The sequence below is a fragment of the Procambarus clarkii genome, chromosome 13 (assembly GCF_040958095.1).
Source record: "Procambarus clarkii isolate CNS0578487 chromosome 13, FALCON_Pclarkii_2.0, whole genome shotgun sequence".
NCBI classification, from domain to species: domain Eukaryota; kingdom Metazoa; phylum Arthropoda; class Malacostraca; order Decapoda; family Cambaridae; genus Procambarus; species Procambarus clarkii.
The window spans coordinates 38,502,688-38,646,866 of NC_091162.1; the positions used below are offsets into that span (position 1 = coordinate 38,502,688).

At 41.5% G+C, this 144,179-nt stretch overlaps 1 protein-coding gene across 1 annotated transcript; it reads right to left on the reverse strand.

The window, feature by feature from the left end:
• Nucleotides 1-76,494: 76,494 nt before the first annotated feature.
• On the reverse strand, nt 76,495-80,115 carry LOC138364474 (alkylglycerol monooxygenase-like). Its single transcript, XM_069324116.1, has 7 exons — nt 80,011-80,115; nt 79,737-79,861; nt 79,447-79,595; nt 79,026-79,295; nt 78,700-78,851; nt 78,027-78,278; nt 76,495-76,785 (listed from the first exon to the last, which is right to left on the reverse strand). The coding sequence occupies exons 1-7, from the start codon at nt 80,113-80,115 to the stop codon at nt 76,495-76,497; spliced, it is 1,344 nt and encodes a 447-aa protein (XP_069180217.1).
• Between the last annotated feature and the right edge of the window lie 64,064 nt (nt 80,116-144,179).

Here is a 144,179-nt window from a genome sequence, read left to right on the forward strand (position 1 = left end):
TATAAACAACAGAGGTCCCAGGACAGAGCCTTGAGGCACTCCACTTACAACATTTTCCCACTCTGACTTGATTCCATTTATACTAACTCTCTGTTTCCTTTGGTATAGCCATGCCCTAATCCAGCTTAATATAGCACCCCCAATACCATGAGACTCTATTTTTTTAATCAGTCTTTCATGTGGCACTGTATCAAAAGCTTTGCTAAAGTCAAGGTACACAACATCACAATCCTTACCACTATCAACTGCCTCAACAATGCTAGAATAAAAAGATAACAAATTTGTTAAACATGAACGGCCATTTATAAAACCATGTTGCGACTCAATTATTAATTTATGTTTTTCAAGATGAAGACGAATTTTATTTGCTATTATAGATTCGAGTAACTTTCCCACAATAGACGTTAGGCTAATTGGTCGATAGTTAGACGCAAGTGATCTGTCTCCTTTCTTAAAAACTGGTATCACATTAGCAACTTTCCAAAACTCTGGCACTCTGCCTGACTCTATTGATTTATTAAATATGGTTGACAGTGGGTCACAAAGCTCCTCTTTGCATTCTTTAAGCACCCTGGCAAACACTTCATCCGGCCCTGGGGATTTGTTTGGTTTGAGTTTTACTATTTGTTTAAGAACATCCTCCCTGGTAACTGCTAAACTCGTCAACCTGTCCTCGTCCCCACCCACATAGACTTGTTCGGCTGAAGGCATATTGTTAAGTTCCTCTTTAGTAAATACAGATACAAAATATTTATTAAAAATACTACTCATCTCTTCATCACTATCTGTTATTTGACCTGTCTCAGTTTTTAATGGACCTATCCTTTCCCTAGTCTTAGTACGATATAACTGAAAAAACCCTTTAGGATTTGTCTTTGCTTGCCCTGCTATGCGAACTTCATAGTTTCTTTTTGCTTTCCTTATCTCTTTTTTAACATTTCTAACCAGTTGTACGAATTCCTGTTCTAAAGTGACCTCCCCATTTTTAATCCTTTTGTACCAAGCTCTCTTTTTACCTATAAGGTTCTTCAAATTCTTTGTTATCCACTTTGGGTCATTAGTATTCGATCTATTCAATTTGTATGGTATACTACGTTCCTGTGCTTTGTTTAGAATATTCTTAAATAAGTTATATATTGAATCCACATCGAAATCCCCATTTACGTCACCTATCGCTGGGTTCATGTCTCGCTCCAAGACCGGCCCACACCCCATACCCAAGACTTTCCAATCAATTTGACCCAAAAAATTTCTTAGGCTATTAAAATCAGCTTTTCGAAAATCTGGCACTTTAACAGAATTTTCTCCTACTGGTCTATTCCATTCTATGCTAAATCTGATTTCTTTGTGATCACTGCTCCCTAGCTCACTCCCTATTTCGATGTCATTAATTTGCGTTTCCCTGTTTGTTAACGTGGATGAATGTAGAAAATAGAGAACTATTAGCTGAATATCAAATATATGGATTTAAACTATTTCACACAGATAGATATATTAGACGAGGAGGTGGAGTAGCCATATATGTTAGGGACAATTTGAAATGTAGTCTCAAAGAGGGAATCAAAACAGAGCCACACACAGAAACTATTTGGATTGAATTAAACGAAAAAGCTAATAATATTATAATAGGAGTAATATATAGGCCACCAAATTTAGACAGAATGGAAGCAAAGCATCTATGGGATGAAATATCTAGAGCATCTAGATCTAACAGTATTTATGTCATGGGTGACTTTAATTTTAGCGGAATAAACTGGTTGAACAAAACAGGGAATAGTGAAGCAGAAGATTTTCTAGAATTAATTGACGATTGCTTTCTTACACAACACATTAAGGAACCAACACGGGAAAATAATATTTTAGATTTAGTGTTAACTAACAGGGAAACGCAAATTAATGACATCGAAATAGGGAGTGAGCTAGGGAGCAGTGATCACAAAGAAATCAGATTTAGCATAGAATGGAATAGACCAGTAGGAGAAAATTCTGTTAAAGTGCCAGATTTTCGAAAAGCTGATTTTAATAGCCTAAGAAATTTTTTGGGTCAAATTGATTGGAAAGGCTTGGGTATGGGGTGTGGGCCGGTCTTGGAGCGAGACATGAACCCAGCGATAGGTGACTTAAATGGGGATTTCGATATGGATTCAATATATAACTTATTTAAGAATATTCTAAACAAAGCACAGGAACGTAGTATACCATACAAATTGAATAGATCGTATACTAATGACCCAAAGTGGATAACAAAGAATTTGAAGAACCTTATAGGTAAAAAGAGAGCTTGGTACAAAAGGATTAAAAATGGGGAGGTCACTTTAGAACAGGAATTCGTACAACTGGTTAGAAATGTTAAAAAAGAGATAAGGAAAGCAAAAAGAAACTATGAAGTTCGCATAGCAGGGCAAGCAAAGACAAATCCTAAAGGGTTTTTTCAGTTATATCGTACTAAGACTAGGGAAAGGATAGGTCCATTAAAAACTGAGACAGGTCAAATAACAGATAGTGATGAAGAGATCAGTAGTATTTTTAATAAATATTTTGTATCTGTATTTACTAAAGAGGAACTTAACAATATGCCTTCAGCCGAACAAGTCTATGTGGGTGGGGACGAGGACAGGTTGACGAGTTTAGCAGTTACCAGGGAGGATGTTCTTAAACAAATAGTAAAACTCAAACCAAACAAATCCCCAGGGCCAGATGAAGTGTTTGCTAGGGTGCTTAAAGAATGCAAAGAGGAGCTTTGTGACCCACTGTCAACCATATTTAATAAATCAATAGAGTCAGGCAGAGTGCCAGAGTTTTGGAAAGTTGCTAATGTGATACCAGTTTTTAAGAAAGGAGATAGATCACTTGCGTCTAACTATCGACCAATTAGCCTAACGTCTATTGTGGGAAAGTTACTCGAATCTATAATAGCAAATAAAATTCGTCTTCATCTTGAAAAACATAAATTAATAATTGAGTCGCAACATGGTTTTATAAATGGCCGTTCATGTTTAACAAATTTGTTATCTTTTTATTCTAGCATTGTTGAGGCAGTTGATAGTGGTAAGGATTGCGATGTTGTATACCTTGACTTTAGCAAAGCTTTTGATACAGTGCCACATGAAAGACTGATTAAAAAAATAGAGTCTCATGGTATTGGGGGTGCTATATTAAGCTGGATTAGGGCATGGCTATACCAAAGGAAACAGAGAGTTAGTATAAATGGTATCAAGTCAGAGTGGGAAAATGTTGTAAGTGGAGTGCCTCAAGGCTCTGTCCTGGGACCTCTGTTGTTTATAATATATATAAATGATTTAGATTCAGGTTTGAGTAGCAACATTTGCAAATTTGCCGATGATACGAAAATCGGTAGGGAAATTAATTCGGAGGAGGACTCACTATCACTTCAAGTTGATCTAGATAGGGTTTTGAAATGGTCAAAGGATTGGCAGATGCAGTTTAATGCTGATAAATGTAAAGTTCTGAGGTTAGGTAATGATGATAGAGTTACAAGATACGAGCTAGATGGTGTTGTGATTGCGAAGTCGGATTGCGAAAGGGATCTGGGAGTTATGATTAGTAAGAATTTAAAACAAAAGGATCAATGCATAAATGTTCGTAATAAGGCAAATCGGACACTTGGATTTATTAATCGCAGCGTTAGTAACAAGACACCTGGTGTGGTTCTCAAGCTATATCTTGCTCTAGTTAGGCCTCATTTAGATTATGCAGTTCAGTTTTGGTCGCCATATTATAGAATGGATATAAATTCACTTGAACGTGTCCAGCGTAGGATGACTAAGTTAATTCCCCAAATTAGAAATCTTTCATATGAAGAAAGATTAACAAAGCTTAAGTTGCATTCACTGGAAAGGCGAAGAGTTAGGGGTGACATGATAGAGGTTTAAAAGTGGATGAATGGACATAACCGGGGGGATATTAATAGGGTATTAAAAGTATCAACACAGGACAGAACACGAAACAATGGATATAAATTGGATAAGTTTAGATTTAGGAAAGACTTGGGTAAATACTGGTTCAGTAACAGGGTTGTTGATTTGTGGAACCAATTGCCGCGTAACATTGCGGAGGTGGGGTCCCTCGATTGTTTCAAGCACGGGTTGGACAAGTATATGAGTGGGATTGGGTGGTTATAGAATAGGAGCTGCCTCGTATGGGCCAATAGGCCTTCTGCAGTTACCTTTGTTCTTATGTTCTTATGTTCTTATATCCATTGTTTCGTGTTCTGTCCTGTGTTGATACTTTTAATACCCTATTAATATCCCCCCGGTTATGTCCATTCATCCACTTGTAAACCTCTATCATGTCACCCCTAACTCTTCGCCTTTCCAGTGAATGCAACTTAAGCTTTGTTAATCTTTCTTCATATGAAAGATTTCTAATTTGGGGAATTAACTTAGTCATCCTACGCTGGACACGTTCAAGTGAATTTATATCCATTCTATAATATGGCGACCAAAACTGAACTGCATAATCTAAATGGGGCCTAACTAGAGCAAGATATAGCTTGAGAACCACACCAGGTGTCTTGTTACTAACGCTGCGATTAATAAATCCAAGTGTCCGATTTGCCTTATTACGAACATTTATGCATTGATCCTTTTGTTTTAAATTCTTACTAATCATAACTCCCAGATCCCTTTCGCAATCCGACTTCGCAATCACAACACCATCTAGCTCGTATCTTGTAACTCTATCATCATTACCTAACCTCAGAACTTTACATTTATCAGCATTAAACTGCATCTGCCAATCCTTTGACCATTTCAAAACCCTATCTAGATCAACTTGAAGTGATAGTGAGTCCTCCTCCGAATTAATTTCCCTACCGATTTTCGTATCATCGGCAAATTTGCAAATGTTGCTACTCAAACCTGAATCTAAATCATTTATATATATTATAAACAACAGAGGTCCCAGGACAGAGCCTTGAGGCACTCCGCTTACAACATTTTCCCACTCTGACTTGATTCCATTTATACTAACTCTCTGTTTCCTTTGGTATAGCCATGCCCTAATCCAGCTTAATATAGCACCCCCAATACCATGAGACTCTATTTTTTTAATCAGTCTTTCATGTGGCACTGTATCAAAAGCTTTGCTAAAGTCAAGGTATACAACATCGCAATCCTTACCACTATCAACTGCCTCAACAATGCTAGAATAAAAAGATAACAAATTTGTTAAACATGAACGGCCATTTATAAAACCATGTTGCGACTCAATTATTAATTTATGTTTTTCAAAATGAAGACGAATTTTATTTGCTATTATAGATTCGAGTAACTTTCCCACAATAGACGTTAGGCTAATTGGTCGATAGTTAGACGCAAGTGATCTATCTCCTTTCTTAAAAACTGGTATCACATTAGCAACTTTCCAAAACTCTGGCACTCTGCCTGACTCTATTGATTTATTAAATATGGTTGACAGTGGGTCACAAAGCTCCTCTTTGCATTCTTTAAGTACCCTAGCAAACACTTCATCCGGCCCTGGGGATTTGTTTGGTTTGAGTTTTACTATTTGTTTAAGAACATCCTCCCTGGTAACTGCTAAACTCGTCAACCTGTCCTCGTCCCCACCCACATAGACTTGTTCGGCTGAAGGCATATTGTTAAGTTCCTCTTTAGTAAATACAGATACAAAATATTTATTAAAAATACTACTCATCTCTTCATAGAGATGAGTAGTATTATAGAGTATATTATAGAGTATATTATAGAGTAGAGATTATAGAGTCTCATGGTATTGGGGGTGCTATATTAAGCTGGATTAGGGCATGGCTATACCAAAGGAAACAGAGAGTTAGTATAAATGGAATCAAGTCAGAGTGGGAAAATGTTGTAAGTGGAGTGCCTCAAGGCTCTGTCCTGGGACCTCTGTTGTTTATAATATATATAAATGATTTAGATTCAGGTTTGAGTAGCAACATTTGCAAATTTGCCGATGATACGAAAATCGGTAGGGAAATTAACTCGGAGGAGGACTCACTATCACTTCAAGTTGATCTAGATAGGGTTTTGAAATGGTCAAAGGATTGGCAGATGCAGTTTAATGCTGATAAATGTAAAGTTCTGAGGTTAGGTAATGATGATAGAGTTACAAGATACGAGCTAGATGGTGTTGTGATTGCGAAGTCGGATTGCGAAAGGGATCTGGGAGTTATGATTAGTAAGAATTTAAAACAAAAGGATCAATGCATAAATGTTCGTAATAAGGCAAATCGGACACTTGGATTTATTAATCGCAGCGTTAGTAACAAGACACCTGGTGTGGTTCTCAAGCTATATCTTGCTCTAGTTAGGCCCCATTTAGATTATGCAGTTCAGTTTTGGTCGCCATATTATAGAATGGATATAAATTCACTTGAACGTGTCCAGCGTAGGATGACTAAGTTAATTCCCCAAATTAGAAATCTTTCATATGAAGAAAGATTAACAAAGCTTAAGTTGCATTCACTGGAAAGGCGAAGAGTTAGGGGTGACATGATAGAGGTTTACAAGTGGATGAATGGACATAACCGGGGGGATATTAATAGGGTATTAAAAGTATCAACACAGGACAGAACACGAAACAATGGATATAAATTGGATAAGTTTAGATTTAGGAAAGACTTGGGTAAATACTGGTTCAGTAACAGGGTTGTTGATTTGTGGAACCAATTGCCGCGTAACATTGTGGAGGTGGGGTCCCTCGATTGTTTCAAGCACGGGTTGGACAAGTATATGAGTGGGATTGGGTGGTTATAGAATAGGAGCTGCCTCGTATGGGCCAATAGGCCTTCTGCAGTTACCTTTGTTCTTATGTTCTTATGTTCTTATGTTCATCACTATCTGTTATTTGACCTGTCTCAGTTTTTAATGGACCTATCCTTTCCCTAGTCTTAGTACGATATAACTGAAAAAACCCTTTAGGATTTAAGAACATAAGAACATAAGAACAAAGGTAACTGCAGAAGGCCTATTGGCCCATACGAGGCAGCTCCTATTCTATAACCACCCAATCCCACTCATATAAGAACAAAGGTAACTGCAGAAGGCCTATTGGCCCATACGAGGCAGCTCCTATTCTATAACCACCCAATCCCACTCATATACTTGTCCAACCCGTGCTTGAAACAATCGAGGGACCCCACCTCCACAATGTTACGCGGCAATTGGTTCCACAAATCAACAACCCTGTTACTGAACCAGTATTTACCCAAGTCTTTCCTAAATCGAACTTACCGAAACGTGGATGAATGTAGAAAATAGAGAACTATTAGCTGAATATCAAATATATGGATTTAAACTATTTCACACAGATAGATATATTAGACGAGGAGGTGGAGTAGCCATATATGTTAGGGACAATTTGAAATGTAGTCTCAAAGAGGGAATCAAAACAGAGCCACACACAGAAACTATTTGGATTGAATTAAACGAAAAAGCTAATAATATTATAATAGGAGTAATATATAGGCCACCAAATTTAGACAGAATGGAAGCAAAGCATCTATGGGATGAAATATCTAGAGCATCTAGATCTAACAGTATTTATGTCATGGGTGACTTTAATTTTAGCGGAATAAACTGGTTGAACAAAACAGGGAATAGTGAAGCAGAAGATTTTCTAGAATTAATTGACGATTGCTTTCTTACGCAACACATTAAGGAACCAACACGGGAAAATAATATTTTAGATTTAGTGTTAAGAACATAAGAACATAAGAACAAAGGTAACTGCAGAAGGCCTATTGGCCCATACGAGGCAGCTCCTATTCTATAACCACCCAATCCCACTCATATACTTGTCCAACCCGTGCTTGAAACAATCGAGGGACCCCACCTCCACAATGTTACGCGGCAATTGGTTCCACAAATCAACAACCCTGTTACTGAACCAGTATTTACCCAAGTCTTTCCTAAATCTAAACTTATCCAATTTATATCCATTGTTTCGTGTTCTGTCCTGTGTTGATACTTTTAATACCCTATTAATATCCCCCCGGTTATGTCCATTCATCCACTTGTAAACCTCTATCATGTCACCCCTAACTCTTCGCCTTTCCAGTGAATGCAACTTAAGCTTTGTTAATCTTTCTTCATATGAAAGATTTCTAATTTGGGGAATTAACTTAGTCATCCTACGCTGGACACGTTCAAGTGAATTTATATCCATTCTATAATATGGCGACCAAAACTGAACTGCATAATCTAAATGGGGCCTAACTAGAGCAAGATATAGCTTGAGAACCACACCAGGTGTCTTGTTACTAACGCTGCGATTAATAAATCCAAGTGTCCGATTTGCCTTATTACGAACATTTATGCATTACATAAGAACATAAGAACAAAGGTAACTGCAGAAGGCCTATTGGCCCATACGAGGCAGCTCCTATTCTATAACCACCCAATCCCACTCATATACTTGTCCAACCCGTGCTTGAAACAATCGAGGGACCCCACCTCCACAATGTTACGCGGCAATTGGTTCCACAAATCAACAACCCTGTTACTGAACCAGTATTTACCCAAGTCTTTCCTAAATCTAAACTTATCCAATTTATATCCATTATTTCGTGTTCTGTCCTGTGTTGATACTTTTAATACCCTATTAATATCCCCCCGGTTATGTCCATTCATCCACTTGTAAACCTCTATCATGTCACCCCTAACTCTTCGCCTTTCCAGTGAATGCAACTTAAGCTTTGTTAATCTTTCTTCATATGAAAGATTTCTAATTTGGGGAATTAACTTAGTCATCCTACGCTGGACACGTTCAAGTGAATTTATATCCATTCTATAATATGGCGACCAAAACTGAACTGCATAATCTAAATGGGGCCTAACTAGAGCAAGATATAGCTTGAGAACCACACCAGGTGTCTTGTTACTAACGCTGCGATTAATAAATCCAAGTGTCCGATTTGCCTTATTACGAACATTTATGCATTGATCCTTTTGTTTTAAATTCTTACTAATCATAACTCCCAGATCCCTTTCGCAATCCGACTTCGCAATCACAACACCATCTAGCTCGTATCTTGTAACTCTATCATCATTACCTAACCTCAGAACTTTACATTTATCAGCATTAAACTGCATCTGCCAATCCTTTGACCATTTCAAAACCCTATCTAGATCAACTTGAAGTGATAGTGAGTCCTCCTCCGAATTAATTTCCCTACCGATTTTCGTATCATCGGCAAATTTGCAAATGTTGCTACTCAAACCTGAATCTAAATCATTTATATATATTATAAACAACAGAGGTCCCAGGACAGAGCCTTGAGGCACTCCACTTACAACATTTTCCCACTCTGACTTGATTCCATTTATACTAACTCTCTGTTTCCTTTGGTATAGCCATGCCCTAATCCAGCTTAATATAGCACCCCCAATACCATGAGACTCTATTTTTTTAATCAGTCTTTCATGTGGCACTGTATCAAAAGCTTTGCTAAAGTCAAGGTATACAACATCGCAATCCTTACCACTATCAACTGCCTCAACAATGCTAGAATAAAAAGATAACAAATTTGTTAAACATGAACGGCCATTTATAAAACCATGTTGCGACTCAATTATTAATTTATGTTTTTCAAGATGAAGACGAATTTTATTTGCTATTATAGATTCGAGTAACTTTCCCACAATAGACGTTAGGCTAATTGGTCGATAGTTAGACGCAAGTGATCTATCTCCTTTCTTAAAAACTGGTATCACATTAGCAACTTTCCAAAACTCTGGCACTCTGCCTGACTCTATTGATTTATTAAATATGGTTGACAGTGGGTCACAAAGCTCCTCCTTGCATTCTTTAAGCACCCTAGCAAACACTTCATCCGGCCCTGGGGATTTGTTTGGTTTGAGTTTTACTATTTGTTTAAGAACATCCTCCCTGGTAACTGCTAAACTCGTCAACCTGTCCTCGTCCCCACCCACATAGACTTGTTCGGCTGAAGGCATATTGTTAAGTTCCTCTTTAGTAAATACAGATACAAAATATTTATTAAAAATACTACTCATCTCTTCATCACTATCTGTTATTTGACCTGTCTCAGTTTTTAATGGACCTATCCTTTCCCTAGTCTTAGTACGATATAACTGAAAAAACCCTTTAGGATTTGTCTTTGCTTGCCCTGCTATGCGAACTTCATAGTTTCTTTTTGCTTTCCTTATCTCTTTTTTAACATTTCTAACCAGTTGTACGAATTCCTGTTCTAAAGTGACCTCCCCATTTTTAATCCTTTTGTACCAAGCTCTCTTTTTACCTATAAGGTTCTTCAAATTCTTTGTTATCCACTTTGGGTCATTAGTATACGATCTATTCAATTTGTATGGTATACTACGTTCCTGTGCTTTGTTTAGAATATTCTTAAATAAGTTATATATTGAATCCACATCGAAATCCCCATTTAAGTCACCTATCGCTGGGTTCATGTCTCGCTCCAAGACCGGCCCACACCCCATACCCAAGCCTTTCCAATCAATTTGACCCAAAAAATTTCTTAAGCTATTAAAATCAGCTTTTCGAAAATCCGGCACTTTAACAGAATTTTCTCCTACTGGTCTATTCCATTCTATGCTAAATCTGATTTCTTTGTGATCACTGCTCCCTAGCTCACTCCCTATTTCGATGTCATTAATTTGCGTTTCCCTGTTAGTTAACACTAAATCTAAAATATTATTTTCCCGTGTTGGTTCCTTAATGTGTTGCGTAAGAAAGCAATCGTCAATTAATTCCAGAAAATCTTCTGCTTCACTATTCCCTGTTTTGTTCAACCAGTTTATTCCGCTAAAATTAAAGTCACCCATGACATAAATACTGTTAGATCTAGATGCTCTAGATATTTCATCCCATAGATGCTTTGCTTCCATTCTGTCTAAATTTGGTGGCCTATATATTACTCCTATTATAATATTATTAGCTTTTTCGTTTAATTCAATCCAAATAGTTTCTGTGTGTGGCTCTGTTTTGATTCCCTCTTTGAGACTACATTTCAAATTGTCCCTAACATATATGGCTACTCCACCTCCTCGTCTAATATATCTATCTGTGTGAAATAGTTTAAATCCATATATTTGATATTCAGCTAATAGTTCTCTATTTTCTACATTCATCCACGTTTCGGTAAGTGCAATAATATCTATTTTTTCTGTGCAGACAAGAGCATTTAATTCGTTAATTTTATTTCTTAGACTTCTACTGTTAGTGTAATATTGATCCTTTTGTTTTAAATTCTTACTAATCATAACTCCCAGATCCCTTTCGCAATCCGACTTCGCAATCACAACACCATCTAGCTCGTATCTTGTAACTCTATCATCATTACCTAACCTCAGAACTTTACATTTATCAGCATTAAACTGCATCTGCCAATCCTTTGACCATTTCAAAACCCTATCTAGATCAACTTGAAGTGATAGTGAGTCCTCCTCCGAATTAATTTCCCTACCGATTTTCGTATCATCGGCAAATTTGCAAATGTTGCTACTCAAACCTGAATCTAAATCATTTATATATATTATAAACAACAGAGGTCCCAGGACAGAGCCTTGAGGCACTCCACTTACAACATTTTCCCACTCTGACTTGATTCCATTTATACTAACTCTCTGTTTCCTTTGGTATAGCCATGCCCTAATCCAGCTTAATATAGCACCCCCAATACCATGAGACTCTATTTTTTTAATCAGTCTTTCATGTGGCACTGTATCAAAAGCTTTGCTAAAGTCAAGGTATACAACATCGCAATCCTTACCACTATCAACTGCCTCAACAATGCTAGAATAAAAAGATAACAAATTTGTTAAACATGAACGGCCATTTATAAAACCATGTTGCGACTCAATTATTAATTTATGTTTTTCAAGATGAAGACGAATTTTATTTGCTATTATAGATTCGAGTAACTTTCCCACAATAGACGTTAGGCTAATTGGTCGATAGTTAGACGCAAGTGATCTATCTCCTTTCTTAAAAACTGGTATCACATTAGCAACTTTCCAAAACTCTGGCACTCTGCCTGACTCTATTGATTTATTAAATATGGTTGACAGTGGGTCACAAAGCTCCTCTTTGCATTCTTTAAGCACCCTAGCAAACACTTCATCCGGCCCTGGGGATTTGTTTGGTTTGAGTTTTACTATTTGTTTAAGAACATCCTCCCTGGTAACTGCTAAACTCGTCAACCTGTCCTCGTCCCCACCCACATAGACTTGTTCGGCTGAAGGCATATTGTTAAGTTCCTCTTTAGTAAATACAGATACAAAATATTTATTAAAAATACTACTGATCTCTTCATCACTATCTGTTATTTGACCTGTCTCAGTTTTTAATGGACCTATCCTTTCCCTAGTCTTAGTACGATATAACTGAAAAAACCCTTTAGGATTTGTCTTTGCTTGCCCTGCTATGCGAACTTCATAGTTTCTTTTTGCTTTCCTTATCTCTTTTTTAACATTTCTAACCAGTTGTACGAATTCCTGTTCTAAAGTGACCTCCCCATTTTTAATCCTTTTGTACCAAGCTCTCTTTTTACCTATAAGGTTCTTCAAATTCTTTGTTATCCACTTTGGGTCATTAGTATACGATCTATTCAATTTGTATGGTATACTACGTTCCTGTGCTTTGTTTAGAATATTCTTAAATAAGTTATATATTGAATCCATATCGAAATCCCCATTTAAGTCACCTATCGCTGGGTTCATGTCTCGCTCCAAGACCGGCCCACACCCCATACCCAAGCCTTTCCAATCAATTTGACCCAAAAAATTTCTTAGGCTATTAAAATCAGCTTTTCGAAAATCTGGCACTTTAACAGAATTTTCTCCTACTGGTCTATTCCATTCTATGCTAAATCTGATTTCTTTGTGATCACTGCTCCCTAGCTCACTCCCTATTTCGATGTCATTAATTTGCGTTTCCCTGTTAGTTAACACTAAATCTAAAATATTATTTTCCCGTGTTGGTTCCTTAATGTGTTGTGTAAGAAAGCAATCGTCAATTAATTCTAGAAAATCTTCTGCTTCACTATTCCCTGTTTTGTTCAACCAGTTTATTCCGCTAAAATTAAAGTCACCCATGACATAAATACTGTTAGATCTAGATGCTCTAGATATTTCATCCCATAGATGCTTTGCTTCCATTCTGTCTAAATTTGGTGGCCTATATATTACTCCTATTATAATATTATTAGCTTTTTCGTTTAATTCAATCCAAATAGTTTCTGTGTGTGGCTCTGTTTTGATTCCCTCTTTGAGACTACATTTCAAATTGTCCCTAACATATATGGCTACTCCACCTCCTCGTCTAATATATCTATCTGTGTGAAATAGTTTAAATCCATATATTTGATATTCAGCTAATAGTTCTCTATTTTCTACATTCATCCACGTTAACAAACAGGGAAACGCAAATTAATGACATCGAAATAGGGAGTGAGCTAGGGAGCAGTGATCACAAAGAAATCAGATTTAGCATAGAATGGAATAGACCAGTAGGAGAAAATTCTGTTAAAGTGCCAGATTTTCGAAAAGCTGATTTTAATAGCCTAAGAAATTTTTTGGGTCAAATTGATTGGAAAGTCTTGGGTATGGGGTGTGGGCCGGTCTTGGAGCGAGACATGAACCCAGCGATAGGTGACTTAAATGGGGATTTCGATGTGGATTCAATATATAACTTATTTAAGAATATTCTAAACAAAGCACAGGAACGTAGTATACCATACAAATTGAATAGATCGAATACTAATGACCCAAAGTGGATAACAAAGAATTTGAAGAACCTTATAGGTAAAAAGAGAGCTTGGTACAAAAGGATTAAAAATGGGGAGGTCACTTTAGAACAGGAATTCGTACAACTGGTTAGAAATGTTAAAAAAGAGATAAGGAAAGCAAAAAGAAACTATGAAGTTCGCATAGCAGGGCAAGCAAAGACAAATCCTAAAGGGTTTTTTCAGTTATATCGTACTAAGACTAGGGAAAGGATAGGTCCATTAAAAACTGAGACAGGTCAAATAACAGATAGTGATGAAGAGATGAGTAGTATTTTTAATAAATATTTTGTATCTGTATTTACTAAAGAGGAACTTAACAATATGCCTTCAGCCGAACAAGTCTATGTGGGTGGGGACGAGGACAGGTTGACGAGTTTAGCAGTTACCAGGGAGGATGTTCTTAAACAAATAGTAAAACTCAAACCAAACAAATCCCCAGGGCCGGATGAAGTGTTTGCCAGGGTGCTTAAAGAATGCAAAGAGGAGCTTTGTGACCCACTGTCAACCATATTTAATAAATCAATAGAGTCAGGCAGAGTGCCAGAGTTTTGGAAAGTTGCTAATGTGATACCAGTTTTTAAGAAAGGAGACAGATCACTTGCGTCTAACTATCGACCAATTAGCCTAACGTCTATTGTGGGAAAGTTACTCGAATCTATAATAGCAAATAAAATTCGTCTTCATCTTGAAAAACATAAATTAATAATTGAGTCGCAACATGGTTTTATAAATGGCCATTTATAAATGGCCACAAACACATACTTTTATTACCTCCTTCCTCCAAATCAATTCCCATACCTCTATCTACTAACAGTTTAAACCCAAACAAACACCTCTAACCACTTCTTCTAACGAGTTCGCAACAGCAACAACCCCAGCTCTCGATAGATGCACCCCATCACGAGCATACATTTCATTTCTTCCATAGAAGTGTTCCCAGTTGTCTATGAAAGATATTGCATTTGATTTGCAATAACTTTCCAGCCGGCAATTGACACCAAGTGCCCTCGATATCCATTCATTTCCCACTCCCTTTCTTGGAAGAATGCCACATATGATCGGGATTCCTCCCTTGCTCCTAACTAACTCTATGGCTGTTTTATACCTCTGAATCAGTTCCTCACTCCTAACTCGACCAACATCATTTCCTCCCACGCTAATGCAAATAATGGGATTGTTCCCATTACCAGCCATAATATCATTCATGTTGTTTATAATATCACCAATGCCAGCTCCGGGATAGCAAACCCTTAACCTGTTCCCCCTATCTCTAGCACAAAACGTTCTATCCAAATACCTTATCTGGGAATCTCCCACAACTAATGTTTGCTTAGGTACTTCCTTTACTTTCTGAGGGGCCTGCGCTTCCTTTCTCTTCGTTGCTTTCCCTTTTGCGCGATCCACAGTCTCTCCACAGCACTCGTCCTCCAAAACGTCAAATGAATTAGAAGTTGCTATGGCGTTTGAAGGCGGCTTTATCAAAGTCTTCTTAAGGCCCCTGTCTTTCACAACTCTCCAAGACGAGGTCCCTTTACTGCTGGTCTCCTCCTTCGTTACTTCTCGTTGTTTTTTAAGCTGTCTTTGCTTGCCCTGCTATGCGAACTTCATAGTTTCTTTTTGCTTTCCTTATCTCTTTTTTAACATTTCTAACCAGTTGTACGAATTCCTGTTCTAAAGTGACCTCCCCATTTTTAATCCTTTTGTACCAAGCTCTCTTTTTACCTATAAGGTTCTTCAAATTCTTTGTTATCCACTTTGGGTCATTAGTATACGATCTATTCAATTTGTATGGTATACTACGTTCCTGTGCTTTGTTTAGAATATTCTTAAATAAGTTATATATTGAATCCACATCGAAATCCCCATTTAAGTCACCTATCGCTGGGTTCATGTCTCGCTCCAAGACCGGCCCACACCCCATACCCAAGCCTTTCCAATCAATTTGACCCAAAAAATTTCTTAGGCTATTAAAATCAGCTTTTCGAAAATCTGGCACTTTAACAGAATTTTCTCCTACTGGTCTATTCCATTCTATGCTAAATCTGATTTCTTTGTGATCAGATTTTATATTTTATTTTACAGAACAATATATTTTCGTTCATTTTTTGCGCACCTTTCCAAATACATTTTCATTGTTTTTATGTGCCAATCCAATGTATAATGAACACGTACACTATAATATCGCAGTACAACATCCGTACTGTCCGTAGACACTGTGTTACGTGCATGAAACTTGTGTACACATATGCAGCACATATTTACTATGTATCATGTTAATTTGTGTATATATATACAATCTATATACACACTATACACTGTCACACACTATATACATTCACCATCAACACATTCAGAACACCGTGAGTGAGAGCTGCCACACCCAGCCAGCCCTCCCTCACTTCTCCAACATTGTATTCGCCAACTTTGCCCCTCCCATCATACAGTTATTCACACCAATGTTTCATGTTCATTTATGTATATTTACAACATATGTACTCACTATACACTGTCACACACTATATACATTTACCATCAACACATTCAGAACATCGCGTAGCAGCTGCCTCGTATGGGCCAATAGCAGCTGCCTCGTATGGGCCAATAGCAGCTGCCTCGTATGGGCCAATAGCAACTGCCTCGTATGGGCCAATGGCAGCTGCCTCGTATGGGCCAATAGCAGCTGCCTCGTATGGGCCAATAGCAGCTGCCTCGTATGGGCCAATAGCAGCTGCCTCGTATGGGCTAATAGCAGCTGCCTCGTATGGGCCAATAGCAGCTGCCCCGTATGGGCCAATAGCAGCTGCCTCGTATGGGCCAATAGTAGCTGCCTCGTGTGGGCCAATATCAGCTGCCTTGTATGGGCCAATAGCAGCTGCCCCGTATGGGCCAATAGGAGCTGCCTCGTATGGGCCAATAGGAGCTGCCTCGTATGGGCCAATAGCAGCTGCCCCGTATGGGCCAGTAGCAGCTGCCGCATATGGGCCAATAGGAGCTGCCTCGTATGGGCCAATAGGAGCATTTGGCCATGAGCACATTCAGAACACCTCGAGTGAGAGCAGCCACACCCAGCCAGTCTCCCTCACTCCAACATCTTACTCGCCAACATTGCTCCTCCCACCATATTGCTATAGTTCTTATTACACATGTTCTATATACCTATCTACATGTTTTATTTACCAGAACTATGCAAGTAAGCCGGTATTGTGTCCAAACAGTACAGTGACCACCGTACACTGCATGAAAAATCACACAGCAGACGACGCTACGATTACGTCTCCTCCCTCACCAAAATAGCTCCTCTCAACATTCTCCTGTTGCTGTTCTTACACTATATACACACACTATATATCCCCATGTACATATGTGTTGCCCATAGCAAACCACTAAACTAGTATGGTGAGCAAAACAAGAGTGGCAGCCACACACACACAATGAGGCTACCTCAATTCTCGCCCTCCCTCCCTCATCAAAATTCCTCCTTCCACAATACTACGCACAACGCTAATTATAACCACAATCCTGCTATTATCACAATCCTGGTCACTAATTCCTGTAAATGAATAATTGACCACACGTTTATTTTGAAAAGGAACCTAAGAAATCATTTGAAGATTCCTAGATGAACGAAATAATGCTGTGGTGCTGTGGCTAGCGCTGTGAACATCGTGAACAGCATTGAATCACTGATATTTGAACATTGTACCCAGTCATTATCACACTCAGGCTCTAATATAACACTATCATAGCTAAATAATACAAGTTCTATATATATTTTGACATTATTAGGCGATGCTGTGGTCACATGCTGAACAGCAGTGCAGTGCGCTCATGCTGCGAGCGCCAGCCTTGGTTGCTCACACACTACTGAGGCTCCCACACCCGGGAATGTGGACCACGATTTTTTTAAAGATGGCGTCTGTTTACAAGAGCCCTGAGGAAGCTGATGTGAACCCCATGTAGCCGCGGGAGTTTTGAATGGAACGTGAAAAATACAAATACCCGGAGGCGCGTTGCGCAAACCAGACGTGAGCCTGCAGGCGCGTTGCGCAGTTTAAGGGTTAATGTCAGTGGATATAGGGTGATCCGGTTAGAGCACGAAATAGCCTCATACTAAAGGTAATTAAGCCAGGTCTTCATTGTTCCATGTACAGTGTTTTCTCTGATATAGCTTGTCATATATTAGGAACCTGGCTTCACAGTTAGCGCCCTTTTGACAGGTCAAGACGAGGAAGCAAGACTTTGTGCATCAGTTACCAGGGTGATGGAAGCTACCTCAAAGAGGGAAAATGTGGTGTCTACATTCTGGTTATACCTGGTGGACTAAGGCCTGCTGTACTATAAGATAAGGAACCTCTTCAATGTATGTAGTCTAATACTGTAGTTTGATTGGCTGCATATATATAAATTAAATTAATATAAACCCCCCCTAATGTGTAGAGGATCGATTTGTGAGATTATGAGATTATTGCAGAAATACAGTCCACTTATCATTATACAAATTGCTATTGAAGTATACAAATTAACGTAAATATAAATTCATATAAATTAAATAAATATAAATCTCACAGGTCGGTTCCCACACCATGATCCAAGAGGTACTGCACCTCAGCACGCATGACTTCCTTCTTGCTAGGACTGATTCGGTAGAAGGGTTGACGAATCGGCCGGGTGTCAGGGAGCAGATGGATGTCGTGCTGGGTAACATTACACTCTTGTGGATCATCTCGGAACAGCTCCTATGTTCTTTGAAGATCTTGATGAGAGGTGCACTATGATTGTCCTGAAAATAATTATGAAGATCAGTTAGGATTCCCGAATTGGAAAGCGCTGACTCCGTGTCAGTGCTTTCGAAAGGAGAAGCAGGGAAGGTCTCACTGTGGATGTATGGCTCTTTAAAGGAAGAATATGTTATCATTACAGTGGGAGGAGTACCGTTATATAGCTTCAGGAGGTTGACGTGGCACAACTGGGTCTTCCGCCGCCTATCTGGAGTCTCTAGAACGTAGTTGTGGTTGTTTCTGCACTCCTTGATGCGGTAGGGTCCTGAAAACCTGTTTTGCAAAGGAGAACCTGGGATAGGGAAATAGGCAAGCACGAAGTCTCCCGGTTTAAATTTCCTAACTTTGCTGGTCTGGTCGTAATGAGTCTTCATCCTCTCCTGTGCTTTCAATAGATTATCTTTGGCAAAACTGTGTACCCTCTCTAGAATGTGTTATAGGTTTTGAAGAAACTGGGGCACATTCTGATGCACATTGAAGGTGGCATCACGTAGAGAGTCTTTCAAAGCTTTGAGAGGAGTACGGCACTTGCGTCCGTAGAGCATCTCATAAGGAGATACTCCTAGAGACTCATTGGGAAGACTTCTATAGATGCACATAATCAGATCAATTTGCTTATCCCAATCCTTAGAGGTTTCATTACAAAACTTCTTCAGGAGTGCTTTAATTAATAGTCTGATGACTACGCTCAAGAGAACCCTGTGAAGCAGGATGATAGGGGCTGGACAATACCTGTTTGATGTTGAACTCTTCCAGTGTCCTCTTGAAGAGATCACTGGTGAAGTTGGTGCCACAGTCGCTCTGAACCTCCCTTGGAAATCCATACTGGGTGAAGATCTTCAATAAGTGTTTCACAACCGTAGCAGCCGTAATGTTCTTTACTGGAACTGCTATGGGGAATCTGGTGGTAGGACACAGGATGGTTAGGATATAGGCGTTACCTGAACTGGTCCGAGGTAAAAGACCAACACAGTCTATAATAAGTCTGTGGAAAGATTCCGCAGGCACCTGTATGGGAGTCAGTGGTGCTCTGGGGATAGAGATGTTCGGTTTACCTGCCATCTGACATGTATGACACTGTTTGACGTACTTTTTGACGCTATTTACCATACCTGGCCAGTAGTAGTCTTGACGGATTCCATGGTAGGTTTTGTTAAATCCGTAGTGTGAGAGTGTTCCGTGGGCCAGGTGTAGAATAGTGGGCTGCAGGCTGGCAGGAATCACTAGTTGTTCGACGTTGGCCCAATCGTCCTCCTCCTTCAGTTTACTGGGTCTATATCTGCGGTAGAGCAACTAGTTCTCTAGGAAGAACCCAGGAATACTGTCAGGTTGAGTCCCAGCCTGGAAAAATAATGGTGTCAAGGTAAGATCTTCGATCTGTAACTTACGGAACTCCAACTTGGTCAGATTCGGGGGTAGTTTCTGAGGGTCTTGAGGGACAGCGGCAGCAGTAGAGTCAGCTGGCTGTGGTCGTGCAGCTTGTGCACGGGTGGTCACTAAAACCGGAGGAGAAACTTCATCACTCTCTTGAACCTTTGCTGGAACATACTCAAAGATGGGATTATCCATCACAGAGGTACACACCTGGGGTTTATCCATGACGATCAAGTTGGTCGGTTGCAGGTCTTCTGCCAAGTCGTTGCCCAGGAGAAGTTGCACTCCAGGCATGGGAAAAGGGTTTTCCCTGATGGCGACTTGGACTTCTCCGGTCACGAAGGGACAATCCAGGTGGACTCTGGCGAGAGGATAAGGAGTGGTAGCAGTGAGGTCAGTGATGAAGACAGTTTCTCCGGTGTAGGCGATATTGGGCACAGCTGATTTCAAAATAATTGATTGAAGAGCCGCTGTGTCCCTCAAGATCTTCAGTTTGAAACGTCCCTCCGGATCTGAACCGTTGGTAGAGACAATTCCAGTATACAGGTGTTTACTGAAAAGAGAAAGATCATTAACATGAACACCAACATTCATCACAGGCTTACCGGACTTAGGAGGAGTCTGTTTGGGTATTCATTCAGTATTTCCTTTGTACTGAGACTTACCACATTTATCTATGGTATGTCCATAGAGTCTAAAATACTTACAGTATAATTGCGAGCCAGGTTGATCAGTACTCACTTTCTCGTAACTGTACCAAGACTTCTTACTGGAAGGTGGTTCTGGTGTCAGCTGGTGGATGAGGCTGTAAGTGTCAGCCGACATAGCACACTTTAGGTAGTCGGTCTCTTCTTTATCTGCTAAATATAAACAGACAGGAGGCGGCACACGCCTCAAGAATTCTTCAACTAACATGAGGTTGACGAGTTCTGCAAAGGTAGAGACATGTGCTGCTTCCAGCCATTTCATAAAATATCTCCTTTTGGTATTAGCAAATTCGAGAAAGGTAGTGGTACTTGCCTTCAGGTGGTCACGGAATTTCCTTCGATAACTTTCGGTGGATTGAAGGTAGGCGTCCAACACTGCTTGTTTCAGAGTCTGGTTGTCATTCTCAGACGCCAAAGTACTGAGTGTAACTGCAGCTCTACCTGTGAGATGTACTCTGAGAAGGGTTGCCCATTGGTCGGCAGGCCAATGAAGTTGATTAGCAAGGGTCTCAAAGGTGGTAAAAAATACATCAACTTCTGTCTCTACGAATGGTGGCATTAACTTACTTGCATGTGAGATATTGAAACTGACAGGAAGACTGGCGGTAGCTTGCTGGCGTTGAGCGAGGTGTGTAGTTTCCAACGCGAATTCTTGTTGACGACATTCCATAGCCAGAGTTACTTGTTGTTTGTCATGCTCGCGTTGCATCTCCAATTGGCGTTGTTTTGTTTCAAGCTGTATTCGTTCACGCTCACGGAGTATTGCAATCTCACGTTCATGTTCTTCCTTTCGTATGGCAGCTGCTTCCCTTTGCTGCTCTCGTTCGATCTTGGCAATTTCTAATTTGAGTTTCATCGTTGCCAAATCAGTTTTATCTGCAATAAAGTAAGTTTCGTGAGTTTCAGAGTTAATCTTACCTTCCTCTAAGAGATGATCCAGTAACAGGTTATGTAGTTCATTTTTCTTGGCTTGGTAGGGAACTTCTAGTTGATATTCATGTGCAAGAGTTTGTAATTCAGTCCTCTTGGCACGACTTAAGGTCCCTATTTCACCTGCTGGATCTGCACGGAAAGCTTGGAGACGAAACATGGTGAAATTAGCAAATAAATGCAGAACGAATATACTGTTGTGATATGGTGAATGTCAGAAACAGGACAACGTGGCAACTGGTACCTATCCTGTGGAATCGTTAACAATTAATGTTAATTTCAAGATGATAAATAATTAATAAATCAAGGTCGCAGGAAATCTTGTACCCGGTACTCAATGTAAGAGGATAAGGGCAAGAAAATCCTACTAAATAAGCGAAACTGAGTTTCTAAAACAAATGAAACAGTTAATTGCCTCAAAAGTGAATTAGGTAGTCCAAGAATGTAGGCATACCTTGCCGAGTCTCTATAGGACATAAGCAAGTTTTTCCCACTGAAATGAATATGATACTTACAGAATTAGCGAACTTTTGTGCTCTGAAAAAGATGGCTAATTCCCTACCAATGTAAATATCATTATCTCTGACCGACGTGTAGGGGTGCGAGGTGTCAACTGGTGACGACAACTGCTGCTGAGGTCCCAATTCAGCAACTAAAATTCGTGCAAGAGGAACTATGGCCCTCATTATCCTCCTACCGTCGGATTGAAGAAGATTAGGTGCACTTGACCCGGGGACAGACCACAGTACCAGGGTACCAATATGATGATCTGCCGAAAATATGAGAAATATCCTAGGGACAAAAGATGGTAAACACGAGTAATAACACGGAGGGAGAGATGACCAATTAGGAGAATGACTGAGGCCTACAATCACCACGTAATCCAAAGTTATCTCACCTTCACCATATGCTACTCTCGGAATGCACAATACACACAGCACCATATGAAAATAAAATTGAATATTGAAAATAGTTAAAAGCTACTTTACCAAAGCCGAGTATGCTTACCACAAATTTACGATCTGGTACCAGTACCTGAGTGAAGCTCCCGGACAGGCCCCCATGAAATGTACTCACCTAATTGTACTCACCTAATTGTGCTTGCGGGGGTGGAGCTCTGGCTCTTTGGTCCCGCCTCTCAACCATCAATCAACTGGTGTACAGATTCCTGAGCCTATTGGGCTCTATCATATCTACATTTGAAACTGTGTATGGAGTCAGCCTCCACCACATCACTTCCTAATGCATTCCATTTACTAACTACTCTGACACTGAAAAAGTTCTTTCTAACGTCTCTGTGGCTCATTTGGGTACTCAGCTTCCACCTGTGTCCCCTTGTTCGCGTCCCACCAGTGTTGAATAGTTCATCCTTGTTTACCCGGTCGATTCCCCTGAGGATTTTGTAGGTTGTGATCATGTCCCCCCTTACTCTTCTGTCTTCCAGTGTCGTGAGGTGCATTTCCCGCAGCCTTTCCTCATAACTCATGCCTCTTAGTTCTGGGACTAGTCTAGTAGCATACCTTTGGACTTTTTCCAGCTTCGTCTTGTGCTTGACAAGGTACGGGCTCCATGCTGGGGCCGCATACTCCAGGATTGGTCTTACATATGTGGTGTACAAGATTCTGAATGATTCCTTACACAGGTTCCTGAACGCCGTTCTGATGTTAGCCAGCCTCGCATATGCCGCAGACGTTATTCTCTTTATGTGGGCTTCAGGAGACAGGTTTGGTGTGATATCAACTCCTAGATCTTTCTCTCTGTCTGTTTCATTAAGTACTTCATCTCCTATTCTGTATCCTGTGCCTGGCCTCCTGTTTCCACTGCCTAGTTTCATTACTTTGCATTTACTCGGGTTGAACTTCAACAGCCATTTGTTGGACCATTCACTCAGTCTATCCAGGTCATCTTGTAGCCTCCTACTATCATCCTCTGTTTCAATCCTCCTCATAATTTTTGCATCGTCGGCAAACATTGAGAGGAACGAATCTATACCCTCTGGGAGATCATTTACATATACCAGAAACAGTATAGGTCCAAGGACTGACCCTTGCGGGACTCCACTTGTGACGTCTCGCCAATCTGAGGCCTCACCCCTCACACAGACTCGTTGTCTCCTGTTGCTTAGGTATTCCTCTATCCACCGGAGTACCTTCCCTCTCACCCCAGCCTGCATCTCCAACTTTCGCACTAGCCTCTTGTGTGGTACTGTATCAAAGGCTTTCTGACAATCCAAAAATATGCAGTCTGCCCACCCTTCTCTTTCTTGCCTTATTTTTGTTGCCTGGTCGTAGAATTCAAGTAACCCTGTGAGGCAGGACCTGCCATCCCTGAACCCATGTTGATGCTGTGTTACAAAGTTCCTTCGCTCCAGATGCTCCACTAGTTTTTTTCGCACAATCTTCTCCATCAGCTTGCATGGTATGCAGGTTAGGGACACTGGCCTGTAGTTCAGTGCCTCCTGTCTATCCCCTTTCTTGTATATCGGGACTACGTTAGCTGCTTTCCAAATATCTGGCAGTTCCCCTGTTGCCAGTGATTTGTTATACACTATGGAGAGTGGTAGGCTCAGTTCTCTTGCTCCTTCCTTTAGAACCCAAGGGGAGATTCCATCTGGGCCTATAGCCTTCGTCACGTCCAACTCTAGTAAACACTTCCTTACTTCCCCACTGGTAATCTCAAACTCTTCCAGTGGTTCCTGGTTAGCTATTCCCTCACTTACCTCTGGAATTTCTCCTTGTTCTAAGGTGAAGACCTCCTGGAATTTCTTATTCAATTCCTCACACACTTCCTTGTCATTTGTAGTGAATCCTTCCGCCCCTATCCTTAATCTCATAACCTGTTCCTTTACTGTTGTTTTTCTCCTAATGTGGCTATGCAATAATTTAGGCTGAGTCTTTGCCTTGCTTGCGATGTCATTTTCGTATTGTCTTTCTGCCTCTCTTCTCATCCTGACATATTCATTCCTGGCATTCTGGTATCTTTCTCTGCTCTCCAGTGTCCTGTTATTCCTATAGTTTCTCCATGCCCTTTTACTTTGCTGCTTAGCTAGCCTACATCTTTGATTAAACCATGGGTTTCTCATCTTCATTTCTCTGTTTTCCTTTTGGACTGGGACAAACTTGTTTGCTGCGTCCTTGCACTTCTGCGTGATGTAATCCATCATATCTTGGGCCGTCTTTCCCCTGAGCTCTGTTTCCCATGCTATATCTGTTAGGAATTTTCTTATCCCCTCATAGTTTCCCTTTCGGTATGCTAACCTTTTGGTTTCGGTATCCCTCCTCGAGTTCAATAACCCTTCTTCAATCAAGTACTCAAACACCAGTACACTGTGGTCGCTCATTCCTACTGGGTCCTCAAAACCGATTTCTCTTATGTCGGAGTCGTTCAGAGTGAAGACTAGGTCGAGTCTTGCTGGTTCGTCATTTCCTCTCATCCTTGTGGGTTCTCCGACATGCTGGGTTAAAAAGTTGCTTGTCACTACCTCCAATAGTTTGGCTCTCCACGTATCCTCGCCTCCATGCGGTTCCTTGTTCTCCCAGTCAATCTTTCCGTGATTGAAGTCGCCCATGATGAGCAGGTGGGATCTATTTCTACAGGCAGCAGAGGCTGCCCTCTCAATTATAGTGTTAACTGCCTTGTTGTTGTTTTCATACTCTTGACTGGGTCTCCTGTCATTTGGTGGAGGGTTGTATATTACTGCTACTACTATTCTTGGTCCTCCCATTGTTATGGTGCCTGCTATGTAGTCTCTGAGCTCCTCACAGCCCGGGATGGCCATCTCCTTAAAACTCCATTCCCTTCTCATGAGTAGGGCCACTCCGCCTCCTCCTCTACCTTCCCTCTCTTTCCTTATTACTGTATACTCCTGGGGAAACACGGCATTCGTTATGATTCCAGAGAGTTTTGTTTCAGTGAGTCCGATTACATCTGGGTTAACTTCTTGTGCTCTTTCCCTTAGTTCACTTGTCTTGCTTGTGATCCCATCTATGTTCGAGTACATCACCCTGAAACTGACTCTCTTCTGCTTCTTTTCTGGGGGGGACCTTTGGGATCTGGGGTGAGTGGGAGCTGGGGGGACCTGGCACGGGGGGATTGGTGGAGGAGGGAGGGCTTGGGGTGGTGGGGGAGAGGGGGAGGGTACAGGGGGTGGATAAGAGGGGGAGGGTACAGGGGGTGGATAAGAGGGGGAGGGTACAGGGGGTGGATAAGAGGGGGAGGGTACAGGGGGTGGGTAAGAGAGGGAGGGTTGGGGAAGCATGGGGGGAGGAGAGGCTGTGGGGGATAGGGGAGATGGGGGGGTTTGGGGGGAGAGAAAGGGTGGAGGGCTTGGGGGGCGTGGGGGAAAAGGGAGGGCTGAGGTGGGTGAGGAAGAGGGGAGGGTTTAGGGGAGTGGGGGAGAGGGGAAGACTTAGGTGGGGTGGGGGAGAGTGGGGGGCTTAGGGGGGAGGGGGAGAAGGGAGGGCATGGGGGTGGGAGAGACGGGAAGGCATGTGGGAGAAGGGAGGGCATGGGGGGGAAGGGAGGTCCTGGGGAGAGGGGTGAGGGGGAGAAGGGGGGTGAGTGGGGGGAGGGGGGTGGGTGGGGGGAGGGTGCCCTAGGTGGGTACTTAGTGGGGGGCTGACAGGGGATGGGGCAGGTTGGGTGTCTGTTGGGTAGAATTTGGGGGTGGTGCCCCAATCCCTGTGGCTGTTGCACTGTTTGAGGAGGGTTCTCCACTTCCCTCTGGGATTGTAGGGTTCTGGGTTGTGGTACTCTGATTTCCTTCTCTCTCCCTGCGCTCCTTCCTCGCGTCTGCTGTCCGTATTCTCTCTTCCCTTGTCATATCCCTCTGCAGGAATATTTTCTTGAACTTCTCTACACCTTTTAGACAACACTTCCTTGCTAGCAGTTCCTCTTTCGCGATTTCGCTCATGAAAACCACCTTTATCATTCGGTCTCTGTCCTTGTTGTACTTTCCAAGCCTGAAAAATGTGAATGTGATGATGTGACAGTAAAGCGTTGGTGTTTGGCTGTTTCAAAAGCTGGGGGCAGGGCCTCGTCACATAAAAAAAAGAGAAGTTTGTCCTTTTGTCTGTGGTAAGGTAATGGGAAGACACACAAAATACAAAGTATAAACAATGAAATTTTAATTACTCTAGAAAACAAGATATGAATAAAGACAATCTCGTAAAATTCAAAACAAGTCAACAAACAAAACAACACGAATAATTACTGGCAATGAAAATTTACTCTAAGACAAGTAAGTGCAAGATATAGTGATAATAATAAAATCAGGTGAGGTGCTGAGAATACTGGCTTCAAGCTGCCACCTCCCTTAGTACACGACAGCTAGGGCTTAGTCTACTATAGAGAGATGTCAACTCCTAGGAGCACAGGGATATTCTAAGGAGACGGCGTGCTGCTGGCCCAGACGTCGACTCATGAAGTGGCGTGAGTGCAGGTGCGGCGACACACCAGCCAATCAGCAACAGGCAGGCGAAGAATGAGTAGTTTGCTGGTTTGACGGCGGGCGGTAGCCGGTGTGTCGGGTTGTGCATGGTACGCTTTGCTTCCTGGGCAAAACGTTTGGCGATACTGGGGGATGTATCTTCAATATAGTATCTTGTACTTGAATGATGTAAATGTGTAGGGAAGAGCAGGCTCAATCCCTCTTGAAAGAGATTATCGTCACATATATATATATATATATATATATATATATATATATATATATATATATATATATATATATATATATATATATATATATATTATATATATATATATATGTCGTACCTAGTAGCCAGAACGTCGTACTCGGCCTACTATGCAAGGCACGATTTGCCTAATAAGCCAAGTTTTCATGAATTAATTGTTTTTCGACTACCTAACCTAACCTAACCTAACTTTTTCGGCTACCTAACCTAACCTAACGTATAAAGATAGGTTAGGTTAGGTTAGGTAGGGTTGGTTAGGTTCGGTCATATATCTACGTTAATTTTAACTCCAATAAAAAAATTGACCTCATACAAAATGAAATGGGTAGCTTTATCATTTCATAAGAAAAAAAATTTGAGAAAATATATTAATTCAGGAAAACTTGGCTTATTAGGCAAATCGGGCCTTGCATAGTAGGCCGAGTACGACGTTCTGGCTAATAGGTACGACACATATATATATATATATATATATATATATATATATATATATATATATATATATATATATATATATATATATATATATATATATATATATATATATATATATATATTGTCGGGGTTCACCTCCAATGAGAGGGGAAAGGGGCGAGTAACAGTATACTCAAGGTCACTCACCGTAGCCCTGCGGGTCTTCACTCTATCCTTGCGACGCCACTGTACGCCAGGAGAGTATCCCAGTCAATCCCAACCGGCCTCTGATCGAGAAGGAGTGGGAACACAACTTGTTCACTTAACTATTGTGTGCCCGCCCCGTCATGGGTTCTACTACTAACCACAAGGTCGCCAACTGGTGTTTCCGGTGTCCAGTAACACGTCAGTGGTTTTGTTGAATTGTGGTAACAGTGGCAAGGACACACTCAATAGATCTGATATCAGGCAGGTATTTACTTCTATCCCTATTTGCTTTCAGGTTTTATATAGCCACAAGAAATATGGAGGGGATGATATAAACACCAATGTACTTTGTATTTTACTTAAAACTCATTCAAAGACATCACAAGATTATATCAAATAAGCAAACAGCTGTTCCAGGCAGAAGTCGCTCGTTCCCACACATATAATCATGAACTCGCCAAGCTGGCAATGCTCCCCCTCACGTCAATGTCAAAATCAGCTAGGCCGCGCCCTTCTCGCCGTGTGAACGTTTATTGCTTGTTTTCCTGGCGTCACGTGCTCTGTTTCTTTAAATTCTCAAAGATCACTAGAAGTTCGAACACACAATATTTGCGACAATAGCACGTAAATACTTCGCTACACTGATCTTGAGCTCAATCAAACATTTCTATATTAAAGGTCACAATAATTCACTGTCATGGTATTACACACTGCCCTTCATTTAATGATAACGTATGCAAGTATATATCACTGGAGTTCTCAGTAATTACTTTCGTGGGCGATAACACAATTAATCCCTGCACCCATGAATGATTATTCAATACACAAGCATAGACATATATATATATATATATGGATGAATCATAGACATCAATAATGGTAATAACATAGTTACTGGGCACATAGCCTAACTCCAAATACTGGCCTATTTATATATATATTCTCTCACTAAATAACTGATCATATTAAAGTCTCATGAAAGACATTATCAACACAGTTAATTCATCAATTACTCCGGGTGCCTGCACACACCAATAATAATCATAAATATCGTGGGTACTCTATGTAGTCCCACTCTACACACTGGTGCCTTACTGTGACATAGGTGAGCCATGCTCACGACATACAAAATACTCAGGCTAAATAATATAGCTGACTAAAGGGGAATTGGGAGGGAAACTAGAATCACCTACTTCCACCTATCCTCCGGTGAGAGTTGAGTTGTAGCTCCTGGTCCTTGCTCCTGCCTCGTGTAGGGAACGCCCCCACACACACCCTGTCGTGTCCGCCTTCTCCATATTCTGGCGGACACGACAGAAACCGCCTTCGTGCCTTGCAAACCGCCTTCTCCATATTCTGACAGACAATGTGATATTATTTGATCTTACTCAATTTGCTTAGCATGTGGTCACACATTCTCAAGAGCACTCCACGACACATCCGCCTAGCACCTAAGTCTGATACGACTACCGTCCTATCTTCACTTAGGGAGGCGAGCAAATTAATTCAGAATTTACAGCAAATTATATTAATCCCACAAGTTCAACCCATTTTTAGCTTTCTGATAATTTTAAATAATCAACGAAATTATGGGTCGAAGAAATGCTGGATGCATAATGTAAGTACATTATGAGGCCCTACAAGAATATTTAGAATTAATATTAGATTTAATAGAGCAGAATTAGTTTAGATTTATCGTAAATCAAAGTTATTTATGTAATTAGTGTCGGGTAATGTAGTAATATATATTATTTGTGTCCCTCAGATATTATCCTTGGAGGCGGCTGTGACGTGCCAGATCTTCATATTCGTGACAGTGGGTGTGATGTCAGCCATGTATGATGGGTGGTTGTGGGCGCCAGTGGTAGAGGCTGTGCGCTGTGCTGCTGTGATAGCCTACTCCTCCACCACATCCATTACTGCCATCCCAGATGTGGACACTGCCCTCTTGCTCTACTTTACTGCTTCCTTTACCCTCTGGATCTCAAAAGCACTAACCATAGTCCTAGGCACTAACCTAACCAATAAGACCATGCAGAACATACCGAAATTATAAAATCTCGAATTAGGAGCCTTTCCATGCAGATCGAAATTATTTCCATACAAATCGAAATGCTAAATTGTTCTTGTATTCTCTTTAATGAATCTACAATATCAAACTGGTACCATTTAAATTTTGCCTTCATTACCTCACATTTGCTGATAACAGTTTTGTACCTGAATGGAATACAGACAATTTAATTCTTTCACACAATTCCACATTCGGGAGTAATAATTCAGAAGAGAAGTTGTAATTGTGAATTCAAATTATATAATGCATTTACTGTCTGAATTAGTACTTAATTGTCTAGGAAATTTCATAAACACCCTAAGTTTGAATGGTCATCTGCCGGTTAACTAGAAGCCTACTAATTACCTGATGGCCTCATGTATGACAGTTTGATTTTAATTCTCCAGCTGATGACTTTAATATCTGTTAGGATTAAGTTATTTTGTTGGATTAATTATTACTTAGGTGAATAATATTTCGAGCAGATGCTCTTTTGTAAATGGTACATAGTAAATGGTGCATTGTAACTTATTACTTAGATTAGGTGAATACAGTGTAAATGTCACCGATAACCCGGTGTGGTATAATTCGGTAAATAAAAGCCATGTGGATCACCAGTTTGTTTCTCTTCCCACCCAACTATAACAATATCAAACTTACAACTACAACTTACGTTCATTATTTCTCAGGAAGCAAATAGTCTTGAGCCCAGTCTTACTTGAATTTCGATTTTGTCCTGCAGCCTAACAGTTATTAAAGTTACGTATAAATACATACATGTGGAATATACATGAAATACATTAATAATAAATACATTGTGTTGACACACAATGTCAACATTCAGCCAGAACACATTCTCAACCTCAACACGCTCTCATAACCCCAACATACACTCAACCTCACCACACTCAATCATCCAGTAATAACCAGCACTCACTGATATAATGAGATACAAAACAGTTACTAAACGCCCAGGGGACGGGGGGGGGGGCTCTGTTTATATCTCTCCCTCTCTTTCTCTCTTTGGAGGATTTACTTATAATGTTGTAGGTTTCAACTTTCCTGTGAGTTTATGGCTTATATCCATAAATGAACTCATTAAACTAATGAGTTCATTAAATTAATATTATTTAGTGTCCTTTTGTCTGGGTTCTGAATAGATGAAAATAGTATGCTCAAGTAACTTTATATATCAACTTAAGTCAATATCTTAACACTTGAGTTAAACTTTATGAGCCATTTTCTGGAACATTCCTCAAGTTTGTCCAAGTCGTCTTGTAGTCTCTTTCTAAGAATGGTCTCCATTCTTGCATTCTGAGAACGACATGAAATGGAATCCACATGAAATAGACTCTGTTATCACCATTAATAATTTTTTGGTATTTTTGTTTAGCTTCATTAAAAGAGCACAATTAGAGATGTCGGAGAATCACCTACAATTAATACATTAAGTTTGGATTCTTATAGAGATTTCAACGCAAGAAGTAAGGCAAATAAGACGGTCTGAAGATCCACTTATTTATACAAACTCTCCACTTAAAATGTAAGCCATCACCCATTGTCAACAGCACATGTGGGGACGTTTTAAGGGGACGATCAAGATATCCACTAGATTTTAACGATATGGATAATGATCTAAGGATATAGTATCAATATATTCTGAGGCAGTGGGCTTTGCCTCAAGACGAAGTTTAATATAGAGCACAAATACCATGGGCAAAACGTACAGTAACAATACACAAAGAAATCACAATATCGTGACATATCAGTTTAAACTATATACAGTTAACAAATCCACAAGGGCCGTGATGAGGGATCAAACCTACGTCCGGAAAGATCCCAGACGCGCCTTACTCGACTGCGCCACGAGATGGTAAAATAATTGCAACCTGGAGTGCTACTTACCCTCACGAAGATACCGCAGTTTGTTCTTCGGAGAAGCTTGTTGATAATGTCATTGTGACTTATACATAATTTACATGAGTTCTCTAGATTATTATACTTCTTAAAAGCATTAGAATTTTTAGGAAATTCATTGTGTGTGGGGACAGGCAGTCACGTTAGGTCTATATCAGTCTGTACCCATCCCCGTCTAATTTCTCAGACATTAATGAAGAAAACTAATCACCTAAAACTAATTCAAGTACCTATATGTAGATGTCAACCCTAATTTACCCAAAAAATCAGTCTTTAGTGTGACGGTAAAGCGTTGGTGTTCGGCTGTTTCAAAAGCTGGGGGCAGGGCCTCGTCACATAACAAAAAAAAAAGAAGATAGTTTGCTCTTTTGTCTGTGGTACGGTAATGGGAAGACACACAAAACACAAAGTATAAACAATGAAATTTTATTACTCTAGAAAACAAGATATGAATAAAGAGAATCTCTTGGCTTACGAAAACAAGTCAACAAACAAAACAACATGAATAATTAATGGCAGTAAAAATTTACTCTAAGACAATAAAGTGCAGGTTATAGTGATAATAATATAAATCAAATCAGGTGCTGAGAATACTGGCTTCAAGCTGCCACCTCCCTTAGTACACGACAGCCAGAGCTTTTGTCTACTATAGCGCCTTGGGCAGTGGGGACATGGCCGCTTTCTCTTACTTCACGCCTGGTCAGACGCCTGAGGTGGTACCCCGGGCGCTGGAACTTTAGCCCCTATTGCCCCGTTCCCTAAAGTAATTCCCCTGTACAGCCTGGACACGGTGGCACGAACGGACCACTCGCATACCACTGTACAGATGCCTCAGTGATTGGTGGTACCAGTGCAGTGTTACATACAGTGTAGAGGACTATTAAGTGTGTGTGTGGATAAAGTAGGTATCAGAGTGGCACTCTCTACACCTGTCACTCTGGTCGGAGCCACACTACCCTCAGCAGTGGTGCCAGCTGACCGCGTATACACCTGCGTTTGATTGTAAGTGTCTGAACTATTCATCTTGTCTCTGCACTATGATTAGTAGCCGCTGTTGTTTTGGGTCCAGGCCATAGCCTGAAGTGCTACTCTGTGGTAGAAGCTGACGTGTATTGTCACTTCATGTTGTGACTTTGGCAACATGGCCACTTCCCTCCCGCCTTATGGGGTCACCCACAGCGACCCTTCCCAAAATGCTTCAGACGCATTTGCGTCCACTTCGGCCACCTCCCCGCATGACTTACAGCATGGCCAATCACTCCATCCCAGTATAGCCAGGTATGAGGACACCAGCTCAAGTGATGAAGCAGCCTCGGATGGTGGTTTTACTGTATACAAAAGCCGGAAGACCTTACGTAATGAGAGGAAGTTAAGGGAAGGTAATAATTCTGTCAAGACGACCAATGTCACCCAACGACGGGGGGGGGGGGCACCACGACCCACCCTGGCACCCCGTAATAAATATGCCAGGCTGGCATTTCCATCTCAAGTTACCAGTGACCAGAGGTACGCCTGGATGAGACGGGACCTTCCTAGCCATTTTCCTTACCCCATTGACCTCATAATCCCTAGACACGCCTCGCCCTACATCTATGTAGCCAGGTCCGATGAAGTCACCATCTCGGCCCTACTCCAAGGTCGAGTGGGTGGCATCACATTCAGTAAAGCAGACTCTCCTGAGAGGTCCAGGAGGTACAGACCTTGTCACATCCTACCCTCATGACCTTGACCCATGCGAAAGAACTATCAGGTGTGCACAGTGCAAGACGCATCAAGTCTGGAGGCAAGCCACTCAACAGGATTGTCATCGTCTGGAAACATGAGGCACCGCCCCCCAGTCATTACACGTTCCTAGGCCCCTACCGGCCAGCCTGCCCCATAACACGCTGGGTGTCTTCAGCGGTCATGTGTTTTAAATGTCAACACTTTGGTCACGTAGCCAAACACTGTCAATCTTCAGGCACCTGTGCCTTCTGTGCAGCCAATCATCTCACTAAAGACTGCCCCAATAAAGACCACGCCCCTGGGACCGATGAGACCTCATCCTCAGCCACCAAGCACAAGTGTTCCAGGTGCTTGCGGGAGGGAGTGACCGCCTGGCACAAGGACTGTGTCAAGCGGCCTCTCCCGTACAGCACAGTGGGGCAACCCTCCACCACCCCAGTCAACCCCCCCACCCGGGGTGGCCCCACCACTACACCTACCTACACTAAATCTGCGGTACCAGATTTCTTTATTTGATAATAATAGACCTAACGGGTTTTATAAGACGTCTTTGCATTCTGGACGGTATCGATTCGAAAAAAGTACAATACAATAGGGGCGGGTAGTACACTACCCGCCCCCTCACCCGGGATGACCCCACCACCGTTCCTGACGCCAACAGCCTGACAACCTTCCCTGGCCTACCTGGGAAGCCTGACGCCAGCCTGCAGAGGGAGGTGTTAGAACTTCCAGCTCGCATGAACAAAATAGAAATTACCGTCAATAAGCTCCAAGAAACACTCACGAAGATTGAAAATGGTCTCAACAGCATTTATGCTAAGATCACCATGGACGACCCGAGTCAGTGTTCAAACGATCATCTCGCCAGCCCGAGGAGTGAAGCGAACGTCCGAGTCTCTAGTGAAATGCCTTCCAGTGATGTAAGTGTTGACCCGTCTCCAGCAAGTATTGACCCCCCCTCCAGTGCTATAAGTGTTGACACGTCTCGAGCAAGTCTTGACGCCTCCTCCAGTGCTGTAAGTACCGTTGTGTCGAGTGAAACATATGAAGCTTGTGTGTCTACGATTCCTGACGAACATGAAATGATTGTAAATGATAGGAAAAATACAGGCAACCAGCTGAACTTGAAACAGGTGAAAGAACTCTTTGCCATTAATGACGGTGAACAATTGGCATTTGTAAGCAATAGTCTACAACTTGTGAATCTTATGAACACTTCTCTTCGTCAGGTTTATGAACACCATTACCCACGACCAACTCACTCTTAAATTTCTCACGTGGAATGTGAGAAGCGTGCGAAGAAGGCTGTTTGATCTAATGATGTACGCTGGTGCCAACAACATTGATGTACTGTGCCTGCAGGAACCATACACTGCAAACACAAAAAATAAAACGCCACCCAAACTCTCAGGTTATGTAGCTTTCTCAAATGTTGGTTCCCATGATGTCGGTATCTTGACGTATGTTAAAAGTAACCTAATGTGTAAACATGTTAAAAACCACAAAAGTGACGACTCATATTATCAGCAGTTTCAGATTGCTACAGCGATCGGGTTTCTTAACTTAGTTAATGTATATGTAAGGTGTGATCAAATGGTGGAAGCTTCTCTCCCAAAAATTACCAGCAGCTCTCAAACCATTGTAATGGGTGATTTTAATGCTAGACACACTAGCCTGGGTGACACCAAAACAAACAGGAATGGCAGAGTCTTTGTAAAATACTTAAGAGATAATAACATGTCCGTGTTCAACTTTGACTCCTCTAACGTCACACACCTCAGGGGTAGCAGGCTTGATTATGTCATTAGTCACGGTCTCATTGATAATGCTGTCGGAGGATCAATTGTTCATGAATTAGTTAGTGATCATTTTGCCATATTCAGTTCATACACTATCAATAATGTCAAACCCCTAAGCTTTGGAAAAAAAATAATTAATATCCCTGAAAATTTACACATGCTCTTCAAATTCCGCATTTCCGAATGGTGTAACACTTACTGCTTTACTACCGTCAATGCGTTATATGAGGACCTGGTCACTGAAGTAACCGCTTTTTATGACAATGTTGTAAAATCCACAAGACCCAAACCAGTGAGGAAGGGACAGAGGTGGTTCACTGACTCACGCCTTAAGCCCCTGCATGACAGAGTTCTATTCCTAGCTGAGCAGTATAAAACACATAAAACAGCTGACACCCTCAACATATTTCTTAAAGCCAGCCGAGAGTTTAGAGAGCTAAAGGAACAGGTGTATAACCAGCACTGGGAACAGTTTCTGCAAGGCATCAATCATGTAACATCCTCATCCCAAATGTGGAATAAAATTAAAAAGATTTCTCGTCCTAGCAGTCGTCAACTTAATCACCATTCACCTGTAGACTATGCCGACATGCTGCTTCAGCAATATGCAAGCACTGCTAGTATAAGCAGCCTGCCCCCAGATGTGCAAAACTATCTGGCTAGTACTAAAATAAATCGTAACTTCAATATTGAAATTGCCTGTAGTGAAATAGGGCCTGATGATAACTATGGCATAACCCCCTTTGAAATTAAAAATGCACTCAAGAAAGGTAAGGCTACCTCTCCTGGAGAGGATGGCATCACATACAACACCATGAGAGTACTTGCTGAGCTGCCAAATAGCCCTTTGCTAGAATTGTTTAATCAAAGTCTAAGGCTGGGTGTTTTACCTGACCGCTGGACACAGGGACTCATAATACCCATACCCAAGCCTAATTCACAAAAATTTAGACCCATTTCTCTGACGTCGTGCATGTGCAAAGTTCTTGAGAGAATTATTCTCGACAGACTAATGTTTCAAATCAAGCCCCACCTTGCCCCTAATCTGTATGGTTTCCTTCCTGGAAGAAGCACACAAACTTGCTTTGCTGAGTATTTTATCAGAGGGGGACCAAACTCTCAGGCGGCATTTATTGATCTCCAAACTGCTTTTGATACAGCAAACAAAGAAATAATCCTAGAACAGCTAGCCTCTTTTGGAGTTAAGGGAAGACTGTTGACATGGCTCAGGGGGTACCTGAGTAACAGAACCGCCTCAGTCCTTTTCAAGGGGGTCAAAAGTAAACTCTGTGCACCCTTTGAGTTGGGTACACCCCAGGGTGGAGTGCTAAGTCCCACACTGTTCAATGTTCTGATGCACAAATTAACAATTGATATTCCCACACTACCTGACGAAGCCGTCATTTGTTATGCCGATGATATATGCATTGTTGCAAATTCCCAAACTAGACTGCAAGCTCTACTTGATTCATTCGCTGCTAAAAGCATTGAATGTGGTCTTGTTATCTCTATAACTAAATCCAGAGTTCTCCATCCCAAAGAGAAAACTCATGTCCCTATAGCTTTCAAGGTCAACAACCAGAACATTGAAACGTGTGGGCAGCACAAATACCTTGGAGTTGGTATTAACAGTGACATTGTAAATGATCTACACCGTAGGTTAAAAGAAAGACTAAAACCATTGAGAACACTTACTGGTAAGAATATTGGTATCAATATTAAATATGCTAGACTATTCTATATGATGTTTGTTAGATCTCTCGTTGATTAAAATGCTCTGCACTTAATTAATTTCCCCTCCACTGTGTTGGACAAACTTGAAGTAGTACAGAATGAGGCCATGAGGATAATTCTTGGTGCCCCAAGATGCACAAGAATCATCAACATGAGGGAAGAACTGAAGCTTCCAACCATACTAGAGAGAATAATGCAAGTTAACACTACCTTTTGCCTTAAAGTCATGAGAGATCCTACATCTCCTGCATTGCTCAGAGACAAATTATTTAGTGCTGTTAACACCCTTTTGACTGGTGCCGACATACCAACTCACTCCTTTTATGATAATTGGCTGAGAAACAATGCTTACAATCTCATTAAACTTAACATTCCTTTTAAGTGCAATCTACCTGTCTCTGATATTCCTCTTTATCTGTACCCCACCATTCAAGTATCATACACACCTGTCACCAAGAAAGATAATGAGAATCTTGCTCTACTCAAAGCTGTCACTCTTGAAACAATTGCCTCCTCCATCGAGAGTCTAAGATCTCACGAGCACTGTGTCTACACCGACGGCTCAGTCCAATCTTCTAGTGGACGGACTGCAGCGGCATGTAGGTTTTATAGAAATAATATTTGCACAAAGACTGTCAGTGTCAGGTTAAACAACTGGCTGACCTCCACACAAGCAGAACTAGCAGCATTACATTTAGCAACCAGCACATTAAAAAACATTGGAGGAGGAATAATATTCTGCGATTCAAAGTCTGCTCTTCAAGCAATCGAAAACTTCTCTTGGAAGATCGACAGCAAGAACCTCATACTCCCAATTATAAATGACCTAATTGATGCACAGAGTAAAGGGTCTCGAATCTCCATTGTATGGATACCTTCACACATAAATATAACCCATCATAATGAGACAGACATTGCAGCCAAATTAGCGTGTAACAAGTTTGAAGTTGAATTAGATCTAGGTATCCCCATCTCTGCTGTCAAAACTGTATTGGTCCAAACATTCAAATCTGATAGAAAAGAACTTACTAACTCCCAACGACCTGAAAGTACTAGTATAAAAAGCTATGATTTGTTCAGATCTGAAACCTACATCTATGGACAGCACAAAACGTCCACTAGACTGTGCGACACAGTGGTTGCAAGGATCAGGTTGGGTTACCGTTACCTGTGGCAGGTGGCTACAGGTGACGGATCTCCCAATCCTGAGCACTCCAGTTGCAAACTCTGTGAGCAGGAACTACGGCATGATCTCCCGCACTACATCACTGAATGCCCAGTTATTAGACCTTTCAGACCAGTTGGCATGAGGTACCTGGAGCTTTGCAAATACTTTATTCACTCTCGTATTCTTGAAGATATCCTCACAGTATACCCAAAATTTGCCAGTGCAGGCTATTAAACACATAGCTCTGTATGACTAACAATCCTGCGAGATGGGGACTTGTATTACTACTGCTACCTTATTCAATCTTGTAGTGTTGATATCCTCAAAATGCATCCAGAGTCTGCCAGTGCAGACCGCTTATCACATGCCTCTGTATGACTAACCAACCTGTGTGATGGGGATTTTATAGCATCACCTAGTTAGCTTTTTTGATACACTGTACTCCACTTCATATAGTCTAGGGTAGCTGCACTAATGCAGATGTACCTAATATGTTAATAAAAAAAAATAGAGATATGTCAACTCCAAGGAGCACAGGGATATTCTGAGGAGTACGGCGTGCTGCTGGCCCAGACGTCGACTCAGGTAGTGGCGTGAGTGCAGGTGCGGCGACACACCAGCCAATCAGGAACAGGCAGGCGGAGAATGAGTAGATTGCTGGTTTGACGGAGGGCGGGAGCCGGTGTGTCTGGTGGTGCAAGGTACGCTTTGCTTCCTGGGCAAAACGTTTGGCGATACTGGTGGACGTATCTTCAATATAGTATCTTGTACTTGAATGACGTGAATTGTGTAGGGAAGAGCAGGCTCAATCTCTCTTGAAAGAGATTATCGTCACAATAGTCTTTTTTTGCCATAGCATTGCCTCCCTGACCATCATTGCCAGGTAAGTACAACGAGATCACCAAAGCCTGTGCTGCTTAGAACTTTTTGTTCCGAGTAGCTGAGTCTTAAACAACGACAGCAACAGCATTGCTCTGCAACAAGTCACTTGAACTCCGAACCTTCCTTCAAAGTTTAAGTGCACAACTTGCTTAGCTGAATAACTCTATTTAACTCTAGTTGTGAGGTGAGACAGTTAACTCTAGTTATCTTCAACAGCGACACCCTAGCTTTTGAGGTGAGCAGATTTGCCTGTTCATCTGACACTAATAATCTAAGGCATCGTAAAACACATGTAGCTTAATAAGTGGTGACAGTGGTGTGTGATGGTGACGGTGGTGTGTGGTGGTGACGGTGGTGTATGATGGTGACGGTTGTGTGTGGTGGTGACGGAGGTGTGTGAAGGTGACGGTGGTGTGTGATAGTGACGGTTGTGTGTGGTGGTGTAGGATGGTGACGGTGGTGTGTGATGGTGACGGTGGTGTGTGGTAGTGACGGTGGTGTGTGATGGTGACGGTGGTGTGTGATGGTGAAGGTGGTGTGTGGTGGTGACGGTGGTGTGTGATGGTGACGGTGGTGTGTGATGATGAAGGTGGTGTGTGGTGACTGTGGTGTGTGATGGTGACGGTGGTGTGTGATAGTGACGGTTGTGTGTGGTGGTGTAAGATGGTGACGGTGGTGTGTGATGGTGAAGGTGGTGTGTGGTGGTGACGGTGGTGTGTGATAGTGACGGTTGTGTGTGGTGGTGTAAGATGGTGACGGTGGTGTGTGATGGTGAAGGTGGTGTGTGGTGGTGACTGTGGTGTGTGATGGTGACGGTGGTGTGTGATAGTGACGGTTGTGTGTGGTGGTGTAAGATGGTGACGGTGGTGTGTGATGGTGAAGGTGGTGTGTGGTGGTGACGGTGGTGTGTGATGGTGACGGTGGTGTGTGATGGTGAAGGTGGTGTGTGGTGGTGACGGTGGTGTGTGGTGGTGACGGTTGCGTGTGGTGGTGACAGTTGCGTGTGGTGGTCACGGTGGTATGTGATGGTGACGGTGGTGTGTAATTGTGACGGTGGTGTGTGATGGTGACGGTGGTGTAGGATAGTGACAGTTGTGTGTGGTGGTGACGGTTGTGTGTGGTGGTGACGGTGGTGTAGGACAGTGACGTGGTGTAGGATGGTGACGATGTTGTATGGAGGTGACGGTGGTGTGTGATGGTGACGGTGGTGTGTAATGGTGACGGTGGTGTGTGGTGGTGACGGTGGTGGTGATGGTTGCGTGTGGTGGTGACGGTGGTATGTGATAGTGACGGTGGTGTGTGATGGTGACGGTTGTGTAGGATAGTGACGGTTGTGTGTGGTGGTGTAGGATGGTGACGGTGGTGTAGGATGGTGACGGTTGTGTGTGGTGGTGTAGGAGGGTGACGGTGGTGTAGGATGGTGACGGTGGTGTGTAGTGGTGACGGTGGTGGGTGATGGTGACGGTGGTGTTCGGTGGTGACGGCAACCTGGAGTGCTACTTGCCTTCACGAAGATACCGCAGTTTGTTCTTCGGAGAAGCTTGTTGATAATGTCATTGTGACTTATACATAATTTACATGAGTTCTCTAGATTATTATACTTCTTACAAGCATTAGAATTTTTAGGAAATTCATTGTGTCGTGGGAACAGGCAGTCACGTTAGGTCTATATTAGTCTGTACCCAGCCCCATCTAATTTCTCAGACATTAATGATGAAAACTAATCACCTAAAACTAATTCAAGTACCTATGTGTAGATGTCAACCCTAATTTACCCAAAAAATCAGTCTTTAGTCTTTATTTGCCATAGCATTGCCTCGCTTACCATCATTGCCAGGTAAGTACAACGAGATCACCAAAGCCTGTGCTGCTTAGAACTTTTTGTTCCGAGTAGCTGAGTCTTAAACAACGACAGCAACAGCATTGCTCTGCAACAAGTCACTTGAACTCCGAACCTTCCTTCAAAGTTTAAGTGTACAACTTGCTTAGCTAAATAACTCTATTTAACTCTAGTTGTGAGGTGAGACAGTTAACTCTGGTTGTCTTCAACAGCGACACCCTAGCTTTTGTGGTGAGCAGATTTGCCTGTTCATCTGACACTAAATAATCTTCAGTATAGCCTTTCCTAAGGCATCGTAAAACACATGTAGCTTAATAGGAGGTGACGGTGGTGTGTGATGGTGACGGTGGTGTGTGATGGTGACGGTGGTGTGTGATGGTGACGGTGGTGTGTGGTGGAGACGGTGGTGTATGGAATTGACGGTAATGTGTGGTGGTGACGGTGGTGTGTGGTGGTGACGGTGGTGTGTGGTGGTGACGGTTGCGTGTGGTAATGACGGTGGAATGTGATAGTGACGGTGGTGTAGGATAGTGACGGTTGTGTGTGGCGGTGTAGGATGGTGACGGTGGTGTGTGGTTGTGACGGTGTTGTATGGAGGTGACGGCGGTGTGTGATGGTGAAGGTGGTGTGTAATGGTGACGGTAGTGTGTGGTGGTGACGGTTGCGTGTGGTGGTGACGGTGGTATGTATTAGTGACGGTGGTGTAGGATAGTGACGGTTGTGTGTGGTGGTGTAGGATGGTGACGGTGGTGTGTAGTGGTGACGGTGGTGTTTGGTGGTGACGGCAACCTGGAGTGCTACTTGCCCTCACGAAGATACCGCAGTTTGTTCTTCAAAGAAGCTTGTTGATAATGTCATTGTGACTTATACATAATTTACATGAGTTCTCTAGATTATTATACTTCTTACAAGCATTAGAATTTTTAGGAAATTCATTGTGTCGTGGGAACAGGCAGTCACGTTAGGTCTATATTAGTCTGTACCCAGCCCCGTCTAATTTCTCAGACATTAATGATGAAAACTAATCACCTAAAATTAATTCAAGTACCTATGTGTAGATGTCAACCCTAATTTACCCAAAAAGTCAGTCTTTAGTCTTTATTTGCCATAGCATTGCCTCCCTGACCATCACTGCCAGGTAAGTACAACGAGATCACCAAAGGCTGTGCTGCTTCGAACTTTTTGTTCCGAGTAGCTGAGTCTTAAACAACGACAGCAACAGCATTGCTCTGCAACAAGTCACTTGAACTCCGTACCTCTCTTCAAAGTTTAAGTGCACAACTTGCTTAGCTGAATAACTCTATTTAACTCTAGTTGTGAGGTGAGACAGTAAACTCTGGTTGTCTTCAACAGCGACACCCTAGCTTTTGAGGTGAGCAGATTTGCCTGTTCATCTGACACTAAATAATCTACAGTATAGCCTTTCCTAAGGCATCGTAAAACACATGTAGCTTAATAGGTAGTGACGGTGGTGTGTGATGGTGACGGTGGTGAGTGGTGGTGACGGTGGTATGTGGTGGTGACGGTGGTGTGTGATAGTGACGGTTGTGTGTGTTGGTGTAGGATGGTGACGGTGGTGTAGGATGGTGACGGTGGTGTAGAATGGTGACGGTGGTGTGTGATGGTGACGGTGGTGTGTGATAGTGACGGTTGTGTGTGGTGGTGTAGGATGGTGACGGTGGTGTAGGATGGTGACGGTGGTGTGTGATGGTGGCGGTGGTGTGTGGTGGTGACGGTGGTGTGTGATGGTGACGGTGGTGTGTGATGGTGAAGGTGGTGTGTGGTGTTGACGGTGGTGACGGTTGCGTGTGGTGGTGACGGTGGTATGTGATAGTGACGGTGGTGTGTGATGGTGACGGTGGTGTGTGGTGGTGAAGGTGGTGTGTGATGGTGACGGTGGTGTAGAATAGTGACGGTTGTGTGTGGTGGTGACGGTTATGTGTGGTGGTGTAGGATGGTGACGGTGGTGAAGGATGGTGACGGTGTTGTATGGAGGTGACGGTGGCGTGTGATGGTGACGGTGGTGAAGGCCGGTGGTGTGTAATGATGACGGTGGTGTGTGGTGGTGACGGTGGTGTGTGGTGGTAACGGTTGCGTGTGGTGGTGTAGGATGGTGACGGTGGTGTATGATGGTGACGGTTGTGTGTGGTGGTGTAGGATGGTGACGGTGGTGTAGGATGGTGACGGTGGTGGGTGATGGTGACGGTGGTGTTTGGTGGTGACGGCAACCTGGAGTGCTACTTGCCCTCACGAAGATACCGCAGTTTGTTCTTCGGAGAAGCTTGTTGATAATGTCATTGTGACTTATACATAATTTACATGAGTTCTCTAAATTATTATACTTCTTACAAGCATTAGAATTATTAGGAAATTCATTGTGTCGTGGGGACAGGCAGTCACGTTAGGTCTATATCAGTCTGTACCTAGCCCCGTCTAATTTCTCAGACATTAATGATGAAAACTAATCACCTAAAACTAATTCAATTACCTATGTGTAGATGTCAACCTTAATTTACCCAAAAAGTCAGTCTTTAGTCTTTATTTGCCATAGCATTGCCTCCCTTACCATCATTGCCAGGTAAGTACAACGAGATCACCAAAGGCTGTGCTGCTTAGAACTTTTTGTTCCGAGTAGCTGAGTCTTAAACAACGACAGCAACAGCATTGCTCTGCAACAAGTCACTTGAACTCCGAACCTTCCTTCAAAGTTTAAGTGCACAACTTGCTTAGCTGAATAACTCTATTTAACTCTAGTTGTGAGGTGAGACAGTTAACTATGGATATCTTCAACAGCGACACCCTAGCTTTTGAGGTGAGCAGATATGCATGTTCGTCTGACACTAAATAATCTACAGTATAGCCTTTCCTAAGGCTATGAGAAATATTGCCGGAACAACCGTGGACATTTTCAAGAGGAAACTAGATTTATTCCTCCAAGGAGTGCCGGACCAAAGGGCTGTGGTGGGTATGTGGGCCTGCGAGCCGCTCCAAGCAACAGCCTAGTGGATCAAACTCTCACAAGTCAAGCCTGGCCTCGGGCCGGGCTTGGGGAGTAGAAGAACTCCCAGAACCCCATCAACCAGGTAAGGCATCGTAAAACACATGTGACGGTGGTGACGGTGGTGTGTGATGGTGACGGTTGTGTGTGGTGGTGACGGTGTTGTATGGAATTGACGGTGGTGTGTGATGGTGACGGTGGTGTGTGGTGGTGACGGTGGTGTGTGGTGGTGACGGTTGCGTGTGGTGGTGACGGTGGAATGCGATAGTGACGGTGGTGTGTGGTGGTGACGGTGGAATGCGATAGTGACCGTGGTGTGTGATGGTGACGGTGGTGTGTGGTGGTGACGGTTGTGTGTGGTGGTGACGGTGGTGTGTGATGGTGACGGTTGTGAGGTTGGTGTGTGATGGTGACGGTGGTGTGTGATGGTGACGGTTGTCTGTGGTGGTGACGGTGGTTTGTGATGGTGACGGTGGTGTGTGATAGTGACGGTTGTGTGTGTTGGTGTAGGATGGTGACGGTGGTGTAGGATGGTGACGGTGGTGTGTGATGGTGACGGTGGTGTGTGGTGGTGACGGTGGTGTGTGATGGTGAGAAACTATTTGGATAAAATTAAACGAAAAAGCAAATAATATTATAATAGGAGTTATATATAGGCCACCAAATTTAGACAGAATGGATGCAAAGCATCTATGGGATGAAATATCAGGAGCATCAATATCAATATCATAGAGAGAGGTTGTGTTAGCTGGAGCTCCGATTCTAATAACATTATTATTGCAATAATGGAAGGATTAGTAAAAGATTTGGTGAGTCTGGTTGGAGCTCTGAGAGCAGAGATGGATTCCCTGCGGGAGGAGGTACGACGGCTACGACTTCGGGAGGAAACGAAGGAGGAGGCCAGTGTTGACGGGACCTCATTAAGAAGGACTGACGAGACCAGTATTAAGAAGTCCTCGTCTTGGCAAGTTGTGAAAGACAGGGGTCTTAAGAAGACCTTGGCAAAACCGACAACTAATAGCCTACACCTAAGGACTTTTAACGCATTTGACGTATTAGAGGACGAGTGCTGTGTTGAACCTGTTGTTCAACGAGGTGGCAAAGACAAAGTAACGAGGAGCATTAAAGCGCAGGTCCCTCAAACTGCTCGAAAGGAAAAGGGAGAATCGAAGTGAATTTTGGTTGTGGGAGATTCCCAGGTGAGGTATTTAGACAGAACGTTTTGTGCCAGAGATAGGGGGAACAGATTACGGGTTTGCTATCCGGGAGCTGGAATTGGTGATATTGTTGGAAACATGAATGATATTATGACAGGAAATGGAAACAAACCCATTATTTGTATTAGTGCAGGGGGTAATGATGTTGGACGAGTTAGGAGTGAGGAACTAATACAGAGATTCAGGACAGCCATTGAATTAGTTAGGAGCAAGGGAGGAATCCCGATCATATGTGGCATTCTTCCAAGAAAGGGAGTAGGAAATGAATGGATATCGAGGGCACTTGGTGTCAACTGCCGGCTGGAAAGATATTGCAAATCAAATGCAATATCTTTCATAGACAACTGGGAACACTTCTATGGAAGAAATGGAATGTATGCTCGTGATGGGGTGCATCTATCGAGAGCTGGGGTTGTTGCTGTTGCGAACTCGTTGGAAGAAGTGGTTAGAGGTGTTTGTTTGGGTTTAAACTGTTAGTAGATAGAGGTATGGGAATTGATTTGGAAGAAGGAGATAATAAAAGTACGTGTTTGTGGGAGAAAGGAATTGGCAAAATGATCAGGGAAAGAGAAGGGCCTCAAAATAACAATTCACTTAGGGTATATTACACTAACAGTAGAAGTCTAAGAAATAAAATTAACGAATTAAATGCTCTTGTCTGCACAGAAAAAATAGATATTATTGCACTTACCGAAACGTGGATGAATGTAGAAAATAGAGAACTATTAGCTGAATATCAAATAAATGGATTTAAACTATTTCACACAGATAGATATATTAGACGAGGAGGGGGAGTAGCCATATATGTTAGGGACAATTTGAAATGTAGTCTCAAAGAGGGAATCAAAACTGAGCCACACACAGAAACTATTTGGATAGAATTATACGAAAAAGCAAATAATATTATAATAGGAGTTATATATAGGCCACCAAACTTAGACAGAATGGAAGCAAAGCATCTATGGGATGAAATATCTAGGGCATCTAGATCTAACAGTATTTACGTCATGGGTGACTTTAATTTTAGTGGAATAAACTGGTTGAACAAAACAGGGAATAGTGAAGCAGAAGATTTTCTAGAATTAATTGACGATTGCTTTCTTACGCAACACATTAAGGAACCAACACGGGAAAATAATATTTTAGATTTAGTGTTAACTAACAGGGAAACACAAATAAATGACATCGAAATAGGGAGTGAGCTACGGAACAGTGATCACAAAGAAATCAGATTTAGCATAGAATGGAATAGACCAGTAGGAGAAAATTCTGTTAAAGTGCCAGATTTTCGAAAAGCTGATTTTAATAGCCTTAGAAATTTTTTGGGTCAAATTGATTGGAAAGTCTTGGGTATGGGGTGGGGGCCGGTCTTGGAGCGAGACATGAACCCAGCGATAGGTGACGTAAATGGGGATTTCGATGTGGATTCAATATATAACTTATTTAAGAATATTCTAAACAAAGCACAGGAACGTAGTATACCATACAAATTGAATAGATCGAATACTAATGACCCAAAGTGGATAACAAAGAATTTGAAGAACCTTATAGGTAAAAAGAGAGCTTGGTACAAAAGGATTAAAAATGGGGAGGTCACTTTAGAACAGGAATTCGTACAACTGGTTAGGAATGTTAAAAAAGAGATAAGGAAAGCAAAAAGAAACTATGAAGTTCGCATAGCAGGGCAAGCAAAGACTAGTCCTAAAGGGTTTTTTCAGTTATATCGTACTAAGACTAGGGAAAGGATAGGTCCATTAAAAACTGAGAGAGGTCAAATAACAGATAGTGATGAAGAGATGAGTAGTATTTTTAATAAATATTTTGTATCTGTATTTACTAAAGAGGAACTTAACAATATGCCTTCAGCCGAACAAGTCTATGTGGGTGGGGACGAGGACAGGTTGACGAGTTTAACAGTTACCAGGGAGGATGTTCTTAAACAAATAGTAAAACTCAAACCAAACAAATCCCCAGGGCCGGATGAAGTGTTTGCCAGGGTGCTTAAAGAATGCAAAGAGGAGCTTTGTGACCCACTGTCTACCATATTTAATAAATCAATAGAGTCAGGCAGAGTGCCAGAGTTTTGGAAAGTTGCTAATGTGATACCAGTTTTTAAGAAAGGAGATAGATCACTTGCGTCTAACTATAGACCAATTAGCCTAATGTCTATTGTGGGAAAGTTACTCGAATCTATAATAGCAAATAGAATTCGTCTTCATCTTGAAAAACATAAATTAATAATTGAGTCGCAACATAGTTTTATAAATGGCCGTTCATGTTTAACAAATTTGTTGTCTTTTTATTCTAGCATTGTTGAGGCAGTTGATAGTGGTAAGGATTGCGATGTTGTGTACCTTGACTTTAGCAAAGCTTTTGATACAGTGCCACATGAAAGACTGATTAAAAAGTTAGAGTCTCATGGTATTGGGGGTGCTATATTAAGCTGGATTAGGGCATGGCTATACCAAAGGAAACAGAGAGTTAGTATAAATGGAGTCAAGTCAGAGTGGGAAAATGTTGTAAGTGGGGTGCCTCAGGGCTCTGTCTTGGGACCTCTGTTGTTTATAATATATATAAATGATTTAGATTCAGGTTTGAGTAGCAACATTTGCAAATTTGCCGATGATACGAAAATCGGTAGGGAAATTAATTCGGAGAAGGACTCACTATCACTTCAAGTTGATCTAGATAGGGTTTTGAAATGGTCGAAGGATTGGCAGATGCAGTTTAATGCTGATAAATGTAAAGTTCTGAGGTTAGGTAATGATGATAGGGTTACAAGATACGAGCTAGATGGTGTTGAGATTGCGAAGTCGAATTGCGAAAGGGATCTGGGAGTTATGATTAGCAAGAATTTAAAACAAAAGTATCAATGCATAAATGTTCGTAATAAGGCAAATAGGACACTTGGATTTATTAATCGCAGCGTTAGTAACAAGACACCTGGTGTGGTTCTCAAGCTATATCTTGCTCTAGTCAGGCCCCATTTAGATTATGCAGTTCAGTTTTGGTCGCCATATTATAGAATGGATATAAATTCACTTGAACGTGTCCAGCGTAGGATGACTAAGTTAATTCCCCAAATTAGAAATCTTTCATATGAAGAAAGATTAACAAAGCTTAAGTTGCATTCACTGGAAAGGCGAAGAATTAGGGGTGACATGATAGAGGTTTACAAGTGGGTGAATGGACATAACAATTAGAAATGTTAAAAAAGAGATAAGGAAAGCAAAAAGAAACTATGAAGTTCGCATAGCAGGGCAAGCAAAGACAAATCCTAAAGGGTTTTTTCAGTTATATCGTACTAAGACTAGGGAAAGGATAGGTCCATTAAAAACTGAGACAGGTCAAATAACAGATAGTGATGAAGAGATGAGTAGTATTTTTAATAAATATTTTGTATCTGTATTTACTAAAGAGGAACTTAACAATATGCCTTCAGCCGAACAAGTCTATGTGGGTGGGGACGAGGACAGGTTGACTAGTTTAACAGTTACCAGGGAGGATGTAATTAAACAAATAGTAAAACTCAAACCAAACAAATCCCCAGGGCCGGATGAAGTGTTTGCCAGGGTGCTTAAAGAATGCCAAGAGGAGCTTTCCGAGCCACTGTCAACCATATTTAATAAATCAATAGAGTCAGGCAGAGTGCCAGAGTTTTGGAAAGTTGCTAATGTGATACCAGTTTTTAAGAAAGGAGATAGATCACTTGCGTCTAACTATCGACCAATTAGCCTAACGTCTATTGTGGGAAAGTTACTCGAATCCATAATAGCAAATAAAATTCGTCTTCATCTTGAAAAACATAAATTAATAATTGAGTCGCAACATGGTTTTATAAATGGCCGTTCATGTTTGACAAATTTGTTATCTTTTTATTCTAGCATTGTTGAGGCAGTTGATAGTGGTAAGGATTGCAATGTTGTGTACCTTGACTTTAGCAAAGCTTTTGATACAGTGCCACATGAAAGACTGATTAAAAAGATGGAGTCTCATGGTATTGGGGGTGCTATATTAAGCTGGATTAGGGCATGGCTATACCAAAGGAAACAGAGAGTTAGTATAAATGGAATCAAGTCAGAGTGGGAAAATGTTGTAAGTGGAGTGCCTCAAGGCTCTGTCCTGGGACCTCTGTTGTTTATAATATATATAAATGATTTAGATTCAGGTTTGAGTAGCAACATTTGCAAATTTGCCGATGATACGAAAATCGGTAGGGAAATTAATTCGGAGGAGGACTCACTATCACTTCAAGTTGATCTAGATAGGGTTTTGAAATGGTCAAAGGATTGGCAGATGCAGTTTAATGCTGATAAATGTAAAGTTCTGAGGTTAGGTAATGATGATAGAGTTACAAGATACGAGCTAGATGGTGTTGAGATTGCGAAGTCGGATTGCGAAAGGGATCTGGGAGTTATGATTAGTAAGAATTTAAAACAAAAGGATCAATGCATAAATGTTCGTAATAAGGCAAATCGGACACTTGGATTTATTAATCGCAGCGTTAGTAACAAGACACCTGGTGTGGTTCTCAAGCTATATCTTGCTCTAGTTAGGCCCCATTTAGATTATGCAGTTCAGTTTTGGTCGCCATATTATAGAATGGATATAAATTCACTTGAACGTGTCCAGCGTAGGATGACTAAGTTAATTCCCCAAATTAGAAATCTTTCATATGAAGAAAGATTAACAAAGCTTAAGTTGCATTCACTGGAAAGGCGAAGAGTTAGGGGCGACATGATAGAGGTTTACAAGTGGGTGAATGGACATAACAAGGGGGATATTAATAGGGTATTAAAAGTATCAACACAGGACAGAACACGAAACAATGGGTATAAATTGGATAAGTTTAGATTTAGGAAAGACTTGGGTAAATACTGGTTCAGTAACAGGATTGTAGATTTGTGGAACCAATTGCCGCGTAACGTGGTGGAGGTGGGGTCCCTCGATTGTTTCAAGCGCGGGTTGGACAAGTATATGAGTGGGATTGGGTGGTTATAGAATAGGAGCTGCCTCGTATGGGCCAATAGGCCTTCTGCAGTTACCTTTGTTCTTATGTTCTTATGTTCTTATGTAACAAAGGGGATATTAATAGGGTATTAAAAGTATCAACACAAGACAGAACACGAAACAATGGGTATAAATTGGATAACTTTATATTTAGGAAAGACTTGGGTAAATACTGGTTCAGTAACAGGGTTGTTGATTTGTGGAACCAATTGCCGCGTAACATTGTGGAGGTGGGGTCCCTCGATTGTTTCAAGCATGGGTTGGACATGTATATGAGTGGGATTGGGTGGTTATAAATAGGAGCTGCCTCGTATGGGCAAACAGGCCTTCTGCAGTTGCCTTTGTTCATATGTTCTTATGTTCATCTAGATCTAACAGTATTTATGTCATGGGTGACTTAAATTTTAGTGGAATAAACTGGGTGAACAAAACAGGGAATAGTGAAGCAGAAGATTTTCTAGCAATTGACGATTGCTTTCTTACGCAACACATTAAGGAACCAAAGCGGGAAAATAATATTTTAGATTTAGTGTTAACTAACAGGGAAACACAAATTAATGACATCGAAATAGGGAGTGAGCTAGGGAACAGTGATCACAAAGTAAACAGATTTAGCATAGAATGGAATAGACCTGTAGGAGAAAATTCTGTTAAAGTGCCAGATTTTCGAAAAGCTGATTTTAATAGCCTAAGAAATTTGTTGGGTCAAATAGATTGGAAAGTCTTGGGTATGGGGTGTGGGCCAGTCTTAGAGCGAGACATGAACCCAGCGACAGGTGACGTAAAAGGGGATTTCGATGTGGATTTAATATATAACTTATTTAAGAATATTGTAAACAAAGCACAGGAACGTAGTATACCAAACAAATTGAATAGATCGAATACTAATGACCCAAAGTGGATAACAAATAATTTAAAGAACCTTATAGGTAAAAAAAGAGCTTGGTACAAAAGGATTAAGAATGGGGAAGCCAGTTTAGAACAGGAATTCATACAACGGGTTAGAAATGTAGAAAAAGAGATTAGGAAAGCAAAAAGAAACTATGAATAGCAAATAAAATTCGTCTTCATCTTGAAAAACATAAATTAATAATTGAGTCGCAACATGGTTTTATAAATGGCCGTTCATGTTTAACAAATTTGTTATCTTTTTATTCTAGCATTGTTGAGGCAGTTGATAGTGGTAAGGATTGCGATGTTGTATACCTTGACTTTAGCAAAGCTTTTGATACAGTGCCACATGAAAGACTGATTAAAAAAATAGAGTCTCATGGTATTGGGGGTGCTATATTAAGCTGGATTAGGGCATGGCTATACCAAAGGAAACAGAGAGTTAGTATAAATGGAATCAAGTCAGAGTGGGAAAATGTTGTAAGTGGAGTGCCTCAAGGCTCTGTCCTGGGACCTCTGTTGTTTATAATATATATAAATGATTTAGATTCAGGTTTGAGTAGCAACATTTGCAAATTTGCCGATGATACGAAAATCGGTAGGGAAATTAATTCGGAGGAGGACTCACTATCACTTCAAGTTGATCTAGATAGGGTTTTGAAATGGTCAAAGGATTGGCAGATGCAGTTTAATGCTGATAAATGTAAAGTTCTGAGGTTAGGTAATGATGATAGAGTTACAAGATACGAGCTAGATGGTGTTGTGATTGCGAAGTCGGATTGCGAAAGGGATCTGGGAGTTATGATTAGTAAGAATTTAAAACAAAAGGATCTCACCTCACAACTAGAACTGTCTCACCTCACAACTAGAGTTAAATAGAGTTATTCAGCTAAGCAAGTTGTGCACTTAAACTTTGAAGGAAGGGTCGGAGTTCAATTGACTTGTGCAGAGCAATGATGTTGCTGTCATTGTTTAAGACTCAGCTACTGGGAACAAAAAGTTCTAAGCAGCACAGGCTTTGGTGATCTCGTTGTATTTACCTGGCAATGATGGCCAGGGAGGCAATGCTATGGCAAATAAGGACTAAAGACTGACTTTTTGGGTAAATTAGGGTTGACATCTACACATAGGTACTTGAATTAGTTTTAGGTGATTAGTTTTCATCATTAATGTCTGAGAAATTAGATGGGGCTGGGTACAGACTAATATAGACCTAACGTGACTGCCTGTGCTCACGACACAATGAATTTCCTAAAAATTCTAATGCTTGTAAGAAGTATAATAATCTAGAGAACTCATGTAAATTATGTATAAGTCACAATGACATTATCAACAAGCTTCTCCGAAGAACAAACTGCGGTATCTTCGAGAGGGCAAGTAGCACTCCAGGTTGCCGTCACCACCAAACACCACCGTCACCATCACACACCACCGTCACCACCACATACCACCGCACACAGATTCAGATTCAGATTCAGATGTTTATTCAGGTAAGGTATATACATTCAAGTGATGTTACATTAATGGATTGATATATAGATAGAGCTAGTACATACAATGCCTAAAGCCACTATTACGCAATGCGTTTCGGGCAAGAAAAACATTAATATCTAGAACTTAATCCTAATTGAGCATAAAGAATAAAAGATGTTGAGAACAAATACAAATAAAGATAAAAAAAAAGGGGGAACATGACTGAAAAAGCAGCAAAAATACAATAGGTTGACAAACAGTGTTTATTAAAAAAAAGAAAAAAAAAAAGAAAATAAAAAGAAAATATCAGACATGGGTTGACAATAGAGGAGTGAGGTAGATTACAGGGAATTTATTAGGTAGTGTTTAGTTTTTATCTTAAACTGGTTGAGAGAGGTACAGTCTTTAACATGGTTGGGAAGGTCATTCCACATTCTGGGCCCCTTGATTTGCAGAGCATTTCTAGTTTGATTAAGACGTACTCTAGGAATATCAAAACTGTATTTATTTCTGGTGTGGTGCTCATGGGTTCTGTTACAACCTTCTATGAAGCTTTTAAGATCAGGATTGACATTATAGTTTAGCGTTTTATATATGTATAATACACATGAGAGAATGTGCAGTGACTTAATATCTAACATATTAAGAGATTTGAGTAGGGGTACCGAGTGATGTCTGGGGCCAGAGTTGGATATTGTTCTAATAGCGGCTTTGTGTTGGGTAATTAGAGGACGTAAGTGATTTTGGGTAGTAGAACCCCAAGCACAAATACCATAGTTGAGATAAGGATAGATAAGGGAGTAATAGAGAGTCACCAGAGCAGGGCGTGGTACATAATATCTGATCTTAGAAAGAATGCCCACAGTTTTTGAAACTTTTTTTGATATATTTAGAATGTGTCCCTGGAAATTCAGCTTGTGGTCAATGAGAATGCCAAGGAATTTGCCATCTAATTTGTTACAAATTTGGGTATTGTTTATTTTGAGATTTATAAGACTAGAGGATTTATTGCCAAACAGAATATAGAAGGTTTTGTCAATGTTAAGGGTGAGTTTGTTGGCAGTTAGCCAAAGATGGACTTTATTTAGCTCAGTATTTACTGTGGCATTTAGAGCAAGAGGGTCAGGACTGGAGTAAATGAAGGTTGTGTCGTCAGCAAATAGAATTGGTTTGAGGTGTTGGGAGGCATTTGGAAGGTCATTAATGTAGATGAGAAAGAGGAGAGGGCCAAGTATGCTGCCCTGAGGAACACCAATGTTGATGGGTAGGGTGGGAGAAATTGTATTATTCACAGAAACATATTGGAGCCTATCAGTAAGGTAGGACTCGAGGTATTGTAGGGAGTGTCCTCTGACTCCATAATGATGTAATTTAAGAAGAAGGTTTTGGTGGTTGACAGTATCAAAAGCTTTACGCAGGTCCACAAATAACCCAACAGGGAGCTCCTTTTTGTCAAGAGCTGTATGAATCGAGTTAAGCATACTAATAAGTGCATCGTTAGTGCTTTTTTTGGGTCTGAAGCCATATTGGCAAGGGCTAAGTATATTGAGTTTGGCTAGATATGAGTAAAGCTGCTTGTATATAAGTTTTTCAAAAATTTTTGACAAGTTTGGCAGGATTGATATAGGTCTGTAGTTGTTAACATCTGTGGGGTCACCACATTTGTGGACAGGCGTTACTCTCGCTTTTTTTAGAATATCTGGAAAGGTTTGGAGTTCAAGTGACTTGTTGAAGAGCAAAGCAATAGCAGGGGCTAAAGATCTGGAGGCTTTTTTGTAAATTAAAGTTGGTATCTCCTCAAGGGCACCAGACTTGGTTTTAAGGGAAAGGATTATCTCGTTGACGTCAGTGGAGTTAATAGGCTTTAGGTACAGAGACTGTGGATAGTTACCTGTAAGATAGTCCTTAATGTCAGTACTGGAAGATGGAATATCATTTGCAAGGGATGAACCAATGGAAGAGAAGAACCTATTGAACTCAATAGCAGAATCAGAGGCTGAAAGCTGACCATCGTTATTAGACAGGAGAGTCGGTTTGTTATTTAAAGATTTCTTTGATCCCAATATTTGTGAAATTGTGTTCCAAGTTTGTTTAATGTTGCTCTTTATTTGAGTAAATTTATCTTCGTAGTAATTAGTTTTGGCTCGTCTAATAATCTTAGTTAGCAATAATGAGTAATTCTTTGAGAATTCTTTGGAGACAATTCCTAACCTATATTTCTTCTCAAGGTCGTGTTTTTTGTTAATGGATTTCAGTATTCCCTTTGTAAGCCAAGGATTGTTAAGCCTTTTGCTTGTGACTTGTTTTGTAAGCCTAGGACAGTGGGTGTTATAAAGGCTAAGAGTTGTTTGTAGAAAAGATTGCACTGCTAGGTTGATGTCCCCTATGTTACCTAATTCGGACTCCCAGTTGACATTATCAGCAGCAGTTATAAAATTGTTTATAGCAGTTTCATTGTGCAGCCTAAAGCTTAACTCCCTTGTTTCTAGAGGTGGTTTGCTAATGTTAGTTAAGAGAAATGTGGGGTAGTGGTCTGTAGTGCTATCAGTGATTATACCTGAAGTAAGCGGAGAGGTTATGTTGGTCCAGATGTGATCTAGAGTCGTGGCAGTGCTATCAGTGATTCTAGTAGGTCTAGTGATTAAGGGTATGAGGAGGCAGGAATTCATACAGAATTCATACACCACCGTCACTACCACACACCACCGTCACCATTACACACCACCTTCACCATCACACACCACCGTCACCTCCATACAACAACGTCACCACCACACACCAACGTCACCATCCTACACCACCGTCACCATCCTACACCACCGTCACCACCACACACAACCGTCACCACCACACACAACCGTCACCACCACACACAACCGTCACTATCCTACACCACCATCACCATCACACACCACCGTCACAATCACACACCACCGTCACCAACACACACCACCATCACCATCACATCCCACCGTCACTATCACACACCACCGTCACTATCATATACCACCATCACCACCACACGCAACCGTCACCACCACACACCACCGTCACCACCACACACCACCTTCACCATCACACACCACCACACATCACCATCACACACCACCGTCACCATCCTACACCACCGTCACCATCCTACACCACCACACACAACCGTCACTATCACACACCACCGTCACCATCAAACACCACCCTCACAACCGTCACCATCACACACCACCGTCACCACCACACACAACCGTTACCACCACACACCACCGTCACCATCACACACCACCGTCACCATCACACACCACCGTCACTATCACATTCCACCGTCACCACCACACGCAACGGACACCACCACACACCATAGTCACCACCACACACCACCGTCACCATCACACACCACCGTCACCTCCATACAACACCGTCACCAGCCTACACCACCGTCACCATCCTACACCACCACACACAACCGTCACTGTCACACACCACCGTCACCATCACACACCACCGTCACCACCACACACCACCGTCACCCTCACACACCACCGTCACCATCACACACCACCGTCACCACCTATTTAGCTACATGTGTTTTACGATGCCTTAGGAAAGGCTATAATGTAGATTATTTAGTGTCAGATGAACAGGCAAATCTGCTCACCACAAAAGCTAGGGTGTCGCAGTTGAAGACAACCAGAGTTAACTGTCTCACCTCACAACTAGAGTTAAATAGAGTTATTCAGCTAAGCAAGTTGTGCACTTAAACTTTGAAGGAAGGGTCGGAGTTCAATTGACTTGTGCAGAGCAATGATGTTGCTGTCATTGTTTAAGACTCAGCTACTGGGAACAAAAAGTTCTAAGCAGCACAGCCTTTGATCATCTCGTTGTACTTACCTGACAATGATGGTCAGGACTAAAGACTGACTTTTTGGGTAATTTACGGTTGACATCTATACATAGGTACTTGAATTAGTTTTAGGTGATTAGTTTTCATCATTAATGTCAGAGAAATTAGACGGGGCTGGGTACAGACTAATATAGACCTAACGTGACTGCCTGTTCCCACGACACAATGAATTTCGTAAAAATTCTAATGCTTGTAAGAAATATAATAATCTAGAGAACTCATGTAAATTATGTATAAGTCACAATGACATTATCAACAAGCTTCTCTGAAGAACAAACTGCGGTATCTTCGTGAAGGCAAGTAGCACTCCAGGTTGCTGTCACCACCGAACACCACCGTCACCATCACCCACCACCGTCACCACTACACGCCACCGTCACCATCCTACACCACCGTCACCATCCTACACCACCACACACAACCGTCACCATCCTACACCACCACACACAACCGTCACTATCCTACACAACCGTCACCATCACACACCACCGTCACTATCACATACCACCGTCACCACCACACGCAACCGTCACCACCACACACCACTGTCACCACCACACACCACTGTCACCACCGTCACCATCACACACCACCGTCACCTCCATACAACACCGTCACCTCCATACAACACCGTCACCATCCTACACCACCGTCACTGTCCTACACCACCGTCACCACCACACAAAACCGTCACCACCACACACAACTGTCACTATCCTACACTACCGTCACAATCACACACCACCGTCACCACCACACACTACCGTCACCATCACACACCACCGTCACTATCACGTACCACCGTGACCACCACACGCAACTGTCGCCACCACACACCACCGTCACCACCACACACCACCTTCACCATCACACACCACCGTCACCATCACACACCACCGTCACCACCACACACCACCGTCACCATCACACACCACCGTCACCACCACACACCACCGTCACCATCACACACCACCGTCACCATCCTACACCACCGTTACCATCCTACACCACCACACACAACCGTCACTATCACACACCACCGTCACCATCACACACCACCGTCACCATCACACACCACCGTCACAATCACACACCACCGTCACCAACACACGCATCCGTCACCACCACACACCACCGTCACCACCACACACCACCTTCAGAATCACACACCACCGTCGCTATCACACACCACCGTCACCACCACACACCACCGTCACCAGCCTACACCACCGTCACCATCCTACACCACCACACACAACCGTCACTGTCACACACCACCGTCACCATCACACACCACCGTCACCATCACACACCACCGTCACTGTCACACACCACCGTCACCATCACACACCACCGTCACAACCACACACCACCGTCACCATCACACACCACCGTCACCACCTATTAAGCTACATGTGTTTTACGATGCCTTAGGAAAGGCTATACTGTAGATTATTAGTGTCAGATGAACAGGCAAATCTGCTCACCTCAAAAGCTAGGGTGTCGCTGTTGAAGACAACCAGAGTTAATTGTCTCACCTTACAACTAGAGTTAAATAGAGTTATTCAGCTAAGCAAGTTGTGCACTTAAACTTTGAAGGAAGGTTCGGAGTTCAAGTGAGTTGTTGCAGAGCAATGCTGTTGCTGTCGTTGTTTAAGACTCAGCTACTCGGAACAAAAAGTTCTAAGCAGCACAGGCTTTGGTGATCTCGTTGTACTTACTTGGCAATGATGGTAAGGGAGGCAATGCTATGGCAAATAAAGACTAAAGACTGACTTTTTGGGTAAATTAGGGTTGACATCTACACTTAGGTACTTGAATTAGTTTTAGGTGATTAGTTTTCATCATTAATGTCTGAGAAATTAGATGGGGCTAGGTACAGACTGATATAGACCTAACGTGACTGCCTGTTCCCACGACACAATGAATTTCCTAAAAATTCTAATGCTTGTAAGAAGTATAATAATCTAGAGAACTCATGTAAATTATGAATAAGTCACAATGACATTATCAACAAGCTTCTCCGAAGAACAAACTGCGGTATCTTCGTGAGGGCAAGTAGCACTCCAGGTTGCCGTCACCACCGTCACCACTACACACCACCGTCACAATCCTACACCACCACACACAACCGTCACCATCCTACACCACCGTCACCATCCTACACCACCACACACAACCGCCACTATCCTACACAACCGTCACCATCACACACCACCGTCACTATCACATTCCACCGTCACCACCACACGCAACCGTCACCACCACACACCACCGTCACCATTACACACCACTTTCTCCACCGTCACCATCACACACCACCGTTACCTTCATACAACACAGTCACCATCCTACACCACCGTCACTGTCCTACACCACCGTCACCACCACACACAACCGTCACCATCACACACAACTGTCACTATCCTACATCACCGTCACCATCACACACTACAGTCACAATCACACACCACCGTCACCACCACACACCACCGTCACACACCACCGTCACTATCACATACCACCGTGACCACCACACGCAACCGTCACCACCACACGCAACCGTCACCACCACACACCACCTTCACCATCACACACCACCGTCACCATCACACACCACCGTCACCATCCTACACCACCACACACAACCGTCACCATCACACACCACCGTCACCACTACCCACCACCGTCACCATCCTACACCACCACACACAACCGTCACCATCCTACACCACCGTCACCATCCTACACCACCACACACAACCGTCACCTTCACACTCCACCGTCACCACCACACACAACCGTCACCATCACACACCACCGTCACCACCACACACCACCGTCACCATCACACACCACCGTCACCATCACACACCACCGTCACCATCCTACACCACCACACACAATCGTCACCATCACCCACCACCGTCACTACTACACACCACCGTCACCATCCTACACCACCACACACAACCGTCACCATCCTACACCACCGTCACCATCCTACACCACCACACGCAACCGTCACCTTCACACACCACCGTCACCACCACACACAACCGTCACCATCACACACCACCGTCACCACCACACACCACCGTCACCATCACACACCATCGTCAACATCACACACAACCGTCACCACCACACACCACCGTCACCATCACACACCATCGTCACCATCACACACAACCGTCACCACCACACACCACCGTCACCATCACACACCACTGTCACCATCACACACAACCGTCACCACCACACACCACCGTCACCACCACTCACCACCGTCACCATCACACACCACCGTCACCACCTATTAAGCTACATGTGTTTTACGATGCCTTAGGAAAGGCTATACTGTAGATTATTTAGTGTCAGATGAACATGCAAATCTGCTCACCTCAAAAGCTAGGGTGTCGCTGTTGAAGATAACTAGAGTTAACTGTCTCACCTCACAACTAGAGTTAAATAGAGTTATTCAGCTAAGCAAGTTGTGCACTTAAACTTTGAAGGAAGGTTCGGAGTTCAAGTGACTTGTTGCAGAGCAATGCTGTTGCTGTCGTTGTTTAAGACTCAGCTACTCGGAACAAAAAGTTCTAAGCAGCACAGCCTTTGGTGATCTCGTTGTACTTACCTGGCAATGGGAGGCAATGCTATGGCAAATAAAGTCTAATGTGACGATAATCTCTTTCAAGAGAGATTGAGCCTGCTCTTCCCTACACAATTCACGTCATTCAAGTACAAGATACTATATTGAAGATGCATCCACCAGTATCGCCAAACGTTTTGCCCAGGAAGCAAAGCATACCTTGCACCACCAGACACACCGGCTCCCGCCCGCCGTCAAACCAGCAAACTACTCATTCTCCGCCTGCCTGTTCCTGATTGGCTGGTGTGTCGCCGCACCTGCACTCACGCCACTACCTGAGTCGACGTCTGGGCCAGCAGCACGCCTCAGAATATCCCTGTGCTCCTTGGAGTTGACATCTCTCTATTTTTTTTTTTATTAACATATTAGGTACATCTGAATTAGTGCAGCTACCCTAGACTATATGAAGTGGAGTACAGTGTGTCAAAAAAGCTAACTAGGTGATGCTAAAAAATCCCCATCACACAGGATGGTGTGATGGGGATGGAAAAAATCCCCATCACAGAGGCATGTGATAAGCGGTCTGCACTGGCAGACTCCGGATGCATTTTGAGGATATCAACACCACAAGATTGAATAAGGTAGCAGTGGTAATACAAGTCCCCATCTCGCAGGATGGTTAGTCATACAGAGCCATGTGTTTAATAGCCTGCAAAGGCAAATTTTGGGTATACTGTGAGGATATCTTCAAGAATACGAGAGTGAATAAAGTAATTGCAAAGTAAGTAAGTAATTATCAAAAGAAGGCACCAAACCGGGAAGGCTATGTAGCACCATCAAATACGCAAAATAATCAGAGGGCGCTAAATATCACCGAGGATGCCAATACGAGAGCAAAAACGCATAAGGCGAACGATATCAAAAGTATCCGAGTCACCAAGAATTCTATCGAGGGACAGGTGACCGCGAGGGGCGGTCGGAAAGCAAGACACACGCTCGTCCTGGAAGTCAGGACATTCAAGAAGGACATGCACGACCGTAAGAGGGACAACGCAACTAGGACAATAAGGAGCAGGGCGGCGCTCCATCAAGTGACCATGGGTTAAGCGAGTATGGCCAATACGCAACCTCGCCAGAGCTGTTTCCCACCGCCGGTTACGGTGGAAGGAGGACGGCCACGAGGAAACACAACATTTAAGAGTACGTAGCTTGTTACCAGTAACAGACAACCAAGAAGCCTGCCAACGGGTAAGGACTGAGGAATGGATAACCGGGTAAAAGTCGGAATACGGAATGCCTTTACGAGAGATGGGACAAGAGCGGACAGCTTCCTTAGCGGCAGCATCCGCACGCTCATTTAAAGACACGCCAATATGGCTGGGAACCCAACAAAACTCAACCGACTTAAATTTACTGTGAACGAGAAACAGCCAATGCTGGATCTCGACAACTACTGGATGAACTGGATTAAAGCACCCGAGAGCCATGAGGGCACTACGAGAGTCAACAACAACCACAAAGGAAGACTGACAACGAGAAAGCAGGAGACGAAGAGCATAGAGAATAGCATAAAGTTCCGCTGTAAAGATGCTAGTCTCCGGAGGCAAGCGACACATATAAGTGCGATCAGGAAAAACAACAGAGTAGCCAACACCGTCCGCTGACTTAGACCCATCGGTGAAGACAGAAACGGAGCGGGAGTGAGAAGAAAAGTGCTCAAGGAAAAGGCGTTTTAGAACCGTAGGAGGGGTAAAAGCTTTAGTGATACGAGTCAAGGATGTACAAAACCGCGGAAGAGGGACCCTCCACGGGGGCAAAGAAGGAACAACACGAGGAGAAACACCAGAAATACGAACGGAAAGAGAATCCTGTAGGCGAGATAACCGGACAGAAAGAGGGAGGTGGTGAAGAGGAACAGGAACCGCAGGAGGGGTAAAAGTTAAAGCACGACAGAGGCGAGAGGAAGGATGTTGCAAGGACCGCGCAAGATAGCGAAGACAGTAGCGATCACGGCGGTCCTGGAGAGACAGGAAGCCAGTGTCAACATACAAGCTAAGGACGGGAGTCGAACGAAAGGCACCAGAACTGAGGCGCAACCCAGTATGGTGCAAAGCATCAAGACGGCGAAGAGTAGAAGGAGAAGCAGACGAGTAAGCAGGGCAACCATAATCGAGCTTAGACAGGACGAGAGAGGAATGTAAAGCAAGGAGAGTGCGCCTATCTGCCCCCCAAGAAGTATGGGACAAGACCCGAAGGAGGGTAAGGGCCTTAGAGCACTCAACACGGAGGTAAGAGATATGGGGAGACCAAGACAAACGAGTGTCAAGGAATAACCCCAAAAGCTTCGCGGAATCTTTGTATTCAAGGGGATGACCATAAAGTGACAAAGAGGGACGAAGAACAACCCGTTTCCGCGTAAAAGTCATGGCACAAGTCTTAGAAGTAGAGAACTTGAAGCCATGACCTGTGGCCCAAGACGACACGGCATCAATTGCAAGTTGAAGCCGGCGTTGAAGGAGAGGCGAATCATCACCCTGACAACAAAGGGTAAGATCATCGACATAGAGAGCGGAGAAGACACCAGAAGGAAGAGAGGAAAGAAGACCATTGAGGGCAACCAGAAAAAGAGTAGTGCTCAGAACACTACCCTGGGGCACACCTTCGTATTGCTGAAAAGAGGGAGACAGAGCGGTACCAAGGCGCACCCGAAAGGAACGACGAGAGAGGAAGCTGCGGAGAAAGAGAGGGAGATGACCACGAAGGCCAAAAGAATGAAGTTGAGATAGGATATGATAACGCCAAGTGGTGTCGTAAGCCTTTTCTAGGTCAAAAAGGACGGCAACAACGGAGGTCTTCGCAGCAAAAACAGTACGAATATAGACCTCCAAGTTCACCAGGACATCTGTCGTGCTGCGGCACTTGCGGAAACCAAATTGAGAAGGGGAGAGGAGGTGATGGTGTTCCAGGAACCACATCAGACGAACGTTAACCATACGTTCAAAGAGTTTGCAGACACAACTTGTGAGAGCAATAGGGCGAAAGTCCTTAGGGGAAGTACCCAGAGACCCCGGTTTGCGAACAGGGAGGACAACGGCATCGAGCCAGTCCTCAGGGACTGACGACGACTCCCAGATCCGATTATACAGACTCAGTAAATACTGAGACGTGCTCGGAGGGAGATGGCGAAGCATCTCATAATGAATACCATCGGAGCCCGCCGCCGTAGAACCGCAGAGGGCCAGGGCAGAACGAAGTTCAGAGAGAGAGAAGGGATCATTATAGGGAAGCTGAAGATGAGTGCAGAAATCTAAAGGACGAGACTCAAGGACAGGTTTACGAAGAAGGAAAGATTGGGGAAGATGAAGACCAGAGCTAACAGAAGAAAAGTGGGAACCCAGTTCGGAAGCGACCTGCAACGGGTCCGCCACAAGAGTATCATGGAGGTGAAGGACCGGTGAAACATCGGGAACGAACTTACCCGCTATCTTGCGGATACGCTTCCAGATCTGGGCCAGAGGGGTTTCGGACGTAATTGTCGAGACATAAGATGCCCAACATTCACGTTTAGCCGTACGGATGGCCCTACGGGCCACCGCACTTGCTTTCCGAAAGAAAAGAAAAGAATCGGTCGTCTGCCTACGGCGGTGCTTCTTCCAGGCTGCACGCTTACAGCGGACAGCCCGAGCACAGTCCGCATTCCACCAGGGAACGCACTTCCGTGGACCCCGAGAGGAAGAGCGAGGAATAGAGCGGAGGGCAGCGTCGAAGACAGTGTCATGAAAAAGGAGGAGAGCGCGAGAGAGGGGCAGAAGGGAGAGGTCAGAGAGAGTAGCACTGAGGGAAAATAGGGTCCAGTCCGCCTTAGCAAACTGCCACCTAGGGAAAGAGAGGGAAGGGCGAAAAGAGAAAAAGGAAACAAGGATGGGGAAATGATCACTTCCATGGAGGTCATCAAGAACCTGCCACGTGAAATCTAAGTAAAGAGAAGAAGAGCAGAGAGAAAGATCAAGACAAGAAAGGGTGCGAGTTCGAGAGTCCAAATGAGTGGGCTCACCAGAATTCAGAAGAGACAGGGAAGAAGAGAGGAGAAACGGCTCAAGGAGGCGACCCCGGGTATTCGTCAGAACGTCACCCCAAAGAGAATGACGACAATTGAAGTCACCCAGCAGGAGCACAGGCTCCGGCAAGGAGTCTAGGAGGTGTTTCAAATCAGGAAGAGAGAGCGGGACACTCGGGGGGAGATAAATGGAACAAACTGTGTACCATTTCCCCACAAAGATACGAGCAGCAGAACAATGGAGAGGCGAAGGAAAAAGTAAAGGAACAAAGGGAACATCAGCCCGAATCAAGAGAGCAGAAGAATTAGAAGCCCCAGCAATGGCTGGGGGGGGGGAGAGAAAGGAATAGCCACGAAAACGACCAGGACGAGCACCAAGCATTGGCTCCTGGAGACAGACACAAAGGGGCGAAAACCGCGAAACCAGAAGTTGGAGTTCGAGGAAATTGGCGTAATAACCTCGAACGTTCCATTGAAGAATGGACAACGACGAGAAGAAAAAGGACAAAAACAGAGAACAAGGAAGAAACAAAGGCGAAAGAGCAACAGAGCACGTTAAAGAATATCAGGGTCGGGATCAGGGTCAGCAAAGTCAGGGTTAGGGGGCATGGGTAAACTGAGCAAAGACGGAGGGAAGGAAACGGGAGAACAGATCAGAGGCGGGCGGGCAGGGTCCGGAGGAGGAGGAGGAGGAGGAAGAGGAGGAGACAACGGAGAGGATCCGTCAAGGACAGCAGCAGGAGGAGGGGGAGTAGAAAGAGGGGAGCGCACCCCAGCAAGAGCAGCAACCGAAAGGGAAGCAGGGTCCAAAGAAACCTCCATAGCAGGAACAGGGGGCGCAAGCACTGAAACGGGAGGGGAAGGAGCAACAGAGCCAGAAGGAGGAGCTGAGGAAGAAAGCGAAGCCTTCTTACCCGCCGGGGAAGAGGAAGGAGAGGAGCCAGGCTTACGCTTCTGACTTAAAGAGACCGGTGTCCCAGCAACTACGTACCAGGCAACGGATTCCAGTGTCTCAACCGGAGAAGCCGAACGAGAGCACACACGACGGCCGGTAGGAGAGCGATGGACATCTGCCCGCACCGACAGGCAGTGGGGAGAGCTGATAGATGGAGGAAGAGGATGGGAAGGAGGACCGGAGGGGGACGAGGAAGAAGACACAGAAGACACGACAGACCGGGTAGAAGGAAGGGGAACCCCAGACAGAGGACCAGGAGGAGGATCCTTCGGGAGAGAACCCGAAGGAACAGAGGAGGGGGCAGTGGGCGCATCAGGGTCCAAGGCCCGGAAACGGTTGTGAGTCTGAGGAAGGCGGGAAGGACGAGGAGAGGAAGAGCGCAACACGCGAGCATAAGAGTTATTAGCATAAGGCAGGAGCCGGCGAACCTGGCGCCTCGCCTCAGGAAAAGATAAACGCTCCCGGTGCTTCAGGTTGAGGACGGCTGCCTCAAGCTTGTAATGGACACACGCACGGGAGAAGGTAGGATGGGCCTCACCGCAGTTGAGGCAACGAGCCTGGGGAGAAGTGCACTCCGACTTAGAGTGACCTTCGCCACCACACAAAGGACAGAGAGAGACAGTCCCGGAGCAGCGGAGGGCACCATGCCCAAACCTCCAGCACTTGTTGCAGAGCCGAGGAGAAGGAATGTACTCCTGGACAGAGCACCTGGCACCAGCAAGAATGACAGAGGGTGGAAGGGTCCTACCATCAAAGGTAATCTTCACAACCCGGAGGGGTTGACGGCGACGACCACGAGGGGGACGAGTAAACGTGTCCACCTGGAGAATAGAATGGCCCTGGGCAGCGAGGATATGTCGAATATCGTCGTGGCAGTCGCGCAGGTCCCGAACACCGGTTGCAACATGGGGCGGGAGCAAAATAGTGCCAACACTGGCATTCAACTGAGCGTTTTTCGAGACCCGAACGGGGGTCTCGCCAAGGCAGGACAAGGCAGCCAAGCGGGAAGCAGCATCCTGAGAAGGAGCAGCAACGACACGTGTACCGAGACGAGTGGGGTTGAAAGTAATGGAGGCATCCACGGAATCAATGAGATGTCGATGAAGGGAGAAATCGTCAGGAGGCGCAGAATCAAGAGGGAGGAGATCAAAATATTTGGCCCACGAAGCGGGACCAAACAAGGCTTGATAGGTAGCAGAACTGGAAGGAATCGAGCGAGGGCGGCCGTGACGAGGACGGCGGTGAGAACCACCAGAGAGAGAGGGGTTAAAAGGCGCAGTAGTTACAACTAGAGAAGGAGCCGCGCCAGGGGACGAGGTAGTCACCACTGGGGGCTTGGGGCTCGACCCAACCACAGAGGAGGGAAGGGAGCCAGGGAAAGGAGTCAGAGAGGCCAAAGGAGGAGCAAGGTCGGGGCCCAATGCAGCGGAGGCTACAGAGCCCGGTCTTCCAATACGGACCGACTCGGGGGCTTGGTCGCCCACCCCACGAGCCTGAGAAGGGAAGCTAGAAGCAGCCGAAACAGGGGTTTTCATCGTGACGAAAAGAAAAATTCACTCACGAATGTGCCCCCACACCCACCATGGAGCCACAATTAGAGGCAGGACACCCAACAAGAAGCTATCGCCGATCTTGTCGGGGCCTCCTAGGGGTGCGTCGTGAGTATATGCCCCACAAACGCCACCTTAAGAAACCGACAGTCCGTCGAGATCGGGTTCAGTGACGAAGTGGGGATTGACAATAAAAGGTTCCCCTCGCTCTCGACGTCGGGTACTGCAGTTCTACGGGTGCATGAGTATGCCTCCTCAAGCACCCGGGCGTCAAAATAGAAGAAGTCCATGGAAGAACCAGAACGAGCAAAAGGTCGGCAGGAAACGGCAAGCAGATAGGAGAAGAGGGGGGAGAAAAACGAAACAGAAGGAAAAGGAAAAGGTGCCCAGCAGAATTGGAGAGGACGGCAGCAGGAGCACAAGGCTAGAAAAGGACAGAGGACTGTCCGAAGGAGCATCACACTCCGGCAGCCGCCCACGAAGCCCCCACACGGCGACAACGAGCTGAGCGGGGAGGGGGAAAGTAATTGCAAAGCTCCAGGTACCTCATGCCAACTGGTCTGAAAGGTCTAATAACTGGGCATTCAGTGATATAGTGCGGGAGATCATGCCGTAGTTCCTGCTCACAGAGTTTGCAACTGGAGTGCTCAGGATTGGGAGACCCGTCACCTGCAGCCACCTGCCACAGGTAACGGTAACCCAACCTGATCCTTGCAACCGCTGTGTCGCACAGTCTAGTGGACGTTTTGTGCTGTCCATAGATGTAGGTTTCAGATCTTAACAAATCATAGTTTTTTATACTAGTACTTTCAGGTCGTTGGGAGTCAGTAAGTTCTTTCCTATCAGATCTGAATGTTTGGACCAATACAGTTTTGACAGCAGAGATGGGGATACCTAGATCTAATTCAACTTCAAACTTGTTACACGCTAATTTGGCTGCAATGTCTGTCTCATTATGATGGGTTATATTTATGTGTGAAGGTATCCATACAAAGGAGATTCGAGACCCTTTACTCTGTGCATCAATTTGGTCATTTATAATTGGGAGTATGAGGTTCTTGCTGTCGATCTTCCAAGAGAAGTTTTCGATCGCTTGAAGAGCAGACTTTGAATCGCAGAATATTATTCCTCCTCCAATGTTTTTTAATGTGCTGGTTGCTAAATGTAATGCTGCTAGTTCTGCTTGTGTGGAGGTCAGCCAGTTGTTTAACCTGACACTGACAGTCATTGTTTCTCAGCCAATTATCATAAAAGGAGTAAGTTGGTATGTCGGCACCAGTCAAAAGGGTGTTAACAGCACTAAATAATTTGTCTCTGAGCAATGCAGGAGATGTAGGATCTCTCATGACTTTAAGGCAAAAGGTAGTGTTAACTTGCATTATTCTCTCTAGTATGGTTGGAAGCTTCAGTTCTTCCCTCATGTTGATGATTCTTGTGCATCTTGGGGCACCAAGAATTATCCTCATGGCCTCATTCTGTACTACTTCAAGTTTGTCCAACACAGAGAAGGGGAAATTAATTAAGTGCAGAGCATTATAATCAACGAGAGATCTAACAAACATCATATAGAATAGTCTAGCATATTTAATATTGATACCAATATTCTTACCAGTAAGTGTTCTCAATGGTTTTAGTCTTTCTTTTAACCTACGGTGTAGATCATTTACAATGTTGTTAATACCAACTCCAAGGTATTTGTGCTGCACACACGTTTCAATGTTCTGGTTGTTGACCTTGAAAGCTATAGGGACATGAGTTTTCTCTTTGGGATGGAGAACTCTGGATTTAGTTATAGAGATAACAAGACCACATTCAATGCTTTTAGCAGCGAATGAATCAAGTAGAGCTTGCAGTCTAGTTTGGGAATTTGCAACAATGCATATATCATCGGCATAACAAATGACGGCTTCGTCAGGTAGTGTGGGAATATCAATTGTTAATTTGTGCATCAGAACATTGAACAGTGTGGGACTTAGCACTCCACCCTGGGGTGTACCCAACTCAAAGGGTGCACAGAGTTTTCTTTTGACCCCCTTGAAAAGGACTGAGGCGGTTCTGTTACTCAGGTACCCCCTGAGCCATGTCAACAGTCTTCCCTTAACTCCAAAAGAGGCTAGCTGTTCTAGGATTATTTCTCTGTTTGCTGTATCAAAAGCAGTTTGGAGATCAATAAATGCCGCCTGAGAGTTTGGTCCCCCTCTGATAAAATACTCAGCAAAGCAAGTTTGTGTGCTTCTTCCAGGAAGGAAACCACACAGGTTAGGGGCAAGGTGAGGCTTGATTTGAAACATTAGTCTGTCAAGAATAATTCTCTCAAGAACTTTGTACATGCACGACGTCAGAGAAATGGGTCTAAATTTTTGTGAATTAGGCTTGGGTATGGGTATTATGAGTCCCTGTGTCCAGCGGTCAGGTAAAACACCCTGCCTTAGACTTTGATTAAACAATTCTAGCAAAGGGCTATTTGGCAGCTCAGCAAGTACTCTCATGGTGTTGTATGTGATGCCATCCTCTCTAGGAGAGTGTTACGGCCCTCTCGGGACGCAACGGGGTTCTTACTCTGATGTTGTTAGAGGAAGTTGTATCCGACCCCAAGCCAGTAGTGGCTTTCAAGGGATGTGATCCGTGATGCAAGAAACTTAAAGGGGGAAGGGAAAGAAAGTTAAGAACTTAAGACTATAATTGTTACCATCACCAAATAAATAATATATATAAAGCAGTCTCCGTGGTGTAGTGGTAAGACACTCGCCTGGCGTTCCACGAGCGCTATGTCATGGGTTCGTATCCTGGCCGGGGAGGATTTACTGGGCGCAATTCCTTAACTGTAGCCTCTGTTTAACGCAACAGTAAAATGTGTACTTGGATGAAAAAACGATTCTTCGCGGCAGGGGATCGTATTCCAGGGACCCTTAGGATTAAGGACTTGCCCGAAACGCTACGCGTACTAGTGGCTGTACAAGAATGTAGCAACTCTTGTATATATCTCAAAAAAAAAAAAAAATAAAAGAGTGCACAGGGGGAGGGGTATTAACACTGTACAGGGTAAATACACAATCGTCTTCTACTGAAGACTCTGGATCCAGACTCTCGGTGCTGAGTCCTCGGTGCTCTTGATCCTCGTGGTCTCTTGACGAATCCTTCGACCAAGCTGAGTCTACCCTGGCCACAGGTCAGCCAAAACACAGGTCCACTGGGGCACCGCCGTGGAGGCCGTCAACCACAAGTCCAGCAGGTCTGCTGGCAGGTTCTGGATCAGCCACGCTGGTCAGGCCACTCCACGAACGTTACTAGGGTAGCGCCCTAGTCAGGAGCCTCGTGTGATACCACCAATCACTCTCCTGTCCTCAATACCCCAGTGGATAACCGTTTCCAGCAGTCGGTCCCAGGTAAGACAATCCTTCTACTGCCACTCCACTGGCAGGGTAACACCACAGTGTTCTTCCGGGAGACGACTTCACAGCTGCTGCAGCAAGGCACAAGGTATGGGGACGGCTGCCTCGGATAGACTGACTCAACTTCCTTTACAGCAGTCCCAGGTCGACTCTGTAAGTAGACACGTCATCAATAACAGGGACACTAAAACACCTCACTCACAGGCTCAGACACAAACGCCCGACGTATCCACTCCATAGATGGCGCTGTTGTCTGAGGATCACCTCACCAGAGGTCAGCAGCGGCTGTGTTGAGCGCTGAACGGGACTGGAAACTGGCCCTCGTAGCCAGTACACGTCGTCCTCACCAGGTGTCGTCGTCCGTTTGGAGGGGGTTTCGGGAGCTGACCCACAGATGGCGCGGTCGTCACTGCTCCGTGCTCGGACGCTGGATCCGGGTTCGTAACAGAGAGGTAGCCTTACCTTTCTTGAGTGCATTTTTAATTTCAAAGGGGGTTATGCCATAGTTATCATCAGGCCCTATTTCACTACAGGCAATTTCAATGTTGAAGTTACGATTTATTTTAGTACTAACCAGATAGTTTTGCACATCTGGGGGCAGGCTGCTTATACTAGCAGTGCTTGCATATTGCTGAAGCAGCATGTCGGTAGTAAATGCATTGACGGTAGTAAAGCAGTAAGTGTTACACCATTCGGAAATGCGGAATTTGAAGAGCATGTGTAAATTTTCAGGGATATTAATAATTTTTTTCCAAAGCTTAGGGGTTTGACATTATTGATAGTGTATGAACTGAATATGGCAAAATGATCACTAACTAATTCATGAACAATTGATCCTCCGACAGCATTATCAATGAGACCGTGACCAATGACATAATCAATCCTGCTACCCCTGAGGTGTGTGACGTTAGAGGAGTCAAAGTTGAACACGGACATGTTATTATCTCTTAAGTATTTTACAAAGACTCTGCCATTCCTGTTTGTTTTGGTGTCACCCAGGCTAGTGTGTCTAGCATTAAAATCACCCATTACAATGGTTTGAGAGCTGCTGGTAATTTTTGGGAGAGAAGCTTCCACCATTTGATCACACCTTACATATGCATTAACTAAGTTAAGAAACCCGATCGCTGTAGCAATCTGAAACTGCTGATAATATGAGTCGTCACTTTTGTGGTTTTTAACATGTTTACACACTAGGTTACTTTTAACATACGTCAAGATACCGACATCATGGGAACCAACATTTGAGAAAGCTACATAACCTGAGAGTTTGGGTGGCGTTTTATTTTTTGTGTTTGCAGTGTATGGTTCCTGCAGGCACAGTACATCAATGTTGTTGGCACCAGCGTACATCATTAGATCAAACAGCCTTCTTCGCACGCTTCTCACATTCCACGTGAGAAATTTAAGAGTGAGTTGGTCGTGGGTAATGGTGTTCATAAACCTGACTAAGAGAAGTGTTTATAAGATTCACAAGTTGTAGACTATTGCTTACAAATGCCAATTGTTCACCGTCATTAATGGCAAAGAGTTCTTTCACCTGTTTCAAGTTCAGCTGGTTGCCTGTATTTTTCCTATCATTTACAATCATTTCATGTTCGTCAGGAATCGTAGACACACAAGCGGTATTGTTTTGAATGAGTTCTTGAATGAATTTGTTAAATACATCTAAGATACACGGGTTTTCATATGTTTCTCTCGACACAACGGTACTTACAGCACTGGAGGAGGCGTCAAGACTTGCTCGAGACGTGTCAACACTTATAGCACTGGAGGGGGGGTCAATACTTGCTGGAGACGGGTCAACACTTACATCACTAGAAGGCATTTCACTAGAGACTCGGACGTTCGCTTCACTCCTCGGGCTGGCGAGATGATCGTTTGAACACTGACTCGGGTCGTCCATGGTGATCTTAGCATAAATGCTGTTGAGACCATTTTCAATCTTCGTGAGTGTTTCTTGGAGCTTATTGACGGTAATTTCTATTTTGTTCATGCGAGCTGGAAGTTCTAACACCTCCCTCTGCAGGCTGGCGTCAGGCTTCCCAGGTAGGCCAGGGAAGGTTGTCAGGCTGTTGGCGTCAGGAACGGTGGTGGGGTCATCCCGGGTGAGGGGGCGGGTAGTGTACTACCCCGCCCCTATTGTATTGTACTTTTTTCGAATCGATACCGTCCAGAATGCAAAGACGTCTTATAAAACCCGTTAGGTCTATTATTATCAAATAAAGAAATCTGGTACCGCAGATTTAGTGTAGGTAGGTGTAGTGGTGGGGCCACCCCGGGTGGGGGGGTTGACAGGGGTGGTGGAGGGTTGCCCCACTGTGCTGTACGGGAGAGGCCGCTTGACACAGTCCTTGTGCCAGGCGGTCACTCCCTCCCGCAAGCACCTGGAACACTTGTGCTTGGTGGCTGAGGATGAGGTCTCATCGGTCCCAGGGGCGTGGTCTTTATTGGGGCAGTCTTTAGTGAGATGATTGGCTGCACAGAAGGCACAGGTGCCTGAAGATTGACAGTGTTTGGCTACGTGACCAAAGTGTTGACATTTAAAACACATGACCGCTGAGGACACCCAGCGTGTTATGGGGCAGGCTGGCCGGTAGGGGCCTAGGAACGTGTAATGATTGGGGGGCGGTGTCTCATGTTTCCAGACGATGACAATCCTGTTGAGTGGCTTGCCTCCAGACTTGATGCGTCTTGCACTGTGCACACCTGGTAGTTCTTTCGCATGGGAGATGTCAAGGTCATGAGGGTAGGATGTGACAAGGTCTGTACCTCCTGGACCTCTCAGGAGAGTCTGCTTTACTGAATGTGATGCCACCCACTCGACCTTGGAGTAGGGCCGAGATGGTGACTTCATCGGACCTGGCTACATAGATGTAGGGCGAGGCGTGTCTAGGGATTATGAGGTCAATGGGGTAAGGAAAATGGCTAGGAAGGTCCCGTCTCATCCAGGCGTACCTCTGGTCACTGGTAACTTGAGATGGAAATGCCAGCCTGGCATATTTATTACGGGGTGCCAGGGTGGGTCGTGGTGCCCCCCCCCCCCCGTCGTTGGGTGACATTGGTCGTCTTGACAGAATTATTACCTTCCCTTAACTTCCTCTCATTACGTAAGGTCTTCCGGCTTTTGTATACAGTAAAACCACCATCCGAGGCTGCTTCATCACTTGAGCTGGTGTCCTCATACCTGGCTATACTGGGATGGAGTGATTGGCCATGCTGTAAGTCATGCGGGGAGGTGGCCGAAGTGGACGCAAATGCGTCTGAAGCATTTTGGGAAGGGTCGCTGTGGGTGACCCCATAAGGCGGGAGGGAAGTGGCCATGTTGCCAAAGTCACAACATGAAGTGACAATACACGTCAGCTTCTACCACAGAGTAGCACTTCAGGCTATGGCCTGGACCCAAAACAACAGCGGCTACTAATCATAGTGCAGAGACAAGATGAATAGTTCAGACACTTACAAGCAAACGCAGGTGTATACGCGGTCAGCTGGCAACACTGCTGAGGGTAGTGTGGCTCCGACCAGAGTGACAGGTGTAGAGAGTGCCACTGATACCTACTTTATCCACACACACACACACTTAATAGTCCTCTACACTGTATGTAACACTGGTACCACCAATCACTGAGGCATCTGTACAGTGGTATGCGAGTGGTCCGTTCGTGCCACCGTGTCCAAGCTGTACAGGGGAATTACAGCTTTAGGGAACGGAGGCAATAGGGGCTAAAGTTCCAGCGCCCGGGGTACCACTTCAGGCGTCTGACCAGGCGTGAGGTAAGGGGAAGCGGCCATGTCCCCACTGCCCAAGGCGCTATAGTAGACAAAAGCTCTGGCTGTCGTGTACTAAGGGAGGTGGCAGCTTGAAGCCAGTATTCTCAGCACCTGATTTGATTTATATTATTATCACTATAACCTGCACTTTATTGTCTTAGAGTAAATTTTTACTGCCATTAATTATTCATGTTGTTTTGTTTGTTGACTTGTTTTGAATTTTACGTAAGCCAAGAGATTCTCTTTATTCATATCTTGTTTTCTAGAGTAATTAAAATTTCATTGTTTATACTTTGTGTTTTGTGTGTCTTCCCATTACCTTACCACAGACAAAAGAGCAAACGATCTTCTTTTTTTTTATTATGTGACGAGGCCCTGCCCCCAGCTATTGAAACAGCCGAACACCAACGCTTTACCGTCACAATAAAGACTGACTTTTTGGGTAAATTAGGGTTGACATCTACACATAGGTACTTGAATTAGTTTTAGGTGATTAGTTTTCTTCATTAATGTCTGAGAAATTAGACGGGGATGGGTACAGACTGATATAGACCTAACGTGACTGCCTGTCCCCACACACAATGAATTTCCTAAAAATTCTAATGCTTTTAAGAAGTATAATAATCTAGAGAACTCATGTAAATTATGTATAAGTCACAATGACATTATCAACAAGCTTCTCCGAAGAACAAACTGCGGTATCTTCGTGAGGGTAAGTAGCACTCCAGGTTGCAATTATTTTACCATCTTGTGGCGCAGTCGAGTAAGGCGCGTCTGGGATCTTTCCGGACGTAGGTTTGATCCCTCATCACGGCCCTTGTGGATTTGTTAACTGTATATAGTTTAAACTGATATGTCACGATATTGTGATTTCTTTGTGTATTGTGATTGTACGTTTTGCCCATGGTATTTGTGCTCTATATTAAACTTCGTCTTGAGGCAAAGCCCACTGCCTCAGAATATATTGATAATATATTAGTATAATATAGTCTCTTTCTGGGGTGTGAGTTTTCAGTAGTATAATATAATATATAATATCCTTAGATCATTAACTATATCGTTCAAATCTAGTGGATATCTTGATCGTCCCCTTAAACCGTCCCCACAGGTGCTGTTGACAATGGGTGATGGCTTACATTTTAAGTGGAGAGTTTGTATAAATAAGTGGGTCTTCAGACCGTCTTATTTGCCTTACTTCTTGCGTTGAAATGTCTATAAGAATCCAAACTTAATGTATTAATTATAGGTGATTCTCCGAGCATCTCTAATTGTGCTCTTTTAATAAAGCTAAACAAAAATACCAAAAAATTATTAATGGTGATAACAGAGTCTATTTCATGTGGATTCCATTTCATGTCGTTCTCAGAATGCAAGAATGGAGACCATTCTTAGAAAGAGACTACAAGACGACTTGGACAAACTTGAGGAATGTTCCAGAAAATGGCTCATAAAGTTTAACTCAAGTGTTAAGATATTGACTTAAGTTGATATATAAAGTTACTTGAGCATACTATTTTCATCTATTCAGAACCCAGACAAAAGGGCACTAAATAATATTAATTTAATGAACTCATTAGTTTAATGAGTTCATTTATGGATATAAGCCATAAACTAACAGGAAAGTTAAAACCTACAACATTATAAGTAAATCCTCCAAAGAGAGAAAGAGAGGGAGAGATATAAACAGAGCCCCCCCCCCCCGTCCCCTGGGCGTTTAGTAACTGTTTTGTATCTCATTATATCAGTGAGTGCTGGTTATTACTGGATGATTGAGTGTGGTGAGGTTGAGTGTATGTTGGGGTTATGAGAGCGTGTTGAGGTTGAGAATGTGTTCTGGCTGAATGTTGACATTGTGTGTCAACACCATGTATTTATTATTAATGTATTTCATGTATATTCCACATGTATTTATTTATACATAACTTTAATAACTGTTAGGCTGCAGGACAAAATCGAAATTCAAGTAAGACTGGGCTCAAGACTATTTGCTTCCTGAGAAATAATGAACGTAAGTTGTAGTTGTAAGTTTGATATTGTTATAATTGGGTGGGAAGAGAAACAAACTGGTGATCCACATGGCTTTTATTTACCGAATTATACCACACCGGGTTATCGGTGACATTTACACTGTATTCACCTAATCTAAGTAATAAGTTACAATGCACCATTTACTATGTACCATTTACAAAAGAGCATCTGCTCGAAGTATTATTCACCTAAGTAATAATTAATCCAACAAAATAACTTAATCCTAACAGATATTAAAGTCATCAGCTGGAGAATTAAAATCAAACTGTCATACATGAGGCCATCAGGTAATTAGTAGGCTTCTAGTTAACCGGCAGATGACCATTCAAACTTAGGGTGTTTATGAAATTTCCTAGACAATTAAGTACTAATTCAGACAGTAAATGACTCAGTTTACCTTAGTTTGCATTATATAATTTGGATTCACAATTACAACTTCTCTTCTGAATTATTACTCCCGAATGTGAAATTGTGTGAAAGAATTAAATTGCCTGTATTCCATTCAGGTACAAAACTACTGTTATCAGCAAATGTGAGATAATGAAGGCAAAATTTAAATGGTACCAGTTTGATATTGTGGATTCATTAAAGAGAATACAAGAACAATTTAGCATTTCGATTTGTATGGAAATCATTTCGATCTGCATGGAAAGGCTCCTAATTCGAGATTTTATAATTTCGGTATGTTCTGCATGGTCTTATTGGTTAGGTTAGTGCCTAGGACTATGGTTAGTGCTTTTGAGATCCAGAGGGTAAGGGAAGCAGTAAAGTAGAGCAAGAGGGCAGTGTCCACATCTGGGATGGCAGTAATGGATGTGGTGGAGGAGTAGGCTATCACAGCAGCACAGCGCACAGCCTCTACCACTGGCGCCCACAACCACCCATCATACATGGCTGACATCACACCCACTGTCACGAATATGAAGATCTGGGACGTCACAACCGCCTCCAAGGATAATATCTGAGGGACACAAATAATATATATTACTACATTACCCGACACTAATTACATAAATAACTTTGATTTACGATAAATCTAAACTAATTCTGCTCTATTAAATCTAATACTAATTCTAAATATTCTTGTAGGGCCTCATAATGTACTTACATACATTATGCATCCAGCATTTCTTCGACCCATAATTTCGTTGATTATTTAAAATTATCAGAAAGCTAAAAATTGGTTGAACTTGTGGGATTAATATAATTTGCTGTAAATTCTGAATTAATTTGCTCGCCTCCCTAAGTGAAGATAGGACGGTAGTCGTATCAGACTTAGGTGCTAGGCGGATGTGTCGTGGAGTGCTCTTGAGAATGTGTGACCACATGCTAAGCAAATTGAGTAAGATCAAATAATATCACATTGTCTGTCAGAATATGGAGAAGGCGGTTTGCCTCAGCAACAGGAGAACCTCTGGGAACTCTTAGAACTCTTCTCTTACAAAGAACATCGTATGCATTATAAAAGCCAAGAAATGGAAGAAAGCTCGTGGGGAAGCACTGTCCCGTTTTCTGATTTGGTTCCTTTGGTTAGGAGAGGACACGTTAAATTAACAGTTTTCTTGACTTTGGGAAACCTTAGGAGAGGCTGCTGGGAGAACCAATGGGAGACTGCTATGCGTGCAGGCCTTTTCAGGTGAGCGAGGACCAATAAAAAGAAATTATAATACAGGTAAAAAGTGAAACCGAGAGTGAGATGAGAAACGAATTGTAATGATCAATGCCAGACGGGACCGGGTCATTTGAGGTCTCAAAAGGAAAACGTCACCAGACAGATGCAGGGTGTTCCTCGGTCATACATACATAACAGATGGAACCGACGTGGCAGTGGGAAGTATTAAATTATCTCAATAAATTTACTTGAACTTTATGAGCATAGTTGAAGTAAATGTGAATACATACAGAAATCACAATAACGTAATACATCAAATGAACAAATCTACAAGGGACGTGATGAGGATTCGACCCAGCGCATGGGATGTTCCCAAATTCGCCTTAGTCAACTGAACATGGTCAAAAGAATTGCAACCGGGAGTGCTACTGCCCTCACTAGGATCCCAAATTGGGGTTTCACACAATTCCCCATGCCTCCATCACGGACTTTGTTCGTTTAAATGTCAATAATTAGCAAACAAGGTGCGTAATGAAGACAAAAACTCTGAATTAAGAGCAAATGGAGACAAGAAACTGTAAAGGCCTTACCTGGAAGTTGAAGCACATCAGCTGTTGAGCGATGAACGACAGCGCCATGTGAGTGGAGACATACATAAATTTCCACAGTGGCAGTTGGGGGTCGTACTTGGGCCTGGGAGCCTGGACGTCGGTGAAGGTGAGAGGGTCCCCTAGACGAGGCGTCCCCGGGGCCCAGCCGGGGCCGTAGAACACAGACCTCAGTGAGTCTCCCCAACTGCTCATGCTTCTTGCCTTCCGGTAAACTTCAGCAAAGTAGAAGAACTGTGCAGATAAATTTCTAATATGTAAAACAGATTTACAAAGGCCGCTTACCACAAAATGATGGCGAGTTCAAGAAAATATTGGGGAAACTCCAAGCACGATATACATAAGAGCTATATTTATATCAGATGGATAAATGTTATGAATGAATTTATGATCACCTAAAAACAAAAGTGTACAGAAAAAATATTTAATATATTAAATATTTAGATATAGTAAATATATATAGTAAATATATAAATATATATATTACTTTTATATAGTAAAATTTTAATTATAATTATAGTAATTTTAATTTAAATATAGTAAAAATATTTAGAGTACTTATTTAAATGTTTTTAAGTCCACTAGTTAAAAGATATTCTATCGTACATGCTTATGCATGAGTTCGGCAAAATGAGTAAAATAGTTGATAACATACCTGATGCCAGAGAACGTTATGGGTCTGGGGCTGCTGTGTCAAGCCGTAGACTATCTCCTCCTGGTCTCTCTCTCCCTCAAAGGTGCCAAAGATGCGGTCCCAGATGATTAAAACACTGGCGTAGTTTTTATCCAGGCACCACTTGTTAGCTCCTGGATATAAACAATTAGTCTGTTAAAGTATTATGCTAAACATAAATCTTTCAGATAAAATAATTCTACTTTTATTTCATTAGTTACAAACGAACATAGGCATAAAAACGAACGAACGGAGGCATTATGCTGGGTTGGAGGCATAAAAAAGTAGAAGCATTGCACCAGACCTACCATGATGGACGCGGTGATGGGAAGGTGTCATGAAAATCCAGCCTATTGGTCCGAGGCTGCCAATGTACTCTGTATGCACCCAAATCTGGAACACATAATTTAAAGCAATGTGGACAACGACAGAGGGTAGCGGAAATCCTAGTAGAGCTAGAGGTTGGTAGCAACACATATTGGCGGGTCGCTGGAACATTGATATGCGTGTCGCCGTGGCAAAGTCGAAGTCTTCAGAAGAGTGGTGGACCTGATGTATTGCCCAAAGGACATTCAGTTCTGAAGGTGGAGAAACAAATAATGAGTTTAATGATGGTATGTGTTGTCAGCCGGACAGCTTAATATCGCACACTACCTTTACATGGATAATTGACCAAGATAACAGTTAACGTTTTACGTTAACAGTTAACAGGTAACAGAGCTAACATACCATGGTTAGCTCTGTGGATCCAATAGTAGCAGAAGTCAACGAATATGAAGGCGCCAAACCAGGTATAAGGCGAGTCCCAGGGTAGTTCCCACAGGCGGTACTGGTAGAGCATCTGGTAGCTTGCCACACCAAACGATGCAGTCACTAATCTGAAAGCACAGACGTTCATGAAATTAATTTTCTTCGAAGTTAAGTACTCATGTACTTAACATGTTAAACATACATATTATTATTACTATTTAAAACCTTTAAGCCTCCCTCCGAACGCAACAGTGCGTTCCCTCCCTTACCCTGCAGACTCGTGAAGGATGCCAATTCCAAAAGACGAGAAAACTTGGTTGACTCTGGCAGGGCGGCCCATCAGGTAGCGCGCTATCACCTCCGCAAAGACAATCGTTACGACAAGTGGAACTGCCTGAAATACACAGATTTATTATAACTGTCTTATGTTAATATACTAAACTCACATCTTAGCTGACATTTAGATGCGAACTTACATGCAGAAATATTTCGATTATGTAGTTGATTTAGTCAATATGATGCAAATGTTAACAATAAAGGTACCTCTTGAACGTATTCGGGGACTTCTTCAATATGCCTGAAGGTTGACCTGCTCGGGTGGACCAAGTACAGCATCCTAGCCATTCGCTCAATCAGGAACCACCCCATCGCTGTTGCACACAAAAGCGAAACGTTAACTCGGAAATTGTGAAACGTTATTAAATATATAATATATACGTAAATTATACTAATTCTGTTAATACACATTTTTCTATAAATATATTTTTCAAAAGATAAAATGTGTTGAGCCTATACAAAGGAAAAAGTTGGATATGTTCAAGATGAAAATTGAGATAATATTAACATATAACAGTGTGTAAAAAGGCCTTCATTTAAAATAAACAAATAAAAGGTCGAATAATTAATTGTGGTGCTTACTGGTGAAGTTGTGTGCCGCCTTGGGCCACTGTGGAGGACACTGGTGCTTCTACACTCAGCAGTTGGTCATCAACTGAGACAACGACGTTGTTTGCTGCTTTAGATTTAGCTACTCAGAAGGAAGTGTCCATGTAGCACGGGCTATGGTGAGCCTTTGTGAGAGAGACGCCAGTTTCTCCTTACTTTAAACACACTAGGTCAGGTGGGTGGTGGTTTGACACCGATTTCATTGTCTGGACTAGGAAGCCTATTAAGCTTAACACAAGAATCAAGGAAAGTGCAGAGGGTCTATTAGCCCATACGTGGCAGCTCCTATATATATCTACACAAACTCATTAGAGTACTAATTTAACAATGTAAGAAAGATTGGAATTTTAGGCCTATTGGTTCATTCGATGAATTGAAAGAATTTCATCAGGCAATGGGATGTAGTCATTGCGCAAATTCGCCTTGGCTATAGACACATCTGGCAGGTTAGTGAGGCTAAGCCACTACCAGAATACTTAGATTGTAAACTCTGTGATAAACCTTTAATTAATGCATTCACTAGAACACTATGTTGCTGAAAGCGAAACCGTAAAAGACTTTAGACCTCATGGCCTATTGTACCACAAACTGTGTAAATGTTTCATTGACTCAGGTGTTTTGGACGACATGCTAACATTTTATGCAAAACTTGCTTATCCATTTTATAGAATGAAGAACAATTTTATATATATTACTTCTAAGCTGCATCACGTATGAACCCATCCCTGTCCTTGTGTGGCAGTGCATAATAGAAAGTTGTTTTCACATATTCAAACATTAATTAAAACATTGATTGTAACCATGATATGTGCTTCAGAATACAGTTTAGACTTATTGTCTTGCGTATGGCCCTCTGTCCTGCGTGACAGTGAATACCAGCATTATCCTCACTTTAATAAGAATTAATTGAAGTCCTCAGTTTAGGCAAAATGGTAATTCATTTTGTAAAAAAAATGTAAATAATAATCAATCCAAAATGTATGTATGTATGTATGTATAAGAACATAAGAACAAAGGTAACTGCAGAAGGCCTATTGGCCCATACGAGGCAGTTCCTATTCATAATAATCCAATCCCACTGACATACAAGTCCAACTCACGTTTAAAACAACCGAGGGACCCCACCTCCTCCATGTTACGCGATAATTGATTCCACAAATCAACAACCCTGTTACTAAATCAGTATTTACCCAAGTCTTTCCTAAATCTAAACATATCCAATTTATACCCATTGTTTCGTGATCTGTCTTGTGTTCATACTTTTAATACCATAAGAACTAGGTAACTGCAGTAGGCCTTTTGGCCCTTACGAGGCAGGTACTATTTATAACCACCCAATCCCACTCATATACAGATGCAGATGCAGTTTAATGCTGATAAATGTAAAGTTCTGAGGCTAGGTAATGATGATAGCGTTACAAGATATGAGCTAGATGGTGTTGAGATTGCGAAGTCGGATTACGAAAGGGATCTGGGAGTTATGATTAGTAAGAATTTAAAACAAAAGGATTAATGCATGAATGTTCGTAATAAGGCAAATAGGACACTGGGATTTATTAATCGAAGTGTTTGTAACAAGACACCTGGTGTGGTTCTTCAGCTATATCTTGCACTGGTTAGGCCCATTTAGATTATGCAGTTCAGTTTTGGTCGCCTTACTATAGAATGGATATTCTATAGTAAGGCGATATCACTTGAACGTGTCCAGCGTAGGATGACTAAGTTAATTCCCCAAATTAGAAACCTTTCATATGAAGAAAGATTAACAAAGCTTAAATCGCATTCACTGGAAAGGCGAAGAGTTAGGTGACATGATAGAGGTTTACAAGTGGATGAATGGACATAACAAAGGAGATATTAATAGGGTATTAAAAGTATCAACACATCCGCGCCGTGGGAAGAGCCTACTTTCAAAATAGTAATAGAAAGTCTCCCAATGAAAAAGGCTGCCTATGATCCGACAATCCTAAGGCGCATAATAGAAGAGCAAATGTATAGCATAGCAGTAGCAGGAGCCACCCACATCTTCACAGACGGATCGGTGGACACAGAAAATGAGAGTGCTGGCGCTGCTCTTTGCACGACCAGCGTTCAGGCATATTGGAGACTGGGAGGACTAGTATCATCAACCCAAACTGAGCTGTTCGCCATACAACAGGCATTCGCATATGTGATTGCACAAAACACTCAAAATGCAATCATACACACAGACTCAAAAGCTGCACTTCAAATACTAGGACAAAAACAGTGGAAAGATAATGTGGAAATAATTACCACCATTTTGTATCTTGGAGCAGTCGCTAAAGGCAAAGGGCTCAACATAACTTTAAACTGGATCCCATCCCATATTGGAATCCCATTAAATGAAAAAGCTGATGAAATTGCTAAATTGGCAACTCGTCATCCAGTGATACATAAAACAATTCAACCCAGCCTAGAGAACATAAAAAACATCATCACCAAAAAACTCTCACATCTCAACAAAGCTTACCTACACCAGAGAATAGCTGAAGGTACGCCATCTGCAACATGGTATCTTCAGGCAACCAAATTAGAAAGGTTAAATATCCCAAAAGGAATCCACAGGGAAATAGCAGTTAGGCTATATAGACTACGTCTAGGTTACAGATGCAACTGGGAGATTGGTGAACCCCGACAGAGAGAGTGCATCTTCTGCCAAACTGTCACAGAAAAGCCATTACTTCACTATCTTCTGGAATGTGAAGCAACCAATGACCTTAGAAGAGCTTTAAGAGTTCCTGAATCATGCAGTGGCCACCCTGAAGCCATCAACACAGCCACTCTCCTGGTCAACAAAGGTGTCCAGCAGCTGGACACCCTCATAAAGACTGTGAAGCAGTATCCTCCCCCACGATAACAGCTTGATGGTTAAATGCAACCTCAGAACACTGGGAAAAAAAAAAAAAAAAAAATTGTACCACTTACGGGCTATTCATGCCCGTGCCACCTCTTGGGTGGCTTAATCTTTATCAATCAATCAATCAATTATTTTCCCTTCCACAGATCTCCAGTATCAGCTCTTGATACTGGTAATGGCTCAAAAGGGCCACCACTTACGGGCTATTCATGCCCGTGCCACCTCTTGGGTGGCTTAATCTTCATCAATCAATCTGCTGTTATCGTTTGTAGACAGCACGTCTGCTAGTGCGGCTGCTGAGATAGTGATGGTAGGAGTGTTGGGAGCTGGAGAAGGAATTACCTCTGTTTGTGTCGCCAGGGTCATGGGCGGTTCTGGAGTCGGTGTTGAGGTTGACCACCTGGTCGTCCTGGTGGTAGTCTCCGGAATGGTAGAGGAGGCAGTGAGATTTACGCTAGTGGCTATGATGGGGGCCAGGCCATTGTCTATGTATAATGCGTTTAGTTCACTGACAAAGCGCTGGTTGTCTGGTCCTGCAAGCCTTTCCGCTAGTTTAAGAAGACCAGGGATAATGCCTGCACGTTATGCAGGGGGCTGTGAAGAAGCCTGTGGGACCTTAGGTCCCCAATGAGAAGGCTGTGTCGCCTGCTGGGAGGAGCCACATGTTGGTAGGACCGGAAAGTCTTCTGGTCGACTAGTGAGAGCTAAGGTGGTGAGTTGAACGCTTGGGGCTCTGGTCGAGGAGGTAGACGAGTTGTTTCTTTTGGCTTCAACCTGGGCCTTGATGATTTCCTGTCTGCTGGAGCAGCGGTAGGAAATTGCGGGGTGATTGCCATCACAGAGCCAGCAGTGATGGACTGTTGCCTTGCATATGGAGTAGTGATGCTCCAGTGCGCACAGGGTGTCAGCACCCTGTACCTCTGGACAGGGTGCTGACACTTGTTGGTCGGGTGGGAGAGCTCGTAGCACTTAAAGCACTGCTGGATCTCATGGTATCGTTCTTTTTTTATTTGGTGGGGTGGTATTTTTAGGCCGAAGCAGTAGAATCCTTGTGTGGCAGCCTATGGTGGTGAAAGTGATCATCATTGATGTTTCGTCGGTGTTGCAGAACTCTAGGTTGAATACCGACAGGTTTGGATTTTCGTCCTCGATATTGTTTATGATATGATGTTGAGGCCGCTCAGCGATCCACCGGCTGGTCCTGCTGGTAAAAACAGTTCTTCCGGCCAGGAAGTGACGTGGGAAGTGAGGATGTAGGTAGTGCTCTTTGCGAAGAAAGGCATCGTTAGTGAGGAGTTTTTCTAGCTCCTCTTCACATGAAAAGTAGAGCACGATATCTTCACCTTCTGACTAATGTCAGCGGGTTTGAGGCCAGTTACGTCCTTCAGGACCTTTAAAGTATTGCTTCTTCCCATAGCATGACCATCAAGTGGAGTAGCTCTGACCTTAAGACATTTGGGTCTCATTGTGACCACACTGCGCCTTGTGATGTGTTGGCGGGAGATGTCTCTCCCGTCCTCTGTGGGAATACTGATTGATTGATTGATTGATAAAGATTAAGCCACCCAAGAGGTGGCACGGGCATGAATAGCCCGTAAGTGGTAAAAAAATTTTTCTCAGTATTCTGAATTTGCATTTAACCATCAAGCTGTTATCGCGGGGGAGGATACTGCTTCACAGTCTTTATGAGGGTGTCCAGCTGCTGAACACCTTTGTTGACCAGGAGAGTGGCTGTGTTGATGGCTTCAGGGTGGCCACTGCATGATTCAGGAACTCTTAAAGCTCTTCTAAGATCATTGGTTGCTTCACATTCCAGAAGATAGTGAAGTAATGGCTTTTCTGTGACAGTTTGGCGGAAGATGCACTCTCTCTGTCGGGGTTCACCAATCTCCCAGTTGCATCTGTAACCTAGACGTAGTCTATATAACCTAACTGCTATTTCCCTGTGGATTCCTTTTGGGATATTTAACCTTTCTAATTTTGGTTGCCTGAAGATACCATGTTGCAGATGGCGAACCTTCAGCTATTCTCTGGTGTAGGTAGGCTTTGTTGAGATGTGAGTTTTTTGGTGATGATGTTTTTTATGTTCTCTAGGCTGGGTTGAATTGTTTTATGTATCACTGGATGACGAGTTGCCAATTTAGCAATTTCATCAGCTTTTTCATTTAATGGGATTCCAATATGGGATGGGATCCAGTTTAAAGTTATGTTGAGTCCTTTGCCTTTAGCGACTGCTCCAAGATACAAAATGGTGGTAATTATTTTCACATTATCTTTCCACTGTTTTTGTCCTAGTATTTGAAGTGCAGCCTTTGAGTCTGTGTGTATGATTGCATTTTGAGTGTTTTGTGCAATCACATATGCGAATGTCTGTTGTATGGCAAACAGCTCAGTTTGGGTTGATGATACTAGTCCTCCCAGTCTCCAATATGCCTGTACGCTGGCCGTGCAAAGAGCAGCGCCAGCACTCTCATATTCTGTGTCCACCGATCCGTCTGTGAAGATGTAGGTGGCTCCTGCTACTGCTATGCTATACATTTGCTCTTCTATTATGCGCCTTAGGATTGTCGGATCATAGGCAGCCTTTTTCATTGGGAGACTTTCTATTACTATTTTGAAAGTAGGCTCTTCCCACGACGCGGAAGGAGTATAATTTGGGTGTGGATGATCACCCTCTCTATCAAGAATCATGTTTTTAAATGTAGTCTGTTTAGGACTTTTCCTGCTCTTGCAACCCAAGAGTTTCCGTTGTTTTGGCCTAGTCCAACCACCAAGGCCTGCCGTACTGGGATTGGATCAGAAGAAATAATTATCTTACTGACAATTGTAGCTGTCCTTTGTGATATTCTTTCTTGTAGAGAGGGCAAACCCGTCTCCAGTCTAAGAGTTTCAAGCCTGGTCCACATGGGGGCTCCCAGTGCGGCTCTCATAGCATTGTTTTGGGCAACTTCAAGCTTTTTCCACTGTTGGTGTGATAGATTTGTGAGTGCAGGTGCGGCATAATCGATCACTGATTTGACTGCCTGTACATAGTATGTGCGAAGGACTTGCAGATTGGCTCCTCCAGAAAGGGAGGTTAGCGACCTGAGGATTGCCGTCCGGGCCGCAGTTCGCTCTCTCAAGTAAGTGACCTCAGCATTAAAATTTATGTGTGTGTCCAGGATGATTCCTAGATACTGATAGGTGTCGACCCATTCAATTGGTTGACCCTGTACTGTGAGTTGGATATTGGGCTTCGCTATTTTTATGGGCATGGCCTTTGACTTTGAAGGGTTGAGTTTGATCCCAATCTGTTTTGCCTCTTTACTGATGCAGTCTAAGCATTTGGGTGCAAGGTGCGATTGATTGATTGATAAAGATTAAGCCACCCAAGAGGTGGCACGGGCATGAATAGCCCGTAAGTGGTACATTTTTTTTTTCCCAGTGTTCTGAGGTTGCATTTAACCATCAAGCTGTTATCGTGGGGGAGGATACTGCTTCACAGTCTTTATGAGGGTGTCCAGCTGCTGGACACCTTTGTTGACCAGGAGAGTGGCTGTGTTGATGGCTTCAGGGTGGCCACTGCATGATTCAGGAACTCTTAAAGCTCTTCTAAGGTCATTGGTTGCTTCACATTCCAGAAGATAGTGAAGTAATGGCTTTTCTGTGACAGTTTGGCAGAAGATGCACTCTCTCTGTTGGGGTTCACCAATCTCCCAGTTGCATCTGTAACCTAGACGTAGTCTATATAGCCTAACTACTATATCCCTGTGGATTCCTTTTGGGATATTTAACCTTTCTAATTTGGTTGCCTGAAGATACCATGTTGCAGATGGCGAACCTTCAGCTATTCTCTGGTGTAGGTAGGGTTTGTTGAGATGTGAGAGTTTTTTGGTGATGATGTTTTTTATGTTCTCTAGGCTGGGTTGAATTGTTTTATGTATCACTGGATGACGAGTTGCCAATTTAGCAATTTCATCAGCTTTTTCATTTAATGGGATTCCAATATGGGATGGGATCCAGTTTAAAGTTATGTTGAGGCCTTTGCCTTTAGCGACTGCTCCTTGATACAAAATGGTGGTAATTATTTCCACATTATCTTTCCACTGTTTTTGTCCTAGTATTTGAAGTGCAGCTTTTGAGTCTGTGTGTATGATTGCATTTTGAGTGTTTTGTGCAATCACATATGCGAATGCCTGTTGTATGGCAAACAGCTCAGTTTGGGTTGATGATACTAGTCCTCCCAGTTTCCAATATGCCTGAACGCTGGTCGTGAAAAGAGCAGCGCCAGCACTCTCATTTTCTGTGTCCACCGATCCGTCTGTGAAGATGTAGGTGGCTCCTGCTACTGCTATGCTATACATTTGCTCTTCTATTATGCGCCTTAGGATTGTCGGATCATAGGCAGCCTTTTTCATTGGGAGACTTTCTATTACTATTTTCAAAGTAGGCTCTTCCCACGGGGCGGAAGGAGTGTAATTTGGGTGTGGATGATTACCCTCTCTATCAAGAATCATGTTTTTTAAATGTAGTCTGTTTAGGACTTTTCCTGCTCTTGCAACCCAAGAGTTTCCATTGTTTTGGCCTAGTCCAACCACCAAAGCCTGCCGTACTGGGATTGGATCAGAAGAAATAATTATCTTACTGATAATTGTATCTGTCCTTTGTGATATTCTTTCTTGTAGAGAGGGCAAACCCGTCTCCAGTCTAAGAGTTTCAAGCCTGGTCCACATGGGGGCTCCCAGTGCAGCTCTCATAGCATTGTTTTGGGCAACTTCAAGCTTTTTCCACTGTTGGTGTGATAGATTTGTGAGTGCAGATGCGGCATAATCGATCACTGATCTGACTGCCTGTACATAGTATGTGCGAAGGACTTGCAGATTGGCTCCTCCAGAAAGGGAGGTTAGCGACCTGAGGATTGCCGTCCGGGCCGCAGTTCGCTCTCTCAAGTATGTGACCTCAGCATTAAAATTCATGTGTGCGTCCAGGATGATTCCTAGATACTGATAGGTGTCGACCCATTCTATTGGTTGACCCTGTACTGTGAGTTGGATGTTGGGCTTCGCTATTTTTATGGGCATGGCCTTTGACTTTGAGGGGTTGAGTTTGATCCCAATCTGTTTTGCCTCTTTACTGATGCAGTCTAAGCATTTGGGTGCAAGGCGCGCCGCATCCCTTCCTTTTATGATGATGACAAAGTCGTCCGCGTAGTTTAGCAGCCTGCAGTGATGTGGGAGTTTCAACCTCATTATTCTTTCCATTAAACAGTTGAAGAGAAGAGGGCTGAGAATACCTCCTTGCGGTGTACCATTTTCATGTCTTTTGTACTCAGAGACTGTGCCATGAAGTTTAACTCTTGCTTCTCTGTTTATGAGACAGTTTTTGGTCCAGGAGAGCAGGTTGCCTCTGACCTCTTTGTCAATGAGGCAGCAGAGAATAGCTGGGGCGCTAGCCAGTTCAAAGGCTTTTTCGAGGTCCAGGAATATCAGCATTCCTGGTCTGTCATTCAAGTGGGCTAACAGAGTTGTAATACATTCCACTGTGCCAACCCCTCTTCTATAGGCATACATATCATGGTGCAGTTTAGGCATTTTCCACTCCAGTCTGTTGAGTGCCATTCTGTCAGCCGTCTTGGCTGCACAGCTTTGGAGAGAGATGGGCCTGGGATTAGCTGGATCTTTGGGTTTTGGGATCGGCACTATGTCTGCTCTATTCCAAGCAGAAGGTCTAGTTTGAGAAGTCCAGGCTAAATTAATTAACCTTAGGTATGCAGCGTCTCCCTCTGGGCCGAGGTTTCTAATCATTTTATAGGTTATTTTGTCGGCTCCAGGGGATGTATCCTTGGAGTTTTTCTTAGCCCGATTGAGCTCATCCAGTGTGAAGGGGGCATTAGTGTCAGAGACTTCTTCACATGCTGTAAGGATTCTGTGCCACCTTTCTTCCTCTAGTCCGGTCTGTACTGCTAATACATCTGGTGGAAGTTCATTGCTGGCTGCTCTCTGCAAACCTGGTTGCCAGTACTTCGGCTTCCTGTTGAGGATCCTTGGGGTGTGGAGCTTTAGGTGTTTTATTCCCTTTGGCTCGGTGAATTTGCTGCCACATCTCTCCGAGAGAGGTGTGTTCATTCAGGGGTGAACACCATTCCAGCCACTTTTGTTCTTTTATTTGTCTGGTCTCTCAATGCACATGTTCCTTGACCTCACAAAGTAAGATCCTGTTGCGGTCACTTGGCTGCTTTTTGTATAGCTTTCTTGTTCTGTTGAGTCTATGGTTGAGTTCCTTGACACGTTCGCAATAGTACCAATGATCTATATGGTGTCCGGTGGACTGTTTTTTCAGTGGGATTGAGTGGTTGGCTGCACTTTGAATCACTTTGACAAATTCTTGTTCTGCCTGATTAATGTCTTCGGGAAGATCATAGTTTCTTTGCCACTCTGAAATGAAGTTTTGAAATCGGTCCCAGTTTGCTAAAGCAAAGTTCCAGGCTTCAGATGGAGGCGGAGGTGGGGTGGGTAGGTCTAACTGAAGATCAATTTGGACCCCATAGTGGTCGCTTGTGAGTGTGGGCTCAACTGACCATGTTGCTGCATCTCTTAGGGAGGCTGAAACGAAGGTTAGGTCTAATCTGCCTCCTTGGATGTGGGTAGGTTCATTCTTGTTTAGGATTTGTATTTCTGGAAGCTGGTCCAGTAGATGTGTAATGTGAATGCCGGCTTCATTTGTTCTGTTCGAGCCCAGTGCCAATCGATGATGGGCATTAAAATCTCCACAAATGATTGTGTTTGTTGTTGTCGCGTGTCCAAATAACACAGAGAGATCCATTTCGGCTTGTGGAGACCTGTACACATTGAACACTTCATGTTTGTCGTGTCTTAGCTCAATGGTAACTCCCATTACCTCTGTCCCTGCTCCACAATTGGGTGGGCTGGTTATGGACTTGGAGATCAGGTCACATTTTACATAGATTACACATCCCCTGGATTGCCCATTGATCCATGGAAGGAAGAAGCCTCGATAGCCTGAGATTTTAGGTTCACAAGTTCAAGTTCAAGTATGTTTATTGAGATAAGCAATAAATACATCTCAAAGGGATAGAGTAGCTTAGGCTATTTCTACCCCCCTCTACTTCAAGTCCCTCAAGGGGCGCACAAATTCAGTGAGTATAAATAGACATATAATAGTACAAGAACCCCATTTAACATTGCATACAGCAAGTACAGCATATAATTGTTACATTCTAGGGGCAAAATTCTTGTAGCTCCTAAGTATACTGTCTATTATACCATTATCACACATCCAAACAATTTGATGTGGTACACTATTTATTTCCTTATTTCTATATTTTTCAATAAGGTGACACTCTAATACATAATGTTCTAAGGTGTGGGCGTACGGCATACTACATAATTTACACTCCTTATCTTTTTCACTGACATCAACACCGTATTGCCAGATATATTTATATCCTAATCGTAATCTCATGTAAATTGAATCCTTCCAAGTAGACTTTCCTTTACCATAAGTGAAGGACGAATTTGTATTTATTATTGAATAATTCTTAAGTGTGTTACTACTGTCCACCATTGCCATTCTCTTTATCATTTCTTCACCCTCTTGAATCACCTTGAGTCTTGTTTTTATTTGTTTCAAGGTTAACTGACATACAACATCAACAAGAGTTTTTTCAGTGGCTCTCTTCGCTATGTCATCAACTACCTCATTCAACAGTATTCCCACATGTGAAGGGATCCACATGAATCTTACTTTATACCCAGTTTTTTCTAGTCTCTTAACATTCTCTCTACACTCTATCACAATATTCTGATATACTGGGCGTCTGCTATTTAAAGACTCTAACGCTCCTCTGCTGTCAATAAAGAAGCAAGCATTTTTACCACATTTGACTACTTCCTGTAATCCTGCTAATACTCCTTGGAGTTCAGCCTGCGTTGAAGAGACATTGTCAGTTAAGCGGCGTCCAATAACAGTATCTACAGTGCCGATGTCAATGTACTCCCTGATCAAGACTCCACATCCTGCCTTCCCATCCCTAGCTACTGACCCATCACAATATACATGTAGAGTGTTTTCCGTAGGCAGTTTTCTAATTATACAATCATATGTTGCCCTCAGCTCTCCTATTTCATACATACTTTTTTTCTTATGCAAGGGAGTAATTACTACATCTACAATACAATCCTCCCATGGTGGTATAAATTTTCTCTTGGGCACAGCAATACACTCTGTAATAACATCATACTTTATAACATTATAACATAATTTATTCATATATACTCTCTTCTTCATCATACACTGTTCACTACTTCCCACCTTTTGAACCGAGAGGATTAATTCATTAGCTCCCCCATCTCTCATTAATCTAATGGCAGAGGCTACATTTATCTCTGAAATTCTATCCCCAATACTCTGCAGATTCAACTCCGTCCTCATTATCTCAATCATAGCATTTCTTGGGCATCCTAAGATAATTCTCATTGCTTCATTTTGTACCTTCTCCAACTTGCCCATCCTACCTTTACCAAAACAAGAAATGGCAGGTGCAGCATAATCAATAAGAGATCTTACAGTACTCAAGTATAACATTCGTAGCACAGGGACTCCCACTCCCTTTCCACAGCATGAAAAAGCCTTCAGAGGTTGTAATCTCTTCCGACATTGACCCATCAGTCTGTTCATCTCAGCTTCCAAACTCTCATGGGTATATCCAACATATATGCCTAAATATTTATATATATTAACTCTCTCTATATTTTTATCGTTTATTTTCAAAACAATGGGGCTCCAACTTCTACATTCAAACTTAGTTTTGTTTTCATTAACCACCAGTCCCATATGGTGACACAGGTTTCCGAAATTGTCCAACACTGTTTGAACCTTTGAAATATCTTTGCCCTGAAACAAAATATCATCGGCATATATGATTGGAGTTACCCCATTTGAGTATCTCTCAGATGCTATCTTATTCATTAGTACATAAAACAGGGTGGGACGCAACACTCCTCCCTGAGGTGTGCCGAGTTCAAAAGACCTCACACCTGACATACAACCTTGATACCACACCTGAGCCTTCCTTTCGTAAAGATAATCCCCTATCCAGCGCAATAATTTCCCTTTAACACCAAGACTAGCTAATTCATATAAAATAACCTCTTTGTTGGCTTTATCAAAAGCTCCTTGTAAATCAATGAAAATTCTATAATAATCATTTTCATTAGCTAGACATTTAATAATACAATCAGAGGTACTTTTTCCTTTGAGGAACCCGAACAAATTACTAGACAGCTGATCACCTATTATATATAAAAGCCTATTTAAAATGATCCTCTCCATCATTTTACAAAAACACGAGGTTAAAGACACAGGTCTATACTCTCCATTGGCTTTAGGTATAGGGATGATCATAGCTTTTTTCCATTTACTGGGAATACTGCCCTCTTTATAACTAATATTAAAGAGGTCTAAAAGTGGGCTTTTCATCATAATGGCAAGTTCATTAAGTATTTCATAAGTTACTCCATCCTCCCCAATGGCGGTAGATTTCCCAACTTTAATCGCCGTTATTAGTTCTTCTCTGGTAATACCTGTGCAAGTGACATCACCACTGTTACCTGCTGTAAGTATAAAATCCTTTCTTAGATCTTTCCAAGAATCTAATGACTCTCTCGTTACAGCGGGTAATGAACTAAGTTTGGCAGCTTCCGCCCATTTATTTACGAGCCCATTTGCAATTCCTTGTGGGTCTGGATGTGCAACAAAGTTGTGCTTTTTACCCCTTATTTTATTTACGTCTTGCCAGATTTCCTTCAAGTTTCTGTTACTCCCAACTTTCTCTGCAAATTCCTGCCAATACTTGCTCCTAATTTCCTTTCTCTTCTCCCCACACATCCTAGCAACTGCCAGTAAAGCATGCTTCCCTTCCTCAGTCCTACCATTCCTATTCCAATCCCTGTGAGCTCTCCTCATTGTTAATGTCCACCCCTTAAGCATCTTGTCATGTGTATAATTTTCTTTTCTGGGGGGATGCCTTTTTATACTAGAAGGTTTCCGGTTCAATGTTGCATTAAATACATCTACCTCCTTAATTAAATCTTCATAAAATGCTTCTGCCGAAACCGGCTTATAAGTATCATACCAAGACTTAATATGGCCAACAAGACCCCTTAATTCTCCCTCATTAAACTTTAACCTTTTCCTCTGAAGGCAGGCATGCTTTTTATCTAGTTTAAGCTGTATTTGTAATGCAAAATGATCACTTAGCATTTCATCCACAGTAAGACAATTCCCCTCTATGCCCTCAGCATTTATTAAACAAGCATAATCTAATCTCCCTCCCCTCAAATGAGTAGGAGAGGGCTCGCCCAGCAGTTGAACATCTTCATGTTCCTACAAAAACTCGTACCATCTGCAACCATTTCTATTTGCTTTACCCCTTGATCCTAAAGCTGGATGTCTGGCATTAAAATCCCCTACCACAAGTGTATCTTCAGAAAAGAAGGAATCTGGCAAGTATCGTAAATCAAGGGAGCTATCAGAGATGTATAGATTAATGAAATTTAACTCTCGGTCCTTTAATTGTATCCGCAAGCTAATACTTTCAATACCTCTATATCTCTGAGGGATTCCAGTTATCTCGGCAGGTATGGTACTTTTGACATAACATGAGACCCCCCTAGTTCCTCCATCAGCATATAAATGAAAGCCTCTATAGCCATTTAGCCTCAGTATGCTACCATCCCTATCCCCAGTTTCCTGGAGTGCTACTATGTTAATATTCTCTCTAAGAGTATAATAGTGTACATCCACCGCTCTAGTTTTTAATCCATTAATGTTCCAAGATAATATTCTCAATTTACTTTCATCCATGATTAATAATAAAACTACCTTTGCCCTGTCCGTCACATTCCATGAGATACAAGAGTACCTTAGAAACTTCCTTCCAACACCGTAACATTTTTTCTTTCTCCTCACCTTCACAACTACTACTTACATCGAAGGTAATATTTTTCATATCTATTTTCTTTGTTATTTCTGTAACCCGTTTTACTTTAACCGTTCTTTCACCATTTGTCACAACAGGAGGTTGAACACCGCTAACACTACTAGAAAGTGTATTCTCCTGACTATCCTCTATCATCGTTACCTCATGCACATCATTACTTTCTTCTACGCACGTTTCACTTTCCATTTCACGTCTCGTTTTACTTTCAATTACACGTCCTGTTTCACCACCATCTTCACCCCGTCCACCTTCCATAGCCAATTTTTCCAATGCCTCAATCCTCTTATCTAGTTTTTTTAGATATTCCAAAATTTGATTACCAACCTCAGAGGTGACTATATTGTCCTGACCCTTGTCGTCACATGGTTTCAGTTTTTCCACTGCATGATGTACTTTCCCTAAGCTCGCCTTTACTTTCTCCGTCCCTTTTTCCCACACATTGATCATAGGGGCTGCCGTTGGCTTCCAACTGTTTCCTCCATTTTCCTCTTCATGCACAGTATGGGCTCCTCAACGTATTTTGCAACGTTCCTATAGCCTAGTCCTTGCACAAAAATTTTCTCCGGCGCCTCACCCTTTACCAAGGCAACAACCTGGCTTCGTTTGTCACCACGAACACTGTTCCTCTTTGCCCAGACAACATTATCATTGTTAAGAAGAAGACAGTCAGGATCCAGATAAGTTGGAAACTTGAAAACTATGATCTTTGTGTGCGCCATACCTTCTTCAGGAGGAACCATCACTACATTTTCAAAACCAACCGTCGTGAGGCGTTCCACGGCCTGTTCAGTCCCAACTGTTATATAGGGCCGGTGAAGACCCTCCTTGAAAAGTGGTTCGTATTCCAAACATTGTTTAGCTAGACGTACCGTCCACTCTAGCTTTTGGTGGAAATTCAATTGGCATGTTGTAGGGAACAACAGCCTCTTCCTTCTTGTCTTGTCTTGCTTGTCTTGAGTCTTGCTGAGTAGGGTCTCATTCTTTGGTCTCTTTGCAATCTCATCGTCACTCTCACTGTCTCGCTGTCTGTTATTATTTCTCCGTTTCTTTTTGTTCACTACTAGTTCAAACGGTCGATTATCATCTTGTCTGTCCTCCTCACTACCAATTAGGCATACCGCCTCAGCCATTTCTTCGACGCTGTCAATAATCGAGAACAAATGCACAATATCCTGTATCACCACGTGCAAAAACGAAGAGTGTGGGGCAATACTCCACCTCCCACCAATCAGCGGACGCCAAGGATTTTTTTTTTTTTTTAGGTTCTAACCTGGCTCGAAGCAATCTCTCCTGTAGTATCAGGATCTCTATGCCCTCTATGTGGGGGGCCTCGTAGCCTGGTGGATAGCGCGCAGGACTCGTAATTCTGTGGCGCGGGTTCGATTCCCGCACGAGGCAGAAACAAATGGGCAAAGTTTCTTTCACCCTGAATGCCCCTGTTACCTAGCAGTAAATAGGTACCTGGGTGTTAGTCAGCTGTCACGGACAGCTGACTAACCCACCCCCAGCTGTCCTGGGGGTGGAGGCCACCACCACCCCCAGCTGTCCTGGGGGTGGAGGCCTGGTCGAGGACCGGGCCGTGGGGACACTAAAGCCCCGAAATCATCTCAAGATAACCTCAAGATAACCTTGGTTGCTGCTATGCATTGCAAGTGTTGCAATTTCGTGCGCAGTCCTTGCGCATTCCATTGCAGGATCTTTAGACCTCTAGGTTCTTGGAATTTGCTGATAATTCCGTGGTATCCATGGAGTCTGATGAACACGCTATGGAAGTTGCAATTGGTGTATATGTTTTTAGTGGACCTGAAATTGACTCATCAATGTCGCTTTCCGACGAGCTGGACTCTATCTGTTTTTTCTGGGGGTGTCTCCTGCCCTGCTGTCTTGACGGTGTGGATATTACATCTTCGAATTTCTTGAGCTTGTGCTCAATTGTCTTCCGAGTCTCTGTGGTTTGCTTGATTCCATGTGATGACAGCAGACTTTCGATCAACTCAGTGACCAGGGAATACTGAGCCGGTTAGAGGCATTTGTTTGGGTTTAAACGTGACGTGAAACCAGCGATAGGTGACGTAAAAGGTGAATCGATGTGGATTCAAAATATAACTTTTTTAAGAATATTCTAAGCAAAGCACAGGAACGTAGTATACCATACAAATTGAATAGATAGAATACTAATGACCCAAAGTGGATAACAAAGCATTTGAAGAACCTTATAGGTAAAAAGAGAGCTTGGTACAAAAGGATTAAGAATGTGGAAGTCAGTTTAGAACAGGAATTCGTACAACTGGTTAGAAATGTTAAAAAAGATATAAGGAAACTGATTCAGAGGTATAAAACAGCCATAGAGTTAGTTAGGAGCAAGGGAGGAATCCCGATCATATGTGGCATTCTTCCAAGAAAGGGAGTGGGAAATGAATGGATATCGAGGGCACTTGGTGTCAATTGCCGGCTGGAAAGATATTGCAAATCAAATGCAATATCTTTCATAGACAACTGGGAACACTTCTATGGAAGAAATGAAATGTATGCTCGTGATGGGGTGCATCTATCGAGAGCTGGGGTTGTTGCTGTTGCGAACTCGCTAGAAGAAGTGGTTAGAGGTGTTTGTTTGGGTTTAAACTGTTAGTAGATAGAGGTATGGGAATTGATTTGGAGGAAGGAGGTAATAAAAGTATGTGTTTGTGGGAGAAAGGAATTGGCAAAACGATCAGGGAAAGAGAAGGTCCGCAAAATAACAATTCACTTAGGGTATATTACACTAACAGTAGAAGTCTAAGAAATAAAATTAACGAATTAAATGCTCTTGTCTGCACAGAAAAAATAGATATTATTGCACTTACCGAAACGTGGATGAATGTAGAAAATAGAGAACTATTAGCTGAATATCAAATATATGGATTTAAACTATTTCACACAGATAGATATATTAGACGAGGAGGTGGAGTAGCCATATATGTTAGGGACAATTTGAAATGTAGTCTCAAAGAGGGAATCAAAACAGAGCCACACACAGAAACTATTTGGATTGAATTAAACGAAAAAGCTAATAATATTATAATAGGAGTAATATATAGGCCACCAAATTTAGACAGAATGGAAGCAAAGCATCTATGGGATGAAATATCTAGAGCATCTAGATCTAACAGTATTTATGTCATGGGTGACTTTAATTTTAGCGGAATAAACTGGTTGAACAAAACAGGGAATAGTGAAGCAGAAGATTTTCTAGAATTAATTGACGATTGCTTTCTTACGCAACACATTAAGGAACCAACACGGGAAAATAATATTTTAGATTTAGTGTTAACTAACAGGGAAACGCAAATTAATGACATCGAAATAGGGAGTGAGCTAGGGAGCAGTGATCACAAAGAAATCAGATTTAGCATAGAATGGAATAGACCAGTAGGAGAAAATTCTGTTAAAGTGCCAGATTTTCGAAAAGCTGATTTTAATAGCCTAAGAAATTTTTTGGGTCAAATTGATTGGAAAGGCTTGGGTATGGGGTGTGGGCCGGTCTTGGAGCGAGACATGAACCCAGCGATAGGTGACTTAAATGGGGATTTCGATGTGGATTCAATATATAACTTATTTAAGAATATTCTAAACAAAGCACAGGAACGTAGTACACCATACAAATTGAATAGATCGTATACTAATGACCCAAAGTGGATAACAAAGAATTTGAAGAACCTTATAGGTAAAAAGAGAGCTTGGTACAAAAGGATTAAAAATGGGGAGGTCACTTTAGAACAGGAATTCGTACAACTGGTTAGAAATGTTAAAAAAGAGATAAGGAAAGCAAAAAGAAACTATGAAGTTCGCATAGCAGGGCAAGCAAAGACAAATCCTAAAGGGTTTTTTCAGTTATATCGTACTAAGACTAGGGAAAGGATAGGTCCATTAAAAACTGAGACAGGTCAAATAACAGATAGTGATGAAGAGATGAGTAGTATTTTTAATAAATATTTTGTATCTGTATTTACTAAAGAGGAACTTAACAATATGCCTTCAGCCGAACAAGTCTATGTGGGTGGGGACGAGGACAGGTTGACGAGTTTAGCAGTTACCAGGGAGGATGTTCTTAAACAAATAGTAAAACTCAAACCAAACAAATCCCCAGGGCCGGATGAAGTGTTTGCTAGGGTGCTTAAAGAATGCAAAGAGGAGCTTTGTGACCCACTGTCAACCATGTTTAATAAATCAATAGAGTCAGGCAGAGTGCCAGAGTTTTGGAAAGTTGCTAATGTGATACCAGTTTTTAAGAAAGGAGATAGATCACTTGCGTCTAACTATCGACCAATTAGCCTAACGTCTATTGTGGGAAAGTTACTCGAATCTATAATAGCAAATAAAATTCGTCTTCATCTTGAAAAACATAAATTAATAATTGAGTCGCAACATGGTTTTATAAATGGCCGTTCATGTTTAACAAATTTGTTATCTTTTTATTCTAGCATTGTTGAGGCAGTTGATAGTGGTAAGGATTGCGACGTTGTATACCTTGACTTTAGCAAAGCTTTTGATACAGTGCCACATGAAAGACTGATTAAAAAAATAGAGTCTCATGGTATTGGGGGTGCTATATTGGGCTGGATTGGGGCGTGGCTATACCAAAGGAAACAGAGAGTTAGTATAAATGGAATCAAGTCAGAGTGGGAAAATGTTGTAAGTGGAGTGCCTCAAGGCTCTGTCCTGGGACCTCTGTTGTTTATAATATATATAAATGATTTAGATTCAGGTTTGAGTAGCAACATTTGCAAATTTGCCGATGATACGAAAATCGGTAGGGAAATTAATTCGGAGGAGGACTCACTATCACTTCAAGTTGATCTAGATAGGGTTTTGAAATGGTCAAAGGATTGGCAGATGCAGTTTAATGCTGATAAATGTAAAGTTCTGAGGTTAGGTAATGATGATAGAGTTACAAGATACGAGCTAGATGGTGTTGTGATTGCGAAGTCGGATTGCGAAAGGGATCTGGGAGTTATGATTAGTAAGAATTTAAAACAAAAGGATCAATGCATAAATGTTCGTAATAAGGCAAATCGGACACTTGGATTTATTAATCGCAGCGTTAGTAACAAGACACCTGGTGTGGTTCTCAAGCTATATCTTGCTCTAGTTAGGCCCCATTTAGATTATGCAGTTCAGTTTTGGTCGCCATATTATAGAATGGATATAAATTCACTTGAACGTGTCCAGCGTAGGATGACTAAGTTAATTCCCCAAATTAGAAATCTTTCATATGAAGAAAGATTAACAAAGCTTAAGTTGCATTCACTGGAAAGGCGAAGAGTTAGGGGTGACATGATAGAGGTTTACAAGTGAATGAATGGACATAACCGGGGGGATATTAATAGGGTATTAAAAGTATCAACACAGGACAGAACACGAAACAATGGATATAAATTGGATAAGTTTAGATTTAGGAAAGACTTGGGTAAATACTGGTTCAGTAACAGGGTTGTTGATTTGTGGAACCAATTGCCGCGTAACATTGTGGAGGTGGGGTCCCTCGATTGTTTCAAGCACGGGTTGGACAAGTATATGAGTGGGATTGGGTGGTTATAGAATAGGAGCTGCCTCGAATGGGCCAATAGGCCTTCTGCAGTTACCTTTGTTCTTATGTTCTTATGTTCTTATGAAAGCAAAAAGAAACTATGAAGGTCGCATAGCAGGGCAAGCGAAGACAAATCCTAAAGGTTTTTTTCAGTTATATCGAACTAGGACAAGGGAAAGGATAGGTCCATTAAAAACTGAGACAGGTCAAATTACGGATAATGACGAGGGGATGAATAGTATTTTTAATAAATATTTTATATCTGTATTTACTAAAGAGGAACTTAAGAACATAAGGACATAAGAACAAAGGTAACTGCAGAAGGCCCATACGAGGCAGCTCCTATTTATAACCACCCAATCCCACTCATATACATGTCCAACACACGCTTGAAACAATCGAGGAATCCCACCTCCACAACGTTAAGCGGCAATTGGTTCAACAAATTAACAACCCTGTTACTGAACCAGTATTTACCCAAGTCTTTCCTAAATCTAAACTTATCCATTTTATATTCATTGTTTCGTGTTCTGTCTTGTGTTGATGCTTTTAATACCCTATTTAATACCCTAATAATAAAAAAAAATCGTCTTCATCTTGAAAGACATAATTTAATAATTGAGTCGCCACATGGTTTTACAAATGGCCGTTCGTGTTTAACAAATTTGTTATCTTTTTATTCTAGCATAGTTGAGGCAGTTGATAGTGGTAAGGATTGTGATGTTGTGTACCTTGACATTAGCAAAGCTTTTGATACAGTGCCACATGAAAGACTGATTAAAAAGATAGAGGCTCATGCTAATTGGCCGATAGTTTGACGTAAGTGATCTATCTCCTTTCTTAAAAATTGGTACCACATTAGCTACCTTCCATGACTCTGGCACTCTACCTAACTCTATTGATTTATTAAGCTATATTAAGTTGTAATAGGACATGGTTATGCCAAGCAAATCAGTTTATATAAATTATTTAGATTTCGGTGTGAGCAGCAATATTTGCAATAGATATTGATCATTTGACAGAGATAAAGCAAAGGGTGGCTATGGGACATCATAAGAACATAAGAACATAAGAACAAAGGTAACTGCAGAAGGCCTATTGGCCCATACGAGGCAGCTCCTATTCTATAACCACCCAATCCCACTCATATACTTGTCCAACCCGTGCTTGAAACAATCGAGGGACCCCACCTCCACAATGTTACGCGGCAATTGGTTCCACAAATCAACAACCCTGTTACTGAACCAGTATTTACCCAAGTCTTTCCTAAATCTAAACTTATCCAATTTATATCCATTGTTTCGTGTTCTGTCCTGTGTTGATACTTTTAATACCCTATTAATATCCCCCCGGTTATGTCCATTCATCCACTTGTAAACCTCTATCATGTCACCCCTAACTCTTCGCCTTTCCAGTGAATGCAACTTAAGCTTTGTTAATCTTTCTTCATATGAAAGATTTCTAATTTGGGGAATTAACTTAGTCATCCTACGCTGGACACGTTCAAGTGAATTTATATCCATTCTATAATATGGCGACCAAAACTGAACTGCAAATAGCCTAAGCTACTCTATCCCTTTGAGATGTATTTCTTTCTTATCTCAATAAACATACTTGAACTTGAATTTGAACCTTTGTTTAGCCGCCAGTTTCCTGTCCTCATCCAGGCCACTAGAGTTAATGGACCTCATGTAAATCAGGCAGGTAGGTAGGTGTGTGGCGGTCTGTCTAATTACCCTAAGCTTCCTAGTATACATGTAATTACAACATGCTCCTTATGAAGCTATGCCAGTTGTTTGTGCATTTTTTCATTTGATCTAATAAAAACAATTAATTTTTATTACTCCAGTCTAATAGGGAAACAAACTGCTCTGGTGAGGATCCTGTAACTTCATTCACCTTAAGATAACTGAATGACTGGAGTAATAAAAATTAATTGTTTTTATTAGATCAAATGAAAAAATGCACAAACAACTGGCATAGCTTCATAAGGAGCATGTTGTAATTACATGTATACTAGGAAGCTTAGGGTAATTAGACAGACCGCCACACACCTACCTACCTGCCTGATTTACATGAGGTCCACTAACTCTAGTGGCCTGGATGAGGACAGGAAACTGGCGGCTAAACAAAGGTTCAAATTCAAGTTCAAGTATGTTTATTGAGATAAGAAAGAAATACATCTCAAAGGGATAGAGTAGCTTAGGCTATTTCTACCCCCCTCTACTTCAAGTTCCTCAAGGGGCGCACAAATTCAGTGAGTACAAATAGACAAATAACATTACAAGAATCCCATTTAACATTGCAGGTTAATATACTAAGCACAGCATACAATTGTTACACTCTTGGGGCAAAATTATTGTAGCTCCTAAGTATACTGTCTATCATACCATTATCACACATCCAAACAATTTAATGTGGTTCACTACTTATTTCCTTATTTCTACAGTTATCAATAAGTTTACACTCTAATACATAATGTTCTAAGGTGTGGGCGTGCGGCATACTACATAATTTACACTCCTTATCTTTTTCACTGACATCAACACCGTATTGCCAGATATATTTGTATCATAATCTTATGTAAATTGAATCCTTCCAAGTAGACTTTCCTTTACCATATGCGAAGGACGAGTTTGTATATATTACTGAATAATTCTTAAGTGTGTTTCTACTGTCCACTATTGCCATTCTCTTTATCATTTCTTCACCCTCTTGGATCATCTTGATTCTTGTTTTTATTTGTTTCAAGGTTATCTGACATACAACATTAACAAAAGTTTTTTCCGCGGCTCTCTTCGCTATCTCATCAACTACCTCATTCAACAGTATTCCCACATGTGAAGGGATCCACATGAATCTTACTTTTACCCAATTTTTTCTAATTTCTTAACATTCTCTCTACACTCTATCACAATATTCTGATATACTGGGCGTCTGCTATTTAAAGACTCTAACGCTCCTCTACTGTCAATAAAGAAGCAGGCATTCTTACCACATTTGACTACTTCTGTAATCCTGCTAATACATCTTGGAGTTCAGCCTGCGTTGAAGAGACATTGTCAGTTAAGCGGCGGCCAATAACAGTATCTACAGTGCCGATGTCAGTGTACTCCTTGATCAAGACTCCACACCTTGATCAAGGTCCCACTGCCGGACCAAAGAGCCAAAGCTCAACCCCCGCAAGCACAATTAGGTGAGTACATCCTGCCTTCCCATCCCTAGCTACTGACCGATCACAATATACATGTAGAGTGTTTTCTGTAGGCAATTTTTTAATTATAAGAACATAAGAACAAAGGTAACTGCAGAAGGCCTATTGGCCCACACGAGGCAGCTCCCATTCTATAACCACCCAATCCCACTCATACACTCGTCCAACCCGCGCCTGAAACAATCGAGGGACACCACCTCCACCACGTTACGCGGCAATTGGTTCCACAAATCAACAACCCTGCCACCGAACCAGCATTTACCCAAGTCTTTCCCAAATCCAAACTTATCCAATTTACACCCATTGCTTCGTGCTCCGTCCCATGTTGATATTCTCAACACCCTATTAATATCCCCCCCTGTTAACATATACAATCATATGTTGCCCTCAGCTCTCCTATTTCAAACATACTTTTTTCTTTTGCAAGGGAGTAATTACTACATCTACATTACAATCCTCCCATGGTGGTGTGAATTTTCTCTTGGGCACAGCAATAAACTCTGTAATAACATCATACTTTATAACATTAGAACATAAGTTATTCATATATGCTCTCTTCATCATCATACACTGTTCATTACTTCCCACCTTTTGAACCGAGAGGATTAATTCATTAGCTTCCCCACCTCTCATTAATCTAATGGCAGAGGCTACATTTATCTCTGCAATTCTATCCCCAATACTCTGCAGATTCAACTCCATCCTCATTATCTCAATCATAGCATTTCTTGGGCATCTAATATCCTTGGGCATCCTAAGATAATTATCATGGCTTCATTTTGTACCTTCTCCAACTGGCCTATCCTACCTTTACCAAAACAAGAAATGACAGGTGCAGCATAATCAATAAGAAATCTTACAGTACTCAAGTACATCATTCGTAGCACAGGGACTCCCACTCCTTTCCAAAGCATGCCAAAGCCTTCAGAGGTTGTAATCTCTTCCGACATTGACCCAACAGTCTGTTCATCTCAGTTTCCAAACTCTCATAGGTATATCCAAAATATATGCCTAAATATTTATATATATAGTAACTCTCTCTATATTTTTACCGTCTATATTTTAACAGTCTCCGTGGTGTAGTGGTAAGACACTCGCCTGGCGTTCTGTGAGCGCTATGTCATGGGTTCGTATCCTGGCCGGGGAGGATTTACTGGGCGCAATTCCTTAACTGTAGCCTCTGTTTAACGCAACAGTAAAATGTGTACTTGGATGAAAAAACGATTCTTCGCGGCAGGGGATCGTATTCCAGGGACCTGCCCGAAACGCTACGCGTACTAGTGGCTGTACATGAATGTAATGTATGTATGTATGTAACCGTTTATTTTCAATATAATGGGCCTCCGACTTCTACATTCAAACTTAGTTTTGTCTTTATTAACCACCAGTCCCATATGGTGACACAGGTTTCCGAAATTGTCCAACACTATTTGAACCTTTGAAATATCTTTGCCCTGAAACAAAATATCATCGGCATATATGATTGGAGTTACCCCATTTGAGTATCTCTCAGATGCTATCTTATTCATTAGTACATTAAACAGGGTGGGACTCAACACTCCTCCCTGAGGTGTGCCAAGTTCTTGACCTTGATACCACACCTGAGCCTTCCTTTCCTGAAGATAATCCCTTATCCAGCGCAAAAGTCTCCCTTCAACACCAAGACCAGCTAATTCATATAAAATAACCTTTGTTGGCTTTATCAAAAGCTCCTTGAAAATTCTATAATAATCATTACCATTAGCTAGACATTTAATAATACAGTCAGAGGTACTTTTTCCTCTGAGGAACCAGACCAAATTACTAGACAGCTGATCACCTATTATATATAATAGTTTATTTAAAATGATCCTCTCCATCATTTTACAAAAACACGAGGTTAAAGACACAGGTCTGTACTCTCCATTGGCTTTCGGGATAGGGATGATCATAGTTTTTTTCCATTTACTGGGAATACTGCCCTCTTTATAACTAATATTAAAGAGGTCTAACAGTGGGCTTTTCGTTATAATGGCAAGTTCATTAAGTATTTCATAAGTTACTCCATCCTTCTCAGGGGCGGTAGATTTCCCAACTTTAATCGCCGTTATTAGTTCTTCTCTGGTAATACCTGTGCAAGTGAAATCACCACTGTTACCTGCTGTAAGTATAAAATCCTTTCTTAGATCTTTCCAAGACACGGGAGACTTCTCCCGTCACGCAGGGTGCATTCGCACCTCCACAGATCTCCAGTATCAGCTTTTGATACTGGTAATGGCTCAAAAGACCACCACTTACGGGCTATTCATGCCCGGCCGTGCCGATGATGATGATGAAGATTAAGCCACCCAAAAGGTGGCACGGGCATGAATAGCCCGTAAGTGGTGGCCATTTTAAGCCATTACCAGTATCAAGAGCTGATACTGGAGATCTGTGGAGGTGCGAATGCACCCTGCATGATGGGAGATGTCTCCCTTGTGAATGTGTTAAGATGAAGATGAAGCCACCCAATAGGTGGCACGGGCATGAATTGGTAAGTGGTGGCTCTTTTGAGCCATCACCAGTATCAATAGATGATACTGGAGATCTGTGGAGGTGCGACTGCACCCAGCTTGACGGGAGATATCTCCCGTGTTTTAAACAGATGATGAAGAAGATGAAGATGAAGCCACCCAAAAGATGGCACGGGCATGAATAGCTCGTAAGTGGTGGCCCTTTCGAGCCATCACCAGTATCAAGAGCTGATACTGGAGATCTGTGGAGGTGCAAGTGCACTCTGCGTGACGGGAGATGTCTCCCATGAATGTGTCCAAGATGACGATTAAACCATCGAAAAGGTGGCACGGGCATGAATAGCCCGTAAGTGGTGGCCCTTTTGAGCCATTATCAGTATCAATAGATGCGGCCGTGCCACCTTTTGGGTGGCTTAATCTTCATCAATCATCAATCTTTCCAAGAATCTAACGACTCTCTCGTTACAGGGGGTAATTAAATTAACTAAGTTTGGCAGCTCCGCCCATTTATTTACGAGACCATTTGCAATTCCTTACTGGTCAGGATGTGCAACAAAATTATGCTTTTTACCTCTTATTTCATTTATGTCTTGCCAGATTTCCTTCAAGTTTGTTACTCCCAACTTTCTCTGAAAACTCCTGCCAATACTTGCTCCTAATTTCCTTTCTCTTCTCCCCACACTTTTCTGGGGGGATGTTTTTCTATACCAGATGTTTTCCGGTTCAATGTTGCATTAAATACATCTACCTCCTTAATTAAATCTTCATAAAATGCTTCAGCCGAAACTGGCTTATAAGTATCATACCAAGACTTAATATGACCAACAAGACCCCTTAATTCTCCCTTATTAAACTTTAAGCTTTTCCTCTGAAGGCAGGCATGCTTTTTATCTAGTTTAAGTTGTATTTGTAATGCAAAATTATTCCTTAGCATTTCATCCACTGTAAGACATTTCCCCTCTATGCCCTCAGCATTTATCAAACAAGCATAATCTAATCTCCCTCCCCTCAGATGAGTAGGAGAGGGCTCGCCCAGCAGTTGAACATCTTCATGTTCAACATGTTCAGAATGTTGAACATCCCTATCCCCAGTTTCCTGGAGTGCTACTATGTTAATATTCTCTCTAAGAGTATAATAGTGTACATCCACCGCTCTAGTTTTTAATCCATTAATGTTCCAAGATAATATTCTCAATCTACTTTCATCCATGATTAATAATAAAACTACCTTTGCCCTGTCCGTCACATTCCATGAGATACGAGAGTACCTTAGAAACTTCCTTCCAACTCCCTAATATTTTTTCTTTCACAACTACTTTTTTTTTTTTTTTTTTTTTTTTTTGAGATATATACAAGAGTTGTTACATTCTTGTACAGCCACTAGTACGCGTAGCATTTCGGGCAGATCCCTGGAATACGATCCCCTGCCGCGAAGAATCGTTTTTTCATCCAAGTACACATTTTACTGTTGCGTTAAACAGAGGCTACAGTTAAGGAATTGTGCCCAGTACATCCTCCCCGGCCAGGATACGAACCCATGACATAGCGCTCGCTTGACGCCAGGCGAGTGTCTTACCACTACACCACGGAGACTGTAACTACTAACATCGAAGGTAATATTATTCATATATATTTTCTTTGTTATTTCTGTATACCGTTTTACTTTAACGAAGGTACCCCCCAGGTGTAGGGAGGAAATGTTTTTTTCCAGGTAAATTTTGAAAGTCAGCACCGTTTTGCCACGTACCACTTCGGTGGGTAGGCGGTTCCATGAGTTAATAACCCTGTGGGTGAAAAAGTATCTCCTGTAACTGGTAACTGGCTATTTAGACGAAGGACTTCGGGTAGATGTAGTTTACATGGACCTGAACAACGGTCGTAGTCTGCTGTCTGCTCTGTGTCGAGGCTGTAGCGTCTTGGGTCGATTAGAACTGTACACGCCGAGTGCTACATTCTTGAATGGAGATTGTACTGTGTGCTATTCGATTGATTGATGAAAATTAAGCCATCCAAGAGGTGGCACGGGCATGAATAGCGCGTAAGGCGTAAGTGGTGGCCCTTTTGAGCCATACCAGTATCAAAAGATGATACCGGAGATCTGTGGAGGGGCAACTGCACCCTGCGTGACGGGAGATGTCTCTCGGACCAAATGGTGACCAAATGGTGTGTGCTATTCGATTGATTGATTGATAAAGATTAAGCCACTCAAAAGGTGGCATGGGCATGAATAGCCCGTAAGTAAGAACATAAGAACAAAGGCAACTGCAGAAGACCTATTGGCCCATACGAGGCAACTCCTATTTATAACCACCCAATCCCACTCATATACTTGTCCAACCCGCGCTTGAAACAATCGAGGAACCCCACCTCCAGCACGTTACGCGGTAATTGGTTCCACAAATCAACAACCCTGTTACTGAACCAGTATTTACCCAAGTCTTTCCTAACTCTAAACTTATCCAATTTATACCCATTGTTTCGTGTTCTGTCTTGTGTTGATACTTTTAATACCCTATTAATATCCCCTTTGTTATGTCCATTCACCCACTTGTAAACCTCTATCATGTCACCCTTAACTCTTCGCCTTTCCAGTGAATGCAACTTAAGCTTTGTTAATCTTTCTTCATATGAAAGATTTCTAATTTGGGGAATTAACTTAGTCATCCCAGGGGGGCCTCGTAGCCTGGTGGATAGCGTGCAGGATTCGTAATTCTGTGGCGCGGGTTCGATTCCCGCACGAGGCAGAAACAAATGGGCAAAGTTTCTTTCACCCTGAATGCCCCTGTTACCTAGCAGTAAATAGGTACCTGGGGCCTTAAGAAGACTTTGATAAAGCCGCCTTCAAACGCCATAGCAACTTCTAATTCATTTGACGTTTTGGAGGACGAGTGCTGTGGTGAGACTGCGGATCGCGCAAAAGGGAAAGCAACGAAGAGAAAGGAAGAGCAGGCCCCTCAGAAAGTAAAGGTACCTAAGCAAACATTAGTTGTGGGAGATTCCCAGATAAGGTATTTGGATAGAGCGTTTTGTGCTAGAGATAGGGGGAACAGGTTAAGGGTTTGCTATCCCGGAGCTGGCATTGGTGATATTATAAAAAACATGAATGATATTATGGCTGGTAATGGGAACAATCCCATTATTTGCATTAGCGTGGGAGGAAATGATGTTGGTCGAGTTAGGAGTGAGGAACTGATTCAGAGGTATAAAACAGCCATAGAATTAGTTAGGAGCAAGGGAGGAATCCCGATCATATGTGGCATTCTTCCAAGAAAGGGAGTGGGAAATGAATGGATATCGAGGGCACTTGGTGTCAATTGCCGGCTGGAAAGATATTGCAAATCAAATGCAATATCTTTCATAGACAACTGGGAACACTTCTATGGAAGAAATGAAATGTATGCTCGTGATGGGGTGCATCTATCGAGAGCTGGGGTTGTTGCTGTTGCGAACTCGTTGGAAGAAGTGGTTAGAGGTGTTTGTTTGGGTTTAAACTGTTAGTAGATAGAGGTATGGGAATTGATTTGGAGGAAGGAGGTAATAAAAGTATGTGTTTGTGGGAGAAAGGAATTGGCAAAACGATCAGGGAAAGAGAAGGTCCGCAAAATAACAATTCACTTAGGGTATATTACACTAACAGTAGAAGTCTAAGAAATAAAATTAACGAATTAAATGCTCTTGTCTGCACAGAAAAAATAGATATTATTGCACTTACCGAAACGTGGATGAATGTAGAAAATAGAGAACTATTAGCTGAATATCAAATATACGGATTTAAACTATTTCACACAGATAGATATATTAGACGAGGAGGTGGAGTAGCCATATATGTTAGGGACAATTTGAAATGTAGTCTCAAAGAGGGAATCAAAACAGAGCCACACACAGAAACTATTTGGATAGAATTAAACGAAAAAGCTAATAATATTATAATAGGAGTAATATATAGGCCACCAAATTTAGACAGAATGGAAGCAAAGCACCTATGGGATGAAATATCTAGAGCATCTAGATCTTACAGTATTTATGTCATGGGTGACTTTAATTTTAGCGGAATAAACTGGTTGAACAAAACAGGGAATAGTGAAGCAGAAGATTTTCTAGAATTAATTGACGATTGCTTTCTTACGCAACACATTAAGGAACCAACACGGGAAAATAATATTTTAGATTTAGTGTTAACTAACAGGGAAACGCAAATTAATGACATCGAAATAGGGAGTGAGCTAGGGAGCAGTGATCACAAAGAAATCAGATTTAGCATAGAATGGAATAGACCAGTAGGAGAAAATTCTGTTAAAGTGCCAGATTTTCGAAAAGCTGATTTTAATAGCCTAAGAAATTTTTTGGGTCAAATTGATTGGAAAGTCTTGGGTATGGGGTGTGGGCCGGTCTTGGAGCGAGACATGAACCCAGCGATAGGTGACTTAAATGGGGATTTCGATGTGGATTCAATATATAACTTATTTAAGAATATTCTAAACAAAGCACAGGAACGTAGTATACCATACAAATTGAATAGAACGAATACTAATGACCCAAAGTGGATAACAAAGAATTTGAAGAACCTTATAGGTAAAAAGAGAGCTTGGTACAAAAGGATTAAAAATGGGGAGGTCACTTTAGAACAGGAATTCGTACAACTGGTTAGAAATGTTAAAAAAGAGATAAGGAAAGCAAAAAGAAACTATGAAGTTCGCATAGCAGGGCAAGCAAAGACAAATCCTAAAGGGTTTTTTCAGTTATATCGTACTAAGACTAGGGAAAGGATAGGTCCATTAAAAACTGATACAGGTCAAATAACAGATAGTGATGAAGAGATGAGTAGTATTTTTAATAAATATTTTGTATCTGTATTTACTAAAGAGGAACTTAACAATATGCCTTCAGCTGAACAAGTCTATGTGGGTGGGGACGAGGACAGGTTGACGAGTTTAGCAGTTACCAGGGAGGATGTTCTTAAACAAATAGTAAAACTCAAACCAAACAAATCCCCAGGGCCGGATGAAGTGTTTGCCAGGGTGCTTAAAGAATGCAAAGAGGAGCTTTGTGACCCACTGTCAACCATATTTAATAAATCAATAGAGTCAGGCAGAGTGCCAGAGTTTTGGAAAGTTGCTAATGTGATACCAGTTTTTAAGAAAGGAGATAGATCACTTGCGTCTAACTATCGACCAATTAGCCTAACGTCTATTGTGGGAAAGTTACTCGAATCTATAATAGCAAATAAAATTCGTCTTCATCTTGAAAAACATAAATTAATAATTGAGTCTCAACATGGTTTTATAAATGGCCGTTCATGTTTAACAAATTTGTTATCTTTTTATTCTAGCATTGTTGAGGCAGTTGATAGTGGTAAGGATTGGTTGTAAGGTTGATTGTAAGGTAAGGACGATGTTGTAGGCTCTGTCCTGGGACCTCTGTTGTTTATAATATATATAAATGATTTAGATTCAGGTTTGAGTAGCAACATTTGCAAATTTGCCGATGATACGAAAATCGGTAGGGAAATTAATTCGGAGGAGGACTCACTATCACTTCAAGTTGATCTAGATAGGGTTTTGAAATGGTCAAAGGATTGGCAGATGCAGTTTAATGCTGATAAATGTAAAGTTCTGAGGTTGGGTAATGATGATAGAGTTACAAGATACGAGCTAGATGGTGTTGTGATTGCGAAGTCGGATTGCGAAAGGGATCTGGGAGTTATGATTAGTAAGAATTTAAAACAAAAGGATCAATGCATAAATGTTCGTAATAAGGCAAATCGGACACTTGGATTTATTAATCGCAGCGTTAGTAACAAGACACCTGGTGTGGTTCTCAAGCTATATCTTGCTCTAGTTAGGCCCCATTTAGATTATGCAGTTCAGTTTTGGTCGCCATATTATAGAATGGATATAAATTCACTTGAACGTGTCCAGCGTAGGATGACTAAGTTAATTCCCCAAATTAGAAATCTTTCATATGAAGAAAGATTAACAAAGCTTAAGTTGCATTCACTGGAAAGGCGAAGAGTTAGGGGTGACATGATAGAGGTTTACAAGTGGATGAATGGACATAACCGGGGGGATATTAATAGGGTATTAAAAGTATCAACACAGGACAGAACACGAAACAATGGATATAAATTGGATAAGTTTAGATTTAGGAAAGACTTGGGTAAATACTGGTTCAGTAACAGGGTTGTTGATTTGTGGAACCAATTGCCGCGTAACATTGTGGAGGTGGGGTCCCTCGATTGTTTCAAGCACGGGTTGGACAAGTATATGAGTGGGATTGGGTGGTTATAGAATAGGAGCTGCCTCGTATGGGCCAATAGGCCTTCTGCAGTTACCTTTGTTCTTATGTTCTTATGTTCTTCTTATGTATACCTTGACTTTAGCAAAGCTTTTGATACAGTGCCACATGAAAGACTGATTAAAAAGATAGAGTCTCATGGTATTGGGGGTGCTATATTAAGCTGGATTAGGGCATGGCTATACCAAAGGAAACAGAGAGTTAGTATAAATGGAATCAAGTCAGAGTGGGAAAATGTTGTAAGTGGAGTGCCTCAAGGCTCTGTCCTGGGACCTCTGTTGTTTATAATATATATAAATGATTTAGATTCAGGTTTGAGTAGCAACATTTGCAAATTTGCCGATGATACGAAAATCGGTAGGGAAATTAATTCGGAGGAGGACTCACTATCACTTCAAGTTGATCTAGATAGGGTTTTGAAATGGTCAAAGGATTGGCAGATGCAGTTTAATGCTGATAAATGTAAAGTTCTGAGGTTAGGTAATGATGATAGAGTTACAAGATACGAGCTAGATGGTGTTTTGATTGCGAAGTCGGATTGCGAAAGGGATCTGGGAGTTATGATTAGTAAGAATTTAAAACAAAAGGATCAATGCATAAATGTTCGTAATAAGGCAAATCGGACACTTGGATTTATTAATCGCAGCGTTAGTAACAAGACACCTGGTGTGGTTCTCAAGCTATATCTTGCTCTAGTTAGGCCCCATTTAGATTATGCAGTTCAGTTTTGGTCGCCATATTATAGAATGGATATAAATTCACTTGAACGTGTCCAGCGTAGGATGACTAAGTTAATTCCCCAAATTAGAAATCTTTCATATGAAGAAAGATTAACAAAGCTTAAGTTGCATTCACTGGAAAGGCGAAGAGTTAGGGGCGACATGATAGAGGTTTACAAGTGGGTGAATGGACATAACAAGGGGGATATTAATAGGGTATTAAAAGTATCAACACAGGACAGAACACGAAACAATGGGTATAAATTGGATAAGTTTAGATTTAGGAAAGACTTGGGTAAATACTGGTTCAGTAACAGGGTTGTTGATTTGTGGAACCAATTGCCGCGTAACGTGGTGGAGGTGGGGTCCCTCGATTGTTTCAAGCGCGGATTGGACAAGTATATGAGTGGGATTGGGTGGTTATAGAATAGGAGCTGCCTCGAATGGGCCAATAGGCCTTCTGCAGTTACCTTTGTTCTTATGTTCTTATGTTCTTATGAGTTAGTCAGCTGTCACGGGCTGCTTCCTGGGGGTGGAGGCCTGGTCGAGGACCGGGCCGCGGGGACACTAAAAGCCCCGAAATCATCTCAAGATAACCTCAAGATATCCTACGCTGGACACGTTCAAGTGAATTTATATCCATTCTATAATATGGCGACCAAAACTGAACTGCATAATCTAAATGGGGCCTAACTAGAGCAAGATATAGCTTGAGAACCACACCAGGTGTCTTGTTACTAACGCTGCGATTAATAAATCCAAGTGTCCGATTTGCCTTATTACGAACTTTTATGCATTGATCCTTTTGTTTTAAATTCTTGCTAATCATAACTCCCAGTGGTGGGCCTTTTGAGCCATTACCAGTATCAGGAACTGATACTGAAGATCAGTGATCAGGTGCGACTGCATCCTGCGTGACGGGAGATGTCTCCCGTGGTGTGCTATTCTGTTGTTTGTTGTTTAGGATTCGCTACTCAGAACAATAAGTTTCCAGAAGCATGGGCTATGGTGAGCCCGTAAGTGGAGGCTCTTTGGAGCCATTAACTGTATCAGTGGCTGATACTAGAGATCTGACGATGGATGGGGGTTTTCAGCCTGGAGGGCTGGCTATACCAGTTATGGAGCTGGTGGGGTTAGTGTAGATAAAACCTCTAGGTTTTCCGTTTTTTCTTTACCTGCGACTTTGGCTGAGTAGTGCTGTCGTTAGAGTTTGGTGACGTGGCCTCCATGAGGAAGTCTTGAACCGTATAGGAGTCGTATTTGTGATGCGGCGGTGGAGCTCCTACTGTGATTTCCTCGTCTGAGGAGTCCGTAACCTCTGTAGTGGACGTTTTTGTCTTTCGCCTCGCAGCCTTAGGTAGGTTTATGTGTCGTTGATTGGTGGTTGTAGCTATTTCAGGAGCGCTGGTGGTGCTGTTATCGTTTGTAGACAGCACGTCTGCTAGTGCGGCTGCTGAGATAGTGATGGTAGGAGTGTTGGGAGCTGGAGAAGGAATTACCTCTGTTTGTGTCACCAGGGTCATGGGCGGTTCTGGAGTCGGTTTTGAAGTTGACCACTTGGTCGTCCTGGTGGTAGTCTCCGGAGTGGTAGAGGAGGCAGTGAGATTTACTCTCACGTTTACGCTGCTGGCTGTGATAAGAACATAACATAAGAACAAAGGTAACTGCAGAAGGCCTATTGGGCCCATACGAGGCAGCTCCTATCTATAACCACCCAATCCCACTCAAATACTTGTCCAACCCGCGCTTGAAACAATCGAGGGACCATACATCCACCACGTTACGCGGCAATTGGTTCCACAAATCAACAACCCTGTTACTGAACCAGTATTTACCCAAGTCTTTCCTAACTCTAAACTTATCCAATTTATACCCATTGTTTCGTGTTCTGTCTTGTGTTGATATTTTTAATACCCTATAAATATCCCCCAGTTATGTCCATTCATCCACTTGTAAACCTCTATCATGTCACCCCCTAACTCTTCGCCTTTCCAGTGAATGCAACTTAAGCTTTGTTAATCTTTCTTCATATGAAAGATTTCTAATTTGGGGAATTAACTTAGTCATTCTACGTTGGACACGTTCAAGTGAATTTATATCCATTCTATAATACGGCGACCAAAACTGAACTGCATAATGTAAATGGGGCCTAACCAGAGCAAGATATAGCTTAAGAACCACACCAGGTGTCTTGTTACTAACGCTTCGATTAATAAATCCCAGTGTCCTATTCGCCTTATTACGAACATTCATGCATTGATCCTTTTGTTTTAAATTCTTACTAATCCCAGATCCCAGATCCCTTTCGCAATCCGACTTCGCAATCTCAACACCATCTAGCTCGTATCTTGTAACTCTATCGTCATTACCTAGCCTCAGAACTTTACATTTATCAGCATTAAACTGCATTTGCCAATCATTTGACCATTTCAAAACCCTATCTAGATCAACTTGAAGAGATAGTGAGTCCTCCTCCGAATTAATTTCCCTATCGATTTTCGTATCATTGGCAAATTTGCAAATGTTGCTACTCAAACCTGAATCTAAATCATTTATATATATATTATAAACAACAGAGGTCCCAGGACAGAGCCCTGAGGTACTCCACTAACAACATTATCCCACTCTGACTTAACCCCCATTTATACTAACTCTCGGTTTCCTTTGGAATAGCCATGCCCTAATCCAAGTTAATATAGCACCCCCAATACCATGAGCTACTATTTTTTTAATTAGTCTTTCATGTGGCACTGTATCAAAAGCTTTGCTAAAGTCAAGGTACACAACATCACAATCCTTACCACTATCAACTGCCTCAACTATGCTGGAATAAAAAGTTAGCAAATTTGTTAAACATGAACGGCCATTTGTAAAACCATGTTGCGACTCATTTATTAATTTATGTTTTTCAAGATGGAGACGAATTGTCTTTGCAATTATTGATTCAAATAACTTTCCTACAATAGACGTTAGGTTAATTGGCCGATAGTTTTACGCAAGTGATCTATCTCCTTTCTTAAAAATTGGTACCACATTAGCTACTTTCCATGACTGTGGCACTCTGCCTGACTCTATTGATTTATTAAATATGGTAGACAGTGGCTCGGAAAGCTCCTCTTTGCATTCTTTAAGCACCCTGGCAAACACTTCATCCGGCCCTGGGGATTTGTTTGGTTTTAGTTTTTCTAATTGTTTAATTACATCCTCCCTGGTAACTGCTAAACTAGTCAACCTGTCCTCGTCCCCACCCACAGAGACTTGTTCGGCTGAAGGCATATTGTTAAGTTCTTCTTTAGTAAATACAGATATAAAATATTTGTTAAAAATACTACTCATCTCCTTGTCATTATCCGTTATTTGACCTGTCTCAGATTTTAATGGACCTATCCTTTCCCTGATCTTAGTTCGATATAACTGAAAAAAACCTTGAGGATTTGACTTTGCTTGCTCTGCTATGCGAACTTCATAGTTTCTATTTGCTTTCCTAATCTCTTTTTTAACATTTCTAACCAGTTGTATGAATTCCTGTTCTAACCTGACTTCCCCATTCTTAATCCTTTTGTACCAAGCTCTCTTTTTACCTATAAGGTTCTTTAAATTATTTGTTATCCACTTTGGGTCATTAGTATTCGATCTATTCAATTTGTATGGTATACTACGTTCCTGTGCTTTGTTTAGAATATTCTTAAATAAGTTATATATTAAATCCACATCGAAATTATAATATTATATTATAATATTATTTGCTTTTTCGTTTAATTCTATCCAAATAGTTTCTGTGTGTGGCTCAGTTTTGATTCCCTCTTTGAGACTACAATTCAAATTGTGCCTAACATATATGGCTACTCCCCCTCCTCGTCTAATATATCTATCTGTGTGAAATAGTTTAAATCCATTTATTTGATATTCAGCTAATAGTTCTCTATTTTCTACATTCTTCCACGTTTCGGTAAGTGCAATAATATCTATTTTTTTCTGTGCAGACAAGAGCATTTAATTCGTTAATTTTATTTCTTAGACTTCTACTGTTAATATAATATACCCTAAGTGAATTATTATTTTGAGGCCCTTTTCTTTCCCTGATCATTTTGCCAATTCTTTTCTCCCACGAACACATACTTTTATTACCTCCTTCCTCCAAATCAATTCCCATACCACTATCTACTAACAGTTTAAACCCAAACAAACACCTCTAACCACTGGTTCCAACGAGTTCGCAACAGCAACAACCCCAGCCCTCGATAGATGCACCCCATCACGAGCATACATTTCATTTCTTCCATAGAAGTGTTCCCAGTTGTCTATGAAAGATATTGCATTTGATTTGCAATATCTTTCCAGCCTCCAATTGACACCAAGTGCCCTCGACATCCATTCATTTCCCACTCCCTTTCTTGGAAGAATGCCACATATGATCGGGATTGCTCCCTTGCTCCTAACTAATTCAATGACTGTCCTGAATCTCTGTATTAGTTCCTCATTCCTAACTCGCCCAACATCATTACCCCCTGCACTAATACAAATAATGGGTTTGTTCCCATTTCCCGTCATAATATCATTCATGTTTCCAACAATATCACCAATTCCAGCTCCCGGATAGCAAACCCTTAATCTGTTCCCCCTATCTCTGGCACAAAACGTTCTGTCTAAATACCTCACCTGGGAATCTCCCACAAGCAAAATTCGCTTCGGCACCTCCTTAACTTTCTGAGCAGCCTGAGGGGCCCGCGCTCCGCCGCTCCTCGCTGATTTTCGTTCCGAGTGAACTGCAGGCTCACCACAGCACTCGTCCTCCAACACGGCAAATGAATTTGCTGTCCTTAGGGCGTCTGTAGACGGCCTTGTCAAGGTCTTCTTAAGACCCCTGTCCTTCACGACTCTCCACGATGAGGTCCCGTCAACACTGGTCTCCTCCTTCGTTTCCTCCCGAAGTCTCAGCCGTCGTACCTCCTCCCGCAGGGAATCCATCTCTGCTCTCAGAGCTCCAACCAGACTCACCAAATCCTTCACTAATCCTTCCATTATTGCAATAATAATGTTACTACAATCGGAGCTCCAGCTAACACAACCTCTCACTGTGACTGCACCTGATGGGAGCCAGGCCAATGTCTATGTATAATGCGTTTAGTTCACTGACAAAGCGCTGGTTGTCTGGTCCTGCAAGCCTTTCCGCTAGTTTAAGAAGACCAGGGATAATGCCTGCACGTGATGCAGGGGGCTGTGAAGGAGCCTGTGGGACCTTGGGGACCTTGGGTTCCCAATGAGAAGGCTGTGTCGTCTGCTGGGAGAAGCCACATGTTGGTAGGACCGGGAAGTCTTCTGGTCGACTAGTGAGAGCTAAGGTGGTGAATCGAACGCTTGGGGCTCTGGTCGAGGAGGTAGACGAGTTGTTTCTTTTGGCTTCAACCTGGGCCTTGATGATTTCCTGTCTACGGGGGCAGCGGTAGGAAATTGCGGGGTGATTGCCATCACAGAGCAAGCAGTGATGGACTGTTGCCTTGCATATGGAGTAGTGATGCTCCAGTGCGCACAGGTTGCTCCTCTGGACCGGGTGCTGAATCTTGTTGGTCGGGTGGGACAGCTCGTAGCACTTAAAGCACTGCTGGATCTCATGATAGCGTTCCTTTTTTATTTGGTGGGGTGGTATTTTTAGGCCGAAGCAGTAGAATCCTTGTGTGGCAGCCTGGGTGGCCGCAGCTATGGTGGTGAACGTAATCTTCATTGATGTTTTGTCGGTGTTGCAGAACTCTAGGTTGAATACCGACAGGTTTGGATTTTCGTCCTCGATATTGTTTATGATATGATGTTGAGGTCGCTCAGCGATCCACCGGCTGGTCCTGCTGGTAAAAACAGTTCTTCCGGCCAGGAACTGACGTGGGAAGTGAGGATGTAGGTAGTGCTCTTTGCGAAGAAAGGCATCGTTAGTGAGGTGTTTTTCTAGCTCCTCTTCACATGAAAAGTAGAGCACGATATCTTCACCTTCCTGACTAATGTCAGCGGGTTTGAGGCCAGTTACGTCCTTCAGGACCTTTAAAGTATTGCTTCTTCCCATAGCATGACCGTCAAGTGGAGTAGCTCTGACCTTAAGACATTTGGGTCGCATTGTGACCACACTGCGCCTTGTGATGTGTTGGCCGGAGATGTCTCTCCCGTCCTGATCAAGTCGCTAGTGAAGTTTTCGTGCTGAACTGAACAGAGTTTGTTGTTGTTGTTAAAGATTTAGCTACTCAGGACGAAGTGTCCATGTAGCATGGACTATGGTGAGCCCGTAATTGAGTTTGGTTATACATGATAACCTTTTTCCTGTGATATTTGGGTCTAAGTTTAAAATGGAGGAGAGGACTTCTCCTTTTTCCTGCTTATTTATCGCTTCTGTTTTAGTGCACTGGTTTTAATCTTGTTTTATTAACATTATCTTGGTGGCGGATGTAGATGCAGAATGCTCACTAATGAGTCCCATTCCTCAACAGCTTTTCTAATCATTGTAGTCACGGTGGAATGTGCATCTAATGCAGCTTCTGTCGTTGGATTAATGTTGAGTTTGATGCGCAGGGCTTCAGTAGCTTCACATTCCAGTAAGTAGTGCAATAGTGGCGCCTCTGCTTCAGTTTCACAGATGTGACACTCTTTAACTATTGGGTTCATTATATCCCAGCAGCACTTGTAACCAAGTCTGAGTCTGTGTATGGCTACTGCAATGTCTCTGGATATCTTTTTGTCAGGCTTGAAAGAGGAGTAACCAGTGGCTTGTTCGTACCATATCGCAGTGGATCTTCCTTCCGCTACTTTGGCTCTGTGGCGACTTTTGATAGTTGAGAATATTTTCTTCTTGATTTGCTCCTTTATCTGTGAGAAACTTGGAGGTATTTGAACCTGTACAACAGGTAGAGCAGTCGCAATTTTTGCTAGTGAGTCTGCCTCTTCATTACCATCTATGCCAATGTGACTTGGTATCCGTATCCAATTTAGGGTGATTGTCAGCCCTCGATTATGGGCATCTTTTCCTATATGTTGAATTTCTGTGAGGAGTTGTATATTATCTCTGTGCTGACTGGATAACAATGCCTGGAGCGAAGATTTAGAGTCTGTATGAACGATGACATCATGTAAATTATTCTCAATTGTATAGTTCATTGCCTCCTTCAGGGCATATAATTCTGTTTGCAATGTTGAGTACCCACTATTCATGCTCCAGTAAGCTTCATGGTTGGTAGTGTAAACTGCTGCCCCAGCTGAACCTTTTTCTTGATCAACTGATCCGTCTGTGAAGATGAGTCGTTGTGGGTCTAGAGATAGTTTCCATTTGTTGCTCTATTACTTCCTTGAGCTTCCTTGGGTCACATGCTGATTTTTTAACTGGTAATCTTTCAATGATTATCTTTAGATTCGATTCTTCCCATGGAGGAGGCTGTCGAAAGTGTTGATATGGTCTATCTTCCCCTTTGTTTTTAATGGTCCATTTCATGTCCATTTTCTCTAAAATCTTGACCACATTATCCATCCATGAGCTTGTTCTATACTGTAGGTTTTTCTGAAAGGATCTCTGTATGCTGTCTTTGATTGACAGCCTAGCGGTTGTTCCAGTAAGTTTTCCTATTATGGCGGCTATCCTTTGTTTCATCATGTTTTCTAATGCTGGTAAATTTGTTTCCATTCTAAGGTTCTCTTTACGCGTCCATATAGGTGCTCCCAGCATTGTTCTCAGAGCATCATTTTGAGACACTTCCAGTTTCTCCCATTGGTTATCACTGAGGGATGTAAGAGCAGGAGCAGCATAGTCGATGAGTGACCTAACTGCTTGAACGTAGTACATTTTGAGTACTGGTAGAGATGCACCCTCTCTAAGACTGGTCAGAGAGCGCAAAGCTGAGTTTCTGGCTTTAAGGCGTTGCCGAAGATATTCAATTTCTTGAGTGAATTTCAACTGGTTGTCTATTATGACTCCTAGGTACTGAAAAGAGGTAACCCACTCAATTTCTTGTCCTTGTATTGTTAGTCTGATGTCTTGAGTTCTCATTTTAACGGCCATTTCTTTTGTTTTATTGCTGTTTATTTTCACTGCTATACGTTCCTCTTCCCTGCTGATAATATCTAGGCATTTTTGTGCATGGTTCCTTGCACCTTTGCCATTGATGATGAACACAAAGTCGTCTGCATAGTTAAGAAGTTTGGCTTTTGGTCGCTTGAGCTTCATGAATTGTTCCATGAGACAGTTGAAGAGGAAGGGGCTTAGTATTCCTCCCTGCGGAGTTCCATTTTCCAGCCTCTTTGAGGTCGATGTTTTTCCTTGGAATTTGACTTTAGCTTCTCGGTTAAGCAGGCTTCCTTTGGCAAAAGCAAGAGCGTGTCCTTTGATTTCCTTATCCACAAGGCAGCACAGTGTAGCTGGAGCACTGGCTAACTCGAAGGCTTTTTCAAGGTCTAGAAAAATAAGGATTCCTGGTTTGTCATTGATTTTATCCAGGAGGGAGGTAAGGCATTCTGTGGTTCCAACACCTTTTCTGTAAGCAAACATATTTTGGTGTAGTGGATTGGCATTCGATTAAGTAGTGGTATTCAAAAGTGGTATCTTTTACGTCATTCTTAAAAAAGACGAATATCTGGCGAAAATGAACCTCATACTCTCTGACCAAACTAAATTCCAAAGGGTAACGAAGGATACTACAGCCGAACTGAAAGCAAAGGTCAATAAATTGATCGAAACTGTGAACGCCAAGAAATCTGGACTCCACCTGCCAAAGATTATTGGGGAATATAAACCTGGATATGCGTATGGAAATGTCAAGACACACAAGCCTGGAAACCCACTTCGGCCAATCATCAGCCAGATACCCACACCCACGTACAGACTGGCAAAACGACTCAACGGCTTGCTGACTCCTTATGTCCCTTGCGCCTTCAGCCTGAAGTCTCCAAAGGAATTTGTTGACTTGCTGCGGGGAACACGGGCCACAGGGATAAGAGCCTCGTTGGACATAGAATCTCTGTTTACCAACGTACCTGTGGATGATACAATCGGGATGATAGCCGACAGAGTGTACCGTGATCCGGCCTGTACTCCTCTTGACATACCAGAAAACAGTCTAAGGAAACTACTCCAAGCTTGTACTAAAGAGGCACCCTTCTTGAGCCCGGATGGACACGTGTATAAGCAAGTAGATGGGTTCGCCATGGGTTCTCCCCTAGGTGTGCTGTTTGCAAACTTCTACATGGGCACCATCGAGCAAAAAGTCTTAGTCGAAATGAAATTGAAACCGGCTATATACTGCAGGTATGTTGACGACATTTTTACATAGGTACCTGATGTCAGACATCTGCAGGAGCTTAAGGAGGCATTTGAGCAGAATTCTGTGTTGTGTTTCACTTGGGAGATGGAGAAGGATGGGAAGCTGCCCTTTCTAGATGTAACAGTCATGGAAAGGAGCGGAGTTTTCCACACTGCAGTCTAAACTAAGGAAACAAACATAGGAATGTGCCTGAATGCCAACAGTGACTGCCCGGAGAGGTACAAGAGGAGTGTTGTTAACGCTTATGTCGACCGTGCCCTCAGCCACAGCTCAGAATGGAAGCAAGTCGACGAAGAACTCTGTAGGGTAAGGCAGGTCCTAGTCAACAACGGCTTCTCCAATGGTTTCGTATAAGACATCATAAGAAGGAAAGTGAAACGCCATGCAACCTCTGAAGAGACAACTAACACAACACCTATACCCCCTATTAGACTATTTTACAGGAACTTCTTTTCCACAGCCCATAAAACGGAGGAAAGGGTCCTGAAAGATATTGTCAGTAGAAACGTTATCCCTACAGACAAAATTCAGAAGATACAACTGACGATTTACTATAAAACCAGAAAAACGGCCAGCCTACTCATGAGAAACTCTCCAGACACAAAGCAGAACGCTTTAAAAGAGACCAACGTCGTCTATGCCTTCAAATGCCCTCTTGGGGACTGTAAGCCTAAAAAAAAACAGTATATAGGCAAGACAACAACATCTCTTTCCAGGCGTTTAATGATGCATAAGCAACAGGGCTCCATTAAGGAACATATAATCTCTTCCCACAAACAAACCATCACCAGAGAAATCTTAGCAAACAACACAGAAATCATCGATAGATACAGCGATAGCAGGCGGCTTGACGTCTGCGAGGCACTACACATCAAGAAGTCAACACCAGCAATCAACAGCCAATTAATGCACAACTATATTCTACCCACTTCAAGACTCCGCTCCAATATAGAAGCATCAAGAAATATGGACCAATAGGCTTTCTATAATTACTTCCATTCAATACACATTGTTTCGTGTCTTGTGTTTGAATTTAATACCCATTGTTTCGTGTTCTGTCTTGTGTTGGAATTTAATACCCATTGTTGAAAGTTCGTTTTTCACCTCATCCACCTCACCCAAATGTAGATATAAACCTCGAAGATGTGTAAGCTCTATTCAGTTTCAGTTGTGTGTTTGTAAACTAAAGTCTTTGAAAATGTAATAAGTTTTACGAAACGCGCTCAAGTGTCGCATCAGACTAGAAATAAAAATGAATTTTGGAGAATTGATCTTTGAATTACAATCAACAGTGAAAAGAAACGTAAGAAAGATAGAAAAAATTCGTGTTAGAATTATTAATCTTACTTTTTCGGTCATATTTAATAATACATATATATATATATATATATATATATATATATATATATATATATATATATATATATATATATATATATATATATATATATATATATATATATATATATATATATATATATATATATATATATATGTATTATTAAATATGACCGAAAAAAAAAAAAATATATATATATATATATATATATATATATGTCGTACCTAGTAGCCAGAACTCACTTCTCAGCCTACTATGCAAGGCCCGATTTGCCTAATAAGCCAAGTTTTCATGAATTAATGTTTTTTCGTCTACCTAACCTACCTAACCTAACCTAACCTAGCTTTTTTTGGCTACCTAACCTAACCTTACCTATATATATAGGTTAGGTTAGGTTAGGTAGGGTTGGTTAGGTTCGGTCATATATCTACGTTAATTTTAACTCCAATAAAAAAAAATTATCCTCATACATAGTGAAAAGGGTAGCTTTATCATTTCATAAGAAAAAAATTATAGTAAATAAATTAATTCAGGAAAACTTGGCTTATTAGGCAAATCGGGCCTTGAATAGTAGGCTGAGAATTGAGTTCTGGCTACTAGGTACGACATATATATATATATATATATATATATATATATATATATATATATATATATATATATATATATATATATATATATATATATATATATATATATATATATATATATGTATTATTAAATATGACCGAAAAAAAAAAAAAATATATATATATATATATATATATATATATATATATATATATATATGCGAACAAGCCTGAATGGTCCCCAGGACAATATGCAACTGAAAACTCACACCCCAGAAGTGACTCGAACCCATACTCCCAGGTGCAACGCAACTGGTATGTACAAGACGCCTTAATCCACTTGACCATCACGACCGGACATAATGAGGTGATAGCCGAGGCTATTTGAACCACCCCACCGCCGGCACTCGGATAGTAATCTTGGGCATAGCATTTTACCAAATCACCTCATTCTTTGGGGCACACGTGAGGAACACAAATGCGAACAAGCCTGAATGGTCCCCAGGACAATATGCAACTGAAAACTCACACCCCAGAAGTGACTCGAACCCATACTCCCAGGTGCAACGCAACTGGTATGTACAAGACGCCTTAATCCACTTGACCATCACGACCGGACATAATGAGGTGATAGCCGAGGCTATTTGAACCACCCCACCGCCGGCACTCGGATAGTAATCTTGGGCATAGCATTTTACCAAATCACCTCATTCTTTGGGGCACACGTGAGGAACACAAATGCGAACAAGCCTGAATGGTCCCCAGGACAATATGCAACTGAAAACTCACACCCCAGAAGTGACTCGAACCCATACTCCCAGGTGCAACGCAACTGGTATGTACAAGACGCCTTAATCCACTTGACCATCACGACCGGACATAATGAGGTGATAGCCGAGGCTATTTGAACCACCCCACCGCCGGCACTCGGATAGTAATCTTGGGCATAGCATTTTACCAAATCACCTCATTCTTTGGGGCACACGTGAGGAACACAAATGCGAACAAGCCTGAATGGTCCCCAGGACAATATGCAACTGAAAACTCACACCCCAGAAGTGACTCGAACCCATACTCCCAGGTGCAACGCAACTGGTATGTACAAGACGCCTTAATCCACTTGACCATCACGACCGGACATAATGAGGTGATAGCCGAGGCTATTTGAACCACCCCACCGCCGGCACTCGGATAGTAATCTTGGGCATAGCATTTTACCAAATCACCTCATTCTTTGGGGCACACGTGAGGAACACAAATGCGAACAAGCCTGAATGGTCCCCAGGACAATATGCAACTGAAAACTCACACCCCAGAAGTGACTCGAACCCATACTCCCAGGTGCAACGCAACTGGTATGTACAAGACGCCTTAATCCACTTGACCATCACGACCGGACATAATGAGGTGATAGCCGAGGCTATTTGAACCACCCCACCGCCGGCACTCGGATACTAATCTTGGGCATAGCATTTTACCAAATCACCTCATTCTTTGGGGCACACGTGAGGAACACAAATGCGAACAAGCCTGAATGGTCCCCAGGACAATATGCAACTGAAAACTCACACCCCAGAAGTGACTCGAACCCATACTCCCAGGTGCAACGCAACTGGTATGTACAAGACGCCTTAATCCACTTGACCATCACGACCGGACATAATGAGGTGATAGCCGAGGCTATTTGAACCACCCCACCGCCGGCACTCGGATACTAATCTTGGGCATAGCATTTTACCAAATCACCTCATTCTTTGGGGCACACGTGAGGAACACAAATGCGAACAAGCCTGAATGGTCCCCAGGACAATATGCAACTGAAAACTCACACCCCAGAAGTGACTCGAACCCATACTCCCAGGTGCAACGCAACTGGTATGTACAAGACGCCTTAATCCACTTGACCATCACGACCGGACATCAAGTGGATTAAGGCGTCTTGTACATACCAGTTGCGTTGCACCTGGGAGTATGGGTTCGAGTCACTTCTGGGGTGTGAGTTTTCAGTTGCATATTGTCCTGGGGACCATTCAGGCTTGTTCGCATTTGTGTTCCTCACGTGTGCCCCAAAGAATGAGGTGATTTGGTAAAATGCTATGCCCAAGATTACTATCCGAGTGCCGGCGGTGGGGTGGTTCAAATAGCCTCGGCTATCACCTCATTATGTCCGGTCGTGATGGTCAAGTGGATTAAGGCGTCTTGTACATACCAGTTGCGTTGCACCTGGGAGTATGGGTTCGAGTCACTTCTGGGGTGTGAGTTTTCAGTTGCATATTGTCCTGGGGACCATTCAGGCTTGTTCGCATTTGTGTTCCTCACGTGTGCCCCAAAGAATGAGGTGATTTGGTAAAATGCTATGCCCAAGATTACTATCCGAGTGCCGGCGGTGGGGTGGTTCAAATAGCCTCGGCTATCACCTCATTATGTCCGGTCGTGATGGTCAAGTGGATTAAGGCGTCTTGTACATACCAGTTGCGTTGCACCTGGGAGTATGGGTTCGAGTCACTTCTGGGGTGTGAGTTTTCAGTTGCATATTGTCCTGGGGACCATTCAGGCTTGTTCGCATTTGTGTTCCTCACGTGTGCCCCAAAGAATGAGGTGATTTGGTAAAATGCTATGCCCAAGATTACTATCCGAGTGCCGGCGGTGGGGTGGTTCAAATAGCCTCGGCTATCACCTCATTATGTCCGGTCGTGATGGTCAAGTGGATTAAGGCGTCTTGTACATACCAGTTGCGTTGCACCTGGGAGTATGGGTTCGAGTCACTTCTGGGGTGTGAGTTTTCAGTTGCATATTGTCCTGGGGACCATTCAGGCTTGTTCGCATTTGTGTTCCTCACGTGTGCCCCAAAGAATGAGGTGATTTGGTAAAATGCTATGCCCAAGATTACTATCCGAGTGCCGGCGGTGGAGTGGTTCAAATAGCCTCGGCTATCACCTCATTATGTCCGGTCGTGATGGTCAAGTGGATTAAGGCGTCTTGTACATACCAGTTGCGTTGCACCTGGGAGTATGGGTTCGAGTTACTTCTGGGGTGTGAGTTTTCAGTTATATATATATATATATATATATATATATATATATATATATATATATATATATATATATATATATATATATATATATATATATAAATATATATATATATATATATATATATATATATATATATATATATATATATATATATGCCTTAAGCATAGACACTGTGTCTTCCCATATTAACAGGGACTTGATGAAATAAACGTATAAATGACCCCTCACTTGCTCTAGTGCTCTTGGGAGGTGGTGATCTTTGGTGTATTTAAATACTCCGAAATTACCATCTCTTTTAAGGGTCTGAGCAGGTGGTGGAGCGGGTTAAGGCGTACCTGTTATGCCAGTTGCTGGAAGGCTTCTGTGCTGGCTAGGGTTCGAGTCTCCTGGTGGGAAAGTGTTCTAAAGTTGTATACTTCACTCTCGTGTTTAGGAGAGTTGTGCCTTAAGCATAGACACTGTGTCTTCCCATATTAACAGGGACTTGATGAAATAAACGTATAAATGACCCCTCACTTGCTCTAGTGCTCTTGGGAGGTGGTGATCTTTGGTGTATTTAAATACTCCGAAATTACCATCTCTTTTAAGGGTCTGAGCAGGTGGTGGAGCGGGTTAAGGCTTACCTGTTATGCCAGTTGCTGGAAGGCTTCTGTGCTGGCTAGGGTTCGAGTCTCCTGGTGGGAAAGTGTTCTAAAGTTATATATATATATATATATATATATATATATATATATATATATATATATATATATATATATATATATATATATATATATATATATATATATATATATATATATATATATATATATATATATATATATATATATATATATATATATATATATATATATGTCGTACCTAGTAGCCAGAACTCACTTCTCAGCCTACTATGCAAGGCCCGATTTGCCTAATAAGCCTAGTTTTCATGAATTAATTGTTTTTCGACTACCTAACCTTACCTAACCTAACTTTTTCGGCTACCAAACCTAACCTAATCTATAAAGATAGGTTAGGTTAGGTTAGGTAGGGTTGGTTAGGTTCGGTCATATATCTACGTTAATTTTAACTCCAATAAAAAAATATTGACCTCATACATAATGAAATGGGTAGCTTTATCATTTCGTAAGAAAAAATTTAGAGAAAACATATTAATTTAGTAAAACTTGGCTTATTAGGCAAATCGGGCCTTGCATTGTAGGCTGAGAAGTGAGTTCTGGCTATTAGGTACGACATATATATATATATATATATATATATATATATATATATATATATATATATATATATATATATATATATATATATATATATATATATATGGGTACATTTGATTGTGTTTTGTACTCTGTATTATGTTTAAGGTCCTTATTTTTACCGTACCTGAGTACCTGGAATTTATCACTGTTAAACATCATGTTATTTTCTGATGCCCAGTCGAAAACTTTATTAATATCAGCTTGAAGGTTTTCAATGTCCTCAGCCGATGTAATTTTCATACTGATTTTTGTGTCATCTGCAAAGGATGATATATATATATATATATATATATATATATATATATATATATATATATATATATATATATATATATATATATATATATATATATATATATAATCAAATCACCTAAGAATGAGGTGATTTGGTAAAATGCTATGCCCAAGATTACTATCCGAGTGCCGGCGGTGGGGTGGTTCAAATAGCTTAGGCTATCACCTCATTCTGTCCGGTCGTGATGGTCAAGTGGATTAAGGCGTCTTGTACATACCAGTTGCGTTGCTTCTGGGAGTATGGGTTCGAGTCACTTCTGGGGGTGTGAGTTTTCAGTTGCATATTGTCCTGGGGACCATTCAGGCTTGTTCGCATTTGTGTATATATATATATATATATATATATATATATATATATATATATATATAAATATATATATACTAATATATATATTAGTATATTTTGGTATTCATATATATATATATGAATATATATATATATATATATATATATATATATATATATATATGAATATATATATATATATATATATATATATATATATATATATATATATATATATATATATACATATTTTTATTATATATATATATATATATATATATATATATATATATATATATATATAATTTTTTTATTAAACCTAAAAAGGGTACCACTTGTTATGCAAGTGTAAGGACCCATAGCCTCGGAGAAGAAAATAAAGAGTACTCCGAGAAGACTTTACCTGGTTGATGGGGTTCTGGGAGTTCTTCTACTCCCCAAGCCCGGCCCGAGGCCAGGCTTGACTTGTGAGAGTTTGGTCCACTAGGCTGTTGCTTGGAGCGGCCCGCAGGCCCACATACCCACCACAGCCCGGTTGGTCCGGCACTCCTTGGAGGAATAAATCTAGTTTCCTCTTGAAAATGTCCACGGTTGTTCCTGCAATATTTCTTATGCTTTCTGGGAGGACGTTGAACAACCGCGGACCTCTGATGTTTATACAGTGTTCCCTGATTGTGCCTATGGCACCTCTGCTCTTCACTGGTTCTATTCTACATTTTCTTCCATATCGTTCACTCCAGTACGTTGTTATTTTACTGTGTAGATTTGGTACTTGGCCCTCCAGTATCTTCAAGGTGTATATTATTTGATACCTCTCTCGTCTTCTTTCTAGTGAGTACATTTGGAGGGCTTTGAGACGATCCCAATAATTTAGGTGCTTTATTGCGTCTATGCGTGCCGTATATGTTCTCTGTATTCCCTCTATTTCAGCAATCTCTCCTGCTCTGAAGGGGGAAGTGAGTACTGAGCAGTACTCAAGACGGGACAACACCAGTGACTTGAAGAGTACAGCCATTGTGATGGGATCCCTGGATTTGAAAGTTCTCATAATCCATCCTATCATTTTTCTGGCTGTCGCAATATTTGCTTGGTTATGCTCCTTAAACGTTAGGTCGTCAGACATTATTATTCGCAAACCCTTTACATGCTGTTTTCCTACTATGGGTACATTTGATTGTGTTTTGTACTCTGTATTATGTTTAAGGTCCTTATTTTTACCGTACCTGAGTACCTGGAATTTATCACTGTTAAACATCATGTTATTTTCTGATGCCCAGTCGAAAACTTTATTAATATCAGCTTGAAGGTTTTCAATGTCCTCAGCCGATGTAATTTTCATACTGATTTTTGTGTCATCTGCAAAGGATGATACGAAGCTGTGACTTGTATTTTTGTCTATATCTGATATGAGAATAAGGAAAAGCAGCGGTGCAAGGACTGTACCCTGAGGTACAGAGCTTTTAACTGCACTTGGACTAGATTTTATATGGTTGACCGTTACTCGCTGAGTCCTGTTTGACAGAAAACTGAGTATCCAGCGTACTACTTTACCGGTTATTCCCATTGACTTCATTTTGTGTGCTATCACGCCATGGTTACATTTATCGAAAGCCTATGCGAAGTCCGTGTATATCACATCAGCATTCTGTTTTTCTTCTAATGCCTCAGTGACTTTGTGGATTCTCACTGAACACTTTAATCTTTTCCTCTCCTACCACGCCTATTATTTTTTTATTGCATTGCAATGCTACAGTTTACAGAGAACACACACACACATATATACTGTATAACAATATAACAATCAGTGTTCGAAGGCTTCGTCCAGCTCCTCGGAGGTTGGGTGCATACCCAGGATATAGCACGCATTTCCCCTCTGAACTGCGAAACTGAGGTGCTGGAACAGGAAACTGGCCGCCCGTGAATCTTTAGTATTCCCAATGAGTTCCTCACCCCCACCTTCTTTAAGAAATTATTTGCACATTTACCCCAGGTGCCCAGAGTCTCTGAGCGTTTTGGCACGAACCTGTAACAATGTTCTAGGTCTCTGTACTTGTTATAATATAGCATATAACACAGCCCCCTTAACATTTACAAGACCTAAAAAAAAAATTGGTAATTAAGTGTACTAATCAAATTGATCTAAGAATTAACAATACTCAAATTGCCAACAGAGTAGATGTGAAGTTCCCAGGTATTCACATTGACAACAAACTCAATTTCCATTGCTATATACAAGATATTAGCAATAAGGTTTCTAAAACAGTAGGCATTCTTCCAAAGTCAGACACTGTACTATGTTCCTCGCCCTAACCTAGTTACTCATTATTATTCACTCATTTATCTATGTCTTGTCTATCTATGTCTTAAAGGTTACCAGACGTACATTAGTCAATACAATTGGTGCTTAAAATGCTAAGGATCTCTTTTGAAACACGGGTATTAATAAATTTTTTAATATGTAAATTATTAAAAAAGGCCCCAAGGGCCATGAAGTAACAAGAGTGCAAGGCTGGCACAAGCTGGCGTAAGTAGGGAAGACGGAAGATTCTTCATATTAAAAGACCCTGCTTCTCCAAGATGGCAGTCACACCCTGCTTGCCCTGGACAATCACCATATGGAGAAGGACTGTTTACTGTGAAGGGAAGTCCACAAATGTAAGATGCCAGCATGAGTCAGTCTTGAAGGGTAAAGGATGATGGCACCCTCACAGTAACACAAAAGCCGAGCAAGCCCAGTGTGGAAGACCTGTTGATGGGAAAGAAGGAGAATTTTTAGTCATACAATTTTTGTTTTATAAGATTCCAAAATATTACATCTTCTTCAGGTTATCTTGAGATGATTTCGGGGCTTTTTAGTGTCCCCGCGGCCCGGTCCTCGACCAGGCCTCCACCCCCAGGAAGCAGCCCGTGACAGCTGACTAACACCCAGGTACCTATTTTACTGCTAGGTAACAGGAGCATAGGGTGAAAGAAACTGTGCCCATTGTTTCTCGCCGGCGCCTGGGATCGAACCCAGGATCACAAGTCCAGCTGTGATCCAAGTGCTGTCCGCTCGGCTCCCTACATTGATATAAATTTGTGAGAGTATTTTGAGCATTTTGAGCCATCTTGAGTCCTCTCCTCACTAAGCAACTAACTGCCAAAAGATTAAACAACCCCTGGCCCACAAGTGGCATACTGTACGGTGCGCCAAAGTGTTAATAAAACAATTACTGTAACAAGAAACACGAATATGAAAAAAGATTAAAATAGAATTTGCCTAGTTACAAAACAAGAAGTTAAGAGGTACTCATCAATGATTACCAATATAATACAAAGAGCCAAAGCTTCCTTTTATGAGAATAGATTTAAAGAAGCAAAAGGAAATATGAACATTACATCTCTATCATCACCCATCTCTAACATCCTAGGGTCTAAACAACAATCACATACCAAGCAGATAAAACTCTCCAAAGATGGATACACACTTGCAACAGACTTAGATATTGCAACTGATTTCAATAGCTTCTTTTCATGAATTTGTGCAAACCTTGGCAGAAAAATTTCAAAGACCCAGACACATGTTACTACATATCTCACAGGTAGCTAACACTACTCCTTTTACCAGTCAGCCCGACAGACATTATATCCATAATTCAATTACTTAAAATCAAAGCTGGGAACATTAATGAAATAATGTCTATGATATATAAGAGTGCTGCCCTGCTCTTGCAACACCCATTCCTCTACTATTCAACAAATCTCTAGTGTTCTACTTTTCCTGATATCCTTAAAAAAATAACAGTGGTGCCAGTTCATAAAGGAGGCGTGACATCTGCCAAACAATTACAGACCAATACCAGTACCTATACTTCAAATCTACCTATACTTTCAAAAATAGTTTTTTTTAATAAACAGCTCTATTCCTACTTTGTGAAACTCAATATACTAAGTCCCTGCCAGTTTGGCTTCTGTTTCCAAATGAGTATCAATGATGCCATTATTAGTTTGCTTGATATAATCTACACTGCCCTTGACAAAAATGAGTTCTCAATAGGCCTCTTCATTGACTTGAGAAAAGCCTTTGATTCTATAAACCATAACTACCTCTTACATAAAGGGCCCAGTGCTTGGGCACCGAAGCTTCCTCATACACACTACATTTTTTGTGTGCGTAATCCTCATGGCAAATGCTCAAACTTTTCCTTTTAAATCAACATCACAACATGAACGGAAAAAAGTTACAAAAAAAATCTATTTCAAATTGCTATAAATATCTTATAATGTCACCAATTGTTATTTTATTCATTATGGTCTCAGAATGGAATATAACTTTCAATTGCCAGTGAGAAAATTATTGTTTTAGTGTAAAGTTTACTGTACAGCATTTTTTGAATGGGGCCATCCAAATATGTAGCAAATTTATACGCAAAATATTTATAACTCCAAACGTTATGGCTTTATGACAAATCGATTCATTAGGAAACTCAGCACTATGAGCTTCGCACATATTATGTAAAAATGGTGAGAATCGGTCAGAAACTGAATTTTTTATTAAGTCGCAAAGCAGAAAATGTTTTTCACAGAGAAAAATGCATTTAAAGTTCTCGACAATAAATATAGTACTTCTGATTAACGACATATCTCGTAGGCTTCCGGCTCAACCGGTAGATCAAACCATGACCCTAGGGACAATAAACCCCGAGTGAGGTCCTCTCAGCCGTCAGGCCCCTATCTTACATACGGTATCAGTGCATGGGGTTCAACAACTGCAAATTACATAAAGCCTATCATCACTCACCAAAAATCTGCTGTCACAACTAAAATAAAATAAATCTTCACACAACACACACAGTCCCTCTATTTTAGTCCTTAACATGCTAAATATACACTCACTCTACACATTCTCATGTGCTAAATACATGTACATAACTTTATTCCTAAATGCTAATCTTGATCTGAAAGTTTTCCTTGATAGGTTTATAGAACCCATAAGCACCACACCAGAAATAGATATCTCTTTGATATCCACCAGAGTCAGACTAAATATGTGCAAATACTTCATGCAAGTAAAAGGGTCCACCAGTCTTTGGAACTCACTCCCTGAAGAATTAAAAAAAATTCCAACCATGCCCTGTTCACAAGTAAAATAAAAAAGTACCTAATTTCATCCTCATAGTTTCCTACCTTGTGCTTCAAACTCACACTATCTTGTAGTACCCACTTCCTCTATATTAGTACTTAAGACATACATCCTTGACAGTGTACTAGCCTCTGTCAACTTATGTTGTAGTTATTGGATAAGGACTTACCGAAAACTATGCCTATTAATGGGTTTGAATGAATTTAAAAGTACCAATCTTAAGTAATCTCACCAACCCATTGTACCTTCTTGCAAATAAATTTATATTATAATTACAAATTTCATGTTAGTTTATACAAAAAAATAAAAATAAATAATAATTACCAAGTTGAATCCATATGATTTTCTTCAAATAGATGATAGCAGTTTGGTGGCCACCACCTATTAGCTGGGAGACCTGCAATGCATGGGCTGCCGGCTGGTACAAGCAACAGCCCGTTGGAGCAAGATAGAGAATAACCACAAAATGCTATCTTTATAAGAACTCTATCTTGTAAAGCCACTAGTACGCGCAGCGTTTCAGGCAGGATATATATATATATATGTCGTACCTAGTAGCCAGAACGCACTTTTCAGCCTACTATGCAAGGCCCGATTTGCCTAATAAGCCAAGTTTTCCTGAATTAATATATTTTTTCTATTTTTTTTTCTTATGAAATGATAAAGCTACCCATTTCATTATGTATGAGGTCAATTTTTTTTTATTGGAGTTAAAATTAACGTAGATATATGACCGAACCTAACCAACCCTACCTAACCTAACCTAACCTATCTTTATAGGTTCGGTTAGGTTAGGTAGCCGAAAAAGTTAGGTTAGGTTAGGTTAGGTAGGTTAGGTAGTCGAAAAACAATTAATTCATGAAAACTTGGCTTATTAGGCAAATCGGGCCTTGCATAGTAGACTGAGAAGTGCATTCTGGCTACTAGGTACGACATATATATATATATATATATATATATATATATATATATATATATATATATATATATATATATATATATATATATATGACAATGTTATATATATACATTGTCACATTCTTAATCACGTGTTTATTTTCGTGATATACACACACACACACACATATATATATATATATATATATATATATATATATATATATATATATATATATATATATATATATATATATATATATATATATATATATATATATATATATATATATATATATATACACACATACAGATATATATATATATATGTATATATATATATATATATATATATATATATATATATATATATATATATATATATATATATATATATATATATATATATATACACACATACACATATATGTCATACCTAGTAGCCAGAACGCACTTCTCAACCTACTATGTAAGGCCCGATTTGCCTAATAGACCGAGTAATTTTCTTTATTTTCAACAACAAATTTCCAGTTGGTTTATTTGAATTATTTATTATTATATTATATTAAAAACATAAATTATTGACATAGTTATGTTAGTTTAGGTTAGGTTAAGATAGGTTAGGTTAAGTTAGGTAGGCTTGGTTAGATTTGGTCATATATCTACTTTAGTTTTAAGTCAAATTAAACAAAATTAACTCATACATCATGAAGTGAATAGCTATATCATTTCATATGATTTTTTTTTATTTGAAAAATATATTAATTAAAAAAACTTGGCTTATTAGGCAAATTTGGTCTTGCATAGTAGGCCGAGAAGTGCATTCTGGCTACTAGGTACAACATATATATACATATATGTTGTACCTAGCCCATATAGTTGTACCTATATAACCTAATCCACTGTCCTATGCTAACGAAACAAGTCACAACTAAAAGGCTTAACAATCCTTTGCTTACAAAGGGGGATACTTAAATCTATTAACAAAAATCATGACCTTGAAAAGAAGTATAGGTAAGGTATCATCTCCAAAGAACTTTCAAAGAATTACTCATCATTGTTATCTAAAATAATTAGAAGAGTCAAAATTAAATACTACGAAGATAAATTTACCCAAACAAAGGGCTACATTAAGAAAACATGGAGCACAATTTCACAAATATTGGGATCAAAGAAGATTTTAAATAACAAACCATTACTCCTGTCTAATAACGATGGTAAGCTTACAGCCTCTGATACTGATGCTATTGAGTTCAATAGGTTCTTCTCTTCCATTGGGTCATCCCTTGCAAATGATATTCCATCTTCCAGTTGTGATGTTCAGGACTATGTTACAGGTAACTATCCATAGTCTCTGTACCTAACGCCTTAATTCCACTGATGTTAATGACATAATCTTTTCCCTTAAAACCAAGTCTAGTGCCCTTGAGGAGATACCAACTTTAATTTACAAAAAAGTCTCCAGATCTTTAGCTCCTGCTATTGCATTGCTCTTCAACAAGTCACTTGAACTCCAAACCTTTCCAGATATTCTAAAAAAAAGCGAGAGTAACGCCTGTCCACAAATGTGGTGATCTCACAGATGCTAACAACTACAGACCTATATCAATCCTGCCAAACTTGTCAAAAATATTTGAAAAACTAAATTACAAGCAGCTTTACTCTTATTTAGTCAAACACAATATACTTAGCTCTTGTCAATATGACTTCAGACCCAAAAAAAGCACTAACGATGCACTTATTAGTATGATTAACTTGATACATGCAGCTCTTAACAAAAATGAGTTCCCTGGTGGGTTATTTGTGGACCTGCATAAGGCTTTTGACGCTGTCAACCACCAAAACCTTCTTCTTAAATTACAGCATTATGGAGTCAGAGGTGTCTTCGATGGAACCATCGAAGACAGAGTCTTCAGTAGCAGACAAAAACCAACTGTATATTACCGTTATGTAGATGACATATTCGTAATAGTAAAAGACTCAGATGAACTAATTGATCTAAAAAGCAATCTAGAGAGAGAGTCAGTACTCCGATTTACACATGAAAATAGTGAAAATAACAGTCTGCCATTTTTGGATGTACTAATAACAAAAACAGGAACCTCTTTAAGCACCAACGTATATACTAAGCCCACCAACATAGGATTATGCCTGAACGGTAGAAGTGAGTGCCCCCAAAGATAAAAAGCCAGTGTTCTCAATGCTTATATTAGTCGAGCGCTTACCCACTGCTCCGAATGGAGCAACGTGAGTAGAGAGTTTGAAAGAGTAACTCAGGTATTGGTGAACAACGGATATAGCAACGCGGAAATAACGCTGCTATAAGAAGACACTTGGACCGATGGTATAATCCTGAACCTAGAACAGAAACCACAATACCTCCAATAAAATTATATTACAAATCAACCATGCATAGTGAACATATAAAAGAGGAAAGAATAATAAAAGAAATAATCCGTAAAGGAGTAACAAGCATTACTCCTAACCAAAACATAAACCTTATAATATTCTACAAAACCAAGAAGACTTCCGAACTCCTTATCAAAAACAGCCCGAAGCCGATAGTGAACCCTGTCAAGCGTTGTATACATGTACACTTGTCCCCACGAAGGATGTAACCTTCAATCTAAGTACAGAGGTATGACGTCGACCAAGCTGACGAGGCGTTTGACATGCCATCTTCAATCCAGTGCCCCCAGGAATCACATGAGACAAGCCCATGACATCACCCTAACAAGAGAAATGTTGAACAAAAATACCTGTATAATAGACAAAACCCAAGATGCAAGAAGATTACAAATTCTTGAAGCAATTCACATAAGAATAGAACAACCTACCATGAACACCCAAATCAAGGAACTATTTACTCTACCCACCATGAGAGTAAGGACAAAACCAGAACATAACGATGCCAACACAGAAGACACTGTTCAACATAACAGGCCAATTACACCTGATTACTCTCTGTATGTAGATAGGAGCTGACTCGTATGAGCCAATAGGCCTTCCGCAGTTACCTCTATTCTTATGTTCTTATGTTTCATCCCCCCCCCCCCCATTAATCCCTTATGTATCCTCCCATGTTTTCACCTTTATTGTCTTATCACTTGACCCAGTGCGGGTATAAATCAACCTGTCCTGAAAATTCTTTTCACTTGAGAATGAAACATGGAGGCTCGAAACGTTGTGCAAATTGAATAAATAAGTGTAATACATTCTATAGTAATTCACTTCTTTTCTTCACCTTGAAGCTACGAAAATGACTTTTGGAGAACTCCTCTTTCAGCTAAGCCCTGATGCTAAGAAAATAGTTAGAGGGATAAAAGCCCTAAATCAGAAGATAGCAAATACTGAATATGTGGTCATATTCAATGTATATATACATATATATATATATATATATATATATATATATATATATATATATATATATATATATATATATATATATATATATATATATATATGTTGTACCTAGTAGCCAGAACGCACTTTTCGGCCTACTATGCAAGGCCCGATTTGCCTAATAAGCCAAGTTTTTCTGAATTATTATATTTTCTCTAATTTTTTTCTTATGAAATGATAAAGCTACCCATTTCATTATGTATGAGGTCAATTTTTTTTTTATTGGAGTTAATATTAACGTAGATATATGACCGAACCTAACCAACCCTACCTAACCTATCTTTATAGGTTAGGTTAGGTTAGGTTAGGTTAGGTAGCCGAAAAAGTTAGGTTAGGTTAGGTTAGGTAGGTTAGGCAGTCGAAAAACAATTAATTCAGGAAAATATATATATATATATATATATATATATATATATATATATATATATATATATACATATATATATATATATATATATATATATATATATATATATATATACATATATATATATATATATATATATATATATATATATATATATATATATATATATATATATATATATATATGTCGTACCTAGTAGCCAGAACTCAATTCTCAGCCAACTATGCAAGGCCCGATTTGCCTAATAAGCCAAGTTTTCATGAATTAATATATTTTCTTTATTTTTTTTCTTATGAAATGATAAAGCTACCCATTTCATTATGTATGAGGACAATTTTTTTTTATTGACGTTAAAATTAACGTAGATATATGACCGAACCTAACCAACCCTACCTAACCTAACCTAACCTATCATTATAGGTTAGGTTAGGTTAGGTAGCTGAAAAAGGTAAGTTAGGTTAGGTTGGGTAGGTTAGGTAGTCGAAAAATAATTAATTCATGAAAACTTGGCTTGTTAGGCAAATCGGGCCTTGTATAGTAGGCAGAGAAGTGCGTTCTGGCTACTAGGTACGACATATATATATATATATATATATATATATGTCGTACCTAGTAGCCAGAACGCATTTCTCTGCCTACTATTCAAGGCCCAATTTGCCTAATAAGCCAAGTTTTCATGAATTAATGGTTTTTCGACTACCTAACCTAACCTAACCTAACTTTTTCGGCTACCTAACCTAGCCTAACGAATAGAGATAGGTTAGGTTAGGTTAGGTAGGGTTGGTTAGGTTCGGTCATATATCTACGTTAATTTTAACTTTAATTAAAAAAAATTGACCTCATACATAATGAAATGGGTAGCTTTATCATTTCATAAGAAAAAAATAGAGAAAATATATTAATTCAGGAAAACTTGGCTTATTAAGCAAATCGGGCCATGCATAGTAGGCCGAGAAGTGCGTTCTGGCTATTAGGTACGACATATATATATATATATATATATATATATATATATATATATATATATATATATATATATATATATATATATATATATATGTCTCACTGAATATGACCGCATATTCAGTATTTACTATCTTCTGATTTAGGGCTTCTATATCCCTCTAACTATTTTCTTAGCATCAAAGCTTAGCTGAAAGAGGAGTTCTCCAAACTCCTTTTCGGAATTTCAGGGTAAAGAAAAGAAGTGAATTACTATAGAATGTATTACACTTATTCATACAATCTGCACAACGTTTCGAACCTCCATGGTTCATTCTCAAGTGAAAAGAATTTTCATATATATATATATATATATATATATATATATATATATATATATATATATATATATATATATATATATATATATATATATATATATATATATATATATATATATATATATATATATATATATATATATATATATATATGTCGTACCTAGTAGCCAGAAGGCGTGTTAGGTGTTGTGTTAGTTGTCTCTTCAGAGGTTCTAACCTCTGAAGAGACAACTAACACAACACCTATACCCCCTATTAGACTATTTTACAGGAACTTCTTTTCCACAGCTCATAAAACGGAGGAAAGGGTCCTGAAAGATATTGTTAATAGAAACGTTATCCCTACAGACAAAAATCAGAGGATACAACTGACGATTTACTATAAAACCAGAAAAACGGCCAGCCTACTCATGAGAAACTCTCCAGACACAAAACAGAACGCTTTAAAAGAGACTAACGTCGTCTATGCCTTCAAATGCCCACTTGGGGACTGTAAGCTCCTAAAAACCCAGTATATAGGCAAGACAACAACATCTCTTTCTAGGCGTTTAACGATGCATAAGCAACAGGGCTCCATTAAGGAACATATAATCTCTTCCCACAACCAAACCATCGCCAGAGAAATCCTAGTAAACAACACAGAAATCATCGATAGATACAGCGATAGCAGGCGGCTTGACGTTTGCGAGGCACTACACATCAAGAAGTCAACACCAGCAATCAACAGCCAATTATTGCACAACTATATTCTACCCACCTCAAGACTCCGCTCCAATATAGAAGCATCAAGAAATATGGACCAATAGGCTTTCTACAAACACTTCTATTCAATACCCATTGTTTGTGTTCTGTCTTGTGTTGATACTTTTAATACCCTATTAATATCCCCTCTTGTTCTGTCTTGTGTTAATGCCACATCACCCCTCCCATCTCACTCAAATGTAGATATAAAATCTGAGATACGTAAGTTCTATTCAGTTGTGTATTTGTGAACTAAAGTCTTTGAAAATGTAATAAGTTTTACGAAACGCGCCCGTGTCGCGTCAGACTAGAAATAAAAATGAATTTTGGAGAATTAATTTTTGATTTACCTCCAACAGTGAAGCGTAATGTACGAAAGATTGAGAAAATTCGTGTTAGAATTATTAATCTTACTTTTTCGGTCATATTTAATAATATATGTCTACAGGAATATATATATATATATATATATATATATATATATATATATATATATATATATATATATATATATATATATATATATATATATATATATATATATATATATATATATATATTTATATATATATATATATATATATATATATATATATATATATATATATATATATATATATATATATATATATATATATATATATATATACATTCTTGAACATACACTAGCATGCACAGCTTTTTGGGCAAGTCCTTAATCCTAATTTCAACACTTACTTACTTGGATTATTGGAATCTATTGTTGCAATGTTCTCTCAGATATTCGACTGTGTAACACGGGGAGGGGTGTTCTCGAATGATCTATTCCCCATTTACTCTCTCTGCTCGTATTTTAACTTTTGTTCTTTACCAAGGGACCCCAAAACTTTCACTTGAGCCGACCCCACGCCACGTGGTCTCAAGCCGATTTACTGACTTGAGATTCTACACCCGTATGACGTGAAACGGCTTCTAGCAAAGCTCTAGGATCTCCTCCGCCGCCACCACCAGACCAGTAACACAGAGCAATGATCGAGGTCTGAATCGATCATGCCAATCAATCAACCTTGGGGCTTGATCCCCACTAGTAACGGATAACCTTGGATCTTAAATGTGGAGTTAATTAAAATCAACGGGAATGATAATCCGGATTCGATGTTAGAATCGGTGCCCAATTCAACTCGGCCTCGTGGGGACCATGTGACACGGACAAATCCACATAAATATACAAAAATGGAAATTAATAAAAAGACAATTACTAGCTAATTAATTTATTCAAAATTAAGCAAAATCTAAATAGTTGGCACTCCCTGTTGTTAACACTCCCTGACTTTACATTTGAGGCAATGAATTGACTATCCCTATAAATAACAATAGCAACTATACCTCTATGTTGACCAGCTTGGGTGGAGTGCTGGTCTTGGGGGAGAGGTGAGATGGTTGACCTCCCCCAGTTGATCCAGATCCCACACTGAACTTCCCATATGCTTCTCTACCCAGAAGCCCAGAGCAGAGTATTGTTCCGTATCGTTAAGTTACTTACAAGGCTCAAGTTATAACAATTAACCTCTGTTGTACTGAATGATCCAGATTGGTTGAATTATTTTACTGAAGTTGAATTACACAAGCATCTTAAGGGAGAGCTATTCTCGATCCCAAAATGGCTATTTGACCTTTGAGAAATTACTGAATATGGAAACTCTGACCTGTGACCGCCAGGTCGCTGAGGTCACTTCCGCGCTACTGCCTAGTCCTGGCTTCGTGACGTCACTGATGGTGACTTAACTCAAGTCTCCTAAGAATTAGAATACTCTTGATACTATAACCAGGAATATTATACAATCCAATTAGAATGCAAGATGAATAAAGGCTAATTTCTCTAAATAAGTGAATACTATAGAATGGTTCATTATACGAACTATGAACAAAGACACCAGCCATTTTGTGACTCAGACATGCTAATCCCCAGAGGAATGCGCAATGCTGAGGTCAGTCCCTACACGACTTCTGGAACCTTCTGCGATAATTCTTACAACAAACCTAGTTTGTTACAACCCCCCCCCCCCCGCACAAGCACTTAGTATACCTTGTTAATTTGTTAAAAATAACAAGGTTTAGTATCCAAATCCACAATTCAACTCATGCCACAAACAAAAGCTAACCTAACTAAGAAAAATTTGACAATTATTAGAGTGTCCAACATCATCATAACAAACATGTTCAAATTCATAAATTTCCCAGCTGTCAACTGACAGCAATCCTCCAACATCAGGAAGCATACATCCTACCCTTACTGACATAGCTAAATAACATGTCCCTACTCTAACAGCAAAGACTAGCTATTAAAATCTCTTGGCTCTTCACTATTCAAGTTCATGTGTCCTCTAGAGCCGGCCACACCGTGCTCAAACATAAAACATAAAATTCTATCTTCAGACTGAACTTTCAGTCATCCGGGAGCGTACTACTGAACTATCAAGTTCACAACCTCGTACTATCTACTCCCTCGTCAATGTCAACCTTGACATGCTAAGGAACACACCTAATGTTTATTACATGTATCTAAAATATATATATATAAATTTCTCCTATAAGTATATCACAGGTTTCAGCTGACTGTACAGCCAAGTGTTCGCACTCACTGTAAGAGTGTCAATGTTTATATTGGTCTGCCTCTCCTGTGTTCAAACATTCTGAAAAAAAATAGCACACAACATAATTTTCCATAACCGTTTGTTCTGGGCTTAAACAATGTCACAGGGGCTTCGATTTTGATTATTGACCAATTTATAGAGTAAAATTTTCACATATCATTATACCAGATTAATTATTTTAAATCTGTTTTTCAACATTTATAAAGTATTGTGATTCTAGATCTGTTTTTCAACATTTAAACAAAAGTGTCCAGATATTCTTTATACAGATGTTCAGAGCCAACTTTTTCGTTTGTATCAATTGTTCATATTGAGTAATCGAGAAAAAAAATCGATGCTGCTGGATGCTGAATGTAGTCGCTGACGATGACGATCTTGCTTCTTCCCATGTGTAGACATCAATACCTGGTCCTCTTGTGCCCCCATCTGGTACTCTTGAATGACGACAGAGTGTAGAAGAGCGGAGTGCCAAGTGACAGCTGTAGAATACTGTTACTTCGGCCATTGATCTTGCTCCCGACAGTCCACACGCCTTCATATCAATCACAGTTCACACGGCAGTCTTGATGTTAAACTTGACGTCGCAGATGACCACAGCAGAGCAGGACTGGATGTACCAACGGTGTCTCGTAACAGGAGTGGTGTCCTTGATTCTGTCATCATCTCATCACAGGATTTTCCCCATGAAACTGACAGAGAAGACTGTACTGCCATCGTGATCCAGGAATTGCGTACTAAGTTGAATTATTCAATTGAAGCAAGAGACATTAAGTCAGCTTATAGAGTGGGTACCAAATCATCTGGTGCAAACAACAGAAGGATACGCGTGAAGTTAGATAGCTGCTCCCGCAAGTCAGACCTTATCACTGCTGCAGTCGCTAGGAAATCCAAGGTTTATGTGAACGAATGTCTTACCAGATTCAGACAAAATCTCTTATTTAAACTATGTGGAATTCGCAATAGATCCACTGCTATTAAACATTGTTTTGTGCGAGATGGTAAAATAATAGCTAGGAAGACTGACTCTGGAAAAACTTATGTCATAACCACTGAGGCACACCTCACTTCTTTCCTGGATGACTGTGGGA

Excerpts from the sequence above, each read along its gene's own strand:
- LOC138364474 (XM_069324116.1), bottom strand. The coding sequence starts at position 80,115 with ATGGGGTGGTTCCTGATTGAGCGAATGGCTAGGATGCTGTACTTGGTC. Across the intron at positions 78,852-79,025 it reads CCATCACCGCGTCCATCATG|GAGCTAACAAGTGGTGCCTG; the intron begins GTAGGTCTGGTG and ends GTTTATATCCAG. Across the intron at positions 78,279-78,699 it reads ATAACGTTCTCTGGCATCAG|TTCTTCTACTTTGCTGAAGT; the intron begins GTATGTTATCAA and ends TTATCTGCACAG.